General features: G+C 38.7%; 2 protein-coding genes across 4 annotated transcripts; both read left to right on the top strand.

The window, feature by feature from the left end:
* Window positions 1–40,853: 40,853 nt before the first annotated feature.
* On the top strand, window positions 40,854–88,630 carry ccdc9.S (coiled-coil domain containing 9 S homeolog). 3 transcript variants are annotated; one of them, XM_018233280.2, is made up of 16 exons: window positions 40,854–41,081; window positions 50,566–50,612; window positions 53,337–53,441; window positions 56,619–56,762; window positions 57,610–57,996; window positions 58,077–58,160; window positions 60,642–60,812; window positions 61,895–62,076; window positions 63,069–63,121; window positions 64,002–64,122; window positions 66,943–67,033; window positions 67,711–68,167; window positions 78,338–78,556; window positions 79,883–80,101; window positions 80,841–80,941; window positions 88,345–88,630. In XM_018233280.2, exons 2-16 carry the CDS (start codon window positions 50,610–50,612, stop codon window positions 88,372–88,374), a joined length of 2,367 nt encoding a protein of 788 aa, XP_018088769.1. In that variant the 5' UTR covers window positions 40,854–41,081; window positions 50,566–50,609; the 3' UTR covers window positions 88,375–88,630. The 3 variants fall into 3 exon arrangements, with proteins under 3 accessions (XP_018088769.1, XP_018088767.1, XP_041431218.1); XM_018233278.2 differs by having other exon boundaries at window positions 88,342–88,630; XM_041575284.1 differs by lacking the exon at window positions 78,338–78,556 and having other exon boundaries at window positions 88,342–88,630.
* Window positions 88,631–117,438: 28,808 nt separating this feature from the next.
* Window positions 117,439–121,303, top strand: c5ar1.S (complement C5a receptor 1 S homeolog). The gene is made up of 2 exons (XM_018233847.2): window positions 117,439–118,185; window positions 119,770–121,303. Exon 2 carries the CDS (start codon window positions 119,798–119,800, stop codon window positions 120,842–120,844), a length of 1,047 nt encoding a protein of 348 aa, XP_018089336.1. The 5' UTR covers window positions 117,439–118,185; window positions 119,770–119,797; the 3' UTR covers window positions 120,845–121,303.
* The last annotated feature ends 22,876 nt before the right edge of the window (window positions 121,304–144,179 follow it).

The raw sequence follows: 144,179 nt of genomic DNA, 5'->3' as shown, positions 1-144,179 counted from the left end.
ATGAAATAGGCCAAATGATTAGAAGCAAGAGGCCCACTGACATCTGGGCCCACGGGGAGTTTTCCTGGGATCCTGGTGGGCCATTCCATCAATAGAGGTTATACAGCTTGGCATGTATACCATGGCATAATCCATGTTGCCTACAAACTACGTACTTCTTTGCAAAGGGTGATTATACAGAGACATTGCTATTAAATTCTGAATAACGAAGTAGAGGTCTCTGTGACCTTAATTCCTTTTAGTTCTTCTGTACCCAGTCAGAAGTGTGGGGGTGGGGTTTGTGAGGTGCGGATCATAAGCCATGTATAGAGTGTCTGTTATTTGTCTAGAAACAGCTTTCAGTGCTGCCAATTGTGCCAAAGCAGGGTTCTTCATGCCCACGGTGTGTTGTAGGAGCTGGACGGCTGCCCCACATAAGACATAAAACTTCTTCCCACATTAGGTGACCTTTCTGAAACTTCTCTGTAGTAATGTCAGTGAGACCTGCAGCTCAACACAGGCTTGTGAAAAGAAGCATATCTGTTTTGAGAACATTACAGGAAATGCCATGTTTCATCATTTGATTTCTGAATAAAAACCTTCCCTTACAAGAGATTCCAGTTCCCAGAGCTTTCCATGCTTCAGAGCTTTACCCCTCCATTCTTAGCTAGCTGCTTACTGAAGATAAGTTGGCTACCTAATATTAATAAATAACTGGGAATTAAAATTTCGCAAGAGTTTATATCCACAGGATGGCCATTCTGGCACTCAACGGCTTATTATGCAATAGGTGCCCTAAAGGGTAAACATATTTGTTTCTTTCCAACCTTTTTTTTTATTTATAATCAGCAGATGCATTATGGGCAAATAAAATAATAGTTTTTCTAAAAAAAAAAAAAAAGAAAAGAAAAACAATGATGGATCTTAAGGCCTGCAATGACACCGATACAGCTTCCCGATGACATAGGTGGGATAAAATGATATTTTGCCTAAATGCATAAATACATTCGTTTTGGAATAATATTTTGTAGAATATGACACTGTGCCAACATTTGTGAATAGAACTTAAACTATTGTTCCAATAATAGTTGGAAAAATAAGTCAGTTATTTGGGCTTGTTTAATGTAATTTTTAGTTCTATTTTCATTATAGCATTAGCAATTGTGTCAAATTTGTTATGCACACAAAATATTTTTATCTTCCTTAAAGGTACCAAAATGAAGATAAATAAATGTTTTTGCCGATCCATCATCTCATCTAGGCGTATGCATCAGAATGTTTAGCTGTATGAATAAGGTCAGCAACACCAACCAGCAGGGCCAACATCAGGGGGGTACAAATTTACGGGGCTTCTGCCTCAAGGGGGGCCTGGCTGTGCTGTATTTTTTTAATTAGCTGGGCCCCCTTACCAGCTAGGAAGTGATGCTCCGCCAAACGTCCAGAATTGCCGAAATCTCGAAGACCCAAAGTCCCGAAGATCCAAAGCCGCAAACGGAGCCAAAGCAGCAAATAGCCCCGAAGCCACGAATGTAGCCGAAGCTGAAGACCCAAAGCCGCGAAAATACCCGAAGCCACGAATGGAGCCGAAGAAGCTGAAGAAGAACCTAAGGTAAGTTCCACAGAACAGCAATGTGTTTTTTTATTAAACCCCTGGCCACCAATTCTTTTTATTCTATGACCACCAATGATTTTTTTTTACTTGTAGGGGGGCCCTGACCATCAATGTTTTTTTAAAAAACTTTTATGGGGGGCCCTGGCACAAATGTTTTTTTTTTTAATTCATGGGGGGGGCCCTGACCATCAATGATTTTTTTTTTGCTTGTAGGGGGGGACCTGACCACCAATGTTTTTTTTAAAAAAACATTTATATTTGACCCTGGCTGCCAATTTTTTTTTAACTTATAAGGGGCCCTAATCACCAATGGTTTTTTATAACTTGTAAGTGGGGGGTTTACCATTTTTAACGCTGATGTCTGTGGTGTACGAGCGGGATCTGGAGTGGGGCTTTGAGGCCAGGCTGGGCTGGGCAGGGACCAGGGGGCCCAGAAAATGTTGCTGTACGGGGCCCCGTGATTTCTGATGGCGGCCCTGCCAACCAGTATGTGCATCATTATACACACCTGTGTGTGTCTTCCAAATATGGTTGTTTCTGCACACTCGGTGCAAGATCTCACTCAGGGGCGTAACTATAGAGGAAGGAGACCCTGCGGCTGCAGAGGGGCCCAGAATGTATAGGGGCCCCATAATGCCCTAATTAACAAGCAAGTTCTACATGTATTGGTAAAACAGGATTTCCTCTGGATATTTTGGGGGCCCAGTAACATCTAGTTATGCCACTGATCTCAACGTTTTAGTATGACATTTTTGAGGATGGAAGTGATTAGTGCTTGTTTGTAGAGATAGTAAAGTACCAGTAAGAAAGGAAAGGTTAACTAGGTGGGAAGTGCAGAGTATATCAGAAACTGGACAAAGTAGGTGGGAAGAGGTGGGTCATGGAAGCAGGTTGTGGGTTTGGAACACACCAAGTTAAAAGACAATAGCAATAACAATAGTTTGCGTGTCTAGGTGCAAGCAATGTGGTGATCTGGTTCTACCTTTATGTGATCATTTATGAAAGTGTTACAAGACCAAAATAGCTATCACTTGTTATTACTCTGTACTTTGGTGCAAATTTGGAATTTAGTGTTTGGACTGAGGATACCAGGAAGGATAACAAAATGAAAGTCTAGGAAATACTAAAAAGTGATAACTGTATGTGTAATCAAAGTGACAACTGCTCTCGTTTGTTGTTCAAAGGCATTGTTATAGAAATTGAGCTGAAATCAGGTGAAAGAGACTTAAATGCTACTTGAGATCACACCAACATACTGTCTCATGATGTGCACTTAATTGGGCACTTAATTGTGAACCTGCTTGGGCACAGTATCTTGTTGAGTTGGAGCTTGGTAGAGAGGTGTTGACAGGCTCGAGCTTTTAATCAGATTGTAAGTACAGGGCTCCTTAGTGCTGAATGATGTACTAACAGAAATGCTGTTGTTGCCACACTCAATATGTTGTCATATTCACTACAAAGTGTACTAGCTTAAGCTTGCATGACTGTAGCCTGAACACATGCCAACTAAAAAACAAGTACAAAACTGCTAGGAAAAATGCGTCGGGGGGGGGGGGTAGGAGGTAGAGTCCTGTGCGGAACCAATTTGTTAAACCTCACCCACGACCAGTAACCCGCACCCGCACCCGGAACCCATTGACCATCAAGAAACAGGAAGTGCTGTCATTGTAAAGCGGAAGTGACATCATTAGAAATAGGCATGATCAGAAAAAAAGGAGTAAAACTCGCTATTGAGAAGACCCGTGACCCGCAAACCCGGAGAACAGCTGACCCACGTTTATACCAGCTCCCAAAACTTCTACCTGCAACCCGGAGGATATCCGCAGATACCCGACCCGCCGCAGGACTTTAGTAAGAGGCCCAGATGCACCCAGGCCCAGGAACTACTTGTTCAGTTACTGTTTTTTTTGGCACTTTAATATGTACACCAGACTACAGGTATGTGTTATGCAGAATGCTTGGGATCTGGGGTTTTCTGGATAAGGGATGTTTCCATAATTTGTATAAGTATACTATGTCTACTAAACAATCCATAAACATTAAATAAACCTAATTGGATTGTTTTGCCTCCAATAAGGATTAAATAATTTAATCTTAGCATGGATCCAGTACAATGTACTGTTATTATTACAGAGAAATAAGATAAACAAATAATTTTTCAAAATTTTTAATTATTTGATTACAATGGAGTCTATGTGAGAAGGCCTTCCCATAATTCAGAGCTTTCTGGATAACAGGTTTCTGGATAACGACTTATATATCTATATTTATTTATAATGCATGCTTGAAAAAACTGTCAAACATTAATATGACACTTTTCCCATAAAATGTCAGGGTTTTTGCTGCAGAGCACAACATTGAGTTCACTAAATCGGCATCCAATAATACATCAAAACAAATGCAATTGCACAGGCATTCCTTCAGTAATCAAACACACGTTGCGCTGTTGAAGATATCATGGTTTTATGGTTTTTAAGCTAGACTGTCTTAATGAAAAATAACATTATATTGGTAGAATAATGTGGACTTGTTTGTTGCACTGAATGTGTAACACTTGACTTTTTTTTTTTACATAGGATGTTAATTAAATGACAACTTAAGCTGTTATTAAATTCTGCACAAATTAAAGGAATTCTTCAAAGATATGATGTACACATCTGGTTGTTTAACAGCAGTGTTTTACATCTGCAACGGAGTGAGGACTTTAGCTACAAAGTGGGCTTTTTAGTTGTCCTTTAAAGAATACAGGTATATTTGTATATGAATAGAAACTAACTGAAGGACAGAGAAGGCTTTGATTAATGGAACATTTTCTTCTTGTACCAGAAGTGGAGCACCTTATATTTCTGTCCTTGGGAATTATTGCAAATGAATGACCTTGAAGAAGGCTTTGAAAGCAGAGATTTAGATGAAATGGGGACTAGGCAACTGCATGGCAGATACGGCTAAACACTGATACATATAAAGTTAACTAACAACTGATTTTTCCAGGAAATGATTGGCCTAATATAAACAGCTGATCTATAAATTTATTGGGATTTATATACATTTGACAAAAAAAATTCACCATCAATTTATTTTCTTAAAGGGGACCCATCACCCAAAAGAATTATTCAAAATCCTATTTTATCATATTAGTCAAGCAAAATGAACTTTAATTACACTATATAAATTATATGAATCTTGTTTCCTTCAGTCTGGGAACTCATAATTATAGCAAACAGGCAGCAGCCATTTTGTGGACACTGTTATTAAGACAAGCCTTGCATTATCTCAGAATCTTTTTGTGCACCAGAATGGGGGACCTGATGTCCATCCCCATGCCCTGGCTACACAAATAAATGGTGAAGAGAACGGGGGAATGTGGGGAGAGCAGTGACATCTAGGAAGTGCTGAATGGAAAGTGAAATTAATTGTCTGCCCCGCCTCTATGCCTAAGGTAATATTTGATTGACAGCTAAGATTTTCAAATGAGACTACGAATGCTTTAATAAAAAATATAAATTGGATTTCATGTTTAATTTGAAAAGGACTTTTATTATACAGATTTTTGTGTCTGGATGACAGGTCCACTTTAAGGGAAAATTATGAAAGAATGAATCGCTTGCCTCCTAAAGCCTGATAAGATGCAGGTTATAGAAATTCTAGAAAAAACATATCTGACCAATCCATTGGAAGACCTGTTGTTGGATATATGTTACTTCGGCCTTTGTGTAGTCAGTTTTGTGTGGTTAAAAGTAGGGCCTCCATTGTCGGTTACTTCAGTGAGGGACCCAATGGCAAATAAAACAATCATGCTTTACTGTTGATGAAAGGGTAAAGCTTATGGGAGTTTGTGCAGGGTTTGGTGGGTTGTGGGTGGAGTTTTTGGCATAATTGGAGAGTGGTTGGATGGATCATGGGTGTCGCCATCCAGGTGAAAGGCTGTTTTTTTCCATTGGGCCCCCATTATTGGGAGGGCCCACCACTCTGGAGGTTCAGCTGACCAGGGGTAATAATTGGGACATTATGGGGAAAGACCCTGCTGACTTGGTAGAAGTCATGGTAGCAAGACTCCATGACTTCTGATTCAGCTCTGATTGGAAGGCATACCAATCCAAAGAAAGACAGGTTAAATAAGCAGCTATGAACCCCAACATAGATAAGAAGTTTTGACTACATCAGAAGTTTATTGGGGGGATTTAGAGTTTGCTTCAACTCTTTGTAGCACTGTTCAGCTTTTCCCTTGTGGGGGGATATAGTACTCAATAGTTTGACTGCAATGTATGAACTTTGCTTGTGTATACCTTATATGTCTATGTGCTTATTTACTTTTGGATATCATAACCCTATATTAGGACAAAACAGTTCCTATCACTCATTATATCACTGAACTATATAAATCTGCTTAATCATGTAATCCGTCGAGACTGGTGCACTTGGTACTTGTCAAGCTAAAAATGATCAAACTATGGGTACTTTTAGGGGGTTATTTATTAAAGTCCGATTTTTTTCTGGTTGGACTTTTAAAGGGCAAAAGCACAATGTTTTCGTAAGTTTTAAAAGGTAGTAAAAGTCCGAATAAAATAGTACTCCTACTTAGACCTGCCAAGTTCACGTAGAAGTCAATGGCAGATTTCCTGTTGATAATTTGATCCGCGTTGGGTTTCGTTCAATAATTGTAAGATTCCTTGGTTTCGGGCGTCAAATCTGAAAAAGTCTCAGTTTTTTTCATGATTTTACTGAGTTTTTTCTCTCACAAGAAATTTTCTGAAACATTTATTTATCAATAGGGGGAAAAATCTATTTGGATTTGGTCAGAGTGGTTTTCAGAAAATAGTGAGAACTTTTCAGATTTTGATAAATAACCCCCTAAATGTACATTCATATTTTGAAGAGTTGTTTTTTAGTGTCAGTATCACTTTAAAGAGATACTAATCTTTTTTTGTTTCAACATACATCATAACCTTTTGCATAATCTTTTTGATCCCACCATGTTTCTCTATGAGGGGGCCACAATATTTGTGCAGCAGTCGTATGTTATTATTAGAAATTCTAACTGACAGGTTGAGACGGGACAGTCAGGTTGTTGAAATAATCTCTCAAATATGGTTTCCCAAAACCCAGAACAGAAACCAAGGTTCCAATCACGGCTCCTGCTTCGGCACCTTTCGCTATCTAAAATAGAGCTACATTGGGAAATGGGAAGTAGGACATGGTGCCTTTAAATATTTGAATTTTCCTCCAAGTGTGATGATGTCATGCATGCACTAGAGTCCTGTGCAGAACCAATTTCTAAGACCCAGACCCGACCCGACCCACAACCCGCATATTTACCCACTTTGATCCACTACCCCACCCGGACCCGCAACTGCCTTATCCGCAACCAGACCTGCAACCTGCTGACCACCATCAAACAGGAAGTGTTGTTGCTGCAAACCGGAAGTGACATCATCAAAAGTGGGCAGGGACAGAAACGATCGATTTTAGGGAAGTCCGACCAATCCTTCGAAATTATCGTGCGGTTAGTGGGATTCGAACGATCGTACATCTTATGATTTTTCGGCCGACATCTCTCAGGAAATTGATCGGCCAGGTCAAAAAATCTTTGTCGGTCCCAGTGCAATCTATCTATGTTTGCAGGGTCAAGCAGGCAGGGTCTCAACATCTATGGCCAGCTTAAGTATCACTTTTAAAGGAGAAGGAAAGGTAAAATACAAATAAAGCTCTATGGGAGTTATGTAATAAAAGGCACCAGGTTTGCCCATGGGCAGTAACCCATAGCAACCAATCAGCAGGTAGCATTTACTGGTCAGCTGTTTAAAAGCAACCATCTTATTGGTTGCTATGGGTTACTGCTCCTGGGCAAACCTAGTGCATTATATTACATTAGGGGGTATGTGTTGCCCCTTAAGTCAAGAGCTACTTACAGTAATGCTGCCTCTATAGGAGTACTCCTTCAGCTGTATGCAAAGATCGGTTTTAAAAATATTGAAAAGTACATGAAATATAGTTGACATCCCTCTGCCAATTGAAAACTGCAAAATCAGGGCTTGCACATTTCGCAGATTAAATCTTGCAAGCCCTGCACATGAGCAAACAATTGTCTAGATTCCCCCAGGTAAAGTTCTGGTCACGTGTTAATAACGAATGTATTTGCAGACCTCTGCTTCTTCTCCCCTTCATTTTTAGTTGCCGATAGCATCTATGGCGTTGGGTTGCAATAGCAACTCCATTGGTTTCCGCATTTCTTCTTTCTTAGCTGAGTATCGTCTTAGGCGCAATCCTCAATATTAAAGCCAAAGCAGAACATCTAGTGCATGCGCTCTTTTTAGGAAGTGATGCGCACTTCAGCAAGATGGCGGCCACAAACTCCGCAGCAGTAATTTTTTGCCAGGTGCCTGTACAACAAAACTATAGTGATTTGGTGAATTACAGTATGGCGTTTCAGGAGGGGGCACAAAACCTTCATTTAGGAATATAGTTTAAAAATTACCTTTTATTCTCCTTTAAGAGAAAAGTAATTTAGATGTGCTCAAGCACTTCCTGGGGAAATGTAAATGACCTCACAGTACAGGGTATAGGATCCCTAATCCGGAAACCCGATATCCAGAAAGCTCAGAATTACAGAATGGCTGCCTCCCATAGACTCCATTTTATCCAAATTTTTAAAACTGATTTCCTTTGTCTCTGTAGAAATAAGACAGTAGCTTGTACTTGATCCCAACTGAGATATAATGAATCCTTATTGGAAGCAAAAGCAGCCTATCGGGTTTATTTAATGTTTAAATGAATTTCTAGTAGATTTAAGGCATGAAGACCCAAATTACGAAAAGATCCGTTATCTGGAAAACCCCAGGTCCCATACCTGTATATGTGTACCATTGGCTTTATCCATAGCAGGTTATTCTTCCTGCTACTTCCTATGTTAAATATGTGTGGTATATATTATTGGTTGCTTGTACACACAACAATAATTCAAAAACTATAAACAATAAATAATGAAGATCAATTAAAAAGTTTCTTTGAATTGGCCATTCTATAACATATTAAAATTTAACTTAAAGGCGAACCACCCCTTTAAATGAATCAGTTTGAATTGAAACAAGCTCCTACCAACTAATACCAATCCCTCAGATCATTAAGGAAATACACTGTGATATCATATAGCAAATGAATGAAAATGCAGGCCACATTTCCATGCATGAGTAGAAGAGTATGAAAGCAAAGGTAATTGTCTGTGCACAATCACAAGGCACAAAGCCCATAAGGGTAGATTTTTCATTCATGGTTGGGTATATGAGTAGTCTTCCTATTATCTGCTGTGTAAAAATATTTCATCAGCCCACGAAACTAAGTGTCATGCTCAGCCAAGCCTGAGAGAACTGTGTAGCTGTCCAGCTCTTGTTCTTTTAAAATATATCGCACATTCAAGCAGATCCATGCCTTGATCTCTAACGTTTCTTTTAAAGGGGAACTATTGAAGGCAACATTCTGGTTATTACTAAACCAATTTTATGAAAATGTTCACATAATATTTTTATGACATTCACTGAAACTAATGGAATAAGTCCATAAATGACTAATGTTTTGTTGAGATGCTGTAGATCTATAGAGGACTGAAATTTCCCGATTAACATACAGTGCATTAGTGCCTTGCTGCATTGTTATATATATAATACAAAGATAGTACGGTATATTTAAGCTTAAAGAAATGGGACCTGTACACCTTATAGCAGTGATCCCCAACCTGTAGCTTGTGAGCAACATGTTGCTCTCCAACCCCTTGGATGTTGCTCAAAGCAGGTGCTTATTTTTGAATTCCAGGCTTGGAGGTAAGTTTTGGTTGCATAAAAAACAGATGTACTGCCAAACAGAGTCTCAATGTAGGTTGATAATCCACAAAGGGGCTACCAAATAGTCAATCACAACACTTATTTGGCAGCCCAAGAACATTTTTCATGCTAGTGTTGCTCCCCAACTCCTTTTACTTCTGAATGTTGCTCACGGGTTCAAAAGGTTGGGGATCCCTGCCTTATAGCAACATGAACATGTGTCATTGCATTCAATATGCAATTGGTTGGGTGCCATTCAAAGGAATTCATTGTAGTCTGTTTGCATTGGAAAGCCTTTTCCTTATAGTTAGATGATTGGAGCTGCTTTTTTCATGACAGGACCAGCAGCAAAGCATAGAAGTGATTCAATAATGGAAATGCAGTGGGTGGGGTTTAAAAATGATAATGCAAAGGAAAACAGTTTTCACTCCCAGTAAAAAAAAGCTAATAGTGTTTTTAGTATAGTATATTTGTATTATTATTATAAGGAATATTACTGGGACATCCTGTTACTTTACGGACACATTCGAGGATGCATGGAAGAACTTACCAATGGATGTGCAACAACACATACATATTTTAGGATTGCTTGAGAAAATCATAGCTCTACCTTAAAGCGGACCTGTCACCTACACATAAAAAGCTGAATAATGAAAGTCCTTTGCAAATTAAACATGGAACACAAATTCTTGTTTTCATTAAAACATCCATAATGGTTATAAATGTGCTTAAATATCTGAGCTGTCAATCAAATATTATCTGCCCTGCCTCCTTTCACTTTCCATTCAGCAATTCCTAAATGTCACTGCTCTCCTCATATTCCCCGATCCCTCCTCAGGCTCTATAATTGTGTAGGACACTGCACGTGGGCATTAGGTCCCCCATTCCTGTGCATAAACAAGAATTTGGGGTGATACACAATTTGTCTATATAACAGTGTCCACAAAATGGCTCTTGAATGTTTGCTGCGATTGTGAATTCCAAGACTTAAGGAAACAAAATTGAAATAATAAATATAGTGTAAGTTCATTTTGCTCAACTAACATGATAGAAAAGAATTTGGAATTATTTCTTAGGGTGACAGGTCCCCTTTAAGAAAATAGATATTAGAAAAAAATATATATTCATATTACAGGGGGTAACTGATCTCCATCTGCCATGACAAGCTGTGGTCCTGTCCCTCAATGACCACAAGTGATCTTTTGACAACATTGAAACCAAAGTGTCTGATTAAAGAAGAGATTGCTTTGAAGAGATGGAAGGTAGACTACAGTAAAGTTATTTTTAAAAATCTTAAATGGAAAGAGACTAGTAACTACACGTGCTTAACAGAATTAGCTGAAGCCTGCTGCAAGAGAAGACAGGGCCCATGGCAATGCATGAAGGTTGAGGCCCCCAGCTCTTATGGGGGATTTCCAAGTTGTAGCCCTGCAATTTTTCTATACCTGGCAACTGGGACTTTTAGTTTAACAACCGTTTGTAGACTCCCCCACTGCACTTCTCTTACGCCTAAACTAGATGTGGAACAAATCGCATGCAACAAATTGTGGAGGAATACATTGTTAAAAGCAACAGCAGGGCCTTCTATTTTTTTCCTGCATTGGTAAGTATGTAGTCTGTATGCTCGATATGTACACACTTCTATGTATGTATGTATATTTTTATTTGTTTAGCGCTCCTTGAGGGCAAAGCACTGCACAGTAAAGCAATAAATTAGAAGTAACAAACAAGGGGTCATTGAAATAAAAAGTAACAATAAGGGTCGAATTTCGAATCCTTTTCTACTTCGAAATTCGACCCTTGATAAATCCATCGAATTGGATTCCAATCCATCGAATTGGAAGACTTCGAATATTGAAGTCGAAGTTTTTTTACATCGAATTTGGCCATGTTTGGTCGAAGTAAAATTCGAACGATTCGAAGTATTTCATCCATCGATCAAACGGTTTTTCTTCGACTTCAAAAAAATTAAAAAAAAGCTCTAGAAGGTCCCCGTAGGCTAACATAGCACTTCGGCAGGTTTAAATTGGAGAAGTATTGAAGTCGAAGTTTTTTAAAGAGACAGTACTTCGATTATCGAATGGTCGAATAATCGAAGTATTTTTACTTTGAATCGAATGCCATTAAATTGTCCAGGATTCAGGGGGAAAAATACAGTCTCCAGTGCCGGATTTCTTCTTCGGCCGCCCCTAGGTTGCGCGGTCCTAGCGCCCACCTTCCCAGCGCGCCGGCAAAAAAACGCCGGCGCAGCTGGTGTAGTTGAACGGGGACGCAAACGTCCCCTATTTTTTGCCGACCTAGGCCCGGGCCTATGAGGCCTTGCCACAAATCCGGGCCTGACAGTCTCAGGTTCTTTCAGCACAAAAATAAAATGACATGGCTGAGATGACTTAAGCTGGCCATAGACGCAGAGATTGGATCGTATGAATCTTCGATTCATACGATTTTCGGGCCGTGTGTGGAGTGTCCCGACATTTTTCCTGCCATGGTGATCGGTCGTTCAGTTGATTGGACAGGTTAGAAAATTTTTTGTCAGCTGCCGAGAATATCTCTCCATGTATTGCCGTTCTGACGACAGTGTCGTACTGGCCCGGCGGGATACCGGGAAAAAACCTGGTGGGCCCCAACCCCGACCCTTCTCCCGATCAGATTGTATAAAAAAAAGTTTCCTTTGCAGGCGCGGCGAATGGCGCATTTTTAAGCAGTAGCGCCGAGCTGCGCCCTCACACAGGTGCGCCAAGTGAGCTCGGCGCATCACGGTAGGGGGACGGGCCCCCCAATCCGACCCTGTCTGACGATATCAGTGGGAGACTGTCACCAGCTTTTGTCAGACATAACTTTTGTACGATTGCTGTCAGGGGCAGAACATTGTCTGATCTGTTCTTTTACTACTTTATTTGATCTGACTGGTTAGTGGCAGGTCGGGAGATGGCACCGATCGTTCGTCCGACGTGAAGGTAAATCTGCATGTCTATGGCCAGCTTTAGTCAGCATGACACTCAAACCCATTAGTTATACTGTGGATATCTCTGAATTTCTGACTTTTAGGCAAAATGGGTAAAAACATAATAATATGAAGCATGACTGCTAAAGCATTGTATATCCAGGTGTATAATGTCATATTAATATATACATGATCTTCAGTGGATGGTTGGATAATGTATTATGGACTTATATTCTAGGATTTAATATATACAGGTTCACAGACACACCATGCAAAAAAAAAGGGTTTGAGTGGGGCTACATCACTAGCAGGCCTGCTCAGATTTGATTTCGTTTTTTTTTTTTTTGGTTACAAGCTGAATGCAGGAAGCAAATCCAGAGGCCATTACATCATGCGATTGGCAGGAAACTGACTCGATGCTGAGGTTTCGGGTGAGAAATTTAAGTGATGCCATCATACTCTTTATTTTCCATGTGACACTGTGTGTTCCTGTCACACCAAAAAACCCCTCTTATTGTGGTTCACATTTCAAACACCTGGTAACAGTAAGATATAAACCATGTATAGATGCCCCCCCCAATGAGTATCAGTGCGACCCACTGAATACAGCAGTTTAAGAATAGCACACTAAAGGCAGGAATATATTGCGTAACCTCGGAGCCAACTAAAGGCAGTGAAGCTGTTATAGGTCAACCATTTGTTGTTAAATTGTAAAATATTTAGTAACTTAGGTTTGGGGGGTTTTCATATATATTTTTTGCTTGTAAACACACAAAAAAATTTGAATTAAACAAGAATTTTGATGTATTCATATTCCTATTCATTTTCTGCTTTTCTGCTTTTATATTCTGATTTTTTAATAAGGAAACAGTCATGCTTTTTTAAATTGTTTATTTGTGTATATTCGTGGGAGAAAAAAACCCTTCAAAGTTACACAAATTCAAGTTTTGATAAATAGGCCTCCCAGTTTCTTTTAGTTTGCTTACCTGTCGGGCAATATCCGGTAGTGTAATGTCCAGTGCGACACAGGGAGAACAGTGGTTATCAAAATGCTCATGGACAATGATAGTTGCTTTTCATTCACAGCATTGCAGAATTACAAAGCTGCTTGCCAGGAGAAGAATCTGCAATAGACATTGCACTTTAATGGGAAAAAATGTTTTTTTTTTTCAAAACACATCAGTTAATAGTGCTACTCCAGCAGAATTCTGCACTGAAACCATTTCTCAAAAAAGCATACAGATTTTTTATATTTAATTTTTAAATCTGACATGGGGCTAGACATATTGTCAGTTTCCCAGCTGCCCCCAGCCATGCTCTGAGAAACTTCAGTCACTCTTTACTGCTGTACTGCAAGTTGGAGTCAGGGTCGGAACTACCAGGGGAGCAGGGGGTGCAATCGGCCAGGGCCCGCACCCCCTCAGGGCCCCCCAGCAGTCCGCGCGCCACGCATATCCCGGCCAGTTCCGGGTTTACGGAGGGGGGCGGGGGCCTGGCTGCGCGTCCTGCGCCAGGGCCTGCCCCCCTCTAGTTCCGTTTCTAGTTGGAGTGATATCACCCCCTCCCCCCCCAGGAACCTAACAACAGAACAATGGGAATGTAACCAGATAGCAGCTCCCTAACACAAGATAACAGCTGCCTGGTAGATCTAAGAACAGCATTCAATAGTAAAATCCAGGTCCCACTGAGACACATTCAGTTACATTGAGTAGGAGAAACAACAGCCTGCCAGAAAGCAGTTCCATCCAGTCTGAAAGCACACGACCAGGCAAAATGACCTGAGATGGAGCCTACACACCAATATTACAACTACAAAAATACACTTGCTGGTTCGGGAATTACATTTTTATATGGTAGAGTGAATTATTTGCAGTGTAAACAGTGTAATTTAGAAATAAAAACTGCATCATAATAATCATGACAGAATCCCCTTAAAGTCTGTGCATAAACTAGTTTGGAGTCATCAAAATACTGATCTCCAGAGACTCCAGTGGAGGCTCACCTCTGCCTGTTTAGTTACTGCTTGTAGAACCTATTCAAGTATTCACCACAGCTACTGGGATAAATTAGTACCTCTCAATAAGCATATGTAGCTGGCACACAACTAAATGTCGACTTGGGAAAATGAAGCGGTCCGAGTGCCATCCCACTGGCGATTTAGATTCTAGCCGGCGGGAAGGCAATTCGGGGAGATGTTGCCCGAAGAAGAGGTGATTTGTCGCCGGGCAACTAAATATCCCCGAATTTCCACGTGTGTCTCTGCCCTTAAAGTGTCAACCCCCCCCCCAGAGCTGCTTTAGAATGTGAAAAATGAAACTTTACACTTCAGTATTAGAAAAATGGTCAAAAATAGAAAACAGAAAGTAATTGAAAAAAGCCTTTACATCGGGTGAACAATCTGAAACCAACTTAATTGAAAAAAGTGTTTAAAGGAGAACAACCCCTTTAAGTGAATCCACACTGGGTTCGATTTATTTCCTTTGCTAAACCTATGAGCGTACACTTGTAAGTGGTATGTTTATCTAGTATCATATTAAAGATGGTAAATTCTTTCTCTTTTTCCAATGAAGTCTACATCCCAAGTGAGGTTGTAATGATGTTACATTTGCCTTTTGGTTAAGTCAAGTTATAATTATTGTGAGGCGAGTTCATTTATAAAGTTACATGTTAACAACACAATATTGTGAATTGTAATAACTATTTTACATCTGAATATTCAAGACAACAGAGGAATAATATGTTATAACAAGACCAACAGAGTTGTGTTTTTGACTGTTCTGAACCTCTAGTGACTTGAAACTTCATACCCCACCGCATTGCTTCAGCCTTTACTTCAATCTATTTCTGAGCAGCTGAAATCCCCTACAAGTAATACCTGGTTTGATTTAGTTACTATTTCAGTCTGCTGTGGGGGGTGATATTTTTGGAGTGCAGGACTTTAGCATACCACAGTGTCTGTCTTGGCTCTGAGGCTGCATGTGGTGCTTGAGTACCACATTAAAGCCTCTTAAACATTCCTACAACATGCCCTGTGCTTCAGTCAGATGATCCAGTGTCACAATAAAGGGAATAGAGCAGGTCGCATTTCCCAAGGTTACTGGTGCTACTTCATTAGATTGGGCCACAATGAAAGCACTAGGTGCCCTGTGGCTCTAGCCTTAAAGGAGAATTCATCCCCTTATTAAAAAAACCCTACCCCCTACCCTACGTAGACCCCCCCTCCCTCCCCCCCCCCAGCCTAGCTGCTAACCCGGTAAATGCCCCTAACTTTTTACTTACCCCTTGGTGCCGATTCAGGGCATAATAAGGGTTTGAATTCTCCTTTAAAGGAACAGTAACACCAAAAAATTTGAAAATATAATGTTCAGATGCACTGCACTGGTACAGCTGGTGTGTTTGCTTCAGAAACACTCCTATAGTTTATATACATAAGCTGCTGTGTAGCCACGGGGGTAGCCATTCAAAGAAAAATGGCACAGGATGCACCGCAGATAACAGATATGCTCTGTAGTATACAATGGGATTCTTCGGGAACTTATGTTATCTACTGTGTATCCTGTGCTTGAATGGCTGCCCCTATGGTTACACATCAGCTTGTTTATATAAACTATAGCAAACACAGCTGTTTTACCAGAGCAGAGCAACATTATACTGTCATTCCTTTAAAACACTTTAATTTTTTGGTGTTACTGTTCCTTTAAATATAACCCGATCACTTATTCTTTCTTCTAGCTTAAAAATTACTTCCAAATTTAGACCCACGCCCACCTCTAATGGACATTTACCTTTCACTATCTTTCTGCCTGTTTAAGGTTCTTGCCTGACTGTAACTGAAAAAAATGCTTTTCCCTTTATTATTTATTTTAATAATGAACAGTAAAGTGTGTGTGCACAGCATATTGTTAATGTACTTTCTCTGAATATTTGCATTGTTAAAAAGATTGATAGATAAACACCTGAAATGAAAAGTGTGCTGCAGTACTGAGGTTTTCTCTAAATTGTGCCTAATGTGTTGATTTAAAAGGCTAGAAAAGAATATATAGAATCAAAGGAGAACCCCCTTGCTAATAAAAAACCCTACCCTCCATAGGGTAATTACACCTCGATGCAGAGTCAGCGCAGCGGAGCTCACAGGGGCCATCTTGAACGCTTCGGGAATCTTCAGTAAGTAAGCCTAGAAGATGTATTAGAGCTCACTCTATTAAAATCACACAACATCATGTCTCTCTACATGCAGCATTTGTGCAAAAGTTATTTTGTTATTTTGTGTTTGTACTGGAATCAATTATTTGAGTAAGCCCTAATTTATCTGCTAGGAAATGAAGCCCCATGCAGATATACCTTGCAGTCCGGAGTTGTCAGGGAGAAGAAGTCTAGCCTGACACCCTATCCACTGTGGTCCCTTCACTAAAGGCAATCTAGGAGCCTTGGGAAGCTACTCCCTGCTACAGATCCTTGATGGAGCACAAAGCTGCTGTTGCTATCTGGCAGGAATTTGCAGTTATATAAACTCATATTGTTTGTATCAGTGGTAGCTAAGCTTTCTCCACCCCTGCTCGGTATGATAAATAGAATGCAATAGTGTGTGCTAGTGATGTGCCGGAGCGCAGACGAGCACCTATAAAGGTTCAACCGGCATTTGTAAGGTCGCGGGTGGGGCAGTCAGAAGAGCTCAACCCACACCCACCCGCGACCCAGAAAGGGGGGGTGCAAGGTTGGCCTGAAACCACCTCTTTTGCCCCTTCTGATTTCTTAGTAATCAGAATATTTGCATAGTGGGCTAGAGCTATGGTCCAAGTGCAAAATTCTAGGTGAAAATGGGTCCTTGTAAATGTGGGGTAGGTTGTTTTTTAACACTGCAATGGTTATAAATAATTTAAACTTTATATAAACAAAATAATATTGCTTTGCATCCAATAAGGACAATGTGTATACTTGTTGGGATCAAGTGCAAGGTGCTGTTTTATTACTACAGAGAAAAAGGAAATAATTAAAAAAAATGTAGTTAATTGTTTATAAAAGAGTCTATTGGAGGTGACCATCCCATAATTTGGAGCTTTCTGAAGAACAGGTTTCTGGAGAAAGGATCCCATGCCAGCTTGAAGACGCTCTAATGCAGTACTGTCTAATTATCTCGTAGACCACCAGATTATATTTAAACTAGGTTTTCATACATAGTTGAGCGCCTGTGCAAACTGAAAGTCCTATTAATGCATTGGAGGGTTACATACATCAGTTTCTGCTGTTTTGGCACCTTTCCCTGGAAGGTTTAATAACACATCAAAGCTCCAATTACCTCATTTAATGACATCATTGTGGATTATGATAAACAGATTATGCCGATTGGAGCAACATTCCAGAGTATATAAAGCGAAGCAAGATCCTATGTACACATTATTCTGAATTGGGAAAGCCAGTTGTATGACTGGTGAAACGTCTTCAAGAAAAACACAAGTCCAATTGATTTGACTTATTTCTATTGATATACCATGACCTGGATGAATGAGAATTTTCATAAACATACTCTCTGTGCGTGACATTGCAACATGACATTTCCTGGATTGGCGGAAGTTCAAGCAGGGCCGCATCCATATCCATCCTGGGCTGCAGGTTGGACACCCCTGCTTTAGGCCAAAATCCAAGTTCACAGTAACAGACAAGGGTTCAGGAGGCAGGAGGTCAAAAGGCAGGCAGATAATTAGCAAAGTCAAGGTACAGGCAGGGTCAAAAGTCCAGGAATGCAATAAAAACGAATTTAGAAACACCCAGGAATGCTTAAAACAAATCCTATAGTCGGGCATTGAACTGGCGTCCTGGGCATCCTTTTATTTTGAATTTGGTGCCAAAACGCGGCATTATGACATCACGCGTATGTGTGCTGACGTCAATGCGCTGGCGCCCGAAACCACATGGCGACCAAGGGTGCCGCCACCTTGGATTCTCCCTGGACAGGAGCTGGATCGCTCTGCATTGCTCCTGACCCCTAGGTGAAGAAACCACCAATTATTTGTCCTTCTATACTTAGTCAATAGCCTTTATATAGACTTGTTTCATAATCCAGCATTGGACTTCTGTTAAAATTTTGCTTGTTTATGTAAAACACAATAAAAATGTTGAAACACAAATGTTTGCATTAATCTGCATGTCATATTCAATGTTGCCCTATAAAAATAATATCATTGTTCCGTACTTTAAAAAGGTGAGTTATGGGGAGGACTAGAGAGAGAGAGGGAGAGAGAGAGAGAGAGAGAGAGAGATATCGAGTAAAAGACTGACTCTAATTGCAGTTGCATGCCTAATAAGTTAAAAGGTTTGCTCTAATCAGCAAAGTTGTACTAATGCCAATAAAAGGTTTAATTGCTTTTCTACAGTGAATGACGTTCTAATGCTGTAATCCAGCTTTTTAGTCTTCTAATAAGATTTCACACACCTCCCTTGCGGCTGATATATAGACAAGTTATTTGAACAATGCACTTACAAGGTAGGCACAAATTAATTTGTCATAGCACTGGAGAAAGAGCTATTAGCGGCACTTGAGAGGCTGTAATGTCAAATTCACAAACCACACTTTATAATCTGTCAGATAATATATTGGTAGGATAATGAGCAGCCTCTGTATAATGAGCAGTACCTGTGGGATCCAAAGCATAGTTAGTAAAATCTGACCAGACCGAAGTTACATAGAAAATCTTTCATTATATCTTAGTTGCGATCGTGTAATGTACAAGCTACTATTTTATTATTACAGAGAAAAAGGAAATCATTTTTAAAAATTTGGATTATTTGATTATAGTGGAGTCTATAGGAGACAGTCTTTCTGTAGTTTGGAGCTTTCTGGATAACAGGTTTCTAGGTAGCACGCATTCTTTGTCATTTCTTCAATTTTAAGAAATGTTAAATTGCACTTTAAAATGAGTCAATATATATCACCCTTTAGTAAATCAGGGCATTTATGTGCCTATATATATTTATATATCTAACAGGGAAAATATACAAGGGTTAATCAGCACTACTTTGATATGTCTGGAGTAGGGCTATTTAGACACAGGTCTGATATAAGAATTTGCAGGATAATGTGCTGGCTCTGTGCCCTGCCTCAAACAGCACTGCTCCCACCTCTCCTGGCTAACAAAGAGTTTCACTGTCTACTGATTATGTTCAGTGCATATTAGGCCATTTTCAGCAAGTTTGTTAGATTGGCTTCCCTATAATTCAGGTCCAGCTGGGAATAGCACTGCAAGGTTATGTTTTTTCCAAATATGAATGGCCAGAATTCACTCTATGACAATCTGGAGCAGAACTCACTCTGTGACAATCTGGAGGAGAACTCACTCTGTGACAATCTGGAACAGAACTCACTCTGTGACAATCTGGAGGAGAACTCACTCTGTGACAATCTGGAGGAGAACTCACTCTGTGACAATCTGGAACAAAACTCACTCTGTGACAATCTGGAACAGAACTCACTCTGTGACAATCTGGAGCAGAACTCAATCTGTGACAATCTGGAGGATAACTCACTCTGTGACAATCTGGAACAGAACTCACTCTGTGACAATCTGGAACAAAACTCACTCTGTGACAATCTGGAACAGAACTCACTCTGTGACAATCTGGAGCAGAACTCACTCTGTGACAATCTGGAGGATAACTCACTCTGTGACAATCTGGAACAGAACTCACTCTGTGACAATCTGGAACAGAACTCACTCTGTGACAATCTGGAGCAGAACTCACTCTGTGACAATCTGGAGGATAACTCACTCTGTGACAATCTGGAACAGAACTCACTCTGTGACAATCTGGAACAGAACTCACTCTGTGACAATCTGGAACAGAACTCACTCTGTGACAATCTGGAACAGAACTCACTCTGTGACAATCTGGAACAGAACTCACTCTGTGACAATCTGGAACAGAACTCACTCTGTGACAATCTGGAAACCTGTGAATCGAGGAACTCACTCTGTGACAATCTGGAGGAGAACTCACTCTGTGACAATCTGGAGGAGAACTCACTCTGTGACAATCTGGAGCAGAACTCACTCTGTGACAATCTGGAGGAGAACTCACTCTGTGACAATCTGGAACAGAACGTTGGTCCTAGGTCTGGCAATACCACATATATCAATGTGTATAACAACCCAAATGAACAGAACATACTGTAAGTGAGTGGAACTCTTGCAGAAATGCACATATACTTTGGTACCAGTTTTATACAAACTCCCAGTTAATGACTTCACCTGATGAATATATATATATATTATAGGTATTGTGGATACATTCTTGGTGTAATCGAAACACCCAGCCCTGCCAGTAACTCATCCACTGCCCACACATTAGTTTATCTCTTGTATCCCTAACCCAGAGGTCCATGCAGCCACTCCTTTAGTTTGGATTGGTGGTATGTCTGGAGCGCACAGCTGCTCTGCCCCCTCCTGCCCATATCCTCACGCATCCCTGAATGCAACCAGCCTCTACTCTTCCCTCTCTCATTCCATAGCACTTGTTATAGTGTCTGTCACTCAGCTGCACAGAGCCGCTGATATGGCTTCTCTATGCCTCATGCTCCAAATTCTTCACTGAAGGGGCGATGGAATCATGGAGTAAGAATACAAACAAAGTTTGTTCCGGCTAAAACATTAAGGTTAATATTACTTGCTAAAGCATATTGGAAATATAGAAAGAGCTTCAGTTTATGAATTAAAACTGAACAGTGCTCCATCTGTGTCTATGAGTTGTGTGTGCCTCCATAATTATAAAGTCTAGTTTGTCTTTTCCATTCAGATGCAGCATTATGTAATAAGGTATCATTTTTTCTTCCATTGCAGTTGCAGTTTGCCTGAATCTGTGTGTGTTCAGCTATCCTGTAGTATATGATTGCATTTATGCTGCTCCTTCTTTGCCAAAATAAATCTCATAAATAACGAAAGCTGCTTTACTGCACCATAACATTTTGCTTCTTTCCCATACAGATTTATTGGGGCTGTTTCTGGAGATCAATAGTAAAATCTCTTTTATAAAACAAGACCAACATCCATAAAAATAAGTCAGTTGATTTACTCTACAGAAAGAATGTGGGAAAGCAAAGAGAGGAAAGTAAGAGAGGATATAGGATGCTGTTGGGCAATGTCCAGCCTTCTACATATTGCACTACAACTCCTAATAACCCCTAAAGCACAAATCCAGCAGATATCTAGATCAGCAAAGATCACATTACTAAGCATATCCATAACAATACAGATAACTGACCAAAAAGCTGTCAGTGGCAAAAGAAGTCTAAAGGGTCAGAAGAATTTCAATGTGTGTGTGAGGCTGCTCATGATTAATATGAGGCTAAAGCTGGCCATAGACACAAAGATCCAATCGTTCCAATCCTCGAACTATCGGACTTCCCCATCTCCAGACCTGCCACTAACCTTTCAGATCCAATAAAGTCATAAAAGAACAGATCACCCGGTGTTCTGCCCCTACACCAATCGTACGAAAATTCATGTCCGACAAAGCTGGTCACAGTCTCCCACTGAAAATCATCAGATCAGATATAGACGCAGAGATATTATCGGCAGCGGACAGAAATCTTTTAACCTGGCGATCGAACCGAACGACCGATCTCCGCCGGATGAAAAAATTTCGGGACTCTCCACGTGAGGATCTTTGTGTCTATGGCCAGCTTAAAGGGATCCTGTCATCGAAAAAACATGTTTTTTTCAAAACGCACCAGTTAATAGTGCTACTCCAGCAGACTCCTGCACTGAAATCCATTTCTCAAAAGAGCAAACAGATTTTTTTATATTCAATTTTGAAATCTGACATGGGGCTAGACATTTTGTCAATTTCCCAGCTGCCCCTGGTCATGTGACTTGTGCCTGCACTTTAGGAGAGAAATGCTTTCTGGCAGGCTGCTGTTTTTCCTTCTCAATGTAACTGAATGTGTTTCAGTGGGACATGGGTTTTTACTATTGAGTGTTGTTCTTAGATCTACCAGGCAGCTGTTATCTTGTGTTAGGGAGCTGTTATCTGGTTACCTTCCCATTGTTCTTTTGTTTGGCTGCTGGGGGGGGGAGGGAGGGGGTGATATCACTCCAACTTGTACAGCAGTAATGAGTGATTGAAGTTTATAATAGCACAAGTCACATGACTTGGGCCAGCTGTGAAATTGACAATATGTTTAGCCCCATGTCAGATTTCAAAATTGAATATAAAAAAATCTGTTTGCTCTTTTGAGAAATGGATTTCAGTGCAGAATTCTGCTGGAGCAGCACTATTAACTGATTCATTTTTTTTCCCATGGCAGTATCCCTTTAAGGTGTAGGGAGAAAAAGATTTTGCTGCAGTGTTTAGTTGACACAACAGGCAGAGTGTGCAGCTTTACATCTGTAAGACATGGCTATCATTATTTATTACTGCATTATAGGGGATTCATAAGGAACAGTTTAAACTGGGGGTTGCCATGTAGTGTCAGGAAACCATAAATAAGAGAGTACCCTCCTTCACAAAATTTAACTAAGAATATGAATGGAAATGATAGCAGGGTGCTAAGTTTACCTGAATGCAGCACCTCTCAGATTAAAGAAAAATATTTATTATTTTTTGATTCCAGATACTGTACTGAAGCCACATCCTATTCCTTAATCAAGCAGTTTTGTTACTTATGGTGGGGCAGATATATGCCACTCTTTGCTCTCATACAATAGTGCTAGGACCCCCACCTTGCATATCATTTAGACCCACAAGCTAAGGAGAACTATGCAAGGTGCTGGGGAGCCCTGTAGTTACTGTATTGACTGTATTCAACTTTAGGTCATTTTTCCCTGACAGCACTGTGCTCTGGTTAAAGGAACAGTAACACCAAAAAATAAAAGTGTTTTCAAGTAATAAAAATATAATGCAGTGTTGCCCTGCACTGTAACAACTGCTGTGTTTGCTTCAGAAACACTACTATTGTTTATATAAATAAGCTGCTGTGTAGTAATGGGGGCAGCCATTCAAAGGAGAAAAGGCTCAGCTTACACAGTAGATAGCAGATAAGCTCTGTAGAACATAATGTTATCTGTTATCCACTATTTAACCTGTGCCATATAGTTTTATTTAAATTTCCACCATTGCTACACAGCAGGGCAATACTACATCATGATATTTTCATTACTTTAAAGCACTTTTATTTTTTGGTGTTACTGTTCCTTTAAACCCAAGCTGTAGATTGCTGCCTGCATCTTTAATTGCCGTGAGTACAACTGCTCTGTGCATGGGCCCTAAACAGTGTGATATTGTTGCTCTTGGGGGATGTAATAAAATACCTTGTTTTTCTAGGTGCAGTAACATATAGCAACCATTCAGCAGGTACATTTTAGTGGTCACCTGTTTATTACAGAGATGGGAAATATTTAATGCCCCCTCATCCCTGTCATTGACCCTGTGATTAGGGTTGCCACCTTTTAAAAAAAATGACCGGCCAGTGGTGGGGGCGTTAACTAAATGGGCGGGTCATGATGCAAAAAGGGCGGGCTACATTGTGAGAGGAGCAGAAGACAAAGAAAAGGTAAGTTTCCACCGGAGGGCCAAGGGCTTTTATTAAGGGTATTACAAATTACCGGCAGCTATATTGCCTGTAAATTTGTAATACAGGCCCTGGCAGGTGTTTTATCGGCTAGGCCGGTAAAATACCAACCAGGTGGCAACCCTACCTGTGATTGAATTTTGGCAATGTACAGCATCCTTCTCAGTTGCCATATGGAATCTCACCCTAGACAACCTGGCCGGCCACCTCCCCGATGTGTGATTCGCGCATGCACGTTATGTGATTTGGGGGGGAGGAGCTCACACAGAGGTGCACCGGAGACTGCTGGTGGGGGAACATGGGTCCGTACCACGGGTAGGTGAAAGAAGAGGAACGTGCTTGGCGCTCCCACTTTGTTGCTCTTCCCCAGTACTCTGATTTGTGGTACGGTGTACAAGCATAACAGATCCTAATAAACAGTTTAGGTTTGCCCGCTATTTGTAATGTTATACTGTGCTATTTCAAATGTTTATGTAGCCAAACTTGGTTTATTCTTTTTCTGGTACATTAAACAAGCTGCCCGCCACATCCCTAAGAACAAGAGGACACCACTGAGCTGATTTAGCACAATTTGTCTGGCCTGTGTACGTTATTGCATAGATCAGACTCGTGATCTGACTGCAGGTAAGTAGGAGCCCTGCTGCTGGCAGGCAGAATTTGGAGCAGAAAGCAGAATTCTTGCTATGAGCATCACAATGTGAACTCAACACAGTTCAACGGTCTCTTCTATTTAACAAAATGTTTAAAAGGTAAATCGGTCTGTTCTATGTCGGAACATTGTAACCTTAAAGGGATACTGTCATGGGAAAAAAATGTTTTTTTTCAAAACAATTCAGTTATCAATGCTGCTCCAGCAGAATTCTGCACTGAAATCCATTTCTCAAAAGAGCAACAGATTTTTTTTATATTTAATTTTGAAATATGACATGGGGCTAGACTTTTGTCAGCTGCCCCCAGTCACGTGACTTGTGCTCTGATAAACTTCAGTCATTCTTTACTACTGTACTGTGTGATATCACCCCCTCCCTTCCCCCCCCCCAGCAGCCTGAACAACTGAACAATGGGAAGGTAACCAGATAGCAGCTCCCTAACACAAGGTAACAGCTGCCTCCAGGTCCCACTGCGACACATTCAGTTACATTGAGTAGGAGAAACAACAGCCTGCCTGAAAGCAGTTCCATCCTAAAGTGCTGGCTCTCTCTGAAATCACATGACCAGGCAAAATGACCTGAGATGACTGCCTACACACCAATATTACAACTAAAATAATACACTTGCTGGTTCAGGAATGTAATTTTATATTGTAGAGTGAATTATTTGCAGTGTAAACAGTGTAATTTAGAAATAAAAACTACATCATAGAAATCATGACAGAATGACAGAGTGTGACAGAAATTAAGGGCCCTTACTCACGGGCGTTTGAAGCTGCGATCGCCTGCGTTCTGGTTTCATGCGTTCAGCCGATCACAGGTAAAATGCAACATGCTGCGTCCCAACCTGCGTTTGGTGCTTACATGCGTCTGTGTGAGTATAGCCACATTGAAAAGAATTCAGCTCGTCCACTCCTGTGCTCCCCTGCAGCTGAACGCATAAAACCGGAACTGGGGAGCGCAGCTTCAAACGCCCGTGAGTAAGGGCCCTTAGTGTTCCATCTCATATAGGAGCAAAGTAACTTAATAGCAGTGACACATTATAAAATGATAGGATCACAGAAGAAAGGTGACCTCATGGCAGTGACATGTTTTATGTGCTAAGTGTTTGTTTCCATGCAGCATTTATAGTGGGTTAAATGCCGAATAAAGTGTAGGGACAAAGCAACATCTTTAAAGGGTTTCATATTTGATTTTATGTAGAACTAAACTTATTAGAGGACAGTGACACGTGGAATGGGTTAATGAATCAGTCATGAGGGCACGGTAACTTTATGACAGTGATGTGTTGAAAGGGTTAGAAGATCAATAACATAGAGAGAAACAAAGTGAATGAAAAATATTAAAAAGTATTTAGTGGGTTAAATAATTTCAGTTCCATGCAGGAGAAATGCAGCTGAGATAGTGGCACATGGGCTAATGCCGTAAGAGAAAATAGTTGATGTTTTTAATTATCATAGGGACAAATATTAGCTATTTGTTAATAAAAATTATTCATTGTATTTGAGTTTGTTGTCTATGTCTACACACACACACACACACACACTGAGATAGATGCATGTGTGTTTGTTGCCATTTCTCCCACTGAAGAGTTATCTCTATCACTACAAGAATTCTGCATCCAATCAAATCTCTTCTTTCTCTGTAGAACTCTTGTAATTGGCCTGCTAACAGACCTCCAGGTGTGTACATGCAAATGCTAACCTGTCATCGATTGGCTTGGGTACTCAACCCACTAGCCAATCAATTCCTCTCCCTGCCTCGCAACCAGAGTCCGTGTCTCCACAGCAGATTAGCCTGCTCAGGAATCAGAGCTAATTAGGATGATCCCATTATTGCTACTCAGCATTGCCACAGACCACAATATCCATTCACCTTCCTAGAGGATTGTGCAAAATGCTTAGCCCTGCCAGCAGTTAGGTATTAGGGCTCTAGCTCAGAGTGTTACAGTCTAGGTCTCTCACTATTTATTTTTTTATGTAATATATCTTTAAATATTCTGCTACATTTCTAGCAATGTGTCAGATTGCAACTGTCATATGTCTCAGTAAAAAGACTAATTATAATGCTGACTTGTCCTTCTAATGATTTTGATTTTTGAGCGTCCCCAAATTGTCAGTGATTTTATGCAGTTTCTGTACTCAGTTACTGTGCCACGTGTTGTTTTGTGATGATAGGTTCCCTTAGGCATGATGTATATAACCCTTGCTTTACCGTGATATCAGAAACAATTCTAATTTATCATTGTGATTGCAGATTATATTTATATGTTATTAGGGTTTGTCTTTATTTTCTATAATTGTGTGGTCTGTTTGCTCTATTAATGCATTGTACAATACTGCTTACACAAGAAGCGCTTTATAAATAAAAATATTCATACATATTTCATGTATACAGTTTTCTATTTAACCCATTAGACCCATTGCTGCTATGTTATAATGAATGCCTTTTAACTCATTCAGCAACATATCAGTTTTTATCTTATGAGACTGACAATTTAACCCCGTGGAACACATCCTTGCTGTTAGACCCTGGGACTGACAATTTAACCCACACAAAAGAAGCAATAGTTTGGAGCACTGATGTATAGAGCATCTCCAGCCTATCAGGTCTTTGCACTGTCTCCAAGTCTAATGTTTCTAGCACAGCAGTCATTGCTGTAGAGTCCAAAGCAGTGAAAGGGATTCTGTCATGATTTTTATGGTGTAGTTTTTATTTCTAAATTACACTGTTTGCACTGCAAATAATTCACTCTACAACATAAAATTTCATTCCTCAACCAGAAAGTGTATTTTTTTTAGGGATGCACCCAATCCACTATTTTGGACAGGGATGCACCGAATCCACTTTTTTGGATTCGGCCGAACCCCCGAATCCTTTATGAAAGATTCGGCTGAATACCGAACCGAATCCAAATCCTAATTTGCATATGCAAATTAGGGGCGGGAAGCGGAAAACATTTTTTACTTCCTTGTTTTGTGACAAAAAGTCACACGATTTCCCTCCTGCCCCTAATTTGCATATGTAAATTAGGATTTGGTTAGGCCTGGCAGAAGGAGTCGGCCGAATCCTTCTGAAAAAGGCCGAATCCCAAACCGAATCCTGGATTCGGTGCATCCCTAATTTTGGATTCGTCCAAACCCCTGAATCCTTTGTGAAAGATTCGGCCGAATACCGAACCGAATTTGCATAAGCAAATAAACATTGTTTACTTCCTTGTTTTTTGACAAAAAGTCACAAGATTTCCCTCCCCGCCCCTAATTTGCATATAATCCGATTCCTGCTGAAAAAGGCCGAATCTTGACAGAATCCCGAACCGAATCCTGGATTCGGTGCATCCCTAATTTGTTTTAGTTGTAATATTGGTGTGTAGGCAGTCATCTCAGGTCATTTGCCTGGTCATGTGCTTTCAGAAAGAGCCTGCACTTTAGGAGAGAAATGCTTTCTGGCAGGCTGTTGTTTCTCCTACTCAATGTAACTGAATGTGTCTCAGTGGGACCTGGATTTTACTATTGAGTGTTTTTATCTTGTGTTAGGGAGCTGCTATCTGATTACTTTCCCATTGTTCTGTTGTTCAGGCTCCAGGGGGGGAGTGAGGGGGTGATATCACTCCAACTTGCAGTACAGCCGTAAAGAGTGACTGAAGTTTATCAGCGCACAAGTCACATGACTGGGACAGCTGGGAAACTGACAATGCAGTATGTCTAGCCCCATGTCAGATTTCAAAATTAAATATAAAAAGATCTGTTTGCTCTTTCTGTGCAGAAGTCTGCTGGAGCAGTACTATTAACTGATGCGTTTTGAAAAAAAATTTTTTTCCCCCATGACAGTATCAAGCAACTGATAGACTAGAGAGGCAGCAGTTAGTCAATGTGAGATTATTGTCATGAAGATTTTTAAAGTGATACTGACACAATGTAATGTGTAAATATTATTGTGTCACTTTGTACCTACATTGCATGGAACATTCAACCCATTTTTTACTGTTTTTAGATCACTTTTCGCCTACATGGAATTAATGCTTTAACCTATGAAATACAAGTTTCCATGTAATCTATTATACATGCGACTGTTACCTATTTAGATGTTACTGTCATTGGGTCATAGTGCTGCCAGCCTGTTTCTGCATGAGAACTATATTTGTAAGTATGATCTCAGGTTGCTGGGAGGTTCCCTTAGGTGCAGTACCTCCTGCTAGCGAGAAACAATACATATTAATCAACTTGATTATAAGGCAACATTCCACAGCATTGTTTCTTATGCCAATTAAACACACAACTGGTTTATGTCCATGTTGAGTCTCTGTAAAACTGACCTTTTAACCCATCAATCTCATAATGGCACTTTGTTCCTTCATGGGACTGACCTTTTAGCCCATGTAACTTTACTATTCTTTAAGTAGGTCAATTATCAGTACATTCTATATTAATTTAATTCTCAGTGTTGACTGCTGGTCTCTGTGCAAGCACTTACTCCAACTGTATAGTTTGTTTAGGCCATAAAATATGTCACTCTCAATAGGTCACTCAGTTCCTACACAGAACTTACCCTTTAAATCAATGAACATATTGATGCCATTAGGTCACAGTGGTCCTTCATGGGACTGACCTTTTAAACTGTTACATGTCATCTGGACATTTTTCTCCTACATGGTTTTCACCTTTGTAAACATATCACTGTCATTAGGTCATTTTGCCTCTTACTAAATATTTGGGAGGAAACTATATGGAAACCACACAGACATGAGGAGAACATACAAAGTCCTAGCAGATAAACCCTGCACTCCAAAGCAGAATTGCTAACCACTTCAACACCATCCATGGTTGTAAATCTACTACGTGTATTATATTTCCATCTGCAATAATAATAAAAAAATAAATAATGTTTTGGTTTGGTTTCCTTTATCGGTAATTCAATCTTACGGCTGAGTTACCCCCAGGGAGTGTTGATCTTCATGATGGTTCTTTCTACACAGATTGCACTGCAGCCTTTTAGCTTATCATAAAACTATGTGTATGTTCTTTTGACACCAAGCAAAGCATAAGTCTTATAGCTGAACGTTTCCCCTTCATGGACCATCACACAGTACTGTGCTCCTGAGACAAGACGAGTGTGCAGCAGCAGCAACTGTACAGCATTGCAGGCCAACCCATGCGATAAGCTGCATTTAGTAGGGAACAGGGGAGGGAGAAAGGGTGGAGAAGACACAGGCTAAGAAAAAACAGGCCAAGGAAACTGACAAAGTAGGACAGACAGCCAAGAAAGAAGTCAAATGAAAGGGAAAAGATATGTATGAAGGATAGAAATGCAATATACAATAGATTAAAAGTGTTATAAATGTAGAACAAAATATATAAGGGAATAAGTAGAAGAATTGGATGTGGCAGGATGTGAGAACCAAAAAAGGGGAAAGAAAAAAGATATGGGGATTGGAAGAAAGGTGAGAACTATAAATGGGACGTAGGAAAATAAGTAAAAGAGGTTGAGGTAAATTAGTAGAAGAACAGTAAATAATAGTGATGGGAATATGAATGGAGAAAAGTAGGTTACAGAACAGGAGACATAATAGTTGGGAAAGTGGGGGGCAAGCAAAGGAAGGTTGGGAGGAAGGAGAAGGAAAAGAAGAAAAAGTATATGAATATGATATTGTCACAAATGGCTCCTTAAATTCAGAAGAAGTGTTAGGCTCCCTGTCTCGGCTCAGACTTCTGCCTTTAGAAGCTGCCTTTGGCTTCAGGAGGAACCCTCAGCTACTCAGATGCCGCCAGGTCTTAAACTTGAGAGGAGCAAAGCAAGCGTTCTGAATAAGCAAAGGGGCACGTTCATTACCAAGGATTGGATGGAAGGCAACACCAGCTTCTTAAGGGTTAAACGATAAAGTGTGGTCAGGCAGGCCGGGGTCAGTACAAGTGGAGTTCAAGAATAGTCAGGCAGACTGGGGTCGGTGCAGGCATAGTTCAAGAATAGTCAGGCAGGCAAAGGTTGGAATTGGCAGAGTTCAGAAGAGTCAGACAGGCAGGGATCAAAACCAAAATATACACAGACAAAATCACACCCAGGAACTAAGCAAATTAGACCTAACAACGGGCAATGAGTTTAGGCTCGAGGCCCCTTTAAATATTCAAATGACGTCTCATGCAATGCGCGTAAATCTCGGAAATGCGCGCTGCACGTGCCATAGGAGAACCGGCAACCAAGAGAAGAGGATCGCTGCAGTGAGGGTCCCCGCCGGCCTACTTGACCACCAGGGTGAGTCGTTACAAATATAGGACAAATATTTACCTTTTGCTGTTAGAAATACATATAAAACAAATGGTAAAAATTTAATATAGGGCAATTTGAGTTCATGATTTGTAATGTACTGAGATCTAAAGTTAGGTATATACAGTAGTTATAGCAAAAATCATAATGCATTAAATGACAGATTTTATTCCTCATCTCTAATGGATGAGGATTTGGATGTCAATGGGTGGCACCAATTTAAAAAAGTGATACATTATGTTGCCAGTGATACATTACATTGTTCCCATGTTCCAATCTATCATTGGCCTTTGGCACTATAGATTACTTTTACAAATTTACAAGCAGGCAAGGAAGTTCCCATCTTGTGGATCAGGTTTAATCATAGATTAAAAAATGAATCATTAACATGAAGACAGCTATATTGAAAAGATTTTGTAGGTAACATTGTTCAGCAGACTGGCCACGCATGTAAAGATACCCAATGGGAAACAGTCAGGATTCTTTGCCATCCTTGTCATATAAACTTCACTCAAGCAGCTATTAAAGGGATACTGTCATGGGAAAAAAAAAATTTCAAAACGAATCAGTTAATAGTGCTGCTCCAGCAGAATTCTGCACTGAAATCCATTTCTCAAAAGAGCAAACAGATTTTTTTATATTCAATTTTGAAATCTGACATGGGGCTAGACATTTTGTCAATTTCCCAGCTGTCCCCAGTCATGTGATTTGTGCCCGCACTTTAGGAGAGAAATGCTTTCTGGCAGGCTGCTGTTTTTCCTTCTCAATGTAACTGAATGTGTCTCAGTGGGACATGGGTTTTTACTATTGAGTGTTGTTCTTAGATCTACCAGGCAGCTGTTATCTTGTGTTAGGGAGCTGCTATCTGGTTACCTTCCCATTGTTCTGTTGTTAGGCTGCTGGGGGTAAAGAGGGAGGGGGTGAGATCACACCAACTTGCAGTACAGCAGTAAAGAGTGACTGAAGTTTATCAGAGCACAAGTCACATGCTGGGAAATTGACAATATGTCTAGCCCCATGTCAGATTTCAAAATTGAATATAAGAAAATCTGTTTGCTCTTTTGAGAAATGGATTTCAGTGTAGAATTCTGCTGGAGCAGCACTATTAACTGATTCATTTTGAAAAAAAAATATTTTTTCCCATGACAGTATCCCTTTAATGTCTGCTTGACCTTAATAAGCAAAAATGTTCAGATTCACCAGAAAACAACCTATGTCCACAACAATATCTGCTCCAGTCGTTCCTTGGATTAAACGAAAACTCAAAAATCATATAAAACCTTTTATTCAATGACAATATCTGTAAGTGCCCAGCTCACTACTCTCCCTCTTTGCATCATTAGTGTGTATATAATTCATATTATTTTGATTTACATATCACCCATATACATGACACATTTACTATTCAAACTAGCCGTGTTCCTTCAGTCCAATCAAGAACAAAAGAAATCATGGTAATGTTATAAGTTGCCAAATTTGCACCTGGTGTAGAAACCCATTCAATCAGTAGCAAGCACTTACTGGTGACCAGTTTTCAAGCAATTTCTTATTAGTTGATGTGGATTGCTTTCTAAATGATATTATTCAAAATAGGGAAACAATGATTCCATGAAAATATCTAAAAACTGGGTTAAGAAAAAGTTTCCCCGGTGGAATCAGTAGAATGGCCTATTCTATACAACTTTTCAACTGGTATTCATTATTTTATTTGTTAACGTTTTGAAACTATGTTCCTTCTTCTGCCACTTTCCAGCTTTCAAATTGGTGGCACTAACTCCCAGCAGCCCAAAAATATTATTCAGTGATGCTGCAAGTTTGTTGTTATTATTTTTCATTATTTATCTTTTTACTCAGAGTCTGTCCCATTCACCTCTCAGTCTATTGTTCGCACCACTAACTGGTTGCTAAAGTGAAATGCACTGTAGCAACCAGATAGCTGCTGAAATTCCAAATTCGACAGATGCTAGATATTTAAAAAACAAAACAAAAGATAATTAAAACAAATTGTCTCAGAATGTCACTCTCTACATCATAATAACTGATTTGATGGTGAACTACCCCTTAAAGTACCATGTAATAGAGTGAAACATTAATAATAGGATCCAAATAGAAAAATAGGTGCAAAACTGTATTAATCAATATGAACATATAGCCCCCCATGATTAATCTGCTTTCTAGTTGCTGACCCCTTGGCAACCACTGACCATTTCAGATTTAAGCTTGAAAAAGCAAGAACAAAAAATAAAGGGACACTGTAAAAAGTATCATGAGATTACAGTTTCCATCACACAAAGATGTAATTTATCAAAAAAATTCATAAGTTATGTTTCATTGTGTGCACCCATATTAAGTGAATGTCAATATGGGGCCCATTACTTAGCTCGAGTGAAGGAATAGAACGAAAAAATACTTAGAATTTCGAATGGTCGAATATGGCTACTTCGACCATCGAATTAGCTACTTCGACCTTCGACTACTACTACGACTTCGTATCGAACGATTCGAACTAAAAATCGACCATTCGATAGTCGAAGTACTGTCTCTTTAAAAAATGCTTCGACCCCCTAGTTCGCCACCTAAAACCTACCGAGGCCAATGTTAGCCTATGGGGAAGGTCCCCATAGGCTTCCTAACAATTTTCTGATCGAAGGAATATCCTTCGATCGATGGATTAAAATCCTTCGAATCGTTCGATTCGAAGGATTTAATCGTTATCGAAGGATTATTCCTTCGATCGTAGGAATAGCGCTAAATCCTTCGACTTCGATATTCGAAGGATTTCGCCCCATTAAAAAGCATTCCAAAAAGATGGTATGTTTGAGTAAAGTTAGGCGAAAATTGCAGACAGAGTGGAGCTCATGGGCACCATCTTCCGGCTCTTCGGTAATCTTCAGGTTTTCTTCCGTCGCTTCAGCAATTTCCACATGTGCAGTTGTCAAAAACCAGAAGACTGATCCAACTGCACATGTGCCGATGCGGCGCTTACTTCATGAAGATTACCGAAGAGAAGAAGATGAAGCCCGTGAGCTCCGCTGAATCTGCAAAGAGAGTTAAAGGGGTGGTTCACCTTCAAGTCAACTTTTAGTATGTTATAAAATTGGTTATTCTAAGCAATTTTTTAATTGGTCAACTTTTAGTATGCTATAAATTTGGTTATTCTAAGCAATTTTTTAATTGGTCTTCCTTATTTATTTTTTTATAGGTTTTGGAATTATTTGCTTTCTTCTTCTGACTCTTTCCAGCTTTTCAATGGGGGTCATTGACCCCCTCTAAAAACAAATGCTCTCAAAAACTACAATTGTATTGTTTTAGCTACTTTTTATTACTCATCTTTCTCTCCAGGCCATCTCTTATTCATATTCCAATCTCTTATTAAAATCAATGCATGGTTGCTAGGGTAATTTGGACCCTAGCAACCAGATTGCTGAAATTGCAAACTGGAGAGCTGCTGAATAAAAAGCTAAATAACTCAAAAACCACACATAATTAAAAATGAAAACCAATTGCAAATTGTCTCAGAATATCCCTCTCTACATCATACTAAAACTTAATTCAAATGTGAACAACCCCTTTAAGTAAAGACTTAGGGGAAATTACCGGAGTTTACACCTAGGCTGGGGGGGGAGCAGGGGATGTCTATGTAGGGTAGGGGTTTTTATGAATAAGGGTTTGGTTCTCCTTTAAGTTCAATCTTTTTGTCCTAGCTATACATACCTACCTACCTGCTACTTATTCTTTTTTGTGGGGCATACAAGGGGTGCAGGTACATGGTATTATGTGCTTGTGCTCATGGGAGGACTAAGTCATAAATTGTACAAGGCCCTGGGATTTCTGATAGTGGTCCTGCTTCTATTGCTGTATACCATGTTCTGGTTTTAATCACACTGCCCTGTATTGTATAATTCCAAGGAAGATTGAACTTTGCATTTTACATTGTGAGCAGGACTGGCTACTATATTGTAGGAGAGTTTATCCCCTACATTGTATAGTGTAGATAACATTAGACACTACAGTATATTATAGTCTATACAGGTATAGTATCCCTTATCCAGAAACCCGATATCCAGCAAGCTCCGAATTATGGAATGGCTGTCTCCCATAGACTCCATTTTATCCAAATTTTTAAAAATAATTTCCCTTTTCTCTGTAATAATAAAACAGTACCTTCTACTTGATCCCAACTAAGATATAATTAATCCTTATTGGAAGCAAAACCAGCCTATTGGGTTTATTTATGAATTTCTAGTAGACTTGAGGCATGAAGACCCAAATTACAGAAAGATCCGTTATCCAGAAAACCCCAGGTCCCAAGCATTCTGGATAATAGGTCCCATACCTGTATTGTGTAGTGTGGGACATATTAGATCCAGTGTTGTACAGTGTGTCAATACCTGTACTGTCTGTGTTGGGGAAAATCAACCCAGGTACAAGAGGCAGGGAAGATTAGACACTGTGCTGTACACTATGGAAGAGATCATACCCCATGCTACACAAAGTGGGTCAGGGTCACACCTACAGTGTGTAATATGTATACGTTTTTGTGGTGCTGATGTGACTGGTGCATGTAACAAGTTGTCTCTTTAATTTACAAATATCACATGGAACTGGCACTATTAAAGGTCATATTTTGAGTCAGTGAAGTCCTGTGGTTTGATCTTCTTTACTGTCTTCATCTGGTGTTCCACCCAGCACATGACCAGTCACAACAAAGGTTCCCATCAGTGGAAATGAGGAAGTCCAGAATCATCCTGCAAAATATTTTTCTTTTGTTTTTTTTTTTTGCATCAGAACATCATTTAGTTGGTAAAAAAAAGGCGTCATGGTGTCTCAGATTGACCACAACATTGTTTACAGCTAAGGTTGAGGCTGCGGTCCTGTGAGAATAGCCAATAACCATCAGAGTTGTGGATTCATATTGTAAGAGGAACAAGTTTACTGGCATTGTCATGTTTATTGGAAGGAAACATGACAGGTCTTCATAGTTAAAAGTCACATTCCCTTGGCCCCAATACATCTCCTACACCAAGACCATGGTATAGCTTTTACCAGGCACATGCAACACGTCACTCCCTGACTGTTGCTGAACTACAGTCAATGGCTTTGAAAAGGCTGTCTACCAGAGCTGGGCCAACCCGACCAGGCGCCCTAGGCAACCGGCACGGAACTACGCGCCGGCACGCATGCGCATTTGAAACAAAAATTACCAGCGCCAGTCAGGGAGACACAGGACCGGACATGGGGTAGGCGACAGAGCAGGTACGTGCCTGGCACCCCCTCAGCTTTGCGCCCTAGGCACATGCCTACTCTGCCTACCCCTAGTTCCGGCCCTGCTGTCTACACACACAGTAGGTTGGTTTCCATAAAAACCACATTGTTATTGGCATCTCCATTTCTTTTACTTTACCTTCTTTAATTATCTGTATTTCTCAACCATTCATTCAGTACAAAACACTTTATAAAATAGTGCTATGGATGTGTGTTCATTATTAGATTGTGAGTGAGATTTATTAGGGCTCTTACTGACGAGCGGTTGAAGCTGTGCTCCCCTGCGTTCCGTTTTTCAGCATTCAGCCGCAGGGGAACGCAGGAATAGACGCATTTAGCTTTTTTCAATGGGGCTGTACTCACACAGGCACGTGTAGGCGTCTCAACCTGCGTTCGGCGCCTGCGTGAGTACAGCCCCATTGAAAAAAGCTAAATGCGTCTATTCCTGCGCTCCCCTGCGGCTGAACGTTGAAAAACGGAATGAAGGGGAGAGCAGCTTCAACCGCTCCTCAGTAAGAGCCCTTACATTGTCATGATGACAGTGACCTCAAGTGGTACGTATGTGAAATACACTGAAGAAAACATCGCAAGCAATTAAAGGGTTATAAAACTAATACGGTGAAACTAATATAATACAAAAATAAGCCCTGTACTTTGATCTTTTTTTGGTAACTTGTGCAAAAGGTTGACATAAACTCCACACGTGTTTCAAAGCTGAATGTACAGCAATGTACTTTACAAATATGTTTTGCTATGCTTAGGGCTAGGGATGGGCGAATTTTTTCACCTTGTTTCGCCATGGAAATGACGCCCATAGACTTCTATGGCGGTGTGCGTCCAAAAAAAAGACGCGCGTCAAAACAATTTCGCTGCGCGACAAAAAATTTTTGACGCACATAAACTTTAATGGGCGTCGGCGACAATTTTTGGCGAAACGAAACGGCTCAAATTCGCCCATCCCTACTCAGGGGCAAACCATGGGGTATATTTATCAAAAAGTGAAGTTAGAGATGGCCACAGTCCTCTAGAGTGAAATTCCACCACTCTCCATTCATTTCTATGGGATTTGTAATCTGCATATTTTTTAATTGATGTTTAATACAAAGTTGCTTGAAATTATGTTTACTTTTCAAAAAGCTTAAGTTATGTTTGTGTGGAGTTCCCCTTTAAGTAATGTTTTCCCGGATTTTATATCAAAATTTTGTCCTGATGTTTGCAAAAACTGCTTTGTTCTATGAATGTTATTATTTGTGAAATAAAGAGGCTTAAAATACTAACCAGATGTATATTTTGCCATGGTTGTGCCTGTAAATGGTCAATTGCAATTAGTCTGCCCCTTATACAGTCCTGCACCAATCACCTATTGCTTTAGGTTGTGTATGTGACCAGGGACGCCATCAGTGGGGACAGGGGGGACAAGTGTTGTGCTGCATTTTTGAAAGAGCCGGGCCCCCCTTACGAGTGCCCGAGCCGTGCGGCCATTTCTTAGGATGCCGAATGCGGAAGTGCCGAAAAGCCAAACAGCCGAAGTGGCGAAAAGACCCGATGTCACGAAAACAGCCGAAGTCACGAAGCGGCGAAAAGACCCGGAGTCACGAAAGGAGCTGAAATTAAAGTCCTGAAGCAGGGAAAAGACCCGAAGTCATGAAAGGAGCTGAAATTAAAGTCCTGAAGCAGGGAAAAGACCCGAAGTCATGAAAGGAGGCGAAGTTGAAGTCCTGAAGCGGCGAAAAGACCCGAAGTCACAAAAGGAGCCGAAATTAAAGTCCTGATGCAGGGAAAAGACCCGAAGTCACGAAAGGAGGCGAAGTTGAAGTCCTGAAGCCTTGAGTTCAATTCTACTGAACACCAGTTTTTTTGTTTTTTTTTAATCCCCTGGCCACCAATGTATAATTTTAATATTCTATAGTCCCCTGCCACCAATGTTTTTTTAAAGAAAATGTTTTTTGAGGCCCCAATTTTTTTTTCTTGTAAGGCCCCAATTTTTTTTGTAACTTGTAAAGTCCTGAAGCAGGCCACCAATGTTTTTTTTTTTTTTTTAAAAAAATGTAAAATTTAAAAAAAAAATTTTTTGAGGCCCCAATTTTTTTTTAACTTGTAAGGGGGCCCCTGCCACCAATGTTTTTTTAAAAAAATAAATAACATTTTTTAAAAAAATATATTTTTGGGGCCCCAATTTTTTTTTAACTTGTAAGGGGGCCCCCGCCACCAATGTTTTTTGTTTTTTTTAAAAAAAATTTTACATTTTTTTTGGGACCTCATTTCTTTTTAACTTATAAGGGGGCCCTGACCATCAATAGCTTTTTATAACTTGTGTGTGGGGGGGGTGGTTACTTTTTTAGGCGCTGATGTGTGGTCTTTTAACTGTGATGTGGAGTGGGCGGGATATGGGGTGGGGCTTGGGCGTGAGGGGGGGCGGGGCCCAGGGGGCCCCGAAAATGTTGTTGTACGGGGCCCCGTGATTTCTAATGGCGGCCCTGTATGTGACTGACAGAGTGACCTTGCACATGCCCACCATAGTGTAACATTAACACTGCAATGTTTAACCCTTGTTATTAACACAATAAATATTGTATCTCAAAATAAAACTGGCTGCTGTGCTTATATCCTTTCAGTACTTGAAGAAAAAGTTACTTTAACACATTTCCTGATTTAACATTTTCCTGATGTAAAAATGGGGGTTCTACTGTATTGTTGTCCCTTTAAAACACTTTCATTGTTTTGGTGTTACTGTTCCTTTAAGTTGGCTATTTTTTTTCTAAGCTCTGCTTGGCATTTTTGACAAAGAAAAAACTAGTGTGAGACAGTCAGTCAGTTTTTTTGTTTGTACAATAACATTTGCTGCAGCTGGTCATGGGCACAGTGAGGACAGGGTTGCCAGGTCTAATTTTAAAAAACAGCCAAAGTCAGTTACAATACCAGCCCAAAACTAGCCAAAGGCACTTCAAAAGTAGCCCAAAAATAGTATAATATGTGCAGTGAAAAAAGTCTAAAAAATAAATTAATATATATGAAAATATGCATTTTGCAAATTTTTCCTTTAAGCAAAATAGGCCAGATTCGCCCTTCACCAGGAGGCTTAAAGGGATCCTGTCATCGGAAAACATGTTTTTTTCCAAAATGCACCAGTTAATAGTGCTACTCCAGCAGACTTCTGCACTGAAATCCATTTCTCAAAAGAGCAAACAGATGTTTTTATATTCAATTATGAAATCTGACATGGGGCTAGATATTTTGTCAATATCCCAGCTGCCCCCAGTCATGTGACTTGTGCCTGCACTTTAGGAGAGAAATGCTTTCTGGCAGGCTGCTGTTTTTCCTTCTCAATGTAACTGAATGTGTCTCAGTGGGACATGGGTTTTTACTATTGAGTGTTGTTCTTAGATCTACCAGGCAGCTGTTATCTTGTGTTAGGGAGCTGTTATCTGGTTACCTTCCCATTGTTCTTTTGTTTGGCTGCTGGGGGGGGGGGAAAGGGAGGGGGTGATATCATTCCAATTTACAGTACAGCAGTAAAGAGTTATTGAAGTTTATCAGAGCACAAGTCACATGACTTGGGGCAGCTGGGAAATTGACAATATGTCTAGCCCCATGTCAGATTTCAAAATTGAATATAAAAAAATCTGTTTGCTCTTTTGAGAAATGGATTTCAGTGCAGAATTCTGCTGGATTAGCACTAATAACTGATTCATTTTGAATTTTTTTTTTCCCATGACAGTATCCCTTTAAGTACAGAGGGGGGCCTTGTAGGTATAGGGGCCCCATAAGGCCCAAAATCTGGTAACTTCTACACAAGTCAGTCCCACTGCATGCTGGGTATTGTAGTCTTACACTAAACTTTGGCAAATCATTACAGGGATACTGTCATGGGAAAAAAGGTTTTTTTCAAAATGAATCAGTTAATAGTGCTGCTCCAGCAGAATTCTGCACTGAAATTTCTCAATAGAGCAAACAGATGTTTTTATATTCAATTTTGAAATCTGACATGGGGCTAGACATATTGTCAATTTCCCAGCTGCCCCAAGTCATGTGACTTGTGCTCTGATATTACTCTGTACTGCAAGTTAGAGTGATATCACCCCCCCCTCCCTTTTCCCCCCAGCAGCCAAACAAAAGAACAATGGGAAGGTAACCAGATAGCAGCTCCCTAACACAAGATAACAGTTGCCTGGTAGATCTAAGAACAGCACTCAATAGTAAAAACCCATGTCCCACTGAGACACATTCAGTTACATTGAAAAGGAAAAACAGCAGCCTGCCAGAAAGCATTTCTCTCCTAAAGTGCGGGCACAAGTCACATGACCAGGGGCAGCTGGGAAATTGACAATATGTCTAGTCCCATGTCACATTTCAAAATTGAATATAAAAAAAATCTGTTTGCTCTTTTGAGAAATGGATTTCAGTGCAGAATTCTGCTGGAGTAGCACTATTAACTGATGTGTTTTGAAAAAAAAACATGTTTTCCGATGACAGGATCCCTTTAAACAAAAACTACATTACCCAACATGCATTGGGAGACACGGGCTTGGCACATTAGGGCAAGACAAAACTATAAACCAGGCAAAAGCCCAAAGCTGTACCATGGCTAGTTTGTACTTTAAAAACCAGTCTGGGCTTTATATTAGTAGCCCAATTTGGCTGGAAAACCGCCAACCCTGAGTGAGGAAGCTGAGTAAAGTTTTCTGCAGCATAAGAGCAAAAAGCGAGTTGTGCGTCTAATACCTGTAATACAGCAGCTGTCTACACCACTAATATAGATCGCACATCCTCCACGTAGGGAGCGTGTTGCGTCACTTGGCTGTTCACTCTTTCCCCGCCCACTCAAGCCATACGACGTCAGACGCACGCTGTTACGCAGATGGTTGTGGGGGATAGGAAGCAGCTGCCAGCAAGACTTTGAGGCTAAAGAAGTAAATGGTAGGTCACAGAAGCACATAGGCAGCGGGATTTATTAGCCGCTTGACCCCGAGCTCTGCGGACTGTACTAAGCTGGCAGGTGAGTCTAATTGATTTTGGGGACCCCGCGCCTCTATTGTTGTGCTGTTCCTGTTCGGGCCACTGGCAACGTGAGTGTATGAGTTGTACAATACCCGAGTGTCAGGCAGAGAGGCGGAATCCCTCTGGGGCAGGAGCTGAAACAGTAGGAATGTTACATAGTGATTTATAGTGGCATATACTAGTCTGACACTTTCTCTCGGATTATTCCATATATTGTGTTCAAATAGAGCGACTTGATAGTCGGCTGTATTTTGCTTGATAAATTGGTTTTTAAAAAAGTCCCATTTCCTCCAATGTGACAGTAGCAGCTCCGAAAACCTGCTCTGAACTCTTAAAAGGGTGGTTCACCTTTAAGTTAACTCTTAGTATGTTATAGACTGACCCCATCTGAAAACAAACGCTCTGCAATACTACTACACATTTATTGTTACTACTTTTTATTGCTCATCTTTCTATTTAGGCCCTCTCCTATTAAAGGGGAACTCCACACAAACATAACTTAAGCTTTTTGAAAAGTATACATAATTTCAAGCAACTTTGCATTATACATCAATTAAAATATATGCAGACTTTTCATGATTTTTAATGTTTTCTGACAATTCCCTAAGCCTAGCCCCCTGTTCTCCTGCTGATCTGTCTGACTACTTTGCTGAGCTGGCTGACTACTATTACTTTGTATCAACTGCCATCTGTCCTCAGCCTGAATCCTCCAAACCCCACAATTCCCTGCAGTCATGATTTCAATAAGGAAAGGAACATCACAGTGCAATGCATTAGGGATGCACCGAATTCACTATTTTGGATTCGGCCGAATCCTTTGTGAAAGATTCGGCCGAATCCTTTGTGAAAGATTCGGCCAAATACCGAACTGAATCCGAAACCTAATTTGCATATGCAAATTATAGGTGGGAAGGGGAACATTTCTTAACTTCCTTGTTTTGTGACAAAAAGTCACGCAATTTCCCTCCCCACCCCTGATTTGGTTCGGCTGGGCAGAAGGATTCGGCCGAATCCGAATCCTGCTGAAAAAGGCAGAATCCTGGCCGATTCTGTGCATCCCTACAATGCATTGTGGGTTATGTAGTTCCTGCATGCTGTCTGTAAGCCGTGGAGAAGTTTTTACAATTTGTAACCTCAGTGTTTAGTCCCTCCTTCCCTGCCAGGATTTCAAATGATGCAGAAAGGGAAGAACTGTTAAACAGCTGGATTTCAGCATAGAGAATGGCTTTTACTCATACTTTTTGAAGAAACCGGTAACTGTGATGGGTATATTAGGGGTTTCTGTGTTATGTGGGCCTCTTTATCAAATTTTGGTTTGGAAGCTGTAGTTCCCCTTTAATATTCCAGTCTCTTATTGAAAGCAATGCATGGTTGTTAAGGTAAAGTGGACCCTTGCAACCAGATTGCCAAAACCGCTGAATAAAAAGCTATAGAACTAACACACTGCAAAAATTGTCTCAGAATATCACTCTCTACATCACTAAATGTTAACTCAAAGGTGAACAACCCCTTTAAAGGGGTTGTTCACTTTCAAACACTTTTGTTTCAGTTCAGTTGGTTTCAGACTATTCACCAGAAATAAAGACTTTTCCCAATCACTTTCTACTTTTGACCGTTTTTCTAATATTGAAGTGTAAAGTTTAGTTTTTCACCTTCTAAAGAAGCTCTGGGAGGGGTCGCTGACTCTCTTACTACTATTAATGGATACGTTTAGTTGATACTTTTCTTATCTTTGTCCCTGCTGAGCAGAATACCCGAGTGTCATTACAGACAGCTGTTAGAATTGATACAATAGTTGCTAATATTCTAAAGATACTGCTGAGAAATGTATCAACTAATGTTTCAACTGAATGCAGCAAATTATAACAGTTCAAAATGCTCCTGGATCACTGAGCTGCCAGACTGAGACACCAGAGGCACTAACATTAAAGGGAATCGGTCATAATTTTCCACTTTTTTGGCTTTTTATAAAGAGCACACCTCAAAAAACACTGTCTGGCAAATAAAATGTTAATTCACAATTCAATACATGTTATTATTTTTATTTTGCCATGGGGGCTTCGATATCTGCTCATTATTTATTTCTCACGTGCTGCACTAAAAGCAGGCACTGCATTACCTGTGTGCTTGGAGGCAGCTGCTCTCTGATAAAAAGCAAAGTGGTACTGCGACATGAGGAGCTTGCTGTACACTGCCCCTCCCCTATCTGCTGTGCACTGCCCCTCCCCTATCTGTGACATCAGGAGGAGGGTGGTCACATGGTCTGCAGAGAAGCTGCTTTCACTTCCGACTTACTGCCTGCTCTCCAGACTTACTGCCTGCTCTCCAGTGTCCACGAGCAGCCCTCCTTGCACAGACAGCTATCAAAACTCTTGCTCTTCAGTAAATTCACTCTGCATTCCTTTGAACTAACGTTTACAGAGTTGGAAGGGGGGAAATTGTACTCTTTGCTGCCAGCGTTTATTTGAGTCTCTGCACTCCTGATATATAAGGTATAAATAAACCATAAGCCAGTACTATTTGTAGGACCTGCACTAACTCAATGATTCCCAATGATTCCTCTGCACTGCCACAGCTCTGCTAACATGTCCAAGCCCACCACTGCCTTTCTCCTCCCTGCCCACTATCCTGCGCCCCCTTAGCTCATAAGAAGGTTACAGATATATAGAAACATTGGGGTAACAGTCACCCAGCTATAATTCCAGGGGTACCCAGGGTACAAATAAGCGCTCATCCCAAATCTCACACTAACTGCTTTCAGACTGCGCCCCCTTAGCTCATAAGAAGGTAACATATATTTAGAAACATTGGGGTAACAGTCACCCTGCGTTAATTCCAGAGTTACACAGGGCACAAATAAGCACTCACCCCAAATCCCCCCCCCCAACTGGCCTTCAGGCTGGGGGCCCTTACTGTTAGACAGAGAAAGTTATGTTATTATTACACACTGAAAATAGTGTTTTAGTGCCACATAGCAAGTACAGTAAGGTACTGTATAAGTCAATTCAGTCCAAGGCTGTGGAGCAAAGCACTGGTAACAGCAGGCAGACACAGAGCTCCTCCCAGTCCAGTCAGCAGAATCCTTCTGAAGAGCTAGTTACATAGTTAAATTGGGTTGAAAAAAGACAAAGTCCATCAAGTCCAACCCGTCAAAATGAAAACCCAGCATCCATACACCCACCCCTCCCTACTTTTACATAAATTATATTTACCCATACCTATACTAACTATAGAGCTTAGTATCACAATAGCCTTTGATATTATGTCTGTCCAGAAAATCATCCAAGTCATTCTTAAAGGCATTAACTGAATCAGCATCACAACATCACCCGGCAGTGCATTCCACAACCTCACTGTCCTGACTGTGAAGAACCCCCTACGTTGCTTCAAATGAAAGTTCTTTTCTTCTAGTCTAAAGGGGTGGCCTCTGGTACGGTGATCTGGGAGCTGTTGTCTTGATACCTGCCTATTGTTCAGCTGACAGGTTGACCAGACAAGGCTCTGTTTACATTACAGCAGCTGGTAGGAGGGAGGGTTGATATCACTCCAAATTGCAGTGCAGCAGTAAAGTGTGCCTGAAGTTCATCAGAGCACAAGTCAATTGACCTGAGGGCACCTGGGAAATGTCAAAATGTCTAACCCCACAGCAAATTTCTAAATTAAATATAAAAAAAAACATTTACTCTTTTGAAAAACAGATTTCAATGCAGAGCATTAATATTAACTGATGCATTTTGTAAAAAACATGCTTTCCCACAACAGTATCCCTTTAAAGAGATACTGTCATGGCAAAATGCATCAGTTAAAAGTGCTGCTCCAGCACTGAAACATGTTTCTCAAATGAGCTTTTTTATAATTTATTTTGAAATCTGAAATGGGGCTGGACATATTGTCAGTTTCCCAGCTGTCCCAGTCATGTCACTTGTGCTCTGATAAACATCAGTCACTCTTTACTGCTGTACTGCAAGTTGGAGTGATATCACTCCCTCCAGATAGCAGCTCGCAAACACAAAATAACAGCTGCCTGGTAGATCTAAGAACAGAACTCAATAGTAAAATTCAGGTCCCACTGAGACACATTCAGTTACATTGAGTAGGAGAAACAACAGACTGCCAGAAAGCAGTTCCATCCTAAAGTTGTGGCTCTTTCTGAAATCACATGACCAACCAAAATGACCGGAGATGGCTGCCTCACACCAATATTATAAAAAATACACTTGCTGGTTCAGAAATGAAATGGTAGAGTGAATTATTTACAGTGTAATTTAGCAAAAAAAAAAAGACACCATAAAAATCATGTCAGAATCACTTTAAACTTAAGTTCTGGGAAAATGTAAAAATAAAAGATAGAAAGAAATTGTAAATAGTCTTTATTTATGCTGAACATTCTGAAAAAAACTGAACTGACAAGTGTTTGGAAGGTGAACAACCCCTTTAAACATTGATACAGTAACAGATCTATTCGCATCTTCAGTCCGTTCTGCACATGTTCCCTGACGTTTAGCAGAGTAACTGTAGAGTAACTTACAGATTCCTACATTACTTGCTGACAGATCTTTCCTGATTCTTGGGTATGAATCCTTAAGTAAGCAAATTGGTTTGTAAAATTTAGAAAGTGACCCGTGGCTTAGAGAGCTGTTACTGGCAAATGAATTCACTTGAACACATCTTTGTCATGCACTATTTATGATCCTTTATATATTCAATGCTGTCCTGTTCAGCAGCACTTTACTGAGAGATTACACATGGGTCACTGCACCTGTAGAGTTAAAAACAATAACGGTCTAATGTAATAGATGGTCATAGGCTTGCTAATTGCTTAGTAACCCAAAGCACCCTATTGGCAGATAGAATTTACTGGTTTGAAAATCTGATTGATATGGGTTACTAGATGTGCGCAAACTTAAAACTTACTACAGGCATGGAACATGTTATTTCGTTCAACAAAACAAAGCATAGACGAGGAGTCTCCACAGATCACGAGTTAAAAATTAAACAAACTTTATTACCAAGCTTGTATTAAAGGAAAACTATACCCCCCAAACAACGTAGGTCTCTATTAAAAGATACTGAGTAAAACAGCTCATGTGTAAAACCCTGCTTCATGTAAATGAACCATTATTATCATAATAATATACTTTTTTAGTAGTATGTGCCATTGGGTAATCATAAATAGAAAATTGCCATTTTAAAAAATAAGGGCAGCCCCCTGGGATCGTAAGATTCACTGTGTACACATACAAACCACATGTAAGGTCACATGAGCCAATTAACAGACAGAGTTCTGCCTTTTGCTTCCTCACTTCTTCCTGTTACAGTTAGTGTTGTAGTATTTCTGGTCAGGTGATCTCTGAGGCAGCACAGATAGAGTCACGAAATGGTGGTTCAAGGCAAGAAATGTAAAAGGGCAATATTTATGTAAATATATATTCCAGTTTGGTAAGATTCTTTAATATGTCATTTGATTTGATATAAACTATCTGTTGCTTAAGTATTCATTTTGGGGGTATAGTTTTCCTTTAAAAACAGTTGACAGGTATCATTTGTCAGACTTATCTCCTAAACTTATATGTGCTATCACCTGACGCGTTTCATGCCTCGTTCTGAACACGTCAATTGCTCAGTGCCTTATATACTGACATTCATTAAAACCATCAAAATCATTAATCATAACAGGACTCCAATATCTACAAGACACAAGTCAGGTTCGTCACGGATGAGTATTTACTATTCAGAATGCTAGGGACCTGGGGTTTTCTGGATAAGAGATCTTTCTGTAATCTGAAATAAACCCAGTAGGATTGTTTTGCACCTGATGAATTATATCTTAGTTAGGGTCAAATAGGATCAATGTATTGTTATAATATTAAAGTGAAAAAGGAAATATTTAAAATGTGAATTTTGTTTAAAATTTAGGCTAAAGGAGATGGCTTCTCCAGAATTTGGAGCTTTCTGGATAATCGGTTTCTGGATAACAGATCCCATACCTCTACATTTTGTATATATGAACGGTGACAATTGACCATGGGGCATTTTGTAATTGCATGTTGTCCCCAAGCCAGAACAGTGGCACACGTGACAAATCCTACGAATTGGTTATCAGGCAGCTCTAACTATTAAATGTCCCATCCCGTGTGGCTGATAGAAGTGAGACCTAATGGGTGCTGTCTGTTTCTGGGGCTTCCTCTGCATGTGTCTAATTGGTATCCACCCAAAGAATGGACAGAGGAGGACAGCACACAGTAGTAGTGGCAACATATATAAAGTAGCATCCTGTGGTGAAGGTTACCAGCTTTTCCTGGGATAAATGTTAAAATAGAAATGAGTGCTTGAAGGAACAGTTCAGTGTAAAAATAAAAACTGGGTAAACCGAAAGCCTTTTACAAAATAAAAAAATGTTTAAAATATAGCTAGTTAGCTAAAGATGTACTGTATAAAGGCTGGAGTGACTGGATGTGTAACATAATAGCCAGAACACTACTTCCTGCTTTTCAGCTCTCTAACTCTGAGTTAGTCAGCGACTTGAAGGGGGGCCACATGGGACATAACTGTTCAGTGAGTTTGCAATTGATCCTCCGCATTCAGCTCAGATTCAAAAGCAAACTGTAATGGACCATTTGCCCCTCTCAAGTCACTGATTGGTTATTGCCTGGTAACCAGTAGAAACCAAGAGAGCTGCAAAGCAGGAAGCAGGGTCCTGGCTATTATGTTACACATCCAGTCACTCCAGTCTTTATACATTACATTTTTAACTAACTATATTAGAAACTTATATTTTGCACAGCCTATCTATTTACCCAGTTTTTATTTTCATACTGAGCAATTCCTTTAAAGAGAAATTACAATAATATGTATAGGATTAGCCAGCAAGGCTTTTCTTGCTCACGCGAATAAGTTCTCTGCCTTTCTTCTTTTCTGCTGGACCAAAATTCCATAATGGTGCCTTTGAACAGCGGAACCTTCTGCCAGGATTGAGAGAGTGCTGACTTACTGGCGTGATGAATTTACATGTTAGGGACATTGCCAAACCTGACATTTATGTCAAAATGGATATTTTATTATTAAAGGGGACATAGACGCACAGATCCTATCGTACGAATCGAGGATTTGTACGATTTTCGGATCGTGTGTGGAGAGTGCCGACAGCTTTCGCCCGGCGGAGATCGGTCGTTTGGTCGATCGGTCAGGTTTGATTTTGACCCGACCGATCCCGCCGGAGCCCATGGCACATCGTAATCGGATCGTTCGGCCTTAAGGCCGAACAATCAGATTACCCACGATATAGCCATGCTCGTTAATGGCATATCTGGGTAAGATCCGCTCGATTGGCGATGTCGCCAAATGAGCAGATCTTTGCGTCTATGGCCACCTTTAAGGCATAAGTATTCTGGATGCCATCAGACATACACCTTACTGTTCTGAAATGTAAAAGCAATTTACTATACGCAGTCAACTGATTTCCATGCATACATATTTTATAAGCATTGCATTATGAATGAGAGAACTGTAAAGCAACACATATAACATAGATAGATTAGTTTGGTGCTCCCCTTCAATGTAACATTCACAAAACACTTGTCCCTATTTTTTTTCTCTGCTCTAGCTTTGTTTAATAATACTTACTTTCACTAGGAGCACTTTTCAAGGCTTATATTTGATTGTTTGTCATTATAACTCCACTATCTTCCTAGAACTGATACCAGAAGGTATGCTGTTACCAGAGCTGACCTTCTACTTATCAGCTGGCTAGTGTCCCAGATCCTGCAAACTAATTAAAGGAACAGTAACAGCAAAGTGTAGTAATTATATTAAACTATAACTTACTGTTGCCCTGTACTGGTAAAACTGATTTGTTTGGTTCAGAAACATTACTATAATGTATATAAACAAACTACTGTGTAGCAATGGAGGCAATTGAAATAAGATTTAATGGCACAGGTTAAATAGTGGATAACGCGTGAGCTCTGTAGAATACCATTCTATTCTACAGAACGTATCTGTTCTGTAACTGAGCCTTTTCTCCATTGAATGGCTGTCATCTTGGGTACAGATCAGCTTATTTATATAAACTATAGTAGTGTTTCTGCAGCAAACACACCAGTTTTACCAGTGCAGAGCAACAGTACATTATATTTGTTGCTCAAAAACACTTTTTCTTTTTTTGCGGTTACTGTTCCCTTAACTAACAAACCATCTGTTCCATAGTTCAGTTGTCTACTTTATTATAGATCCAGTAGAATAGAGTGGCTTTGCCATAGATTATCTATTTTCATTGTGATTACCTGTTACACGACTTTATACACCAGTATCCAAAGCAGTGTTGTGGTAAGAGGATACACTGATATGTATTCTGGACATTAAAGGGATACTGTCATGGGGAAAATTTTTTTTTCGAAATGAATCAGTTAATAGTGCTGCTCCAGCAGAATTCTGCACTGAAATCCTTTTCTCCAAGAGAAAACAGATTTTTTTATAGTCAATTTTGAAATCTGACATGGGGCTAGACATTTTGTCAATTTCCCAGCTGCCCCTGGTCATGTGTTTTGCGCCTGCACTTTAGGAGAAAAATGCTTTCTGGCAGGCTGCTGTTTTTCCTTCTCAATGTAACTGAATGTGTCTCCGTGAGACATGGGTTTTTACTATTGAGTGTTGTTCTTAGATCTACAGCTGGCCGTAGACGCAAAGATCTGATCGTACGAATCGAGGATTCGTACGATATTCGGACAGGTGTGGAGAGTCCCGACATTTTTCGTCCGGCGGAGATCGGTCGTTTGGTCGATCGGACAGGTTAGAAAATTTCTGTCGGCTGCCGATAATATCTCTGCGTGTATTGCCGATCGTATGATTTTCAGTGGGAGACTGTCACCAGCTTTGGTTGGACATAGATATCGTACGATTGCTGTCAGGGGCAGAACATTGCTGATCTGTTCTTTAACTAATCTGACTGGTAAGACTTTGATCTGAATGGTTAGTGGCGGGTCGGGAGATGGGAAAGTCCGATCGTACGATGATTCGTACGATCGGATCTTTGCTTCTATGGCCAGCTTACCAGGCAGCTGTTATCTTGTGTTAGGGAACTGTTATCTGGTTACCTTCCCATTGTTCTTTTGTTTGGCTGCTTGGGGAGGAAAAGGGAGGGGGTGATATCACTCCAGCTTGCAGTACAGCAGTAAAGAGTGATTGAAGTTTATCAGAGCACGAGTCACATGACTTGGGGCAGCTGGGAAATTGACAAAATGTCTAGCCCCATGTCAGATTTCAAAATTGAATATAAAAAAAATCTGTTTGCTCTTTTGAGAAATGGATTTCAGTGCAGAATTCTGCTGGAGCAGCACTATTAACTGATTTATTTTCCAAAATTTTTTTTTTCCAATAACAGTATCCCTTTAAGGATACATTCTAGAACTGTAATTATATGTATTGTCCAGTCCAATCTTATCTGAAATTAAATTAACAAACTTTGTTTTATTTTTATATTGCAGAAAGAAAAGACCTGTACACTGGGGTGAAGTAGTTTGCAGAAAGTATGGTAAAGTATTTATTACATTTCTAGCCTGTTTTAGTATCTGCTTAGTTTACCTTCCAGGGTATAAAGGGTAGAGGTGTTTTTGCACAATCAATACTAGGCATATATTAAAATTCTCTTACGTCCTGTAGGACGCAGGAACCATGGGGTTAAATCTCCTCCCATCAGGAGGCAGGACACTTAAGAATTGCAATCCTCCCACCCTCTATACCCTTCTTCACACTCCTAGGCACCTCAGTTTTTCGAGTGTCCTTAGAAACAGGCACAGTTGGACAACAGTTTCTAGGCGACCACAGTCTCCTACACTGTTGGGCAATAGTCTCTAAGAGACTTCTCTCAAGGATTCTTCGGTTAGGGGCTATTCCTAACACCCGGGGTCCTTGACCGCTCATTTAGGCGTTGGAACCTTGAGAATTTCTGGCTTCCTTGGACATGAAGGATGCTTACCTCCATGTCCCAATCTACCCTCATCACCAGAAGTTCCTTTGATTCGCCTACTACAACTTTCTCAGGCCTTTCTCAGTCCATGGAGTATGTTTGAACTTTGTTCTTCAGCTCAAATCGACCCAAATCTGTCTGTCCGATTTCTGGGAGTCATGGTGTATTCCATACCACCTCAGGCTGCCCCAAAGACGCATCCTCTCCACTAGGAGGAGACGTCAATCTCTGAATCAAAAAACTTTTCTACCTGCCCAGACTGTTGAGTCCCTGAACTGGTGGCTGTATTCTTTGTCCAGACCTCTCTGTCCAGATTCTGTCCAGATTTATTTGTGTACACAAGGCTGCCAATTCTGCCATTCTGGAGATCAGGGCCATTTACAGGGCACTGATCCATTGGGAGCCCTAGCTGACAGGGCTATCCACCAGGAACCAGTCAGACAATCCCACTGCTGGTGCGTATTTTAACTGTCAAGGAGGAATCCAGAGTGTTGCAGTACCAAGTGAAATCAGCAGGATTTTGCGATTAACAATGATGCATTTCCCCATCACGATGCTTCCGCTCCTCATCAAGAGGATCAAAAGAGAAAGAGGCAGGTTCATTGTAGTTGCTCCACACTGGCCTCGAAAGTCCTAGTTCACCGAACTAGTGAAGCTTTCTATTCCATCTATGCCATTTCCCCTCCGTGCAGACTTGCTTCATCAAGGACCAATCCTCCATCACAATCCCAAAATGTTCACTTTGATGGCTTGGCACTTGAAACCGCTATCTTGACCCATAAGGAGTTTCTGGCAGCAGTGGCTAAAACCATGATTAAGGCCGGGAAATCGGTATCCTCCAAGGCATACTATAATATGAAAGCTTTTCATATGATGGTGTTCAGAAAGGAACATACCTTATGAAATACTTAAGATTCCTCCGGTTCTGCAGTTTCTTTAAAATGGCTTGGGCAAGGGTCTAGCCTGTGACTCTTCCTATCTGATTTTCCACGTGGAAAAGCAGTCCTGCATACAGTGTCCTCCTTCCATCCAAAGGGGGTATCCCCCTTTCATCTGAATCAGAACTCCCTTTGTAGTTCCATCTGGTAGCTGTAAGGGTCAACCACTATTGCACATTGGATCAGGGAAACTGTTCACCAGTTTTACATCTCCCTCAAGAGAACACCTCAGTTTCTGGCCATCCACTCACACTGTAACCGAGTTCTATTGTTTTGACACATTTGCCCCAGCTGAGACAGCATTTGGCAGTAAGGTTTTGCAGTTTGTAGTTCGAAGTTTGATTGCTTATGTGACTGATTCCTGTTTCCTCCCTCCCCCAGTTTGGGGCAGCTTTGTTATGTCCCCCAGGACATAAGAAAAATGGGATTCAGATCCTTTTCTCTTTAGTCCTATGGGGGGGGGGGACACAGGACATCCCTCCCGGAAGCTGGGAATCAGTCTTCACTCTCACTCAGCCTTGTTGTAGTTGACATGGTTCTGACTTTTAAGAGCAGGGTTTGCTCGGTCTTTGCTAAGTGAACTGAGTTGCCTGGGAGTGGGAAGATTGGTATAGAACAGGGATCCCCAACCTTTTATTTTTTTACCCGTGAGCCGCATTCAAATGTAAAAGAGCAATACAAGTACAACAACCGTTCCTGGGGTTGATAATTATGGGCTGAGATTGACTACTGGTAGACCCTATGTGGACTATCTGACTACATTAGACTGTCTTTGGCAGTACGCCTGTTTTTTTGCAACCAAAACTTGCCTGGAATGAAAAAATAAGCACATAAGCACCTGCATTGAGCAAAATCCAAGGGGTTGGTGAACAACATGTGGCTCATGAGCCACTGGTTGGGGACCACTGGAATAGAGGGTGGGAGGATTGCAATTCTTAAGTGTCCTGCTTCCTGGTGGGAGGGGATTTAACCCCATGGTTCCTGTGTCCCCCATAGGACTGAAGAGAAAAGGCTCTAACAGTGAATAAATCCCCTTATTGCGTTGTTTTTCTTTGCTTTGAAGTTGCACCAAAACCAACCAAAGGACTAATGCTGGTTACATACTTTAAAAAGCACTGCCATATTTTTAAGCTGTTTTGGTAATACTAATGGCATGAGTACTGTGTGCTTCTGAGCTATTGCTTTGTATAACCAAAGTACCAATAGCAGTAACATGTTTATTCATTTTTTTAATAAATATAGCACCTTTACTAGGAAACTATTCATGTTCACTCCTAGCTATATTCAAAGTGGTCTCACAACAGTAATGTGTTATAGTCACCCCATTCTAGTATTGAATTTATTCTTGCAGGCTTCTGTGGTAGATTTGAAGTCAAAGGAGGAAAAAGATGCAGAGTTGGACCGAAGGATTGAAGCTTTACGTAAAAAGAATGAGGCTCTAGTCAAGAGGCACCAGGTATGTTCACTAATATAAAGAACACTACATTAATAATCACTTAATTGTGAGAAAGGGATGTAGCCTGGCAAAGCAAACTAGTAAAGTTTGTATAAAAATATGCCCAAAAATAGAATTTTTGTCATTGTGCTTTTGGATGTGTCTAAAGCATTTTCAGCAACTAACTATGCACTATACAACTTAATTTTACAAAATCAATTCCCAGATGAAGCAGGATTTGATCTAAAAGTAGATATAACAGATGCCTTTTTTATTGGAAAAGTTGTGCAGTGCAATCACCCTTAAAAAAAATGAAAAAAAATAAATAAATGTGGGGACATCTTAAGACTCAAGCTTTTATTAGAAGTCTCTCCCAAGTGTCGAAATTTGTGTATTTTTAGGCATCCTGATAATAGGTGTTATCTAAAATTCCTCTTAACTTCATAATTGTCCATGATTCTTAGAGATATGGATTCCACGGAACTTGAAGCTGGTGACACATTCATCAGCCATACCATTAATATGGATGGGTTTGTGTGTGTCACCCTTCTCCTTCCTAAAGTCCACAATAAGCTCCTTGGTTTTACTAGTATTGAGGAGCAGGTTATTATCAGTGCACCAAACAGCTAAGTGCTGAACCTCTGCCCTGTACTCTGATTCATCGTTGTTTCTGATGAGTCCGATCACCGCGGTGTCATCCGCAAACAATGGAATTGGATCCATACATAGGCTTGCAGTCATAAGTGAAGAGGGAGTAGAGAAACGGGCTCAGCACACAGCCTTGTGGCGCACCTGTATTGAGTGTGATGGTGGTGGAGAGGTTGTAACCAGACTTAACATGCTGGGGTCTATTAGTCAAAAAATCCATAATCCAATTGCAGAGGGGGACCAAGATCCCTAAATTAATTGATTAACTTGGAAGGGACAACAGTGTTAAATGCTGAGCTAAAATCAACAAACAGCATTCTAGCAAATGTGTTTGTATTTTCCAAATGTGAAAGCACACAGTGTAGCGCTGTAGGTACTGCATCCTCTGTACTCCTGTTGCTTCGATAGGCAAATTGGTATGGGTTCAATGTAGAGGGTAGACACTTCTTAAGGTGTGCCAGGACCAACCGTTTAAAGCACTTCATAATAACAGGTGTAAGTGCTACAGGGCGGTAATCATTCAGGCACATCGGAGATGAATGTTTCGGCACTGGCACTATGGAGGTAGTCTTAAAGCAAGCTGGTATTGCTGCTTGGGCGAAGGACAGATTGAAAATGTCAGTAAAAACTCCAGCGAGCTGCCCAGCGCATGCACTGAGCGCACGTCCAGGGATGCCGTTAGGGCCGGCTGCCTTACGTGGATTAATTCAGCTCAGTGTGTTATAAACATCTATAGGTGTAAATGTAAGGATCTGATGATCAGGAGAGTATTCCATTTTGACAACTTTTTCCAAGTTGTCCTTATCAAAACGGGCATAAAAGACATTTAGCACATCCAAGAAGGACAGATCCATAAATATTGATCTTGAATTACCAGACTTATACTCGATAATGGCCTGCGTATCTTGACAGCGCTATATAAATAAATGATGATGATGAATACCCTGCCACATGTGTCGGGAGTCGGAATAAACAACGTGTTCCTCCACCTTCAGCTTGTGCTCATGCTTAGCCTTCTTAATACCCTTCTTCAGATTAGCTCTGTATGTACTATAGGCCTGTGCGTTTCCCAATCTAAAGGCCCAATCACACTTCACTGTTCATCCATGGCTTCTGATTAGGGCAGGGGTCATCAACCTTTATCAAAAGAGCTATTTTGCTCCCTCTTCCACTAAAGAAAAATAGTCTGGAGCCGCAAAACATAACCCAGCTTATAAACTTTTAAAAGTTTTAACCTTTTTTTAATTTTAACTGTTACAACAACAGAATACAACAAACAGAGGAGTGTGTGACCGCAGTAAGGACCTTGGTCTTGCCTGTTAATCCTGAGACATCTATACGGCCCTCTATAACTGCTGGCGCGATTTGGGAGGGCTGTATGGACGACAGTACAGGCAAAGAGGCAAGACCGAGCCACAGCAAGCAGGATGAAGAGCCGCATGAGGCTCCGGAGCCGCGGGTTGCCTTCCCCTGGATTAGGGTATATAGTAATCTGTCTCTCTGTGGTGACGCTATTAATTATAATGTTGATGTATTCTAATACCGAATGGGTATAAGAATCAATATTTATAAGAGAGCCACAAGTAGCATTAGAGGCGAACCTACTCCAGTCCATATATTTAAACCTGTTCTGGAGTTCTGAATCCACTGCCACTGGCCACACTTTGATAGTTTTCACAGATGGTTTCACATGGTTAATAAGTATATATTTAGGTGTAAGAAACAAGGAGAGGTGATCAGACTGCCCCAGGTGGGGGTTGCTGTGTAAGCTTAAGCGATGTTTGTATACACATGGTCCAACATTTTTTCACCTCTAGTACTGCAGGAAACATGTTGGTGAAATTCGGGAAACACTGTTTTGAGGTGTAAATGGTTCAAATTCATTATTATAATTGCATTATAATTTCATTTAAAGACTTTGAGAAAAGCCAAAGAATAGAAGGTAGTTGGACTAGGGTGCATATTTTAGCTGCTTATGTTGTTGCCAGACTTAGTGCCAAGAGTTCATTTGCACCTTTTTAATATTAAAATATCAGATAATTCTGTTGGGCTTATGTAGGAAAGTTGCATAAACACATCTGAACTTCCAACAGTGATTATAAATAATTTTTCAAAATGTACAAACAGATCCAATGCCACTGTTTATCAGTCTTGCAGGGATGAGTTCCCCAACCCCTTAAACGATATGTAAACTTTAAAAAAAAAAAAAAAAAATGGATGTGAAAAAATTGCTTAGGGTGCTCTTTTGAAAAGCACTTTTGCAATTTCCATTTTTTTTTTATTTCAGAGCTATTAAGCTGGTTAAAAAAAATGTCTGTTTTTAAGTAATGAAAACATTGGTTACTGTTGTCCTTCACGGGTAAAACTGGTGTGTGTGCTACAGAAAGACTACTGTAGTTTATATAAAAAAGTAGCCATGGAGGCAGCCACTGATGGCTGACCATTTGCTGACAACATCTTCTAATGAGAAGAAAGTGTCTGGTAAATCATTTGGAAATAGTCCCACGAGCCTTTTCCCTTATCTAACTTGTATGAGCTTTTCTATTCCAGCTGATAGAGGAAGATCGCAGGAGAGCTGAACAAGAGGGGATAGCAGTCACAACACCTAGGAAAGGGAAACATCCAGAGGCAGAGCTGGACAAAAGCAGTAAAGAAAAAGAAAATTTCTCTATTACTGTAGATATCTCTGCTGGGGTAAGATGCTTTTTGTTTCAAGCTTATTCTCTTATTATGAATTATTGTGTTAATATTGTGGTGCAGTTTTAGAAAATGCAAGGATTGTTGAGCAGGTGAGATGTGCTGGTAAAATACAATAATCTGCTACATATCTGGGCGCATAAATAAATAGGGTTTTCCCCTAACTTAATATGTAAGGGCCAAAAGATTTTTCTTGCTCAGCTGTGCAAAGTACTGTAAAATACCTATGCTTATACAGTTGTCACTCTATACAGGCAGTAAGCATATATGAGGTGGTGGTCCTGCTACAACTATGTATATATCATTTTATTGGTGTTTTTTTTGTCTGACCTCAGCCTTTATGTCAGTAGTTTAAGAAAAATAGACTGACCCTTAATGAGGGCCAATCAAAGGTCAATGAATTGGTGTTTTATTACATGGCCACTGTGTCCTCAAAATTTCCTGCAGAATTGAACTAAGTGCAGGTGCTCGCGTTTATTTATGGTATCTCTCTTTAATATCTTTCGAAATCTAGTACTGTTATTGCAATTGCTTTGTTACCCCTGTTTCCTTGCAACTGAGCTCTAACCACAACCAGAGTCCTTTTGACATTCAAAACCATAAGCCGATGTTTAAAAAAAAAAAAAAAAAAAAAAAAAATGCCAGGCCGTGGCTGTGTTTTTTTTCCCCATTGCAGTGCCCCTGAGCAAACCTCTGTCATGGGTTCCCCTTTGACATTAATGGAAAATGTTTTGCCTATGGCAAATGCTGGCACTGATGGAGTTATGATTTGTTTAGTCTTACAGTTTGGGCTTTTGAATAATAATAATTTGTATTGCTTATAATTTGTATTTTATTTCTATAGGAAAAGCGTGTTATTAATAATGAAAAACCTGCCAAAACTTCTCCGCCCTCTTCAAATAAGGATAACACTTCAAGAAGTCCGACTCGGCAAAATAGTGGTAGGACAAGTCGGTCCTCTGGTGGACAGGTGCCACATACAGAACATTTAGCTGAGCCATTTTTGAACGATGGCGATGCTTTACACTCTGCAAAAGGAAGAAGAATTTCTGGAGCAGATGGTCCAAGGAGAAACCAACGCTTATTTGGAGATATTTCATCTCCAAGAGGAGGTTTATCACATGGTGAGAGGAGTGGGAGAGGATCTGGAAGAATTGGTGGAACCCCAGGGAGAGGTGGAAGTCCTAGAGAAAGTGTTGACCAGTCTTTACCATCAGATAGGAAATCACAGGTATATTATCTGTATGTTCTTCCAAGTATTTTTGCTGCTTCTTGAATTTGTGCAGTGACCGTTTTTTTTTGGTCTCAAAGGAGTGGCAGGAGAAACGAAGACAAAATATAGAAAAGATGAATGAGGAAATGGAGCAAATTGCAGAATATGAACGGAGCCAACGGGTAAGTTTACATAAACGTGTTACCCCATAGTGGTTTCACACTGGTTTGTGCCTGTGTTAGCTGCTCCTTCTGAGTTGATGTATTAATTAGGAGATCAAACATTCCTAAATCAACTACATTAGATTTCCTAAAATATCAAATACTTTAACTGAAGTCATAATACAGGTAGACTTTTGTACGTGTTGTGGAATTCAAGAACTGGTGATCACTTGAGGTGAAAAGATAAAGTTTATTTGACATGAGCTCCATGGATTCTGAACACACAAAGAGTCAGAACCCCAAACAAGTCAGAATTTTTATAAACTTGGGAACCTATAATATAAAAATTTACAGTCCTAAAGGTGCATTACAATTGTGAGAGCATAGAGATATCGCTTCACAGCACATACAAACGAAGAACTACTCAAATAACCAAATGTTTCTTCCTCATGGTCAAGGTAGTAGTGCCACGGCTAGCTCGAGAACTGAATCTATCAAAGTCAGAATTTTATTTATTCTCGCATATCATAACTGTCACCTTAGTTATGAACTGATTATTTTATCAGGAAACTTTACATTAACTTATGTTGAGTGCTTAAAATTAAAGTATGGGCCACTTAAAGGAGAACTAAATCCTAACTAAAAAATTAGGTAGAAATGTTGTACATTATGTGTTGGGCTTCTGTACCAACCTAAGGCAACCACAGCCCTTTAGAAGTAAAGATCTGTGTCTCCAAAGATGCCCCAGTAGCTCCCCATCTTCTTTTCTGCTGATTCACTGCACATGCTCTGTGCTGCTGCCACTTACTGAGCTTAGGGATCCACTCACAATATACAGTACACATAGAATAGAAATGTCACAATATAAGGCCGATTAGTAATTAATACAGATAATTACTACATGACAGCACAGAAACCAGTGCCATTAGCATCACATTTTAATAATCAGCCCTGTAGCATCAGCTTATATTACAGACCAACCTCATTTTCTGCTGGATAATTAGTGACGACCCCTAATCTTAGCTTCTCAACAGCTGCTCAGAGCCCACTGAGCATGTGAGTGTCAGACATTTTCTAAGATGGTGACCCCCTTTGACAAGTTTGAAGTCCTGGATCTTTGCTGCTATTGAGAAGCTGAAACTTTAGGCTGGTGCAATAAGTGCAGTAAATAAAATATGGCATTTTTAGCCATATTTATTTTTAGAGTTTAGTTCTCCTTTAACATGCATACTGTTGCCTCAGACTTCATTTACATTATATGATCCTTCAGGTATGAAGTCTGTCTGTCTTTGCTTTCATGCTGATAGTGGCCTCCGATTTTTCAGGCATATAGATTTTTGTTTGGGTGTGAGATTATCTGTTTGGACAGATATTCTGCATAAATTGCTTTGAAGAAGACCCATGGGTTTTATGTGCGCTAGCTTGCTTGCTAGGAGCCAAAGTGGTTATTGAAGTAAATGGTGTTTGTAAGATAAATCAGTCATTTATTACAGTTCTTTCTTTACTAGATGTTTCTGTACTACACTGTTCCTACAACCTACTGATATTCTTTGCCTCTGACCTGTCATCCATGCTAAGCAGGCTCAAGTAGATTCATGCTCCAAGCACTGCTTGTTGCACTTGTGTTTAAAAGTAGGGCTGCACTGGTCCACTATTTTGGGATTCTGGAACTTAATCCAAACCCTAATTTGCAGAAGCAAATCAGGTTAAGGAAGGGCTAAAAAGAACTGCACACACAGCATGTGAATAAAGAAATCCCTAGGTTTTTTTTGTGTGTGTGAAGAAAAGTCATGGGATGCTAAGGATTTAGAATGTTTGGACAGGCACTTGGATTCGGGAGAATCCTGAACCGAATCCTGGATTTAGTGCACCCCTTTTCAAAGGTTAGGAGTGTTGGCAGTTGGGCAAAATATAGTAAAAAGTAAATAGGAGCCAAAATGTTTCATCATGCATAGGCAATATTCTTCAGCCTAACCCATATACCTAAGCACGAATTCTCTACGTAAGCAGAAATACCCTAAATGCATTTTTGATTTTGTTGTGGGATTGATAATTCAATCACAGGTGTGGTTTTCTTCTATAGACTGAACATGTTAAATAAATCTGACGTTAAGAGCAGTAATTTTTTCAGGATCAAAGTTTTTTTTAAGACAAAGCTATTTGAAATTTAGGTCTTCATAAATATATACAGTATGTATATAACATACGTATAGTAATTATGGTTAAATTTAACTGAACATGAAACTGGGTAGCATAATAACTTGCACCTTGCTTTAATTAGACTTGGGAAAGGCGTGGAGAACATAAAACCATGACACTCAAGGAACCCCATCTTCATCTTATTCCTTAGTGAAGTGATGGATTCTGCGACTGGAAGTCCCTCTGTTTTCCAGAGAACCTGATCACCACCTAGGGCATTTCCAACCATTATAATAAGTTCAAATAATTTGCATGCACACTTTTTTTTATCTAGTATATGTAATGTAAACACTGGTTGTCTAGGATGGCATGCGAGACAAAAATCCTATCCGCAACTTTCTGGATGATCCCAGGCGCAGAGGGCCATTTGCAGAGGGAGATCGCAAGGAGGGTAGTCGCAGGCACAATCGGAATTGGGGTGGACCTGATTTTGATAGAGTAAAAACTGGTATGGACAAGGAGAAGGAAAGCCATGTAAGTATTTCACACCAGTAGGGCTCCATTGGCCACCAACTTTACAAACTTAAGTTTATAAAGTTGCCAAAGGGCAACTGGTGTTAACTGACTCTTCAGGAAACCGATAACATTGAAACATTTGTAAAGCATCACATAAGTGTGTCATTCACATCAGTTCCTGCACCAATGGAGTTCCCTATAACATTCACACAACGTGCACGCATTAAGGCAGCGCTTGTCAGCCTTTTTCTGTTCAAGGCACCCTTGAAGTTCCAACCTTTGGTCAGGGCCCTCCATCTTAGCTCCAGGACCTCCCATAGTTGCACCACAGTACAGGAAGCATTGTGCTACACAGTCAGTGGTATCAGGGTATATGAAAGTCATCCAGCATATTGGCCTTAATCATCTTTATCTTTTTTGAATTGTGTAATGTAACCAGAGTACCTGGAATAAACACACGCACACATTGAGAGAAAATACACATATTCCCCAGGACAGAACTACAATCTAGGACCAGCAAGGCACCAATGCCAATCACTAAGCTGCTGTGAAAAAGTGCTCTTTTTACCTTTATTTTTAATATATGTGCTGACTTTCAGGAGCATTTCAATAACAAATAAAAAAAAAAAAAACCCAAAGGGAACTCTTGTAAATGGCAAAGGGCACAAATCGTTTTAAGAACTGAATATTGGCACACGTTATAATACATTTAAAGCATGCATCCATTTGAACTGTTTTAATATTAGCCAATGTTAACCAAGATTGCCTGAGAGCTAATGATGTGTAAAGATTCCTTGGGTTTGACTTTAAGATAGTTGTTGGACATTTAAATTACATTTATAATTCTGTGATGCTACACTTCTATTGTTACTTTTTATTACTTCTCTTTCTGTTCAGGCCCTCTCATTCACTGCCTGGTGGCTACAGTTAATAGAACCATTTTTCCTGTCTGGTCCATGCTAGATGGATAATCAAATCCCCAGCATACAGAAAATCCTACTATATACTGGACTCATGCTTACCTGTTACTAGGTTGCTACTTTAATTTAGTATTTAATTTAGTATTGACTTGACTTTGATATAATTATATGTGTGCTCAGGGAAGAAGACCTGCAATGAAGAACCAGATGGATATGACTATGTCAATGACTGGTAGGGAAAGATCAGAGTACATGCGCTGGAAGAAGGAGCGGGAACAGATAGACGAGGAGAGATTGGCTCGTCATCGCAAACCCACCGGGCAGTGGAGACGGGAGTGGGACGCAGAAAAAACAGATTCTATGTAAATATATTATTCCTTTAATTAAAGTAGAATAACAAGTGTGCATGCACCTTTGTACATAAATATAGAGCACTCTATTTAAGATCCCAGCTGATGCTGAGCCAAAGCAATGCAATTGTAACAATGATTTAATGATTAACTCAAGTATATACAAACTCTGTTTCTATTCATAGAAATATAAATACATGCCAACGTCACACATGAATTATTCATAGTTTGGTGAATTAGTTTAGACAGTGTCCTTTCACTGTAAAAAAAAAATTTGTGCAAAAGGAAAATCATAATTTTTGCTTATTGTAGGGTAGTTCACATTTTAGTTCACTTTTAGTATGTTATGGAATGATCAATCCATGGCAACTTTCTAATTGGTTTTCATTTTTATTTTTTATAGTTTTTTATTTTTTTAACTGTTTGCATTTTTCTTCTGGCTCTTTCCAGCTTTCAAATGGGCGTCACTGACCCCAGAAGCTGAACTTCTATTGTTCTGTGACAGTTTTAATGTAATAGTTACTTTTTCTTCTCATTCTCGCTCTACATCATACTAAAAGTTAATTTTAAAAATGAGCAATCCTTTAAGGTACCTTTTTCTGCATCCCATTTCTCCATTCATCCTCTAAATTAGCCAGTTAGAGAAAAGGATCTAACTGTAAACCCACTAAAAAGCTGCTCAGTAATTATAAATAGCACCGACTTTTGTTTCATGCTTTCACTTTACCAGCTGTCCTTTCTCCATGTTTCCATAACATCTAAATTTCCTCCTTAAAGGAGAACTAAACCCCCCATTGTGATAATTCCCACAATGGGGGATTTAGTTCCCCTTTAAAATTCTACCTTCAAAGTAACACTTCTTGTTGTTCCATATTTTCTCTTAGTATCTTTGCTAGGTTACAGCTACATTTATTAACTAGTGCTAATTTTACTTTCCAGGATATATTGCACTCTGCCCTATATATCTAAAGTGTGCTTCTTTTTTTTCTCTTTTTTTATCACAGGTTTAAGGATGGTTCCTCTCCACATGTGGAAGATGAACTGGTCAGCAGGAGAGGTAACTCTGAGTTATTTTGCCTCTGCAGTGTCTTCTTGGTGTACTTCTAGGCAACAATACGGCAGATTATTTCCATGTATTGTCTACAAGAATAATATTTTGTTTGAAAGTGGATAGAGGAACTTATGAACAGCAAAATTCTTCTTACAGTTGTTTGTGACATTTCTTTGTATTTTGTCCTCCTAGTTTGTGCCCAGCCTAAGAGAGGGCAATTCAACTAGCTAATGACTTTCTGCTGTTCCTTTATATATTATGTAAGTTTTAGAAAAACAACTTTGTAAAGTAATTAGCTAAGTGAACTGCCCCTCTTTTAGGCTGGGCACAAACTAGGATGACAAAATACAAAGAACTTAAGAACACTTATGTAAGTTTTAGAAAAACAAACCTTTTTTTAAGTGTTCGAGAAGTAAAAATAAAAAAATACATTGATAAAGTATTCATTTTGTATTTTATGCCAGCGACACAAATGCACATTCTCTGTTGTTATTATTTCAAAACAGACCAGCAGTATAATACAAGAGGTGGGCTTTTGCCTATTTCCATATGTGAATCAGTTGTGTATTTCCATACACTTGGCCAGTAAGAACTATAGACTATACTAATATTTTATTCCAACTGTGCTCTGCTTACTGCTGCCACAAACACCAGGCTTGGGTTGTTCTATTTTGCCCTCTGTGTGACCTGCCTTGGTGGTAGTAAGGGTGGCACTGCATGAATTTTGCTTTCAATTTAAGCAATACCAAATTTAGTGCTTTGTCTAAGACATCATTATAGAAATTCTGCTTGTACTTGTGTGTGCGGATTATCCCTACACCAAGTAAATCATTTATTTGGTATCCAATTAAAATGATTACATCATAAGCTTATTTTTGTTCCACAGAAAAGGAAAAAAGAGGTGCTCCAAAGCCTCCAACCATGGGTGAATTCTTCCCTGGGAACGTTATGGAATCCAGACGAAAGAGAGATCAGCAACGAGACCGGGGACGAAACAAACCTTACAAGTAAGACTGGGGAATAAGCAAACATATCTACATACTGCACTTACATTTTTAAAATGAATGGTAGTTTATCAAAGACTAGTGTGTTTATGCATAATTGCACAATAAAATATATTTCTGAAGCTACATACACACATAAATTCAAATTAATTCAGTGGGTTGAACAAAAAGATTGCATAAAAATGTGAGGAACTAAAGCCTTTTTTTATCACAATCACTTCATTTCAGCGGGTCAAAAGTAATTGGACAAATTAAAAAACTGAAAATAAAATGTTAATTTCTAATACCTGGTTGAAACCCCTTTGCTGGCAATGACAGCCTGAAGTCTTGAACTCATGGACATCACCAGATTTTGGGTTTCCTCCTTTTTAATGCTCTGCCAGGCCTTTACAGCAGTTGCTGTTTGTTTGTGGACCTTTCTGTCTGAAGTTTAGTCTGCAACAAGTGAAATGCATGCTCAATTAGGTTCAGATCAGGTGACGGATTTGGCCATTTTAATATATATATATGAGACATTTTGTGCATACAGGTACTAAAAAAAACCTTACCCTTTAAACAAAACAGGGATTGTTTGTCCATATATTGCAATATATTTAAGCTGGCCAACTACGTCAAAGTCATCCCATATCTGGCCAGTCCTACTCTCAAATTGCATTGGATTCATTAAGAATTCTATTGCTTCATTATACATTTTACACAGGGACTAAATATATATATATATATATATTTATATTTATATTTATATTTATATTTATATTTATATTTATATATATATATATATATATATATATATATATATATATATATATATATATATATATTTATTATACTGGCCAAACTGGTGACTTAGGGCTAAACTAAAAGGTTTTAATTAGATTTTGTGCATCTGATTTTATCTGACCCACAAAATCTTCTCATGCAACAGCGCAAGATTTTGTAGGATCCTACAAGAGTTAATCTTCACTGCTGTAATGTAATCAGATTTTATCAAGTGCAGACTTGCCATTTTGTACCATTAAAAAACAAATCCTTAAAGGAGAATTAAAGCTTAACTAAAGAAGTAGCTAGAGATATTGTACATTATATTTTGTGCTTCTGTACCAGCCCAAGGCAACCACAGCCCTTTAGCAGTAAAGATCTGTGTCTCCAAAGATTCCCCAGTAGCTCCCCATCTTCTTTTCTGTGCTGCTGTCACTTACTGAGCTTAGGGACCCACTTGCGATATACAGTAGAATAGAAATCTCACAATATAAGGCTGATTAGTAATTAATATAGATAATTATGTAACCCAAAAAAAGGTGCCTTTATTCAAACGCAGAAAAGATCTTTCACAACTATTGGTTGAGGTCTGACTGATGTCAGAACAGCAAATAAAATTTTAAAAGACAGAAAAAGAAACCCCACCAATATTTATGATTCTAAAGTTATCAGAAAAAGGTGATGCACCCTACTTGTTCGTTGACAATTCCTAAAAAATTATAGTGATATTTAAAGTGCCAGTGCCACTATAAATTCATCCGTAAATAGAAAAATTCATTATTTAAGTAAAGTGCAGTGCAATAATTTAGAATATTAGACCCTAAAGGATAAATTGAATTGATTTAAAAAAGTTTGTTAAAAATGACCAAACATGATAGTGGGTTAAAAAATGTAGTCACAATCCAAAGAATTAGATAATAGAAATTGGAAAGAATAGATGGTGGAGTTGTCCCGTAATCTAGCTACCTGATTTTTTTTTCTAGAGCCTGGGACACCACAAAGATAAGGCAGGACAGGGTAACCGGGGCTGTGGCCTTGGTATTTAACTTGCCCTAGATGTTTACAAGAGGATAGGTAACCCTAAAAAGCCACAAACCGTCGGCCCCTTAGAATGGAAAAAAGATTGTAAGAGGTTGTATAGGATAGAAGCGGATTTGACCCAAAGATTTATCTTGCCCCCACTACCGTTGAAAGAACCCAGCCCGACTATTAATTATAGATCGATTTTACAAAAGGATTAAATTTGAGCACAAGAGGATTCCTAAAAACGCCGACGTACGTTTCGCTGAATAGCTTTGTCAAGGCGAAAAAACTTGACAAAGCTATTTAGCGAAACGTACATCGGCGTTTTTAGGAATCCTCTTGTGCTCAAATTTAACCCTTTTGTAAAATCGATCTATAATTAATTGTCAAAGAGATAAGATCACACTTTGTCAGTTTAGTCTGCATTGATGAGTTGTGTGCAGTTGCTCTCAAAAAAAAAAAAAACAACGAATACCTCCAAAATGAATACTTGAGCAACAGATAGTTTATATCAAATTAAGTGGCATATTAAAGAATATATAAGTAAATATTGCCCTTTTACATCTCTTGCCTTGAACCACCATTTTGTAATGGTCTGTGTGCTGCCTCAGAGATCACCTGACCAGAAATACTGCAGCTCTAACTGTAACAGGAAGAAGTGTGGAAGCAAAAGACACAACTCTGTCTGTTAATTGGCTCATGTGACCGAACATGTTTGGTATGTTTGTGTGCACCGTGAATCATATGATCCCAGGGGGCTGCCCTTATTTTTTTTAAAATGGCAGTTTTCTATTTATGATTACCCAATGGCACAAACTACTAAAAAAGTATATTATTATGAAAATGGTTTATTTACATGAAATAGGGTTTTACATATGAGTTGTTTTATGCAATATCTTTTTATAGAGACCTACATTGTTCGGGGGTATAGTTTTCCTTTTATGAGTTCTGTTGTGTCATAGCATGATCTTTGTCTGGGGATAGGACTGTTAAATGAGATAATGGTGTGTTTCTAGCAGTTGATTATTCCTTTATGTCTAGCATGCATGACAGCCGCTGGGAGGAGCCAGAAGATGATAATGAAAAGGAGGTAATCGAGGAAGCAGAGAAAGAGACCTGTGTGGAGAAAGCAGTAAGTATAAGGAGTTACTATAATAAGATTTTCAAAAAAGTGTTGAGGCAAGTCATTTTATTACATTAACACTTCTCCTCAGCTTTGTGAATTTGGTTTGGATAAACCTTAGTCTTTCTTAACTGCTGCCCTGGAAAGTTGAATTGCCGTTAAACTCCCCTGCCCTCAGTAGTCTTGCAAATCAAATCAAGGCATGTCTAGTCAGACACTTCTAATGATGTTAGTGATTTCAAAACCAATATCCCCCACCCCAAATTCTAAATACATTATACAGGGAGAGGCAAAGGGGTAAAAATATTAACTACAACCTGGTTTGCTGAGGTAGTAGCGTGATGCTGTTCATGCATAATAAACCGAGATGGCTGTCCACAGACACACGCACACAGACGCATGCAGGCACGTACGCACACACACATGCACATAGACACGCACACACGCACATAGACACATAGACACACACAAGCACTGGTCACTAAATGCTCTGACAGCAATATAGGAAGGCAACTGAAACACAAGCAGACATGGGATAAATAATGGGAGGGTCCTTCGTATGGAAGCATGGGAAGGTGCTATGCAGGGGAGTATTGACATGGAGTTTGCCATTGGAAATCCATCAATTCAGACTCTTTGGTTTATGATGTCATAGAAATGAGCTGAAAAATATTTTTCTTCTATAGGAGAATGTAAATGTTGAGCTTAAGAAACAACCGGAAACAAAAGTCTCAGAGGACATAGAAGTAGAAGATGCTGATGATGAAGGATGGGAAGATGTTGATGTTGATGAAGAGGAGGACCCAGACTGTTCAGATGCCTCATTAATTGAGAAAGGCCTACGAGATGAAGAGTCCCCAAGAGCCCCTTTGGAATTTGCTGCTAAAGAGCAGAGACCACCTTATCAAAATGAAACTCCTAAGCTGAACTTGACTCCGCCAACTCAAAATCAAGATAAATCTGCAGAAGTGCAACCCACGAGCCCATTTCTACCTGAAACAAACAGAATAACATCTGACTGGGGGGAAGAGATGGAGATGGTGTCCCCATTTGTAAGCAGCAGTGAAGACAGCCCTCCCAGACTGGCTACCTCCAAGGATGTCATCACAGACAGAGGCTCTCGAGACCACATGACGCATACAGGTCAGTAAAAAACGATACCTTTCACAGCTTTTGGTGTTCCTGTTCTAGAGATATGGGAGACGCTGCAAAAGATTTGCTCCAGTCCTAGGAAATCTGCTGTGCAGAACAGCTTGTAAAGTTTAATGAACTTTTCGTACTTGAATCAGGTAAATTAACTTTATTTTGGCTTGTAAGTGCAATGTTTTTTTTCATAGCATGCTATCCGTATATGTGTCCTCAAAATACAATCCTAGCAAATAAACAATGCCTTTGATTAGCTTTGAGTCAAAATTACCAACCTTTGTTGGTATCCTATTTGTTTCACACACCCTAGCTGGCCACAGACGCAAAGATCCGATTGTACGAATCATTCCATTCCATTTCCCGACCTGCCACTAACCACAAAGATCAAAGTCTTACCATTCAGAAGTAGTAAGAACAGATCAGCCGATGTTCTGGCCCTGACAGCAATCGTACGATAGTTATGTCTGACAAAGCTGGTGACAGTCTCCCACTGAAAATCGTACGATCGGCAATACCCGCAGAGATATTACCCGCAGCCGACAGAAATTTTTTAATTTGTCCTATCCACCAAACGACCAATCTCCGCCAGACGAAAAATGTCGGGACTCTCCACACACGGTCCGAATATCGTACGAATCCTTGATTCGTACGATCGGATCTTTGCGTCTATGGCCAGCTTTAAGGGCAGGGGCACACGGGGAGATTTAGTTGCCTAGCGACTAATTGCCTCTTCTGCAGGGCGACAATCACCACAAACTGCCTTCCGCCTGCTATAATGAGAAAACACCAGCGCCACTTTGATTTCCGATGTTGCCTCACGAGGAAACTTCGGGAGACATCGAAATAGAACCGCCGCAATTGCATTGGCACTGGTGTTTTCTAATTATAGCAGGGGTAAGGCAGTTCGGGGAGATTGTCGCCCCGCAGAAGAGGCGGTTAGTTGCCAGGAGACTAAATCTGCCCGTGTGCCCTTGCCCTAATTTGTGCTCTTAGCAGGTGCAGTGTTTGTTTTTTTTCAGCTGCAGAAATTTTAGCTGGCAGTCGTGTCTAAGATTTATAATATTTATGTGTGAATGAGGCTCCAAGTCTTTTTGTTTTTTTAGCTTTCTTCACCCCTAAGGACTCAAGTTGTTAATTTTCCCAAAACCTCACAGGGTATAAAAGGAATCGAAGGCATCACAAAGTCAGCTACTAACCCTGCACGCATCACGCTAAAGAGAAATTGCCTGTGGAGGATTGGGGGGTGCCTTTAAGTCAGCTGTTTTGCAACGCACCTTTTGTACGGCACGTTTGATCTGCATGAGTAACTGATCGAGGAATTGTCATTAAACTGTGATTCATATATCACATGATATCAAAATCATGTGGTAGTTGGCAGCTGCCTTAGAGCAAGGAACAAAATGTTATATAGTGTTTGCCATTGCAACAATGTACTGTGAATTATGTAGTCTTACAGTGCTATCTGCTGCCTTCTTACTTCCCACGCTTTATTATAGGACAAATTTTACTTACATGAAATATTAAGACCATTACTGGTCGATGCCCTGTAATCTGCAATTAATACACTTCCGTTCTGGCTGTGTAGAAATTATGATCGTTGGGCATATTTGTGCCTCTGTTCACACATAGTACAGATATAATGGGAAGCATGTCGCTCTTCTGACTCTTCCCTGAGATGATCATGGCACGCAATTTATAAATAAATGTAGAATATAACATTATAAAGTGCTGGCACAAACTATGAATCATGACAAAGTCCATATATTTTTTAGAATGCAAATGACTTTCATCAGACCATTCAGTTGGTGGCCACATTACTTTTTATGTTGTTGTTTTCCATTATCCGTTGCACAAAATGATTCCCAGTCCATCATCAAATCGAATATAGGTGGAGGACAAGACATACAGTGGTGTGAAAAACTATTTGCCCCCTTCCTGATTTCTTATTCTTTTGCATGTTTGTCACACAAAATGTTTCTGATCATCAAACACATTTAACTATTAGTCAAAGATAACACAAAACAAACACAAAGTAAACACAAAATGCAGTTTTTAAATGAGGGTTTTTATTATTTAGGGAGAAAAGAAATCCAAACCTGTGTGAAAAAGTAATTGCCCCCTGAACCTAATAACTGGTTGGGCCACCCTTAGAAGCAATAACTGCAATCAAGCGTTTGCGATAACTTGCAACGAGTCTTTTACAGCGCTCTGGAGGAATTTTGGCCCACTCATCTTTGCAGAATTGTTGTAATTCAGCTTTATTTGAGGGTTTTCTAGCATGAACCGCCTTTTTAAGGTCATGCCACAACATCTCAATAGGATTCAGGTCAGGACTTTGACTAGGCCACTCCAAAGTCTTCATTTTGTTTTTCTTCAGCCATTCAGAGGTGGATTTGCTGGTGTGTTTTGGGTCATTGTCCTGCTGCAGCACCCAAGATCGCTTCAGCTTGAGTTGACGAACAGATGGCCGGACATTCTCCTTCAGGATTTTTTGGTAGACAGTAGAATTCATGGTTCCATCTATCACAGCAAGTCTTCCAGGTCCTGAAGCAGCAAAACAACCCCAGACCATCACACTACCACCACCATATTTTACTGTTGGTATGATGTTCTTTTTCTGAAATGCTGTGTTACTTTTACGCCAGATGTAACGGGACGCGCACCTTCCAAAAGGTTCAACTTTTGTCTCGTCGGTCCACAAGGTATTTTCCCAAAAGTCTTGGCAATCATTGAGATGTTTTTTAGCAAAATTGAGCCGAGCCTTAATGTTCTTTTTGCTTAAAAGTGGTTTGCGCCTTGGAAATCTGCCATGCAGGCCGTTTTTGCCCAGTCTCTTTCTTATGGTGGAGTCGTGAACACTGACCTTAATTGAGGCAAGTGAGGCCTGCAGTTCTTTAGATGTTGTCCTGGGGTCTTTTGTGGCCTCTCGGATGAGTTGTCTCTGCGCTCTTGGGGTAATTTTGGTCGGCCGGCCACTCCTGGGAAGGTTCACCACTGTTCCATGTTTTTGCCATTTGTGGATAATGGCTCTCACTGTGGTTCGCTGGAGTCCCAAAGCTTTAGAAATGGCTTTATAACCTTTGAAATTGAACTCAGGTGTGATAAACCACAGTTAAGTTATTTTTTAACAAGGGGGGCAATCACTTTTTCACACAGGCCCATGTAGATTTGGAGTTTTTTTTCTCCCTTAATAACGTAAACCTTCATTTAAAAACTGCATTTTGTGTTCAATTATGTTATCTTTGACTAATAGTTAACGGTTTTTGATGAGCAGAAACATTTAAGTGTGACAAACATGCAAAAGAATAAGAAATCAGGAAGGGGGCAAATAGTTTTTCACACCACTGTATATCTCAGGAAAGTGTTGCAAAGCTTTTATTGCATGCACTTGCATAATCAATAGCTTTTTATAGACGACTATTCAGTTGCTCATTTTGTATGGATTTCTTTTAACCAAAAACGAAACAAAATTGAATGTGACATTATTTCATTTTTTAATGTTTTTAGATTTGTTTGACTTTTACATTTTAAGTTTGTATCTTAACTATTTTTATTTTTTTAATTTGGATGAATTAAAAAATTTTTTCTCAATTTTTCATCAGTTTTGATGTTATTGGTCTTGCCCTCTAAATGCTCTACTTAATCACCCCCAGGATGTATGAATTTTGGATAACTTGCTTCACACATTTACAAGTAATGTACAGCGACATGATAAGGTGTATTTGAATGCATTGGTATAGAGAACCGCATGCTCTGAGATATTCTGAGAATGTCATTTTACGCATGTAGAAATGAGCCTTTCTGTATTCATTTCCAAAACTCCTGTGTAATTACTTAAATGTGTGCTGTTACACTACAGGCAAGGACACCCTAGGTGTATGCCCTGCCTGTGTTCAGCTACACAGAGTGGAGGCTGGCCCAAAATGCGAAAGCCTTTTCCACCTCAGTTCGCTCTGCTCCTCGTAACTGCACTCAAGTCGATGTCTGTTAGTGAAGCTAAACATGGAAGCATATTGTAGTTAGGGATGCACTGAATCCACTATTTTGGATTTGGCCGAATACTGAACCAAATCCAAATTTACATATGCAAATTAGGGATGGGAAGAGGAAAACATTTTTTACTTCCTTGTTTTGTGACAAAAAGTCACACATTTTCCCTCCCCACCCTTAATTTGCATATGCTAAATAGGATTTGGTTCGGCCGTGCAGAAGGATTCAGCCGAATCCAATACCTGCTAAAAAGGCCCGAATCCCGAACCGAATCCTGGATTCGGTGCATCCCTAATTGGAGTGCATCTGCTTCTCTCTGTCTGCCTCCAAAATGCAGCGTAGAGATGTGGGGTATACGCTTATTGTGCCCTTAACCTTACACATATTGGCGAATATCAAGAATGAGTAGTCTTAACAGTGAATCTAAAGCTTATGACATATGGGGCATGTTCTCTGCTTTTGTTTCAGTTGGCAATGGAGCCCCCAACACAGCCATGTAGCCTGTCCTTTAATTGAATGGAATTTGTCACTAGTAGGATAAAGCTCTTATTTACAAGAGCAGTTTGGTATCCGAAATGCAGTTTCTTAAAGGGGACCTGTCGCCCAAAAAAAATCATTCCAAATCTATTTTATCACATTGGTCAAGCAAAATGAACTTTAATTACACTATATAAATTATTTGAATCTTGTTTCCTTCAGTCTGGGAATTCATAATTATAGCAAGCAGGCAGCAGCCATTTTGTGGACACTGTTATTAAACAAGTCTTGTATCATCTCAGAATCTTGTTTGTGCACCAGAATGGGGGACCTGATGTCCATCCCCATGTACTGGCTACACAATTAAATGGTAGAGATGGAGGGGAAATTTGGGGACTGCAGTGACATCTAGTAAGTGCTGAATGGAAAGTGAAAGTTATTGCCTAGGGGCAGGCGATATTCGATTGACGGCTGAGATTTTTAATTGAGTTTACAACAGCTATGAATGCTTTTGATTAAAAAAAATATATAAAGAATTTGGATTTCACATTTTAATTTGAAAAGTTCCACACCTTTTTTTGGGTCGGTGTGCTATACAGTGGAAGGACCACCTGCCTGTGGTCCAATAATATGTAGAATACCAGGTACACCGTAGCACACCACAAACTTGAAGATTAGAGCATCACAATTGTTTTATTGGCTCAAGAAGTAGATGTATACAAAGCAAAGTTTCGGGCCCCACTGGGCCCTTTCTCAAGTCTACATGGACGTTTTCGGCCCGATCTGACGCTCTGCGAAAAAAACGCATGCGACAGAAATAAGGTAAGAGAAATTTCGGATAAAGTCGCATCATTGATCCGACACGACTATTTGATGCCGGTGCAGCGTCTGCATCCGACAGTCATGTAGTGTTGGATCAACTTCAACTTCATCCGACGTTTCTATCTCTTACCTTCTTTCTGTCGCACGCGCCGAAAACGTCCATGTAGTCCTACCATAAATGTGACCTGTACAACACCTTGTGATATAGTGTGGGAGGGGGGTGGTTTTGTGGGTGGAACCCAATTAGATCAATTAAGTCCACATAAAAAAATCAGTGTTTGTAGTTAGTCCTTCAAATTCTTTACACTTGTTCACACTTATTCGAAGTCCAAACATAATGAGTCCATTTGATTCCCCAATGAAAGTGTCCAGGTTAAAAAAGATTAAAAACATAATTAATTTGGTATTCACCATTTTCTACTATTAAAAACTGGTACCTCTGAGACGCTGCATATTGAGTTATTCATCACACTGCGCCTTTACCTTCTGTGAGATGTGCCTGCCGGTGTTGGTGTTAGCACTCAGATACTCCTGTTTTTCTATTTAGTAACCTTAAAGGAGAACTAAACCCTAAAAATGAATAGACCTAAAAAAAAAATTTTTATAAACTGAACTTATTGCACCAGCCTAAAGTTTGAGCTTGTCAATAGCAGCAATGATCCAGGACTTCAAACTTGTCACAGGGGGTCACCATCTTGGAAAGTGTCTGTGACACTCACATGCTCAGTGGGCTCTGAGCAGCTGTTGAGAAGCGAAGCTTAGGGGTCGTCACTAATTATCCAGCAGAAAATGAGGTTTCCCTGTCATATAAGCTGATGCTACAGGGCTGATTATTATACTTTGATGCTAATTGCACTGGTTTCTGTGCTGCCATGTAGTAATTATCTGTATTAATTACTAATCAGCCTTATATTGTGACATTTCTATTCTATGTGTACTGTATATTGTGAGTGGGTCCTTAAGCTCAGTAAGTGACGGCAGCACAGAGCATGTGCAGTGAATCAGCAGAAAAGAATATGGGGAGCTACTGGGGCATCTTTGAAGACCCAGATTTTTACTGCTAAAGGGCTGTGGTTGCCTTGGGCTGGTACAGAAGCCCAAAACAAAATGTTCAACATTTCTACCTACTTCTTTAGTTTAACTTTCCTTGTCCTTTAAGGAAGGAGTGGTGGGTTTAATTTGAAAAGATACAGCTTTTTATCTCTGAGTGACAGGTCCGCTTTAATGGTTTTTCCTTGGAACAACTGGTGCCTTGTCTTTTCTTATCGTGTCGTTTAAGGCATTAGCATGTGCACTATCCTATAATGCTTAGAAAGCGACATGCAGTAAACACCATCTCCTGAAAGGTACCAGTCTGAAACTGCATTTTTTAGATTCAGTTGAAGCAGTTCATGCATCTGAGTGAAACCGACCTTTGTTTGCAAATGGTTTGGACACGTGGGACATTTAATATTTCATACAGGATTTCAGAATGATCTAAATGTCACCCTAAATCTGCTAGGGCCCATGTATATTTCCCAGCTGTCCTTGGCTTGGTCGGAAGGCAGTCATACCCAGGATTTCTGCCAATAGATATCAGATTCCAGTAATGTTTTTGAGATCGCCGTGAAGTCTTGCAGGATTTTAATTATTTATTTATTTATTTTTAAAAAAAAAATACAATTCCTTTGATTTCTGTTCTTATGCCTAAACGCAGCTTGTAATATTGGATAAAGTACTTCTGCTCACCTACTTTTTCTAAAGCAGTCCTCTCTTGCTTTATAGCAGGAATACTAGAAATTCTTTCAATATACAATTGTCTATTTGCATTTACTACTTCTGTCTGGAGATGCAGGTGGCTGATTTATCCGTTGGATGAAAGAGATAAGAAAGCATAGCTGAAGCAGAGTAAACAGAACTGCAGTGTCTTATCAGCTTTTCACCTAACCATAGCTCAAAGCCTTTGCCAATTACTACTTTCTGGATTATAATATTACAGAAGGGATATGGGAAAAGATAAACACTGTTCAGTAGTAGTAGCAGCAGTCGGCACGTGTCTAGTAAGTTATAGTCCCCCACCTTATAGTTCCAGTAATAGTTTTAAAGGAGAAGAAAAGGTTAAAACTAAGTAAGCTTTATCAGAAAGGTCTATATAAATACACCAGTAAATCCTCAAAGTAATGCTGATCGGAGTCCTCTGTCAAAAGAAACACCACATTTCTTTCCTTTTATTGTGTACAGATGAGCTTCTGTATCCTAATTGCATATGCAAATTAGGATTCGGTTCGGCCGGGCAGCAGGATTTGGCCCGAATCCGAATCCTGCTGAAAAAGGCTGAATCCTGGCCGAATCCCGAACCGAATCCTGGATTCGGTGCATCCCTAATCCATGTACATTGCAAATAATACATCTTACTTAACAGGATTGGTTAAAAAGAATGCATTTTGGCCATATCCCATAAGGCTAATATAACTTATCTTGCTAGCAATTCAAGAACAAAATATTTATATCCTATAATGGACCAGTGATAGATGAATTGTCTCTGGTTGTCTAATCAGAATCTGTGGGTCTATTTGAAAATGGAGGTGTGCAGTTAGAATCTATTTGGAATAATAATCTGATAAAAACAGCAAAAGGTGGCTCAACAAAATACAGGTATGGGATATGTTATCCGGAATGCTTGGGACCTGGGTTGTTTTCAGATAACGGATATTTCTGTAATTTGGATCTTCACACCTAAAGCTAGTAGAAAATCACATAAACATTAAATAAACCCAATAGGCTGTTTGGTTTATCCATTATCCAGAAAGTTTTGAATTACAGGAGGGATCCCCCAAAGACTCCATTTTAAGCAAAAAATTCTAACTTTTCTTAAAAAATAAATAAATAAAAAAAGCAGTACAGGAATGGGACCCGTTATCCAGAATGCTCAGGACCTGGGGGTTTTTCAGATAACTGATCTTTATGTAATTTAGATCTTCAAACCTAAAGCTAGTAGAAAATCACATAAACATTAAATAAACCCAATAGGCTGGTTGTACTTTCAAGAAGGATTAATTATATCTTAGTTTGGAGAAAAAAGGAAATCATTTTTTAAAATTTTGATTTGTATGAAATGGAGTCTATGGGAGATGGCATTTCCGTAATCTGGAGGTTTCTGGATAACAGGTTTCTGGATAATGGATCCCATTCCTGTATTAATGTGTGGGACACTAATGTATTTCAGAGTTTTTATTTTTCAAACGTTATAGGATAATATCATATCACAAACACATTTTAAATTGCAACACTTAAAACATCCAAGGAGAGAACAACATCAGTGTAGGATTTATTATTCATTAAGGGGCAGATTTAGCAAAGGTCGAGGTGAATTTTCAATTGAAAAAAATTTGAATTTCGAGCTATTTTTTGTGAACTTCGACTAGGGAATAGTCCAAATTCGATTTTGAATTTGAAAAAATTAGAATATCGAAATTTATCATGTATTGTCTCTTTAAAAATTCGACTGGCAATTCACCATCTAAAACCTGCCGAATTGCGGTTTTAGCCTATGGGGACCTCCTAGAACTTATTTGGAGTCAATTGGTGGACTTTGAAAAATCAAAGATTTTTGGGGAAAAACTTTGAATCAAATTTGATCGATTGCGCTATTAATTCGATTTGAACTATTTGAATTTGGCTGAATACGGACCTTCTCGCTCAAAAAACTGACCTATTCGACCCAAAAAAACTTTCGACTTAATTTCGGTTGGTCTTTTTGAATTTGAATTTCGAAGTTTCTTAAATTCGAAATTCGGCCATTGATAAATATGCCCCCAAATGAGGGAATTGGTCAAGGGTCCAAGTAGTTTTGCAAGGCACTGTTGGTATGGAAAGGGGTGCAGATTTAAATTCGGCAGTCCTCAGAATGCATTATCTGTGAACAAAATTTGTCATACTCGTACATCACAAGTTACACAATAAGATTTACATTATTTTTAACTGAACATTGAGCTGGAATTTAGCTGAATCTGGAATTCAACGCATCTGATCTTGTTGTGGTATATAATTGAATGCAGGGGCAAAATCAGAGCTTGAACTGAAAGGTTCATTACACTTGTCTTAAGTTGACAATTTAAGGAAAGAGGAAGCCAAAATTGCTGAATTATATATAAAGATATTCCGCATTCTGTTTGTTGCAAATTCCTTGGAATTGTTGTACAGTACCACAATGTGTATGCAGAAGCAGACCTGGATTTGTAGGAAGGTACACGCCTGGGGTGACATGCTGACCTGCCACATCCTAATTCTTTCCAAAGCAATGGGGACGCACAGGAGATATAACAGCAATTTAAAGTCGACCTGTCACCTACACGTATAAAGCTGTATAACAAAAGTTGTTTGCAAATTAAACATGGAACCCATATTTCCTTTTTCATTAAAGCATACATACCTGTTATAAAGGTGTTTAAATATCTGAGCTGTCAATCAAACTTTACCTGCCCTGCCTATATGCCTGAGGCATAGAGGTGGGGCAGTAAAATACTTTAACTTCCATTCAGCACTACCTAAATGTCACTGCTCTCCTCACATCCCCCCCCCTCACACGCTATAATCGTGTAGGGCAATGTGTATGGGCATTAGGTTCCCCCATTCGGGTGCATACACAAGATTTTGGGGTGATACACAACTTGTATGGCTCCTGCCTGCTTGCTTTGCCAAAGGCATAGAGGAGGGGCAGACAATATTTGATTGACAGCTGAGATTTTTAAATGAGCTTACAACAGCTATTAATGCTTTAATAAAAAATAGAAATTGAATTTCATGTTTAATTTGAAAAGGACTTTTATTATACAGATTTTTGTGTCTGGGTGACAGGTCCACTTTAAGTTAATTCAGTCTGTGCCCTTACTTTTGCAGATCTTGGGCCAGAATCTGGAGTTCTTCCGAAAACAGCTGAAGGACTAACCGAAATTGTGCCAGAGGATGTGGAATGTACTTCATCTGGATCCCACCAAGCCAACACAGATCAGGATAATGGGGAAAAGCTGGCCCTTGAGAATGATATGCACAGTGTTGCAACAAAGAATGTCTCAGCTCCTCCTCCTGTGGAAGATGGGGAAAAATCATTTGCTGATGGTAAAAACCAGTCAATGTCATGATAATCATAGCAAGCTTTCAGAACATTTTAGTTTCTTTTTCAAGCCGATTATTCCATGTAATACACAAGTTTCAGTGAGTCATGTGACAGAAGTGGCATCTATAAGTTACATTTACAACAATGCATATTATACTGTATATGTTTTTAGATTGAATTAAAGAAAGGGGACTAATAGTGATGCACTTCCAGGTTGCTTTTATAGACCCGTCCTGCCAATGAGGTCACAAAAGGGGCCTTATGCCAAAGAGAAAATGCCCTTGAAATGGGAGTTTCAACAAGACAACGACCCCAAACACACCAGTAAATGAGCAACATCTTGGTTCCAGACCATCAAGATTGATGTTATGAAGTGGTCAGTCCGGTCCCCTGATCTTAATCCAATAGAAAACTTGTGGAGTGACATCAAAAATGCTGTTTCTGAGGCAAAACCAAGAAATACAGAAGAATAGTGGAATGTAACAGGTGCCAGAAGTTGGTCGACTTCATGTAACACAGATGTGCAGCAGTTCTCAGAAACATTGATTATACAACTAAATATTAGTTTCAGTGTCGGATTGGCCCACCGGGATGGCCTATTTCATGGTTATTCTTTATTTCTATGAGAACAAAGAGGCTAAATAGATGGAATAATAGATTATAGTATGTAAAGAAAAGAGACTAGGAGAATAGAGGTTTAGTGAGAAGAGGAAGAAGAATAATAGTACTGAAGCTGATTTAACCTTATTAATCCCTTATATCTGAAATCTGATATTAAAGGGGACCTATCACCCTAAAAAAATATTCAAAATCCTATTTCATCACATTAGTCAAGCAAAATGAACTTTAATTACACAATATGAATTAGTTGAATCTTGTTTCCTTCAGTCTGGGAATTCATAATTATAGCAAGCAGGCAGGAGCCATTTTGTGGACACTGTTATTAAGACAAGCCTTGCATCATCTCAGAATCTTGTTTGTGCACCAGAATGGGGTACCCGATGTCCATCCCCATGTCCTGGTTACACAATTAAATGGTAAAGAGAGTGGGGGAATGTGAGTAGAGCAGTGACATCTAGGAGGTGCTGAATAGAAAGTGAAAGTAATGGTCTGCCCCGCCTCTATGCCTAAGGAATAGAGGAGGGGCAGACGATATTTGATTGACCGCTGAGATTTTTAAATGAGCTTACAACAGCTATGAATGCTTTAATAAAAAATAGAAATTGAATTTCATGTTTAATTTGAAAAGGACTTTTATTATACAGATTTTTGTGTCTAGTTGACAGGTCTGTTTTAAGTTAATTCAGTCTGTGCCCTTACTTTTGCAGATCTTGGGCCAGAATCTGGAGTTCTTCCGAAAACAGCTGAAGGACTAACCCAAATTGTGCCAGAGGATGTGGAATGTACTTCACCTGGATCCCACCAAGCCAACACAGATCAGGATAATGGGGAACAGCCGGCCCTTGAGAATGATATGCACAGTGTTGCAACACAGAATGTCTCAGCTCCTCCTCCTGTGGAAGATGGGGAAAAATCATTTGCTGATGGTAAAAACCAGTCAATGTCATTGTTGCTATTTAAGTGGATTGAAAGTCCTTTTAATGTACATCTGTTACTTAAAATGTTACAACTTCTCAAAACAATTACAATTAAGAAGTTAACATTGCATGTGACCAGTAAATGAACTAGGCAGCATCTCTCTAAAACAATATTGTCTTGTATTGCTCTTCTGTGCTATACATTCTGGGTTCGCTCTGCAGATTAAAAAAGGATCCTCCTGCCATGTCTTGGGGATGTTTTGTTCAAAAATCAGTTTATATGTAACTCTATAGTAGAGTACGGTGCCATTGATGTCTATAGTAGCAGATACGAGGTACTCTAGTGCAGCAGTGATTTTTAATATCCCTTAAAAATGGCAGATTCCTCATTTTAACCTTTTTTTTTTCCAAACTTTACAATAGAAGCACTTTTCCTGGATGGAGAGATCAAAAAACGTTCAATAACCATATAAGGGCCATGGAACTCTGATTATTCCATGTTACAGGGCAACCATTTTGAAATAAAAATTGGTAATACAACAAAGTAGTATACGAGTGATACCTTTATTGGCTATCTAACGTAAAGAAGCGTGCGAGGTCGGCATGAACCCGCGGGTTACCCGGGTATTGGGTCGGCCCGCACATCACTTGTGTGACACTTCTTTCATTCTATTTTGTATGTGTGTTTTATTTTGTTGTTAATTAGTGCCCTAGTGGTGATTAGTTGGCTTTGTTTCTCTTTCCAAAGGTGGAGGAGTAGACGTGTCATCAGACACAGTCACAGACATGCCCAGGCCTTCTCCTAAGGAACGAAACCAAGCTGTCGAGGAAATCAAACCAGAGATGGAGGTACCCAAGCCACATGTGAAATCTGTGTACATCACTGACTTTGAGACAGTTTGTTTCAGAAAGGAATCTTTCTAAAACTTCTTGCTTCTAAACCTGTTTTGCATTAGCATCTGTCCCCTCAGCTACTCTGGCATGGTCACCATTCACCCTCTTGCTGTCAATCTCTCAAGTTTTCTGTGGTGTTCAGTTGCTACTGCCCTGGCATGGTAACCATTCACCTTCATTGCTTGCTGTCAGCCTCCCTGGATTTCTGCTGTGTGCCGTGCTGAATTGTTTTCTCTAACAGCCCAGGCATGGTTGCCCTTTACCCACAGTGCTTGCTTCCAACCTTCTGACAATCTGCTCTTCTTGGTGCTGAACTGGTGATTGTATCCTCCTTTGCATTAATATAACTGTTGTAATGGCTGCATGAGTTTGCTTTCACAGACTTTTCTCTGCCTGTATAATTACTGCAAATGGGACTTTGACTCTCACGCTTATTGGGGTCAGGGATTGGAACACATAAAAATGCATTGAACCCACCACTGCCAATCCAATCCAGTCTTGGTAATTACACAAATGGGTCTGAAGCAATTTACAGCATGCCTGGCAGTCAACGTTGGATCTTATTGCTTCAAGCTGCTGTTGAGATAATACAGTATTCATAACCATGCTTTCTATTATATTATATTTTCCCTTTATTTTAGCTCTCCCTTCAGGGTTCCTATAAGCATAGGGCATTGATACTTAAAGGGTTTTTTCAATAGAGAATGCTATTCTGAGACCATTTGCAATTGGTTATCATTTTTGATAAAATATAAAAGTATAAAATGTACTTTCTCATTTTGTTTTCCTTTTAAAACTCATATGCCTCTCCCAGTTTTGAAAGAGGTCTGTCTCTTCCAATGAATCGTTATCCTCTCATATGGGTGCATTTACCGTTTTCAAAGCCTGCTTCTTAAAAGCTTTGTGAAGCATTTGTGGGTAATTGAAACAGTTTACATAATATATGAGTATTCTGAAAAAAACACTCTTGATTGTCTTTTGTAGTCAATTAAGGCAATCTTCTTGTCATTCACAGGCTCGTGTGTTCCATTGTGGCTAGCCACTGACAGTTTCAATGTTGGCATTGCTGAATGTTGCTTAGGCTGATTTGTACATTTATGTGCTTCTTTCTGCACCGTAAAAGTCTAGATCCACAGTGTATTTTATATAGATAGATATGTATGTATATATATATATATATATATAGATATGTATGTAGATAGATAGATAGATAGATAGATAGATAGATAGATAGATAGATAGATAGATATGTATGTATGTATATATAGATATGTATGTATATATAGATATGTATGTATGTATATATAGATATGTATGTATATATAGATATGTATGTATGTATATATAGATATGTATGTATGTATATATAGATATGTATGTATGTATATATAGATATGTATGTATGTATATATAGATATGTATGTATGTATATATAGATATGTATGTATGTATATATAGATATGTATGTATGTATATATAGATATGTATGTATGTATATATAGATATGTATGTATGTATATATAGATATGTATGTATATATAGATATGTATGTATGTATGTATATATAGATATGTATGTATGTATGTATATATAGATATGTATGTATATATAGATAGATATGTATGTATATATAGATAGATATGTATGTATATATAGATAGATATGTATGTATATATAGATAGATATGTATGTATATATAGATAGATATGTATGTATATATAGATAGATATGTATGTATATATAGATAGATATGTATGTATATATAGATAGATATGTATGTATATATAGATAGATATGTATGTATATATAGATAGATATGTATGTATATATATAGATAGATATGTATGTATATATAGATAGATATGTATGTATATATATATATAGATATGTATGTATATATATATATAGATATGTATGTATATATATATAGATATGTATGTATATATATATATAGATATGTATGTATGTATATAATATAGATATGTATGTATGTATATATATATAGATATGTATGTATGTATATATATATAGATATGTATGTATGTATATATATATAGATATGTATGTATATATATATAGATATGTATGTATATATATATATAGATATGTATGTATTATATAGATATGTATGTATATATATAGATATGTATGTATATATAGATATGTATGTATATTATATATAGATATGTATGTATATATATATAGATATGTATGTATATATATATAGATATGTATGTATATATATATAGATATAGATATGTATGTATATATATATATAGATATGTATGTATATATATATATAGATATGTATGTATATATATATATAGATATGTATGTATATATATATATAGATATGTATGTATATATATATATAGATATGTATGTATATATATAGATATGTATGTATATATATAGATATGTATGTATATATATATATAGATATGTATGTATATATATATATAGATATGTATGTATATATATATATAGATATGTATGTATATATATATATAGATATGTATGTATATATATATATAGATATGTATGTATATATATATATATAGATATGTATGTATATATATATATATAGATATGTATGTATATATATATATATAGATATGTATGTATATATATATATATAGATATGTATGTATATATATATATATAGATATGTATGTATATATATATATATAGATATGTATGTATATATATATATATAGATATGTATGTATATATATATATAGATATGTATGTATATATATATATATAGATATGTATGTATATATATATATAGATATGTATGTATATATATATATAGATATGTATGTATATATATATATAGATATGTATGTATATATATATATAGATATGTATGTATATATATATATAGATATGTATGTATATATATATATAGATATGTATGTATATATATATATAGATATGTATGTATATATATATATAGATATGTATGTATATATATATATAGATATGTATGTATATATATATATAGATATGTATGTATATATATATATAGATATGTATGTATATATATATAGATATGTATGTATATATATATAGATATGTATGTATATATATATAGATATGTATGTATGTATGTATGTATATATATATAGATATGTATGTATGTATATATATATAGATATGTATGTATATATATATATATAGATATGTATGTATAGATATGTATGTATATATATATATATATAGATATGTATGTATGTATATATAGATAGATATGTATGTATGTATAGATAGATAGATATGTATGTATGTATAGATAGATAGATATGTATGTATGTATAGATAGATAGATATGTATGTATGTATAGATAGATAGATATGTATGTATGTATAGATAGATAGATATGTATGTATGTATAGATAGATAGATATGTATGTATGTATAGATAGATAGATATGTATGTATGTATAGATAGATAGATATGTATGTATGTATATATAGATAGATATGTATGTATGTATAGATAGATAGATATGTATGTATGTATATATAGATAGATATGTATGTATGTATATATAGATAGATATGTATGTATGTATATATAGATAGATATGTATGTATGTATATATAGATAGATATGTATGTATGTATATATAGATAGATATGTATGTATGTATATATAGATAGATATGTATGTATGTATATATAGATAGATATGTATGTATATATAGATAGATATGTATGTATATATAGATAGATATGTATGTATATATAGATAGATATGTATGTATATATAGATATAGATATGTATGTATATATATAGATATGTATGTATATATATATATATAGATATGTATGTATATATATATAGATATGTATGTATATGTGTATATCTATATATATATCTCTATGTATATCTATATATATATCTCTATGTATATCTATCTCTATGTATATCTATATCTATATCTATATCTATATCTATGTCTCTATATCTCTATCTCTATCTATCTCTATCTATCTATCTATCTATCTATCTATCTATCTATCTATCTATCTATCTATCTATCTATCTATCTATCTATCTATCTATCTAATCTATCTATCTAATCTATCTAATCTATCTAATCTAATCTATCTATCTAATCTATCTATCTAATCTATCTATCTAATCTATCTATCTAATCTATCTATCTAATCTATCTATCTAATCTATCTATCTAATCTATCTATCTATCTATCTATCTAATCTATCTATCTAATCTATCTATCTAATCTATCTATCTAATCTATCTATCTAATCTATCTATCTAATCTATCTATCTAATCTATCTATCTAATCTATCTATCTAATCTATCTATCTAATCTATCTATCTAATCTATCTATCTAATCTATCTATCTAATCTATCTATCTAATCTATCTATCTAATCTATCTATCTAATCTATCTATCTAATCTATCTATCTAATCTATCTATCTAATCTATCTATCTAATCTATCTATCTAATCTATCTATCTATCTAATCTATCTATCTAATCTATCTATCTATCTAATCTATCTATCTAATCTATCTATCTAATCTATCTATCTAATCTATCTATCTAATCTATCTATCTAATCTATCTATCTAATCTATCTATCTAATCTATCTATCTATCTATCTATCTATCTATCTATCTATCTATCTAATCTATCTATCTAATCTATCTATCTAATCTATCTATCTAATCTATCTATCTAATCTATATCTAATCTATCTATCTAATCTATCTATCTAATCTATCTATCTAATCTATCTAATCTATCTATCTAATCTATCTATCTAATCTATCTATCTAATCTATCTATCTATCTAATCTATCTATCTAATCTATCTATCTAATCTATCTATCTAATCTATCTATCTAATCTATCTATCTAATCTATCTATCTAATCTATCTAATCTATCTATCTAATCTATCTATCTAATCTATCTATCTAATCTATCTATCTAATCTATCTATCTAATCTATCTATCTAATCTATCTATCTAATCTATCTATCTAATCTATCTATCTATCTATCGGGGTCCCCCTATTGAATTTATAACATCTCTCCTTCAGTTTATCTTATACAAAAATTACTTCAAATTTCAGAATCAATTTTATATACAGTTGTTTGGAACGGCAAAGGGATCCAACATATCACTCACTTATGCTATTAATGCTTATAATAAATATATATATATATATATATATATATATATATATATATATATATATATATATATATCTATATCCACCGATGACGGCATTTCAAGGATACTGTAATTTCACATGTTTAAATTAAGAAAAGGTTTATTTAAAGACCAACGTTTCGATTCCATAGTGTAATCTTCGTCTTTCTCCCTGACGAAGATTCCTGTACAGAATCGAAAAATGTATCAAATTAGTGTTATTCCTTAACAGAATCTGGAGAAAAGGGAAAATTAGGCTGTTCCAAAAAACAATGTCTGCATTCTTCTTTACAAACTCAAACATTCACTGTATAAACTAAAGAAAATGTTTAACGTTTTGGTTTTCTTTGAATCCCTGAACTAATATTTAGTTGTATAATCAGTGTTTCTGAGAACTGCTGCACATCTGTGTTACACGGAGTCGACCAACTTCTGGCACCTGTTACATTCCACTATTCTTCTGCACTTCTTGGTTTTGCCTCAGAAACAGCAATTTTGATGTCACCCCACAAGTTTTCTATTGGATTAAGGTCCGGGGATTGGGCTGGCCACGACATAAAGTCAATCTTGTTGGTCTGGAACCAAAATGTTGCTCATTTACTGGTGTGTTTGGGGTCGTTGTCTTGTTGAAACTCCCATTTCAAGGACATTTCCTCTTTGGCATAAGGCAACATGAACTCCAAGTATTTGATGTATTGAAACTGATCCATGATCCCTGGTATAAGATAAATAGGCCCAACACCATAGTATGAGAAACATCCTCATATCATGATGCTTGTGCCACCATGTTTCACTGTCTTCACACTGTACTGTGGTTTGAATTCAGTGTTTGGGGGGGGGGGGGGTCGTCTGACAAACTGTCTGCAGCCCCAAGACCCCAAATAACAATCTTGCTTTTCATCAGTGCACAAAATTGTAATAGTATTACAGGTAACTTTAGACCTTCATTGATCTTCCTGGAGCTGATCATTGGCTGAGTCTTTGCCATTTTGCCTATTCTTCCTATTCCTATTCTATTCATTCGAATGTTAGTTTTCCATTTTCTTTCATGTCTTTCAGGTTTTGGTTGCCATTTTAGAGCATTTGAGATAATTTTGCTGAGCAATCTATATCATTTTCTGCACTTCTTTATGTGTTTTCCCCTCTCCAATCAACTTTTTAATCAAAGTACGCTGTTCTTCTGAACAATGTCTGGAATGACCTTACTAATTGAACTCCACACTGCTATTATTAGGAACAAGCCTGAATGAATGATTCAGTTACAGCATGCATGTCATCACTGTTGGGTCTATTGGTTTTCTATTACTCTACTACACCTACTAGTAAATTATTTGCCATGTAGAAATATAATTTCAACCTAAACCAATGATTGATCAGGATTGTGATGTCGGACTGCTATCATTCTAAACAGGGCTGGTCCTATCACATGTGGGGCCCAATTGGGACCATGTTGGCGGGGCCCCTAGACAAAGTGTTGCTGGCTACTGACACACCAAGTATTTAGGAAAATAAGGGCATACAGGCACAAAATAGAAAGGAAAGGGGCAGACAAGGTAACATAATAGGGGCACACAGGGTAAGAGAGAGAGGGAGGAAATAGGAGAGTGGACTGGGCCAATTAGTTTGGGGCTGGGCCGATTCAGCTTGGGAGCAGGCTTGGTTGGATTGGGGGCAGGCAAGACCTATCAAGGTTGGAGGAAAGCTGGGCCTATGAGAGTTGGGGGCAGGCTAGACCTATGGATTTGGGGATGGGCTGGACTCTCAAAGTTGGGGGCAGGCCAGGCAGCATCATGTGCTGAGGGAAATATTATCTGTGCTGCCCTGTGGTGCGGGGCCCCCCAGAGTTGCGGGGCCCAATTGGGCCCAATTGGTCCAAATTGGTCCAATTGGCCTAAGGCCGGCCCTGATTCTAAACACAACTGTGTGCGCTTACATTTATTCTTTCACAATTTGCTTGTGGGTTATGAGAGGATAAGAGGAAGATGGCTAACTGCTATAGTGTAGCTCTCCTTCAGTCTATGGATTTGTTCTCCCAGCTGTCATGTAAATGTCTTGAGTGGCATTAATCTAAAATGGAATTTAATTGAAAAGTATAAATATATATATTTTCCCATTGTTCTGTGTTTGACTTAATTCCTCTTTCCTTCCATTTTCAGCAGGACATTGCAGCTCCAGCTTTACCAACATAATCATCATGTGTTCTACAAGTTAACCTGCACATCATTGAATTCAACTCAAGTTTTCTTGTTCCCAGTCAACACTGGAATTGCAGTGACTATCCAGCTAATGCACTTGGCTTTCTGCTTTGCATCACTTCCTGACGTCGGCTCTATTACTTGTATTGCACTTAAATACAGTGGAGCTTAGTATCATTATAGATGTTGAAATAGAGGAGGAGGTATGCAGGAATAACCCAAAACAAAGCGATCTCCTCAAGTGTTTATTTGGAAAAGGGAAGCTTAACTAAAACAAATATGGCAGAAATGTTGTACATTATGATTTGGGTTAAGGACATCCCAAGGTAACCACAGCCCTTTAGCAGGGAAGATCTGTGTCTCCAAAGATGCCACAGTAGCTCCCCATCTTCTTTTCTGCTTTTCACTGCACATATTCTGTGCTGCTGCCACTTACTAAGCTTAGGGACTGATGTACAAATATACTGAACGTATATCATATAATTGTAACAATATAAGGCTGAGGCTGATTAGTAAATACTTATTGGTAAATGGCAGCTCAGAAACTAGCACAATTAGCATCAAAATGTAATAATTGGCCCTGTAGCATAATCTTATATGACAGGTAAAACATATTTTCTGCTTGATGATTTGTGATAACCCCTAAGCTTAGCTTAAAGTAAACTGAGCATGTGCATGTCACAGACACTACAGGTATGGGACCTTTTATCCAGAATGCTCGGGACCTGGGGTTTTCCGGATAACGGATCTTTCCGTAATTTGGGTTTTCATGTCTTAAGTATACTAGAAATTCATTTAAACATTAAATAAACCCAATAGGCTGGTTTTGCTTCCAATAAGGATTAATTGTATCTTAGTTGGGATCAAGTACAAGCTACTGTTTTATTATTACAGAGAAAAGGGAAATCATTTTTAAAAATTTGGATTATTTGGATAAAATGGAGTCTATGGGAGACAACCATTCTGTAATTCGGAGCTTTCTGGATATCGGGTTTCCGGATAAGGGATCCTATACCTGTACTAACATATTCCAAGATGGGAAACTCCTGTGACAACTTTGAAGGTCTGAATCATAACTACTATAGAGACGCTGAACCTTTAAGCTGGTTCAATAAGTTTAATATATAAAATATGGCATTTCAAGCCATATTCATTTGTAGGGGTTAGTTCTCATTTAATAAATCTCGTTGCTTTCAGTGCTGAGCACATTTAATATGCCATTAGCCAGATCATCTATAATTTATAGCTCATATTCAGGTTAAGTTATGCAAAAATTTGAAATGCTGTGGGATCACTGGCTTTATTAGGAAACTCATATGATCATAGCACTAAGGATGTACTTGCCTATGATCCATAGGTTTTGTGTCCACAAAAAACACATTTGCATATGCATTGACAAACAGGCAAACCGCCATTTTATGGGGTTTTTTTCAGTCTTAAACTGACAGTTTTGCACTACATTATAACACCTGAACTACACACAGACTTAGCAAGGCCTTTCCTAGAAATATCATTTGGATAAATACAGTATTGTAAAGGCAAATGCATTTATCTGTTTGCTTTAAAAAAGATATTGAAATCAATACGAACTGGGTCCTTTCTGAGTTTTTAGGGACTGATGATAACTGTCAGAGAGAAAGCAGACCCTAGTCATACCATACTGAGTAAAGATATGATTCTGGTTTTATTTTTTTAAATACATAGGCCTAGAATTTGTTGACGCAGACATTTTCCTAAGTAAGGAAAAAAACAGAATACCTGTGCTGATACAAGGTGGTCTTTTAAAGGGATGCTGTCATCCAACCAAATATTTTATTTATTATGGACAGTTCCGTGTACTATGTTTATTAATGTTGAACATATGTGCTTAAATATAGACACTTTTTTATTAATTTAATTCTAGTTCCTTCCAGGCAAAGGATTCTAACTATTTGTTTAGCAGAAAGATAGGTATTATCAGTCTTGATTTTAATTAATAATAATTTTTTATTCATCTCATTTAAATAGAAATTCAGTATTGAATAATTTTATGTAGATTCTCGTTTTTTTGGTAAACCAGATTTCATGGAAACTGTGTATTTCCAATGGTTTAAGGACTTTTTATTTTTTCAGCTTCTATTTTCTTATCGCAGCCTCATTTTCGGGGGAAACAAATGACGCCACTAGTGATGGGCGAATGAATTCAGAAGGCGTGGATTTGCAGGCGCAAATGATTTTCTGGCAGCGCAAAATTGTCGCACATCAAAATTGTTGCGCGTATAAACATTGTCACACGTCAAAATTATTCGGATGCGCGTTGACTTTAATGCATTTGGACAAAATGGTCACGCGTATAAATATTAGGGATGCACGGAATCCAGGATTCAGTTCTGGATTCGGCCAAGAATTCGGTCCTTTTCAGCAGGATTCGCCCGAATCCTTCTGCCTGGCCGAAGCGAATTTGAATCCTAATTTGAATCCAAATGCAAATTAGGGTCGGGGAGAGAAATTGCTGACTTTTTGTCACAAAACAAGGAAGTAAAAACTGTCTTCCCCCTTCGCACCCCTAATTTTCATATGCAAATTAGGGTTAGGATTCGATTCGTTATTCATCCGAATCCAAAATAGTGGCTTTGGTGCATCACTAATAAAAATTGTTGCTCGCGTCAAAAATTGTCGTGCTTCAAAATTATTTTGGTGCCCATTGACTTCAATGTGTTTTGCGAATTTTCACTTTTGTGAATTTTTTCACTGTTTCGCGAATTATTAGCCAAAACAAAACAGATTCACCCATGATTTCGGCAAGCATGGATTTGCAACAGCGAATGTTTTTGCAAAACTTCGACGAAAATTTGCCGTCGCATGTCAAAATTGTGCGCGCGCAAAAATTGTCAATTATTCAGATGCCCATTGACATTTGGACAAAATAATCACGCGTATAAAAATTGATGGTTGCATCAAAAATGATCTCTCTTCAAAATTATTTTGGCGCCCATTGACTTCAATGTGTTTTGTGAATTTCCACTGATTTTTGTCCTGTTTTGTGAATTATTCAGCAAAGCAAAACGGGACAGATTCGCTCATCACTAGAAGCCACTGTGTTGAGACATGGCGAAAGGATTTCACAACTCTCGCTCTTGTACTATTTTTTTGTTGAGACTGAACTAGAAATAAATTATGAAAAAATTCAGGCAGGCCCATGTATACCAGCATATATTTAATGGAACCAAAGTGGCAATATTAATATAAATGAAGGCTAGGCTGGCTCAGATGGAGATCTGTAAGTCAGATTGAGTCTGCCCAGGGGATCCATGATATCCTCATTTTATTATAGTTTAGCCAACAAGTGTCTGGTTTATGGAATCATTTGTCCATAGCATGTCCACTATTTGGAAACAGTTGTGCAGCACTGCTCTGATTTATTTTGGTAAAAGTGTCCCTTTAAATGTAAAATAACTATACCATTGAATGACCTGGTAGAGTGAAAGACATCTGCTGACATCTGATTAACTGTAATAGGCCAGTGTTTGTCACTGAAGCAAGACAAATGTGTATAATAATGTTCTCAGGAGGACAGTGTATATTGTGATATTGCACTTTTTAATTGTAGTATTTTGCATTCAAATGCTGGATTACAGGACTTTCTCACTATATAAATCCCCAGCTGTCCACAAAATACTTTGCTTCTGGAAATGTTGGCAATTAAATTCATTGCTGCTATATTTTATTCTGGGTGTTATACTCTTATTGTAATTTTTTTTATCATGTTGTTTAGTGGGAAGTATAGGGAATGGAGCTGCACACTTATTTCTGCTCTGCTGTACACCCACTTCTCGCATCTCTAGCCTTTCTCTGAATGTTATAGCAAGTGAACTAACTTGTCTTAGGGCAAATCACTGCCAAGAACATTTTCAATCTCCATTTTTTTTGTAGTTCAACAGTGGGAATGATTATTCCCATTTAAAACAAATCCAACAGCCCTGTGATTTTAATAACAGAGGTAGAGCACATAAAGCAAAAAGCAAATTATAACTTATCACTCTGAGCAATAATATAGATAAAGCGCTACAGGATCTTAAAAATGAGTTACAGGAGTTAAGAGAGTGCACATCTCACATTGAATCTGAAATGGCAGAGCTTGTAGAAGCCCATAATGGTATGGCAGAGAGTTAACTCCTAAGAACGTTTAATCTGCACATCACAGCACATAATAGCAGATCTTGATGACAAAATAACATTAAATTACAGTGGATCCATAAGGAGAGCTAGCCAGCTTAAAGGGATACTGTCATGGGAAAAAAAATGTTTCCAAAATGAATCAGTTAATAGTGCTGCTCCAGCAGAATTCTGCACTGAAATCCATTTCTCAAAAGAGCAAACAAGATTTTTTTATATTTAATTTTGAAATCTGACATGGGGCTAGACATATTGTCAATTTCCCAGCTGCCCCAAGTCATGTGACTTGTGCTCTGATAAACTTCAATCACTCTTTACTGCTGTACTGCAAATTGGAATATCACCCCCCTCCCTTCCCCCCCAGAAGCCAAACAAAAGAACAATGGGAAGGTAACCAGATAGCAGCTCCCTAATACAAGATAACAGCTGCCTGGTAGATCTAAGGACAGCACTCAATAGTAACAACCCATGTCCCACTGAGACACATTCAGTTACGTTGAGAAGGAAAAACAGCAGCCTGCCAGAAAGCATTTCTCTCCTAAAGTGCAAGCACAAGTCACATGGCCAGGGGCAGCTGGGAAATTGACAATATGTCTAGCCCCATGTCAGATTTCAAAATTGAATTAAAAAAAAAATCTGTTTGCTCTTTTGAGAAATGGATTTCAGTGCAGAATTCTGCTGGAGTAGCACTATTAACTGATGCGTTTTGAAAAAAACATGTTTTTTAATGACAGGATCCCTTTAACAAATACAGGTATAGGACCTGTTTTTTGGAAACCCATCATCCAGAAATTTCAAAATTACAGGAAGGCCGTCTCCCATAGACTAATTTTTATGACATTTTTTAAAATTAATTATTTTCTCTCTGTAATAGTAAAACAATACCTTGTACTTGATCCCAACTAAGAAATAATGAGTCATTATCGGAATCAAAACAATCCTATTGGATTTCACTGATGTTTAAATTATTTTAATGACAGAGAGATCCCTTAAACGGAAATCCCCAGGTCCCAAGCATTCCGGATAGCAGGTCCCATGCCTGTATGAGAAGTGTGCAGATTTCCGTCTTCGCTTCAAGGTCTGAGACTTAGAATACTGACCACAAACATATCACCAATACAAAATTCCACATTCATTTTTTAATGTTAAAGAGAATCTGCTTGAGGTTAGTGGCACGCAGGGCTGTGCATCTACACTCTACAGTATTGGAGCTATAGATCATGTAAAATACCCAGATCCTGCTCCTAAAAGAGAGGAGACCAAAAATATAGATATATAAATGATAGCATTTATCAGGGGCCTACACATGCATGCATAAGCAGGAGAGTACAGTATACTTCTATTGTATATTAAAAGTCGATTTTTCTATTTTTTGACAATTTGAGAAAAAACACAAATATACTTTAGAATATTCTTCAAATGCTCGAATGGTGGGAAATTGGAATAAAGCCGAGAAAAGTAGACAGAAAAAACCCAGCAAGTAAAAGCTGGTGCAGATTTATCCAATGGTCGAAATTCGAGTTCATGAGAGTTTGTAAAAACTCCCATAAACGCCTATGGACTCAAAATTTGGGGGGGAAATTTTTCAAAAAACAAACGAGAATCTTTCAAAATCGGGTGAATGTGATCGACCAGCAAACTCGAATCAATTCAAGTTTTTTCACCAAAAAAAATTTCAGGATTTCTCCAAACATCTCCAAATTGATTCCAGGACATCGCCCATGGGCTAATACAGCAATTTGGCAGGTTTAAGGTGGCGAATAGTTGAATTCGAATTCTTAAAAGTCCAGTACATGATACATTTCGGAAAAAAAAATTTAAAAACTCGAATCGAATTTTAACTATTCCCTAGTCGAATTACACTAAAATAAACTCGAAAATTAGAATTTTGAAATTTGAATCTTTACTTAGACCCTTGACTTTTTTGACCCTTGATTTATTTTTCCAGCCCTTTAATATATTTGCGTTTTTTTAGCCTCATTGAAAATGAATGGAACAATGTGATTTTATAAGCAAGCATTTGAGAAAAACAGTTACATGAGTTCTTGCTCTTGCATTTTTTTCTTGACCTCGAGAATAAGGAAATAGGCCTCCACATCTGAAGATGGACACTGGAATAGGTAAGCAAGTTGGTAGTGCTGCATTTGTTTCTTCCCTGGGCTGCTACATTTTTTCATAAAGGAACACATGGGTAAAAATGTATCCATTACTTTCACAGGGGGTGTTTAACATATTGCACCCTCCCAGCCAGTAAATGAGTCGTTCCTTCTCTTTTGAAATCTGCATTTGACTATGCAGGTATGGGATCCGTTATCTAGAAACTCCAGAAAATTCCAAATACTCCCAAAGACTCTGGATAACAGGTCACATACTTGAATAAAATAAAATAAACTTGAAACAGACAATCATTAAAAGGTCATAAACCCAAAAGAGAGAGCCAATACATTTGCAAATGTCTACATATGTCTACAAATTTTCTATAACCTGAAAGATGACCCAATTTATTTCACTTGAATGAATCAGCCATGCAAGCAATTCAGTAAAGACAACTTCTTTAACATGTTTAAAGCTGTTTGGGAGGCAGTAGGATCAAATCTGCACTTCATGAACCCCCCCAACTTTCTATGCACCAACCAAATCCTTAGAACTCTTAAAGGAGAAGGAAAGCTACCGAGTTACTGCCAACAGATAAGCCACAATAGTGCAAGCTAGAACACTATATTTATTCTGTAGAATGCTTTAGCATACCTGAGTAAACAGCTGTAGAAGCTTTCTCTATTTGTTAAGATAGCAGCTGCCATATTAACTTGGTGTGACATCTATTCCTTCCTGAGTCTCTCCCTGCTCGCTCATAGCTCCGATTACAGTAGGGAGGGGAGGAGGGAGGGAGAGGACAATCTGAGCATGCTCAAGCCCTAGCCCTGGAGGCTTAAGCTGAAAACAGGAAGTCTGATTCAGAAGCCCATGTGTACACAATAGAAGGAATGAAATGTGGTGTTTCTTTTAACAGAGAACTCCGAGCAGCATTACTTTGAGGGTTTAATGATGTATTGATATAGGCATTTCTGATAAAGCTTACTTAGTTTTAACCTTTCCTTCTCCTTTAAGTAAAAGACAATCTTAAAAGGATACTGTCATGGGAAAAAACATTTTTTCAAAATGAATCCGTTAGTAGTGCTACTCCAGCAGAATTCTGCACTGAAATCCATTGCTCAAAAGAGCAAACAGATTTTTTAATATTCAATTTTGAAATTTTTGCCTGCACTTTAGGAGAGAAATGCTTTCTGGCAGGCTGGTGGTTTTCCTTCACAATGTAACTGAATGTGTCTCAGTGGGACATGGGTTTTTACTATTGAGTGCTGTTCTTAGATCTACCAGGCAGCTGTTATCTTGTGTTAGGGAGCTGTTATCTGGTTACCTTCCCATTGTTCTTTTGTTTGGCTGCTGGGGGGTGGGAAGGGAGGGGAGTGATATCACTCTAACTTGCAGTACAGCAGTAAAGAGTCATTAAAGTTTATCAGAGCACAAAAATTGAATATAAAAAAAATCAGTTTTGCTCTTTTGAGAAACGGATTTCAGTGCAGAATTCTGCTGGAACAGCACTATTAACTGATGTGTTTTGGAAAAAACATGTTTTTCCATGACAGTATCCCTTTAAGGTGTAATAACTTGCATCAAGCTTTGCACATGGGCCCACTGACCTCTAGCTAAAGCCCTAGTAAAGTGGCAACAGATTCACAGAGTAGATATCCATGTAAGCATAAAAACTGCACATTTCAAATATATCAGTCCAATCTCTTTTACCAGAGATATTTGCTGGCCAAACATTCCAATGTCTCATGATGCAGTCAGCAGATTATTGTAGTAGCACCTACACCGTATCTTCAAAAAAATCTCTGAAATGCAGGGGATTTTTCAGATTCACATTCTAGGTGTTCCATCTCAAAAGAAAATATATTGCATATCTCAACATAATTCTTTGGCTTCGTGGTAAGCTAAGAGCCCTAAGATTTTTTATTTAAAACATTTACTTTGAGAATTAATTTTTATATATTACAGGCACTGTATAATTATTGCCTGTGCCATCTGAAAAATGCACGAAATTCGAATATTTAAAGGGGCTTTGAGCTCAAACTAATTGCTCGTTGTTAGGTCTAACTTGTTAGTATCCTGGTGCGATTTTGTCCTGTTTGATTCCAGTTTTGACCCTTGCCTGCCTGACTATTCTGAACTCTACCGGTATTGACCCTTGCCTGCCTGACTATCCTTTGAACTCCGCCTGAACCGACCACTACCTGTAATTAAAGAGCCCATTATTGGTATTTTGTATTGGTGAACATTATAGAAATATATATCAACTTTCCTATTCTTGAGTGAAAGGTATCCTGTCTAGCTTGTACTATACTTATAGCAACCAGCTGCAACACATTTTTGACATGTTAGTATTACTAAACCTTCTATAGAGGTAAAATAATTAACAAGTCATCAGGTTGCTCACAGGCAATGGCAAAGCACATCCCTGCAAAATGATTCTCTCCAAACAACTGAGGAGTTGGAACTGGAACTTTTCTTTCCCCACAACAGGAATTAAACAACTTGGCCTTGAATCAATTCAGATATTTCCATAAAGCACTTTTGGGTTGACATCATAACTCCATTAATGCTGATAAGCTACAGCAGTCTCACATATTCATTTGAAATACATTTTAGTCATTTTTTCAGGCAGAAATGTGAGATCATCAAGCACAATAGATGCCAATAAATAATTTGACAGAGTAAATTGTGGTACATTCTCACCAGTGATGGGAAATCTAGAAGTTGTTAGCCTTAATTAATATTTAGCTATGTAGGTTCTGTAGTGGTATGTCAATGGGACACTAACATACCAACTATGGTTTTTATGTGATTAATATTATAATATAAAGTAACACAAAATCCCAATAAAGACGCAATCAGTAAATAACAGTATTGACACGAACTACACAACAAATGCTATACTATCCAATAGTTATTTACACTCAGTTATTAGCATATTTATTATACCAGCTCCTTTTTACTGGGTATCAAGTCTTTTTATTTCCTGGCACTGACGTCTTTGCTTTCAGTTTCTTCAGCTTGGGTCTGTACTGGATCTCAGCAGTGTCTCTTGTGTTGGCTCCATATTCCCTTGATCTGGCGGGCTCTCCTGTAGCTTTGTCATTCAGTCTGTCACTGCCTTCCTTGTGCTTTGCTCCCTCTGGTTCTTCCTTTACACTGTTTATCCCTGTGAAACCTCAGCTTACAAGTCATTAGCCAATTGGTTACTTTTCATACCTTCCAGTATATTGGATTCAAATTCAGATTTATTGTTCAATTGCAGATCAAAGGCCAACATTAGTTGGTTTGCTATGTATTAAACTATGTATGAAACTCAGGGAGGATTTTAATTCATCATGTATGATTTTATTAACATGTCACTGAAATCTCACAAATCAAATGATCCAGTCTGCTGAATGTATGGTGCCATTGTCTGACTGGGAAGAACATGGGAGATCGCATCTGTGCATTGCTTTATTTAGTATCTTTACATCTGACTTTGTGACTTCGCTAAAAATGAAACCTTGCATATTTTCTATAGAAAGATTTTTTATATGTAACATTTAGACCTGGAAAATCTAACTTGATCTCTTACTGTTGTTAATTTACAACCTCTAGCAACAGTTGGCCACAGTTTGACAACAGGCAGAAAGTCCCTGTTTGAAGAACCCAAATTTATTGTATATTTCGTCATGTTTGGACCCTATCTTTCAGGCTTTGCTTCTGGGTCCCATATTTCCAGTACATTAAAAGATACAACTGTTTTGCATTTTACAGATTTTCTTTAAAACAACATCACTTAAGTATCACCTTATTTGTTGCCCTAAGTAGCGGATGCACTAAAATGAGTGCTACACACTGAAACCTGTGTATATTTTAGGGATGGACTGAATTCAGGATTCGGTTCGGGATTCGGCCAGGATTTGGCCTTTTTCAGCAGGATTCGGATTTGGCTGAATCCTTCTGCCTGATCGAACCGAATCCAAATCCTAATTTGCATATGCAAATTAGGGGCGGTGACCGAAATCCCGTGACTTTTTGTCACAAAACAAGGAAGTCATTTTTTCCCCCTTCCCACCCCTAATTTGCATATGCTAATTTGCATATGCAAATTAGGGTTCCGATTCTAAAATGAGTGCTACACGCTGAAACCTGTGTATATTTTAGGGATGGACTGAATTCAGGATTCGGTTCGGGATTTGGCCAGAATTTGGCCTTTTTCAGCAGGATTCGGATTTGGCCGAATCCCTCTGTCTGGTCGAACCGAATCCTAATTTGCATATGCAAATTAGGGGCGGGGAGGGAAATCGCGTGACTTTTTGTCACAAAACAAGGAAGTACGTTTTTTCCTCTTCCCACCCCTAATTTTCATATGCTAATTTGCATATGCAAATTAGGGTTCGGATTCTAAAGTGAGTGCTACACGCTGAAACCTGTGTATATTTTAGGGATGGACTGAATTCAGGATTCGGTTCGGGATTCGGCCAGGATTTGGCCTTTTTCAGCAGGATTCGGATTTGGCTGAATCCTTCTGCCTGGTCGAACTGAATCCGAATCCTAATTTGCATATGTAAATTAGAGGCGGGGAGGGAAATTGCGTGACTTTTTGTCACAAAACAAGGAAGAAAAAAATGTCTTCCCCTTCCCACCCCTAATTTGCATATGCAAATTAGGGTTCGGATTCGGTTCGGTATTCGCCCAAATCTTTCGCAAAGGATTCAGGGGTTCCGGCGAATCCAAAATAGTGGATTTGGTGCATCCCTAGTATATTTGCTGTAAATAACATCCCCAGAAAAATGAGTGTATGTTAATTAAATAGGGTTGGCCCTTCTATGAATCATGTGAGCTACAGGAATATGTGTTATGGTTTAAAATATCAATCCTAAAGGATCAATATTTCCTTATCACAGTGATATTTTAGTTGGAGAATAGGGCTAACATCAGAACATATTTCCTTAATGATTCCTTCCTCTGTAGGAGCAGTATTATTACGCCTTGGACTTGTTTCATGGAATAAAGATTTGAAAGTCACGTAGACCAAGTAACAATGATGTTTATAATGGGTTGAAGTGCATCCTATGAAGAGCAATGTGATTTAGTAGAACTGTCAAATTATTGATTATGTCTATAAAGTCAATCACTGAATAGACGGCAAATCCAATTTCGCATCAGGGCCAAATATATTGTTATTTCTCACACACAGACACACACACAGACATAATGTGCACTGTACTTAGTGAAATGCTCAAATAAAATCTTGTGTTCTGCACTTGCTCCCAGATGAATTCTGGTCTTTCAATCAGTACATCAGCTGCTAACAGCAATATGATATGGAAAAACAGCTCATCTCTCCTGACGTATATAAAATCCATCCTTATTCCTGCTCTAGGGGGCATCCAGACTACACCAAGTTCAGCAGTAGCTGGGGGTGTCTTTTACCACTAATGTGTTGTGTCTGTGAGGATCGTGCTGCAGAAAAAACGAGCTTCTCCCTTGGAATACTGAGTCAAGTGGGATGAGCCTCATCATTCTTTAACAATCTGCTGTATTGTGGGCTCAGTGATAGTCTACCATTTACCGTTATAAGACAAGGCAGTGCTTCAGTAACAGCTAAAGAAAGGATAATGATTCCCATTTGTGAAGCAGACCGTGATCTGCATCTAGATAATTTGTAGCATTAAAAAGAAGCATATTCTCACGCTTGCTAACCATGACACAAAGGAATATGGATGGCAATGGGATGCAGACCCAGGACCAAAATTGTTCCGAGGACAGGAAAGGAAAGACTTCATGGGTTAACAACAAGCAATGGGTGAGACTGGCGACGGTTGTGGCATATTTTCTGTGCGTATCTCTGGCTGCTGTCATTTTGGCTGTGTATTATGGTCTGATATGGGTCCCTTCTTCCAAGAACAGAACTGGAGATTATAATGCTGTTGTGCCCAGTCTGTCCCCAGTTGGAACCAACAAAAACTCTACAGAAGTACAACTCAAGATACCTGCCTCTGCTCAAGAAACGAAAGGCAAAGATCTCAGTGGCAGATCCAAACGCGGATTCAAGACCTTATTTGTTCATCAACAGGGAAACAATCTTCAAGACATTCACAGAACACATCTTGGACAGAAAGTCCTGCCTGCCCCCCATATGGACTTAAAGGCAAGAGTAATAGACAGGAAGAAAGACAAAGGTCCAACCCAAAAGTGTTCCTTTCTGAAAGGCACAGAGGATACAGATAGTCCTGTAGAGATATCAGAAGAGGGAAGTGGCTTCAAACCTGAATGTGATTATTAATGAAGCTTTAATAACTAAGCAGTTATGACTATATCTAAAGACAGCAGACGTGGTCTAGTGCATGTAGCAGAGCTTACATAGACTTGATCGATACCCTGGGTTACTTGTAATGAACTAATAGAAACTTTTTGTTTTCTATACATATTAGTGCACCTTAATTCTTTTGAGGTTCCAGATATGTCCATAGTATTCAGATCAGAAAAGCATGGGCAATCTAAAAGCTTAGGCTTTATTTTGGAGCCAAAGATGGTATGGTGAAGGTTTATCTGTATTCAAGCCATACTGCTTTTGTCAAATGTAAGAAGAGGATAACACTAATGACTGGTGGCTCTGGCTTGTTTTTAGGGATGCACCGAATCCAGGATTCGATTCGGGATTCAGCCTTTTTCAGCAGGATTCGGATTCGGCCGAAACCCAGCCGAACTGAATCCGAATCCTGATTTGCATATGCAAATTAGGTGCAGGGAGGGAAATTGCGTGACTTTTTGTCAGAAAACATGGAAGTAAAAAATGTTTTCCCCTTCCTGGCCCTAATTTGCATATGCAAATTAGGGTTCGGATTCGGTTCGGTATTCGGCCGAATCTTTCATGAAGGATTCAGGAGTTCGGCCGAATCTAAAAAAGTGGATTCGGTGCATCCCTACTTGTTTTGGAGGTGGCAAATGAAGCAGAGATCAAAAGGCATTTATTCAAACTGTGCACCATATTTTATACTCATTTATACACCTCCAACATCACTGCATTATGCTCTTTGCTTATCAGGGTACTAGAATATAATATATTTCATTCCCAGATATGCAGGTTAATAGAGGAGTGATGTGTGAGTTTATATGAGAATATTTACCTTACATGCGCCTGTCTGTACACATGCCAACCCTCACTTGTATCAATCATATATTTATTCATACATAGAATAATAGTGCACTTCTTCCAGTGTACCACCTTAATTATTTGTGTGTTATTTACCTTATTTTATTTGTTGCTGTTTTTTTTTTTTCCATTCGCTGTACCAAAACAATTATTGCAACCATCTCATCTCTATAAGCCAATATTCTCTTTAAGTCAAAGCCAGCACACACTACTAATTGTTGTGCACGCAGAACATTTGTTATGAAAACTCAGTGCTAAGTCAATTCATCCATCTCTCTGCACAAAGGTTTTTTAAAAGTATGAGCACAAGATTATTTTTGCCCAATTGGAGGGAATGTTCCCCCACACATATTGAGCAATAATCCTTCAAGGAAAATTCGCAAATAAATCAGATGCATATTGAATGGTCACATACAATTATATTCAGTCTATAGCATGCATATAAATCAACTGCTTATTATTCATGCAGTGTGTGTCCAGTTTTAAAGGGCGGAGGTGCATACAGAACCGTTTCTGCCAAAAACAAAGGGTTTATTATTATTTAACCAACTTGGCAATTAAAAGGATACTGGCTGGTTTAGGTTGTATTTCATCTTCGTGCAAGCAAATAATGGCAAGTGCAAATCTGTATTGTTAACTGGAAATGTTACTGGTATATGTTTCAATATGTAAAATCATTCATTGGTATTGTCTTTACTTTAGGTATAATATTAAAGATGAAGCACAATGGAGTAGTATTTACTGTATTATTACAATAACAATCCTTTACTTACAGAACAAGGGGACAAGTTAACCAAATGATCCACATAATGGGGCTTGGAGCAAATAAAGCTGCCTATAACTTTCACTGGGGTCGCCAAATGAAAGTGTTTTGCACCATTTATCCACCCATGTGGTGGGCCCAGTTATCTGTTCTGAGCTTTTAACTTTAGGCTAGTGATCACAGGGGGAAGGAGAGAAGAGCAGATGTTCCTCCTAAACTGAACAACATCTGAACAATTCTGATTATGGCAGATGGGCTGCCAAGTCAGTTAATAAATACCACAATTGAATTGAAGAAATGGAAATTCTCAAAAAAACCAACTGAGAATTGCTTTTTGGCACCCATAAACATGAACCGACTTTACATGCAGTGCCGGCCTGGGACATCAGAGGCCCACCCAAAAACCTTAGACCAGGGACCCCACTCTTAGTACTATTATTCTTCATCTCCTCACTCAACCTCTATTCTCCTAGTCTCTTTTCTTTACATACTATAATCTATTATTCCATCTATTTAGCTTCTTTGTTCTCATAGAAATAGGGAATGACCATGAAACAGGCCAAATGTAGCATGAGGACTCGCTGACACCTGGGTCCACCGGGAGTTAAACTGGAATCCCAGTGGGCCAGTCCGACACTATTTACATGTTTTTGCACATACCATTTTTAAACAGCAGGATAACTTCATGTATAAAAACTTTTGTTTTGCGTTAAGGGGCTTCCTGCCCCACCTAATATATAAGTTGATGTAAAGTTAAATAAAAAACACTAGACTTGGTTGGATCTTTTTAAAGGGATACTGTCATGGGAAAACATGTTCCCAGCTGCCCCCAGTCATGTGTCTTGTGCTCTGATAAACTTCAGTCACTCTTTACTGCTGTACTGCAAGTTGGAGTGATATCACCCTCCCTTTCCACCCCCCAGCAGCCTAAAAAATGGGAACAATGGGAAGGTAACCAGATAGAAACTCCAAGAGATACAAGATAACACAAGATAACAGCTCCCTGTTAGATCTAAGAACAGCACTCAATAGTAAAATCCAGGTCCCACTGAAACACATTAAGTTACTTTGAGTAGGAGAAACAACAACCTGCCAGAAAGCAGTTCCATCCTAAAGTGCTGGCTCTTTCTGAAAGCACATGACCAGACAAAATGACCTGAGATGGCTGCCTACACGTCAGTATTATGAATTAAAAAAAATACACTTAGGGGCAGATTTATCAAGGGTCGAATTTAAAAGTACAAAAAACTTCCAAATTCGACCATTGAATTTATAAACTTTGAATTCGATGTTTTTTCAGCAAATTTGGCAATCCTGCGATCGAATAAAAATCGTTTCAAACGATTCGAACGATTTTAGCGTACGATCGAATTATTTTTATTCGATGTGTAAAGACTTAGAAAAATGTTGTATAAGGTCCCCATAGGCTAACATAGCACTTCGGCAGGTTTAATTTGGCGAAGTATTGAAGTCAAAGTTTTTTTTAAAGAGACAGTACTTTGATTATCGAATGGTTGAATATTCGAACGATTTTTACTTCGATTTGAAGTAGAAGTAAATTCGAAGTCATGGTATTCTATTCGATGGTCAAAGTATCCAAAAAATTACTTCGAATTTCAAATTTTTTTACTTCGAAAATTCCCTCAAATCCACTTCGACCCTTAGTAAATCTGCCCCTTACTGGTTCAGGAAAGAAATGTTATTTTGTAGAGTGAATTATTTGCAGTTTAAACAGTGTAATTTAGAATTAAAAACGACACCATAAAAAAATTGTGACAGAATCCCTTTAAGCAAAGAATAAAAAGCAATGCTAAATGCTAAAAAGCATTTGATATTAAAATACCTAAACTTTAGCTTTCATTAAAACATGTTTTACATTTTGTAACGCTGAGCATCCAAATTTAAATCAATATATGTTTATGTTTAAATATGCTTATTCAATGAGATCTCTACTAAAGTTGGTCAGTAATGGAAATGACTGGCAAGCCATAAACAGTTACTTAAACAATTGTATGATGACAGATTCTTCTTTATTATATAGTTCTTCCTTTATATTATACTAACACATTCCATTGGGGCACAACACTGGGCAAATCTGTACCTGGACAGTAACACGTTGCAACCAATCAGTGATCAGCTTTTTTTTCTTCCATCTGCAAGTACAACAATGATGGAAGCAAAAATGCAATTGGTTATTATTTGCCATGCGCTAATATGCACAGTGTTGATAAAAAAACCTCATCAATTAAAAAAAAGAATGCAGAATTAAAATTGATTTGTCATTATCATTATCCCTAACGCAGTGCTGTGTCTACGGATTCATCCTTGGCTAGGTCAGCAGTCTGATGGCCTCATTTATGTGCTCAAAACAACACCCTCCCTGATCAATATATCATTAGGGCTCTCTCAGATAACAATAGCAGCAGGGTGACATATCTTGTCTGCATGAATTCATGGATTTCATAGACCTCACATGTGATCTTTCCATGAGTGCCCAAATCAAGCAAAGGTTTGCTATATTTGCCACCTCACCCCTTTAGGCTAAGGCCACACTAGGCGATAGCGCCGCGATTTGACTCGCGGTGACTTTTCGCCGCGACTTTTAAGCCGCAATCGCTGGGGAAACTTTTGCGCTGGCGTCTATGGGGAATCGCGAAAAATCGCCAGCGTAAAAACACACGCGGCGATCTTTTTTCTATTGTCGCTCGAAATCGCCTAGCGAGGCAATTTCGAGCGACAGTAGAGAAAAGATCGCCGCGTGTGTTTTTACGCTGGCGATTTTTCGCGATTCCCCATAGACGCCAGCGCAAAAGTTTCCCCAGCGATTGCGGCTTAAAAGTCGCGGCGAAAAGTCGCCGCGAGTCAAATCGCGGCGCTATCGCCTAGTGTGGCCTTAGCCTTAATACCTGCCACTTATTGAATTCACATCCTATATTGCTGCTTAGCAAATTTAAAAACATACTGCAGACTCGGTTTATATACAGCCATGAGACGTGCATCTAAACTGATTACTAATTAGCCATGCAGGATGTAAAATATGCAGCCAGTACTAAATTGGTTAGGTGGCAATCCTATGGGGCCCATTTACTTGTAAGAGGGTGAACCAAATGTTGTAATTGAATTGTGGTTGAAAGTTGATTGAATAATGTGTGTGAGTATGTGTTAAAAATTGTTGAGAGTGTTATTTGGGTGAGTGGCCAGCAGGTGGAGCTCAAGGGTAAGAAAAGTGTAATTTATTCGCAATTAGCAGATGGGAGGCACATGAACAGACTGAGGACCAGCACGTGCAGAGGAAGTGATACAGCAGTGACTGGGAAGCTGGGCAGGTATAAAAGAAGGCCACACCCTAGAGTTAGAGTCTGAATGGGAGGATGCTGTCAGAGGAGGAGCAGTCCTGAAGAAGAGCCACAGCAGAAAGGAAAGTAAGATAGAATTTAGCATAGTAGTTCATAGTTAGCAGGCACTAGGTGTCTGAGATAGGGAAGTTAGCATGGGTAGTCCTTGCCCCACCTAGGAGTGTAGTGGAAACTAGTTTTCCGTGGATACCCCACAAGTTAGGGACCCAGAATATAGGGAAGACACACGAGAGGGTTAAGAGGCCTGAGGCACGAAGAAGGACTGTGAGTGGTCCCGGTCAGAATAGTAAAGGGGTGCTGGTGTGGCACCGGATTACTGTGACGGGAAGGCTTGGCGGAGTGGTAAAGGGGTGCTGAGGTGCACCGGATTACCGAACCAAGCGGTGGACGAGTCCGGAATGGTAAGAGTTAACCGTGCCTGAGATCTGGGACAGGCCCTAGGAAACTGTGGTGGAAAACAGTTGTGACACAGGAGTTGATATTGCATGAATGCGTCTAACCAACAAGTGTGACTGTACAAAATTCTTGTTACTCCAAATAAATCAGAAATATTTTTATTTTAAAAATTGCTACGTCTCACGATTGCTTCCTGTAAGGGGTTAACAGCTGGAGGGCCCCCTACATACTTAGCTCGAGTAAAGGAATAGAATAAAAAAAGCTTCAAATTTCGAATGTTTTTTTTGGCTACTTCGACCATCGAATTGGCTACTTCGACCTTCGACTACGAATCGAACAATTCGAACTAAAAATCGTTCGACTATTTGACCATTCAATAATTGAAGTACTGTCTTTTTAAAAAAAATTCGACCCCCTACTTCGCCACCTAAAACCTACCGAACCTCAATGTCAGCCTATGGGGAAGGTCCCCATAGGCTTTCTAAGGTTTTTTTGGTCGTAGAAAAATAGTTCGATCGATTGATTAAAATCCTTCAAATCGTTCGATTTTTCATTCGATCGTTCGATTGAACTCATTGCGGTAAATCCTTCGACTTCGATATTCGAAGTCATAGGATTTACCTTCGGCAGTTGAATATCGAGGGTTAATTAACCCTCGATATTTGACCCAATGTAAATCTGCCCCTATGTGTTGGCAGCCAGATGAGACAGATCATTCTGTGTATCTCCATCTTAAACAGTTTACCTTTAAGTTAACTATAAGTATGTTAAAAAAGAGATCTTAATAATGCCATATTCAGAGAGAGAAATCTTTTTTTTATTATTCAAATTATATTCAATATTGCCAGACAGGGTTCAATATAGAGCTATTTGAAGGGATTCTGTCATGATTTTTATGGTGTCGTTTTTATTTCTAAATTACCCTGTTTATACTCCAAATAATTCACTCTACAATATAAAAAGTTCATTCTGGAACCAACACGTTTATTTTTGTTGTTGTAATATTGGTGTGTAGGCGCCATCTCAAGTCATTTTGCCTGGACATGTGCTTTCAGAAAGAGACAGCACTTTAGGATGGAACTGAATGTGTCTCAGTGAGACCTGGATTTTACTATTGAGTGTTGTTCTTAGATCTACCAGGCAGCTGTTATCTTGTGTTAGGGAGTTGCTATCATTGTTCCTTCTCATTGTTCTATTGTTAGGTTGCTGGGGGGAGGCGGGCGAGAGGCATGAAATCACTTCAATTTGCAGTACAGCAGTAAAGAGTGAGTTTATCAGAGCACAAGTCACATGACTGGGGGCAGGGGCAATCCTGCCCATTTTGCTGCCCGAGGCGGCCTTTGTTTTGTTGCCCCCCGTCCCTAAGGCACTCATATTTTCATCGCCGGATGGGTGTCCGGTAGGGTTGCCACCTTTTTAAAATTTCTTTACCGGCTGGTGGGGGCGAGGGCACAAAGGGGCGGGGCGTGATGACAAAAAGGCGCAGGGCATGCCGCCAAAAGGGGCGGGGCAGCACCACGGACACTAAAAGAACCACAAAGAAAAGCTAAGTTCAAGGGGATTGGGGCCAGGCCGAGGGCTCTTTTTAATCGTATTACAAATATACCGGCAGCTACATTGCCGGTAAATTTGTAATACCGGCCCTGGCCTTGGCAGGTATTTTACCGGCTAGGCCAGTAAAATACCGGCCGGGTGGCAACCCTAGTGTCGGGGGGGGGGGGGGGGCAGGTCGCTAGTGCAGATCGCTCTCTGCTAGGGATGCACCGAATCCAGGATTCGGTTCAGGATTCAGCCAGGATTCGGCCTTTTTCAGCAGGATTCGGATTCGGCCAAATCCTTCTGCCAGGCCGAACCGAATCCGAATCCTAATTTGCATATGCAAATTAGGGGTGGGGAGGGAAATCGCGTGACTTTTCGTCACAAAACAAGGAAGTAAAAATGGTTTCTGTCTTCCCACCCCTATTTTGCATATGCAAATTAGGGTTCGGATTCGGTTCGGTATTCGGCCGTATCCGTGCATCCCTACTCTCTGCACTAGATAAGCCGAATTTCCGGGTTGAAAACCGGAAATTCGTCTCTTAAAGTTCACAGAAGTGGCATTTTGCCGCCCCTGGCAACCAGGGGGGTGCTGTGGCCTGAGGCTAGTGTCTCAACACTCCTCATTGGCAGAGCGCCCCTGACTGGGGACAGCAGGGAAACTAACAAAATGTCTAGCCCCATGTCAGAGTTCAAAATCAAATATAAAAAAATCTGTTTGCTCTTTTGAGAAATGGATTTCAGTGCAGAATTCTGCTGGAGCAGCACTATTAACTGATGCGTTTTGAAAACAACATGTTTTCCCATGACAGTATCCCTTTAAATAATACCTTAAATTTGCCTAGAACATCATTTGCCTCATGCAAACCTGGACATTTCCTACCTCCTCTCACTTCCTATTGGCAGACCATCACCCATGAATTTCAATCAGAGGAGTTTATCCTGAGAGCATCTGCCTTAACCCCTTGTGTGCCAGAGCCCCTAAAAATAGAAGTGACATTCAGTTTGCTGTAACGCTTGTAACATCGGTTGTGGGTTGCGTTTTACCCCTGTAGTGCCATAGGATGTGAGGTTCTTAGTAAAACTTATCTCTGAAACATGCTCTGCTGATAGTAGATATTTTGTGGGGGAGCATCATAGGCCCTATGTAAAATGGTCTACATCTGTTTTATGCAGAGTGGGGTTGTCATCATTTATAGTTAAAAGCTGGTACTTTGCAGATCAGTCCTAAACTGTGACTTTAAATACAATTCTATCTACTATAACACAGTGAAAGGGATGCACGAGAAAGATTGCCTCATGATTTACACAATCTGTAAAGAAGGATGTGGTTTGTGACTCAAGTAAAACGGAATATAAAGTACATGAAATTAGATAAGTGGAGAAAATATCATTCTAAGCAACTTTCCAATATGTTTTGTAAATACTGTTTGCGCTGCAGAAAGCAATTTATGTCTGGCTGTTTCTATGGGCTGCCTAAAAGTATAAACAAATAGAGATTTCTGCTTCTCTCTGAGACAAGTAATTTTAGGGGGATTATTTATCAAATTCAAAAATATTCTCACTATTTTCTGAAAACCTCTCTGAACAAATTCACACTGACTTTTCCCCCCCTCAATACATTTTTTCGAAGACTGCTTGTGCGGGAAAAAATGCGATAAAATCATGAAAAAATCGAAATCGTACGTCTTTTTCGGATTTGACGCCCGAAACCTGCTACTTTTTCGGATTTGAAGCCCAAAACCTCTGACTTTTTCATTTTGAAGCCCGAAACCTCTGACTTTTTCAGATTTGATGCCTGAAACCACAAAATCTTTGGAGTATTGAATGAAGCCCAGCACAGATCAGGATATCAACGGGACATTTGCCATTGACTTCTATATGAACTCGGCAGGTCTGAGTTGGAGTACTTTTTTATTCGGACTTAACACCATCAATATTAAGGGGCCCATTTACTTAGCTCGAGTGAAGGAATAGAGGAAAAAAACTTTGAATTTCGAATGCTTTTTTTGGCTACTTCGACAATTGAATGGGTTACTTTGACTTCGAATCGAAGGATTCAAACTAAAAATCGTTCGACTATTCGACCATTCGATAGTTGAAGTACTGTCTCTTTAAGAAAAAACTTCAACCCCCTAGTTCGCCACCTAAAAGCTACCGAAGTCAATGTAAGCCTATGGGGAAGGTCCTCCTTTGCTAGCTTTTTTTGGTCGAACAAAAATCGTTCGATCGATGGATTAAAATCCATCAAATGATTCGAAGGATTTAATCGTTTGATCGAACAAATAGAGCAAAATCCTTCGACTTCGACATTCGAAGTCGAAGGATTTAACTTCGACAGTAGAATATCAACCTTAAGTAAATTTGCCCCTTAATGAATCTTGAAAAATCAATAAAAATCAAGAAAAGTCAGACCAGAAAAAAATCGCACATTAATGAATAACCCCCTAGATGTAAAGAAATGAATTATTCAAGTTTGGAGGAGTACGTTTATTCTATATGTGATTTCCATAGCACACTGAACAGATTTGAAAATATTTGCCAGATACATTTTTACATTAATATCTGGCTCATTAATATTGATGATTATTTTGTGGTGTTCAGTAAGAATATGCTTCTGGCAGGAGCATTAGATCCATTATTTCTCTAGCATCTTTCTTTCTTAACAATATAAAGCAGGATGACAAAAAAACGAAACCATTTTCCCAATCAATGCCTTTGTCTTAAATGGTCTCTAATGCCCACTCTTACAACATTGCTTGAGATTAGAGTATATTACTGAATGTAGATTGATTGTTCTGTTTTTAACACTTGCCCTACCATGTAAGCCATAATTGGCATCACCACACGTTGCATATTTTGGAGCTGAGATATGGGAACTCTCATATAGGGGCAAAGAACTATAATCAGAGATGTTCAGATGTGGACCCCTTATTCTTGTTCTGGACATCAGAAATTTTGTGCTTTGCTCTCCACTGCTCTACTCACAAAACAAATTGCACAAAACAAATTGGGGGTCGCTTAGTGGAACCCCTAAGAAGTCCCTTAGGGTTCCCTTAGTGAAAGAGACACAAGAACGAACATTTTCTAATTCATGCAGAACTTCTGCCTGGGGAATGACTGCAGTTTTAATCATGCAAGAGGTGCACAGTGCAATGTCTAAGGGCACAGGCTAAGCCAGGACTGCTCCTCTAAGGACTAGGCCAGTGTTGGACTGGACCACAGGGATACCAGGAAAACTCGCGGTGGGCCCAGGTGTCAGTGGGCCCTCATGCTGCTGAACATTTGGCTTATTTCATGGCCATTTCCTATTTCTATGAGAATATAGAGACTAAATAGATGGAATAATAGATTATAGTATGTAAAGGAAAGATACTAGGAGAATAGAGGTTGAGTGAGGAGAGGAAGAAAATAATACCTAGAGTGGGCCCCTGGTCTAAGGATTTTTGGGTGGGCCCTGCTCTAAGAGTTTTTGGTGGGCCCCTGGTGTCCCAGTCCGACACTGGACTAGGCCTCTCCTGCTCCCTAACTTTTAAGGTGTGGAAGGAGAGAAGCCTTTGTGCCTCCTCTGTCTGCCACTGTTGAATAGAGGGCTGCCGAATGCAGCAGATGCCTGTCACAATACAGCAACAAAGGCAGACATACTTCCTTCCTTGCTGTAAATGATCCCTATTGGTTTTCAATGTACACCTCATATAATAATATGCAAATGACGTACTATTTCTTTTTTTTATTTTTATTGTTTTATAGTTTAAAGAAAAATAAATAAATAAATAAAATACACATTTTAAACTTAATTTAATTATCCACTCTTCTAAATATGAAATGTTGAAATCTGAAGCATGCATTCATACGCTTATCAGCTGCATCAGAAGACTAATTCCGTTCCAGGTTGATTTTTTGAGAATTACTGAGATCTGTAAAACAATAAAAAAAACTTTAAAGTTCAGAATACTAATGACAGACTTGATATACTCCTTTTTAACACACTTAAAGGGATACTGTCATGGGAAAAAATTTTTTTCCCAAAATGAATCAGTTAATAGTGCTGCTCCAGCAGAATTCTGCACTGAAATCCATTTCTCAAAAGAGCAAACAGATTTTTTTTTATTCAATTTTGAAATCTGACATGGGGCTAGACATTTTGTCAATTTCCCAGCTGCCCCTGGTCATGTGACTTGTGACTTGAGAGAAATGCTTTCTGGCAGGCTGCTGATTTTCCTTCTCAATGTAACTGAATGTGTCTCAGTGGGACATGGGTTTTTACTATTGAGTGTTGTTCTTAGATCTACCAGGCAGCTGTTATCTTGTGTTAGGGAGCTGCTATCTGGTTACCTTCCCATTGTTCTTTTGTTTGGCTCCTGGGGGGGGAAAAGGGAGGGGGTGATATCACTCCAACTTGCAGTACAGCAGTAAATAGTGATTGAAGTTTATCAGAGCGCAAGTCACATTACTTGGGGCAGCTGGGGATATTGACAATATGTCTAGCCCCATGTCAGATTTCAAAATTGAATATTAAAAAATCTGTTTGCTCTTTTGAGAGATGGATTTCAGTGCAGAATTCTGCTGGAGCAGCACTATTAACTGATTCATTTTGAAAAAAATGTTTTCCCCATGACAGTATCCCTTTAATTTAACTATCCACTCTTCTAAATATGAAATGTTGAAATCTGGAGCATGAATTCATACGCTTATCAGCTGCATCAGAAGACTAATTCCGTTCCAGGTTGATTTTTTGAAAATTACTGAGATCTGTAAAACAATAAAAAAAACTTTCAAGTTCAGAATACTAATGGCAAACCTGATATACTGCTGTTTAACACACTTAAGTACAATTCAAGAAGCTAAAACTGCTGAAAAATATATCTTACTTGTGTTAGAAACAGCAGCAAAAAATAAAGAATAGAAAGCAAATGAGGAAGTCAGTAGAGCTGATGTAGACAAAGGATTATGGGCAAAAGTGCAAACTTTAGGCATATGGACAAAGAGTTGTAGCTGTCTGTCTGTCTGTCTGTGTATGCAGTGCTGGTACATGAGCTTGTCTTGTATTAATAAAAAACAATACAAGATTTTTGTGAAGGTAGACTGCCCCTTTAAGTTATCTTGCCCATTCCATACCCAAAACTTGATTTCATGGGGGACATTTATTTTGTTTGAAAGCAAAGACGTTTTAGCAGTTTAGATTTAGTTGTATTATCGTGATCATAAATGATGCGCTGTGAGACAACATCTGCAGTGACCAAGGCATATTTTAGTTATATCTGAAAACCGTTTATGACGGGGACCATCTGACTCAAGATCCTCCTTTAGAAAAAAAAGCTGTTATAGATAATAGAGATAAAAAAATCAAATACAGGAAGGTTAAAATCATAACATTTTGCTTATTACTATGTAACTCAAGTTGGAGATGACAAGGTATGTCTATTTTTCTTGTTTGATGGAGCGGAGTTCTGCGTCTTTTTGAGATCCCACTCCCATGCCAATATCTGATTATCTCTAATAATCTATGTCCTCCGCTCACATGCAATGGGAGAAATGCAGGGGGATTCCACTGTATATAGAAAACTAATGTGACTCACTCATCACTTACCGAGAGTATTTGAAGCCCTTTACAGTTACCGTGTCTGATACTAAGGGGCCGATTCACTAAATTCGAGTGAAGGATTCAAAGTAAAAAAACTTCGAATTTCGAAGTATTTTTTGGGCTACTTCGACCATCGAATGGGCTACTTCGACCTTCGACTACGACTTCGAATCGAAGGATTCGAACCAAAAATCGTTCGACTATTCGACCATTCGATAGTCGAAGTACTGTCTCTTTAAAAAAAACTTCGACCCCCTAGTTCGGCAGCTAAAAGCTACCGAAGTCAATGTTAGCCTATGGGGAAGGTCCCCATAGGCTTTCCTAAGTTTTTTTGATCGAAGGATATTCCTTCGATCGTTGGATTAAAATCCTTCGAATTGTTCGATTCGAAGTATTTAATCGTTCGATCGAAGGAATAATCCTTCGATCGTACGATCGCAGTATTTGCGCTAAATCCTTCGACTTCGATATTTGAAGTCGAAGGATTTCAATTCCTAGTCGAATATCGAGGGTTAATTAACCCTCGATATTCGACGCTTAATGAATCAGCCCCCTAAGCCTATTTCTACCTACTTTTTGATCACAGGTTTTGAGTTATTCCATGGAACTACTGTTCAATACCACACATTTGCATTATACTACTCTGACATGCAAATAGGGTAATTAAATAACAAACTTGGCACCAGGTCTAGTAATCCATAACAAATACGATGTTTGTTTTATAACAGTTGATTAATAAATGCTGCTTGTTGGTTGGGTTACTAGGTCTGGGGCAAATGGTGTGACTTTTATTACCCCTTAATGCCTCAACCCACAGGGACTTTTTAAAAACCCTGATCACAGCAACCTAACAACAATAAGTTGTTAAACTGTTAAATTCCCAATTTAACTAGAGGCAAAGCTAGTGAGTTAATAAGAATAATATGTCATTAATATTATTATATTGAAACCTCTAATCCACAAGTTTCTACAACTATTGTTTGAACAATTATATTAAGTCCAGTGTTTGTGATAATATTATTGTAAAGCTCTGTTTAAACCATTTTAACTGCAATTCATGTACAGATTTTTTTTAGAAATATTTTTTTCACTTTTTCTCTTGGAAAACTAATCAAAAAACTGGATATGACAAAATACAGTTGTGCATTTGTTTGGATACAATCTGGAAAATTTTAATTGATGAAAGTATTTCATTTTCATATCTATCATTATAAGTTGTAAATTCAAACACGAGGATTAACAACATGAAGGAATTGATCAGATGCCAGCAAAACCATATTTTCTGTTTTGTTGGAGTGCAGTGGCAGTTTCTAGAGATGAAGGGGCCCATTTACTTAGCTCGAGTGAAGGAATAGAGGAAAAAAGCTTCGAATTTTGAATGTTTTTTTTGGCTACTTCGACCATCGAATGGGCTACTTCGACCTTCGACTTCGATCTTCGACTTCGACCTTTGACTTCGAATCAAACGATTCGAACTAAAAATCGTTCAACTATTCGACCATTCGATAATCTAAGTACTGTCTCTTTAAGAAAAACTTCGACCCCCTAGTTCGCCACCTAAAAGCTACCGAAGTCAATGTTAGCCTATGGGGAAGATCCCCATAGGCTTTGGTAGCTTTTTTTGGTCGAACAAAAATCGTTCGATCAATCGATTCGAACGATTCGAAGGATTTAATCGTTCGATCGAACGTTTTTTCAAATAGCGCTAAATCCTTTGACTTCGATATTCGAAGTCGAAGGATTTAACTTCGACAGTCGAATATCGACGGTTAATTAACCCTCGATATTCGACCCTAAGTAAATCTGCCCCATAGACTCTGAATCCAGCTGCTAATGTAAACTGAAGCCCACACCTATGCATAAACATAGAATGGATGGGAACACTCTCATAGGGAAGAGTATTTTTTAAAATAAATAAATAAATAAATTAGTGGCGTTTTATACAAAACAAAAGAAAAGCTTTTTTTGTAACCCTGGCAATAGCCCTGGCAATAGTGGCACTGTGATGGAAAACTGCAATGATAAGCAATACAATAAGAGACAGCAAACTGCAGGCTGAGGTTCTAAAGTCAGCTATGAATTTTGCACCATTCACAATGGGTTGCATAAAAGCTGTCATTAGCGATGGGAGATTTCAGCCGGTTTCAGGAAAATTGATGAAATGGCAAAAAACTGCCTTGAAGTCAGTGGGCTTTTTTGGTGCAGTATTTTTCAAACCATGCAATATTTCATTTTTTACTATAAATTAGAGTCTATGGCTGTTTATTTGCAGCAAAATATTTTGCTCATCCCTAGTGTCATACTTGGCCTGTAATTATTGTTTGACATTGTGTGTAACTGTCCCAGGACTGATCTGTCAACATCCACTGGCAAAAACACATGAACTCTAGTTTCAATGAGTGCAAGCAAACATGTGCTGGTGTCAAAACATAACAGCTTCGGAAGTGAGAATATTGGCATTTTGGCTCTAATCTAACTATTTAAACCCTTATTCTGCTTAAAAGCTTTGTCAAAATTTGACTATGTTCTCAGTGTCAGGCTCTGCTGGGGTTTGACCCTGGGACTTCCTGATTACTGGCTGCTCACCCTAACCCCCAGGCCCAAAGAGCAGCCAGCAAGTTCTTATTTATACCCCACCTGTGTCTCAGGATTAGCCATCTCACCCCATCATCCTATTTGTTGGGATCAGCCAATCAGGGCTGACCCTGCCTTATATAAGGCCAGTCCTCCTCACAACCAGTACCTGAGCATTGTCCCAACCTGAGCACTGTGGCATTGTCCCTGGCTTGGGTTCTCTAGCTCTGGTTTCTTGCCTTGCCTTGTCCTGACCTTGCCTTGCCTGACCTTACCTTGCGCCTGTTCCAGTCCTACTTGGTCCTGTTCCTATTCCTGTCTGACTCTCTTAGCCTGCACCATCCTAATCTGATTCTGTTCCTAATCCTGTTCCTGTTCCTGTCCTGTTCCTGATCTTCGTCCGGTCCATCATTATTTATCCAGACTCTGACGATTCATCCTTGTCACCCTGTTCCTGCCCTTTATTCTCTGTATCCCGTGTGCACATACAGCTCTTGTCTGAGCTCGGCAGCACCCACTACCTATCCCTGACACTCAGGTTGCAAAGTGAGAGCTGCATTGGAACGGCAGGTCAGCATCTTGACACTGAGGAGGCAACACTATTGCCATTTTAGCTCCACTCTGCCTACTTAAAGGAGAACAAAATTTCAACTAAAGAAGTAGGTTAGAAATGTTGTACATTGTATTTTGGGCTTCTGTGAACAACCCAAGGCAACCATAGCCCTTTAGCAGTAAATATCTGTGCCCCAAAGATTCCCAGTAGCTCCCCATCTTCTTTTCTGCTGATTCACTGCTCATTTGTATAGCTGTCACTTACTGAGCTAAGGGACCAACTCAAAATATACAGTCCACATAGAATATAGAATATATAAGGCTGATAATTACTACATTGCAGCACAGAAACCAGTGAAACTAGCATCATAATGTAATAATCAGCCCTGTAGCATCAGCTTATATTACAGACCAACCTCATTTTCTGCTTCATAATTTCTGATGACCCCTAAACTTAGCTTCTCAAGTGCTTCAGAGCCCACTGTATGAGTGTAGCAGACACTTTTCAAGATGGTGACCTCCTGTGACAAGTTTGAAGTCCTGGATCATTGCTGCTATTGAGAAGATGGAAATTTAGGTTGGTGCAATAAGTTCAGTATATAAAATATAGCATTTTTAGCCATATTGATTTTTAGGGTTTAGTTCGCCTTTAAAAAAAACTCTTCTTCTGCTTTAGCTCCTTAGCAAAATTTGGCTCTTTTTACTTTGCCTGTGTGACAACCATTTAAGCATATATATATATATATATATATATATATATATATATATATATATATATATATATATATATAAAATATCCAGGACCTCACCTCATCTATGATACCAACGAGTCCTGTTAAATTTGTCAGATAGCCAGTCTAAGAGGCACATTTCCTAAAGAGTGACTTTTCTCTTCACCTAACCACCACCACCACCCCCTAACCAGTTCACCTCACTTGCTCCATATTTTCTAAAAATCGCAAGTTTACTTTTTTAAAGAGAAATGTGGTAAATGTTCTCTTTGCGTAATTAATCTTGAAAATTCATTCAATAGTATATTTCTCTATACAATGGTAGTAGAGAAAATTCTCAAGTTCTCTACAACATAGACTTTGGGGAAAAGGGTAACCAATAGAAAGGCAAACAGTGCAACATTTCAGTAGCACTGAGGTTTATCACCAGAGAAGTGTATTATTCTCCTTTTAGTAGTCGCTCAAATTGTCATTTTGGCAAATTTTCATTAAAAAAGCACAATTTACTCTTTAGTAAATCTGCCCCTCTTACTCTTTTGTGATAGGTAACCTCTCAGTCATAAATAATAGGAGGACTGCTATTTTTTGATGGAAGAAAAAATAAATTCAAACACAGATGAACCTGGATTAACTCCATATTATTACCAGAAAAAAAAATTCTAATCTTGTCTAATATTACAGTTTCTCTTTTATCACAATATCCTGTACCACTTTCTTCGGCATCACAAATTGTTGTTCCATAAAAATCAGAAAAGTTTTATTTTGAAGGTAGTGCCTTTAAAAAGGATGCAAGGGTTTGTTGGATAATGTTAAAGGACAGATAAGAGGAAAAGCTTCACTTCCTTTATTGCATAGTTCTCTTTTTAACTGTGTTCCTAAACAGAACTGCCAGCACTTCCAGACAAGCACCAGCTCTACAAGTAAGTTAAATATACACATTACATTAAACTATTGCATTTTTGTGACTATTTTTATAACTTTCTTGAATTGACATTTAACTGTTTGTGCCTCTGGAATCTGACAATTTACTGATATACGTATTTAGTACTGGGGGTCAGCAATTTCAACCTGTAAATTTACTTTGAGGGTTTTAGTAAAATATCAAATTCTTATGGACTTATTAGAATGTTTTGCTTAATTATTAAAAATTCTATTGATAAAAAAACTCAACTGAATACAATGTTTGGAAAAAACCTCGAATTTGTGAGCTAAAAAAAACCTTGAAAAACTCAAACATTTCAAATGAAAAAAAAAATGGCTATAATTTTGCCTAGGACAGCTCCCATTGACTTCTACATGAACTAGCAAGCTTTTAGATGCTGAAGTTTTACATTTGAGTTTTTCGTGCTTAACAAATACCGAACATTTGAGTTTTTGAAAATATAATATGAATTTGGGAGTTTTTGTGCAAAAATTTGAATTTGAAAATTGATAAATCAACCAGATTTATTAAGGGTCAAATTGAAAATTCTAATTTTTAAATTCTAATTTTGAGTTTATTTTAGGGTCAGATCTATCAAGGATCGAAGTGAAAATTCGAAGTAAAAAAAAAAATCGAATTTCAAGCTATTTTTGTGTACTTTGGGTGTACTAGGGAATAGTCCCTAGTACGAATACAGCCTATTCACCCGCAAAAAAACCTTAGATTTTTAAAATAAATTTCGGTTGGTCTTTTTTTATTCGAATTTCGAAGTTATGGGAGTTCAAAAAAACTCCCATTACTTTGAAATTCGACCTTTGATAAATCTGCCCCGGGTGTAATTTGACTAGGGAATAGATTACAAAAATTTAGAAATTTAAAATTTATCATGTACTGTCCCTTTAAGAATTCAAATTCGACTATTCACAATCTAAAACCTGCCGAATTGGTGTTTTAGCCTATGGGGGACCTCCTACAATGGATTTGGAGTAATTTGGTGGACTTTTGAAAATCAATTTTTTTTGGTGAAAAAACTCGATTCGAGTTTGCAGGTCGATCTCATTCAGAATTTTTCAATAAATTTGTATTGCTCATTTTTCCCCCCAAATTTCGAGTTTATCGGAGTTTTTATAAACTCTAAATTTGACCCTTGGAGATAAGTCTCCCGAAGAAGAGGTTGGCGACTAAATCTCCCCGAATCTTAGAGTGTGCCCTAAATGTATTACTTATTCATAGTTTACAATACAATTTAGTCTCCAAACAGACAAACTCAGCAGCTTTTGTCTTAAATACTTTCTTAGGACAAAGAAGGTGCTGCAATAGTATGTTTATAGGTAAGAGAATACTGATTCTGACACCTGTCGAGAACAGTTGTGTAGAACTTCCCAAACTGAAGGGCTGCCACCTAAGCAGAGGATAAGGGGCAGCAACTTACAGGACAGTTACACAGAAGAAGCAACAGGATTATTGATGGTATAAATTCAAAGAAAACCACCTGAGTTTGTAGTTATCTTTTTTTTTAAAACACATGGCTAACAAGCAGTTGACTCATATCCATACTGTAACATACCATCATGTATTTTAGGGTCAGAAGACGTTCAACAAAATTCATAATGGATTCTGAATCTTTTTCAAATGGCTCATCATATGAATATCCAGGAGAATATGATCAACGGGACACTGATTACAGGCCCAAAGGAAAACCTATTTCTTTATCATCATTTCATAGTGCGGCTTTGTTTATCCTAAGCGTAGTACTGGTTCTCGGAGTGCTGGGCAATGCCTTGGTGGTATGGATAACAACGTGTGAGATGAAAAGGTCCGTCAACACAGTGTGGTTTCTGAATCTGGCCATTGCTGATTTACTGTGCTGTCTCTCTGTACCCTTTACAATAATGGAGATTATCCTGGGTCAGTGGCCATTAGGACTGGCCACCTGCAAACTGATCCCTTCTCTTCTATTGATAAATATGTACGCCAGTGTCCTTTTACTGACTGTCATAAGTATAGACCGATGGGCACTGGTTGCAAAACCAGTTTGGTGTAAGAACAAAAGAACTGTGACCAAGGCGTATTTGGCATGTGCAACGGTGTGGCTCTTGGCTCTAATTTTGACCAGCCCATCCTTTTTATTTAGGAATATACTTACAGACTTTAAAGGCGTATCTTGTGTAATGCATTACAACTTTTCTGAAGAGCACATAGAAAAGGTCAAGCAGTTTATTGCCATTTTCCGATTCTTAATGGGCTTCATGATTCCTTTTGTGGCTCTCACTGTATGTTACGGCGTATTAGTGAGAAAAGTGAGTGAGCGCTATAGCAAATCTGGCAAGACAATGAAAGTAGTTGCCGTAGTCATTGTAGGCTTCTTTGTCTGCTGGTTCCCTTATCATATAGCCGGTCTTATACTGGCTACTCATTCACCTAAGACAGACATTTACAAAAACACATTGCAAGTAGACCGCATTTTGATTAGCTTTGCAATTATTAACAGTTGCATCAATCCTATCATTTATGTTTTAGCAGGGCAAGACTTGAAATCCATATTTAGAACATCCATCAAATCAGTAATAAAGAGTGTACTGGAAGAGGAAGAAAGTCAGCTATTTGATCCCAATAAGACAAAATCACATGCAGAAAACACTGTTACATCTGTGTAGTGTAATTAAGCAACTTCATCAATCACACCTTGAAATCAGATCCTTTTTGTGAAGTGTGGGGGAAATCAGACCACTGGATTATTCTGTGTAGGTCACAGTGTGAGGAAGAACCCTTTATTATGGGCATAGCCCAAGGGATAAGTCTCAGCATTGTAGAGTATGGGGAAGGTCAGACACAATATCGAACAGTTTCAAAAAAGATCAGGAACCCAATTGTACAGTGTGTGGGGAGTCAGGGAGTTTGTTAAGCGTTACGCGGAAATCAAACAGTGTAGGAACATAAGTACCCATTAGTACCCATATTGCACAGCAGGGGTTGAGTGAAGCCCACAAGATCATATTCTGCATTGCTCAGTGCAGACTAGATAAGGCTAGATAAGACTTGGATGCCAGGGGCCCACCAGAAAACCTTAGACCTACCTTGGACCTACTTTCCAAACTATTTTTCCTCCTCTTCTCACTCAATCTCTTTATTCTCCTAGGGGCAAATTTACTAACCTCCGAAAATTCGCCAGCGACGGGTTCGCTCACATCGCAACACTTCGCCAGGCGTAGATTCGCCAGGACAACGCTAATTCACTAAAATCCGAAGTTGCGTCTAGGGCGCCGAATGCTAGCGAAGTAGCGCTAGCTTTACTGCGGCAAGGGAAGCGAAGTTGCGATAGTGTTGCCTAATTTACATACGGCGGGAAGTTAAAGTTGAATGGACGTATATGTTGCAGCAAATACATTACACTACACAAGCCCAGGGAAACCTTAATAAAATAAAATAAATTTGTTATAATACCCTACACATGAACCCGGTGTATAGTTTATGTGCCATATGTTAGGAAATGTAGGGGGGAAGCCGGGAACCCCAGAAAAAAATTATGATCTTTTGCAGCCTATCACCCGGAAAAATGAAAAGTCGCCAGCGTTTCTTGGGACTTAGAAAGATTTTCAACTATTTTTTGAGTCCTATCTACTCTATTTTACTTCGCTTGGTCCGAGGTGGCGAAGGCAAGTCTGGCGCAATAGGTAACGTTCAGTAAAATCTGCATCTTAGTGATTTTGCGTAGTTACGTCCATTCGCCAGAGTGCAAATTCGCCTGGCATTAGGGAGCGAAGTACCGCTAGAGTCTATCTCCTTTGCTAACGAAGTTATGCCAGTGACCGTTAGTAAATCGGCAAAGTAACGAAATGACATCACGGCGAATTTTCGCTAGCGTTTGTCACTGCGCCCTTTAGTAAATCTGCCCCCTAGTCTTTTATTTCTACTTGCTATAGTCTTCCATTATTACATATTTTCTCCCATAAGGAAATAGAGAGTGACCATGAAATTGGCCAAATGGTTAAAGCAAGAGGACCCACTGAGACCTGAGCCAGCTGGGAGTTTTCCTGGTATCCCAGTGGGCCAGTCTGAAACTGTATAAGCATGAGGAAGATCAGTTCTGGTTTTGTACAATTAAAAAACAAAACAAAAAAGCTACTTCAGCTTGGATCTCTTAGAAATGGGTGCAAAAGTGACCCAAACTTGATATAATATGATCCACAGCAATAGTGAGCTGCGCTCCAGTGTCATAATAACTGCAGTATTGTTTATGTTCAATTTGAGGATAAAACATAGGCCTAAGCCCCACTTAGGTGATATCAACAAGATCTTCCATAGTTGAATAAGTATTCACCCCAAATGTTATCCTAAATAACCTTTCAGGAGACAAGTTGCGTACGAATGTGGTATTAATCATTATATCGTGAATAAAGTACCCCCTGTTGTAAAATATAAGGATATTATAAGTCACAGAGGGGTTCCATGACATATTCCTTTTATACAGGTCATGGAACTCCGAGGTTACTTCTAATGTCCTCATATTTTCCAACAAGGAATACTTTATTTATTATAATACACAAGTTTTAGTGAGTCATGTGACAAAAACGACATCACTACTCACTGTTTATAACTGATGACATCACTACTCACTGTTTATAACTGATGACATAACTACTCACCGTTTATAAGGATATAATTTACAAGATATTCATGGATTTTGTGTATTATACAGTATTTATAAACATGAATGTAACAAAGGTAAAAATCTGTCAATGTATTTTTGTCTCTATTATTTTTTTGATTTTTTACAACTGAATGTCATGGGGTCCACAAAAAAGCAAAGGTGTTGGATGGTGAACAACCCCTTTATATACATTTCATGCAAAATAAAATAAATGGTTATATTGATTTTTAATTATAAGATTACATTTCATCGCCACCCCTCCAAAAGGAAAACTCTATTAAACAGATGTGTTTTACAATAAGGAGGTATTGAAATCCTCAGTGTACCCATAGGGTTTACTACGTCACAGGTATACACCAAGGTAGATTTAGGGGGTTATTTGTAAAGGTCCGAATTTATCTCAGTATTTCTAATATCCAACTCCGAGCAACTCCAAATTCCCGAATGTACCTTATTTATGAAGAAAAAAGCCTGAAAAAATAGGGTAGGGCAAAACTTCTGAGCTTTTCCCGAAAACTTCTACTACGTTTTCTGCACCAAAACCCCGAAATCATCGGATATTGGTATGGACATCAGCGCAGAGACACTGGAACCTTCCCCATTTACTTATAAAGGACCTCAAGAGCTTTTAGATGCTGCGGTTTCGGAGTTTTTAGACCATCGGAATTAAGACCACCGGAATTCGTAGTTTTTTTTTTTGCTTCGAAAACTACGAATTATTCGCGGTTCGGATATTCGGAGCTTGATAAACAACCCCCCAAGTGTTAGGTATAGCTCAAGTTTGGACAAAATAATAAAATAGATATTAGTCTCACTCATGTTTCCTTGCATTGATTGCTTTTTTGTTTCTGCAATAAATCTTTTTAAATCCACTATTGTTTTTTTTACAAGTTAAAAAGATTTTTTTTTTAAGAAACGAAATTGCAAATTTAAAAATTGTGTGGAACAAAAGCAAATGTTGGCAGAAGGTGCGAACATAATTAAGGTTGTCATTTCTTACACTTATATGTCAGAACCCAAACACTTAACTAATAATAAAGCTGCCCATTTACTTCGAGTGAAGGACTAGAATAAAAAAAACTTAGAACTTTGAATGTTTTTTTTTGGCTACTTCGACCATCGAATTGGCTACGTCAACCTTCGACTACGACTTCGACTTTGAATTGAACGATTCAAACTAAAAATCGTTTGACTATTCGACCATTCGATAGTTGAAGTACTGTCTCTTTAAAAAAACTTCGACCCCCTAGTTCGCCACCTAAAACCTACCGAAGGCTTTGCAATCTTTTTTTGTCGAAGAAAAATCGTTCGATCGATGGATCAAAATCCTTCGAACCGAACGATTCGAAGGATTTAATTGTTCGATCGTTCGATTGAACGAATTGCGGTAAATCCTTCGACTTTGATATTCGAAGTTGAAGGATTTAACTTCGACAGTCGAATATCGAGGGTTAATTAACCCTCGATATTCAACCATAAGTAAATTTGCCACTCAATGTCTGACTTTATGGGCCAGATTTATTTAATATCAGAAATAGTTTCATTCCTTGATTTGAGCAAATTGCTGATAAAAAACTCTCCAATAATAAAAAAAACACCTGAATTTGATTTTTAGTATATTCAAATAAAAACAGGTAAAAGCTGCTGGGTTTCTAGAGATGGATGGAAAGTATACATTTCCAAAGGGAAAGAAAGCAACACCCAGGGTAGCGCATGAATCGGATCCGAACCCCTAAGTTAATATATGTATGTGTTTTGTGCCTATCATAAATTGCAAGCCGCAACAAAAAACTTGCTCTAGTGTAGCGCACTGTACACATTTCCGCTTTTCTTAGGGTTATGATTTGGTTCAGCCAAATTAAAATTCTGGTGAAAAAGGTTCTGATGTGGTTGATATGTAGCTCTTCTCCTGTTCTCCCCGCCCGCCACCTTCAAACGCCGGCTTCCGACTTCCGGCTTTATAGCCGCACACCTGCTCGCCACACACTGCTGTTTTTGTCCCTCTTAACATTTTTCAAATATTGGGAGGTATTTAAGAGGTACCCTGACCAACGGCTACACATTCAAGCAGCAGGGACAACTAATATGTTTAGAAGAAAGATACCATAAAAAAGAGAGAGCTGTAATGGTTTTGAAATTATTTCTGTTTGAAGAGGAGGAAAATACTTGTGTTTTTGCATTCAGATGTTAAAAAAAACCAAAAACAAATCAAGAGTAACATAAATTTTATACGTTACCTTCCCCAGTGGGCCCCGGACTCCCAGTCCGACCCTGGTCATATGAGTCAATATGTGTGGATTCAGTGTAACCAAATCTTGATTGGCTTCTTCTGTTGAACATACCTTGCTGTTTTATAACAGTTTGTTTAAATATGCTGTAAATGCTAGGAGAAGGCCATCTGCCATAGAAATTAATTATATAGAAATTAAATGACTTAAGGTATGGTGATCCAAATTATGAAAAGATTCCTTATCTGGAAAACATCGCCCAAGCATTCCAGATAATAGATCCTATACCTGTACTGTTTTAACTATTCCTTAGTTAGATGTGTGGGTGCTCAGGACAGCAATGTAATCAGGAATATTCCAATTATTGTATCTCCTGACTTCCTTAACAAATATTAAAATTACCATCCATATGTTACTAAGAAATATAATAATTCATTATCTGAAATTCATTTATCGAAGACTTTTGTGCTTCACTGTGTGGGTAGCGGCCCAAGAACCTTCCCTGTTCTATAACTTAGAAGTAGCAGAAGTACCTTTATTTTCTGCACTTTAAAAAAACAGAATTGAAGTAAGATCGAATTCGACCGAAGTCACTTTTCAAGAAAAACCTTTGATTTTTCAAAGTCTACCAATTGACTCGAAAAAAACCCAGCAATTCGCCAGGTTTTAGATGGCGAATGGTCGAAGTTGAAGTTTTAAACAGACAGTACATGATAAATTTCGGTATTCGATTTTTTTGATTTTTTTTCAAATTCAAATCGAATTTGGACTATTCCCTAGTCGAAGTACACAAAAATTGGTCGAAATTTGAATTTTTTCACTTCGAATTTTCAATTTGACCCTTGATAAATCTGCCCGTTAGAAATTCAACATTTTCGTCTGCCACTGATCCATTCTCAGGAACTTTTGTAGGACCATGGGCTGCTGGAAGGGAATGAGATTGGCACAGTCGGCAGAGACAGCATATAGAGCTGCACCAACTCAAAAGACACGGGTTGAAAAAACGAAACCGTAAACTGTTAAAGCTACTCCTCTAGTGATGGAGAAGAACAGACCAGCACTGATAAAAAAATACAGCATAGATATTCAGGTAATCATGACTTTGTCATTGAACTTTTTTGCCTAGAAAAATCTATACGTTTTTTTATATAAGGGATGTGAATGGTTAAAATGCAATTAAACAAGAAAAGATTCAAGTCTGATAAGCAGAAAAATACCAATTTAGTTCCATGCGGTGGCAGTAGAATGCCAGGCTTAACATAAAAATGATGTGAAAAGTGTAAATGAATGTTCCTCATATATAGGTGTGATTGGCTTTACTTGCCAACTATACTATATAACAATTTCATATCAAATGATAATAAAAGAGCAGAAACTGTTACTTGCCCTATTGCAGTAATATTGCCCCAATAATACAATTAAGATATATACTAATACATATGAGGCACGGAACAAAGATAAAGGAAAATGATGATGGTTAATTAACCCTCGATATTCAACCACCTAAGTAAAATCCTTCGACTTCGAATATCAAAGTCGAAGGATTTACCGCATTTCCTACGATCAAATGAAAAATCGTTCGATCAAACGATTAAATCCTTTGAATCGAACGGTTCGAAGGATTTTAATCCATCGATCGAACGATTTTCCTTCGATCAGAAAATTGTTAGGAAGCCTATGGGGACCTTCCCCATAGGCTAACATTGCACCTCGGTAGGTTTTAGGTGGCAAAGTAGGGGGTCGAAGTTTTTTTTAAAAGAGACAGTACTTCGATTATCGAATGGTCAAATAGTCGAACGATTTTTAGTTCGAATCGTTTGATTCGAAGTCGTAGTAGCCAAAAAAAATTTCCGAAATTCGAAGTTTTTTTTTATTCTATTCCTTCACTCGAGTTAAGTAAATGGGCCCCTTAGTGTAATTTGACTAGGGAATAGTCCATATTCAATTGGAGTTTAAAAAAAATTCAGAATTCGAATTTTGAAATATATTTTGTATTGTCCCTTTAAGAATTCGAATTTGACTATTCCCCATTTAAAATCTGCCGAATTGGTGTTTTAGCCTATGGAGGGACCTCCTACTATCAATTTGGAGTTGTTTGGTGGACTTGTGAATTTGTTTTTTAAAAAAAATGTAAAAAAAAAAAATTTAATTCAAGTTTGCAGATCGACCATATTCACCCAAATTTAAAAAAATTAAAGTTTTTTAATAAATTTCGATTGGTCATTTTTTTGTTGAATTTAGAGTTTAGGGGAGTTTATTCGAGTTTTTAGAATCTCACATAAACTCAAGATTTGACCCTTGATAAATCTGCCCCTTGAAGTGCTTTGAATAGGATTACAGATTTGTACTAGTGTATTAGGATTCATTATACATTTATGTGTGTGATGCATGCAATGCTTAGGAGCACTAATATTTTAACATATTTTTTTGTCCGTTTTTCCCTGCAATAGATCAGCACACTTGCATTTTTACCAGACAATATTTAAATCATTTTATCTTAAAAAAAAACTGTACTGTATGTGAAGGGGCTGGCAGAATCATACTATGCCTTGCAGAGTCATGTCTGGCTCATCGCCCTTTTCCATTTATTCTATGTGTTTATTATAATTTAATTTGCATTTAATTTCATCTGTTAAAAGAAATGCACCTCTCACTTAGGTTGATAGCACCTACTGGAATGCAGAAATATTGCCATGTATGCTGACAAAGTCACATGATGTGAAGATCATGTCAGGTGTCCAAAGAAATTATACCTTAGCAGGCAGTGTTGTTTATACATTCTTGCACAAAGGGTTAACTATTTGATATCGTTTTTGAGTTAAGCCCTCTCATGGGTTAAACTTTATCATGATTTATAGTGCCAGCATCTTGCATAGCACTTTATATCTACAGGTATGGGACCTGTGAACCAGAATGTTTGGGACCTGGGGTTTTCCGGATAACGGATCTTTCCATAATTTGGATCTTCATGCCTTAAGTCTACTAGAAATTAATTTAAACATTAAACCCAAAAGGCTGTTTTTGCTTCCAATAAGGATTAATTACATCTTAGTTGGGATCAAGTACAAGCTACTGATTTATTATTAGACAAAAAGGAAATCATTTTTAAATATTTGGATTTTTTTTTATTATAAGGAGTCTATGGGAGATGGCCTTTCCATAATTTGGAGCTTTCTGGATAACGGGTTTCTGGATCCCATACCTGTACAATTCACAGCCTGTAGTAAAGTTCGAAATCAGCTGAAATTGAGGTAGACAGGCACTGCGTCTAGATCACGAGAAAAATGCAGAAAAAAATTGTCTTTTTTTTTTTAAGAGAGCCATTCGCTTATTATTCCTAAGAGGTACTTAATCATAGGCAATTCCTGTGATTAAGTGCTCGTTAAGGCTTGTTAACAAAGAAATGCGTAAGGCTGTCTTAGTGAGATGCAATTTTTTCATATAAAGAATATTTTTCTTTCATTAACAGGCGCAGACGACAATTTGCTAGTGAAAGAGACCTTCGCTAGTGTTCGTTCGCACTCTATCGCCAGGCGACTATTTTAGTAGCAAGGGTTGGTTTCTCCTTTAAAGGAGAAGGAAAGTCATCTTGCACTTTCGGGTGCCAAATGTTAGGCACCCCAAGTGATTGTACTTACCTGAAACCCCGGGCCGGTGCTCCTATCAGCAGAAAACTGCACTTGTCCGGGGTTATTCCAGCGAGCACCATGAAGCGCTTCTCTTCCGGTGTCTTCTTTCCTTCTCACGGCTGCGTATGCGCATTAGAATGAAAAGCCGAAATTTAACTAATAAGTCAGCTATTTCATTCTACTGTGAATGTGTCTGCCCCAGGAAATTTGAAGAAAGAAGAAGCTGGATAAGAAGTGCTCCATGGTGCTCACTGGTATAACCCCGGGCCAGTGCAGTTTTTTGCTGATTGAAGCACTGGCCCGGGGTTTCAGGTAAGTAAATACAATGACTTGGGGGTATTCCACAAATATCCCAACACCAGTTCTGAGGTTCAGACAGATATATATCTTTTTACTCGCTCAATCCCCTATAATATAAAGCTTTGTAGCAGTTAATAGCCGAGAGTCTCTGATGAAGTACATAGTTACGAAACGCGTCAGACCATGAGCTAGCATTTCGTTTTAAAACTATGTAATCAATAAAGGTTGATCTTTTAACTGAAAACGAACCTGAGCAATCTCTTTGACTTTGGAGTGTGCTGCAACGTCTTGGAAATGCAATCACTTGGGGGTGTCTAACATTTGGCACCCGAAAGTGCTAAACGACTTTCCTTCTCCTTTAAGGTGACTTTTGGGAAAGCCACATGCTTGTTATGCAACAGAGCTGCTCTATCAGAAGTGCTGAACAGAAATAGAAAGTGATAACCTTGTAGGTATAAATGGAATTACACAGCCTGGCACTGCTCTCCTGATAAGTGATGCATAGATGAGTGAGACAGTCTTCAGTCTTCATTGCTTGTACATCATTGTACATTATAGTGTTAGATGATTCAGATATAAAGGCGACATTCTTTTTAGGTGTTCTACCTAATGTTTATTATCCATCCTGTAGAACTCATCACACCTTTGGCGTTGGATTATCTGCTTCTAACCCAAAATTGATTTTTTTTTTATAGTAGAGCCTTTACAAATATTTTATATTGCCTGAATATTCCATTAATATCCATGGACTTTGAGTCTTATTGAACATCTCAGATTCTGTCGAAGCTTCGTCTCATCTGGGGATTTTAGTTACCAGGGATACAAGCTCCTTGTGTTGCAAACATAACACAGTGTCCAGAAGTTCAGCTGGAATCCATTCTGATTTTAAAATGCATCAAAATTTAGATCATTGTTGCTCTGCATATTTGTCTGCTGTAAGTGGGATATTTCTTTAACTTCTCTTTTTAATGTAAGCAGTTCTATAGAAGCTTTGTTTTCCTTCTGCTTTTCAATTTGATTCAGACAATGTTGCACCCCTGGAATATTTTATAAGCAGCAGTACAATACAGGTATGGGATCTGCTATCTGGAAACCAATAATAATAAAGTCAATTTAAGCAAATTATTGTAATTTTTTAAAAATCGATTTCCCAAAACTTAGATCAAGATCTGCCAGTAAATCATGAACTGGTAATCAGTAGATCACAACAGCCCAATATTGCATATACACCATTAGTTCACCCTTATGGGTGTTTCACATTATTCAGATTGCACACAACATGCCTTAGAAATAGTGATGGGCGAATTTATTCGCCAGGTGCGAATTCGCGGCGAATTTGCGTGATTCGCCCCCAGCGAATAAATCCGCGAAACTCCCGAGAAAATTTGCGGCAAAAAATTCGCTGGCGTCAACATTTTTTTCCGAAAAACGTCAAAAAAACGGGCGCCGGCGTCAAAAACGAGACGCAAATTCGCCCATCACTACTTAGAAATGATGGTTGTTTATGTTTTGCCTAATGCAATGAAATTACAGTTTCCTTGGTAGTGTAACACTTGAGGTGGTCAACCCTGATGTGATAACTTTACTAAACGTAGACCTCAGATTAGAAAAGCCCAGTTACCTCTGTATTAGAACTAAACCCTAAAAATGAATGTGGCTAAAAATGCCATATTTTATATACTGAGCTTCTTGCACCAGCCTAAAGTTTCAGCTTGTCAATAGCAGCAATGATCCAGGACTTCAAACTTGTCACAGGGGGTCACCATCTTGGAAAGTGTCTGTGACACTCACATGCTCAGTGGGCTCTGAGCAGCTGTTGAGAAGCTAAGCTTAGGGGTCGTCACTAATTATCCAGCAGAAAATGAGGTTGGTCTGTAATATAAGCTAAATCTGATGCTATTTGCATTGGTTTCTGTGCTGCCATGTAGTAATTATCTGTATCTGCTAAAGGGTTGTGGTTGCCTTGGGCTGGTACAGAAACCCAAAACATGATATACAACTTTATAGCCTTCTTCTTTAGTTAAGCTTTAGTTCTCCTTTAAGGTGGTCATAGAAGCAGCAATAATATCGTATGAAAGTTAATTTCGTATGGTATTTGGTGTGTCTATTACTAGAGACGAGCCAGAAGACTTGGCTTTCAGTCGGCTCGTCGATTGGGCTGGCTGTAAAATTTTGATCGGGCTCCTTTGAAGGCACCTGAATATCGGCCACTGTGCTGAATCTTCAGAGGTAGAATTCTATTATTTATACCTGTATATCTGACGATTCAGCTCTAACAGTTAGTATTGAAAACTGAACGTCTGTAGTGACAACTTTAAATAGTGTTGTAACGTCTATTGCCACATTTAAAGGAAAACGATCACAAAAATGTAAATTTAATATACGCTTCATCATACTGAAATAAGAAACTAAATACAATCAATTAAATATTTTGCATTGTTTCTGAAATAATCAAGTTTATATTCACTATTCCTCTCTCAGCATCTGTTTCTCTTCCTTATGTCTTCATGCAGCAGTTGGGTGTCAGATATTTATTGACAGTTAGATACAATAAAGGGCGAAGTGACTAACGCTAGCGAAAATTCGCCAGTGTGACGTCATTTCTGAACTTCGCTTTGATTGCCGAAGTAACGCTAGTGAAAATTTGCCATCGTTTGGCGCCCTGGACGCAACTTTAGTGAATTAGAGTTTTCCTAGCGAATTTACGCCTGGCGGAGTATTGCGTTGACTGCCGTCGCTGGCGAATATTCGCCGGTTAGGGAATCTGCCCCTTGATGTCTGGTGATTTTAATAGAGTGAGCTGTAATACATCTTCTAGGCAAACACACTAGCAGTTATATGAAAATGTGAAATCAAAAGTCATAAAAGTGAACACTTGCAGTAAACTTTCTCCCACCACTATTGCTGTAATCCCAATAAGAGGCACCAGGGGTCAGATGAGCAGGGTTATGTAATAAAAGGTGCTGAGTTTGCCTTGGAGTAGTAACCCAGAGCAATCAATTAGCATGTAGTATTTAATGGTCACCCATCTAATTAGTTGCTATGGGTTACTGCTCCTGGGCCAACTGTGTGACTTTTATTACATATGGGGGTATGACTGCAAAGTGTATAGGGAAGATGTATAGATGTCTCTGTGTATGACCCTTAAGATATAGAGTTAACAGATTTAATAGTGTAGTTTGGTATCCACCTCTCTCCATTTATTTTTGTTACCATAATGTGCCCCATATACAAACAGTGGGGCACATTTTATATTTGCTATTTGCCAGGAGTCGGAAAAGACAATTTAGGGTAAACAAGGCAGATAATACTGTGAAAAAATTTCTGTATAAGAAGCCTTCATTTACAACATGGATATTATCAAAATTTTGTATTTTGTATCATCGGTATCCAATGAGATTTAACTCTTAACTTGTTTTTAGCCAAAAATTCACAGCGGGCGAAATGTCGCCAACGCCCATTGAAGTCTATTTTGACACGCGTCTTTTTTTTGTCACACAACGCCATACAAGTCTATGGGCATTTACGCGGTGAAACAATGCAATAAAAATTTGCCCATCCCTAGACTGATTTACAGTATTCGGAGGTTAGCTGCTTTAGAGGATCAGAACCTGTATGTGAGCTGTCAGCTCTGCATTGAGTCTTACTGGGGAGTTCGGTGACGTAGACTTGAAACCAGATCCCGTAAAAGGAGGATACAGTGTGACCAGTTTCCTTACATATAACTGCCTTGCAGTATGTATGAATTGGGAACACTGCACATTCTATTCCTAATCAAAACATGAAGAAAAAATGATCAAATTTGTATTATTCCTTTACAGAAAGTGAAGAAAAGGGAATATTAGGCTGTTCCAAAAATAAATAAATAATAATAACAGCGTCTGCATTCTTCTTTACAAACTCAAACTTCTTTACAAACTCAAACATTCACTGTATAAACTAAAAAATGTTTCAAGATTTTGCCACGGTTTCTGAGAACTGCTGCACATCTGTGTTACATGAAGTCGACCGACTTCTGGCGTCTTTTACATTCCTATATTTCTCTGCATTTCTTGGTTTTGCCTCAGATACATCATTTTTGATGTCACCCCACAAGGGGATTGAGCTGACCACTCCATAATGTCAATCTTGTTGGTCTGGAACCAAGATGTTGCTCATTTACTAATGTGTTTGGGGTCGTTATCTTGTTGACCCCAATTTCAAGGGCATTTCCTCTTCTTCATAAGGAAACATGACCTCTTCAAGTATTTTCATGTATTGAAACTGATCCATGATCCCTGGTATGAGATAAATCTTGCTTTCATCAGTCTACAAAATGTCGTGCCATATTTCTTTAGGCCAGTCAATGTGTTCTTCGGCAAATTGTAACCTCTTCAGCACGTCTTTTTTTCAACAATGGGACTTTGCGGGTACTTCTTGCCGATAGCTTGGCTTCACAGAGGCGTCTTCTAATTATAACTGTATCACAGGTAACTTTAGACCTTCTTTCATTTTCCTGGAGCTGATCATTGGCTGAGTCTTCACCATTTTGGCTATTCTTCTATGCATTAGGAGTTTTTTTCCACATCTTCAGGCCGTGGTTGCAATTCTAAAGCATTTGAGATTTGAGCAGCCTATAATTTTCTGCAATTTAGTACGCTGTTCTGAGCAATGTCTGGAACACCCCATTTTACTAAAAAAGAAATGCACTAAAACCAACATGCACAACATTTGCTCCTTCCTTCCTTAAATAGGGGCTGTAATTGACACCTGTTTTTTTCACAGAATAAATGACCTCACTAATTCAACTCCACACTGCTATTATTTGGAACAAACTATTATTATTTTGAACAGGCCTCAATGGATGATTTATTGCAAAGAATCAGCAGCATACATGTCATGACTGTTGGGTCTGTTGGTTTTCTATTATTCTACTACACCTACTAGTATATTATTTGCCGTGTAGAAATATAATTAGCAATACAAAAACAGTGATTGATGTATTGTCCCAAATAACTCCACCACTAAACTCTGAAAAGGGGAAGTATCATAAAAATAAAAATATAACACAAGCTATAAAATATCAAACATTTTGTAACATTTCAAGTTACTCTGTAGTAACCCATTCACAGCACTCTGTCTTGCTACATACAGCTTTGTATTGCAGTTGGATATTTCGAAAAGCAGTTACTTGTAGGCAAACGGAGAACCTGCCAATGATGTAACTGTCCATCAAAAAAAAAAAAAACTGCCTGAGAGACAGATTGCTGAGTAGGGGATAATGAAAAGTAACTTTATCATTTCAGACCAGTACGTAATGTTTAATAGATTATGTTCAGAGAGTTTCATGTTTCTGTGAGATGAAGCTTATTTATATCAGTGCAGCGGGGTTCATCTAATAGCCGAAAATACAAGAATAGTAGATTAAACCTTTGGCAGTCAAACTGTCATATAATTTGATGTTTTAGTTGACAACTTTATCGAATTTGAAGCATACAAGAAATATGATAGGATAATTGAAATGTATCCACAGTGTAAAATAGAAGGTATTGGATATCATGGCTGCTGTACCCCCTCCCTTTTCTATTAATGTTTTTCTGTCATTCTCCCTACACACATTTTTTTTATTGTATGTATTATCTGGCTCCTGAGTGAGGGTGAGCCATGATGGATTAAAGAAAAAATGCCTAGCAGGACCCTCTCACTCCATACAGTATAGTTTCGGATGAAAGACTTTCTTGTGAATGCTGTAGACATTGTTTTCCTAGCAGTGGTGTAACTACAGGGGGGTCTGCACCTGGACCCAGGCTACATTAGTTGCACCACTGTTTCCTAATAACACAATAATCACATAACAATGTGGTTGTTGCCATGTTGCTGTGCTGCCACTTTCAATTACTGGTTATTTGGTAGCTCTGACCACAAGTATAAAAATATAAATTGTTGCTTAGGAACGCTGTGCTATACACAAAAGTTGTACACACTTGAGTGTCATATGTTAATTTTACACTATAAGGGTTACACTATAAGGGTTACAGATCAACATTCCTGGCATCACTGGTGCAATCGGGTACAGCAGTGAACTCTCCTGTGTGAGTGCTACTAACAGAAAACCCTTTGAGAACATCTCTCCATGACTAGAGAACTAGACAATATTTCCATTCATCTATTTCTGCTCAAGCCGTTAAATTCTTTGAAATGAGATCTGTTCTGTAACCAGAAACGGTTCGCTGTGGCTTAATTAGGATTTTTTCAACTGTACTTTTAAATAAAAACAGACATGCAAGGTCAGCGCAAATAGCAGAGGAATGGTTTAATCACAAAGACAAGGACAGCCCCAGAGATTGACAGAAGAAAAGGATCCACACAAATAATAGGAAAGTGTCCTTTCCGCAAAGTGCAATATGAGTATTGAATTCACTGCTGGCACAATATACAGGGCTGGCTAGGATTTTAGCAGATAAGGTTCTTCTGTGCTCACTCCATTTTAATAAACTACTAAGATATTGATCATCAGAAGGGGGTTTCTTTCCTATTATGAAAACAAACCTGGACATGTGAAACTGGGTTTGATCCTGCTAACTAATTACCCAAGCTTGACCCTACCAGGCAGAATATGTTGGTACATGGAGACAGGGGCGCTCTGCCAATGAGGCGAGCTGAGCCTCAGGCGGCAGCACCAGAGAGGATTCCAGGGGCGGCAAAAAGCACCTTTAAGAGCTGAATTTCCATTTTTTTAAACTGGAGATTCAGCTGTACTATTGCGAGAGAGCGCAATTGCGCTCTCCGCAATTGTGTTCCTGTCTCCCCTCCCGACAGGTAAGCAGATGAGGGGGGCGGCATTGCAGGAGCCGCCTCAGGTGGCTCCTTAGTCAGAATCAGCGCTGCATGGAGACTCATTTGGTTCTCTGCTATGCAGAAAAAGCAACAATGTCCATTATTACACTGCTGTGTAAGACTGCAAACGAGGGATTGCTGTGATTTGTTGGTTGATTTAATATAACACTTGAGTCAACAGGGGCATAACTATAGAGGAAGCAGACCATGCGATACAGGCTCCCCTGTTCCCTGGGCCCCTCAACTTAAACAAAAATTAAACAAAATCAACCGACAAATCACAGCAATCCTTTGTGTGCAGTCTTATACAACTTCCTCTATAGTATTAAAATCCAACCAGCAGAACGGCCCCTTCAAATTGTTTTTCGGTGGGGGGGAGTGGCGGCTCGGTTTTGTTTTGCCAATGTAAGTCAATATTATACTAACTTTGCAGGTCATCTGTTTAGCGGTAAATTCATAAGGAGCAGTCTCCTATATTTTGTTGTCTCTTACCTTTCTTGGATCAGAGACATCCGGGCAAATCCCTCACGGGATATCCTGATATTCAGATTATTTAGACTTATTTAATCAATACCAACATTGCTAGTTAGAATTTAAGAGAACGGTGGCCTCATTTGTATGTTTACAATAAGATCACAGAAGCTCTGAAGTCAGTCTAGTAAATGCGTGCTTTCATCTGAATGGTGACATAAGTATTTTCTTATTATTCCAGTCTGGGAGAGTAATTTTATTTTGCTTTCATGCAACTGCAAAGGAGTAGAAGTTATCAAAGTTGCATTCTGTGACATACACTTCCACTCAGAATGGCATAGCCCCAGGCTAAAACAATGCCAAAAAAATGGCAAAATATTTTCATTCTTTAATTATCTTGTGACTTTGGTGTTTCAGTATGGATATTGTAAGCTGGGAGTGATAATGCTTGTTTGCAGATACAAGCTATTGAGAGAGTTTTGCCATGAGATAGACAGGGTGGAAACTTGTTGTGGTCACATCCAGATGGTTTTTTTTTAAATTTGATTTGCTATATATCAAATGTTTGCCTATGGTTAAGTGTAAGATACGAATGCACGAATGCACAAATTCACAAGATGCTTGACAAAGGGGATCACCCCAAAACATTGCATCACGCAAATAGAACACAGCAAGGGTTGTCCCTGCTTGCAACTAAGACCTGTGTGCCACTGGAATTCATTTACTCACGAAATCTGGAGGATTCCGAAGCCTTCTCGGTCGGGCACCGGGCAACATATAACTTGGAGAGCCAGGGTGTGCAAGCTGGTAACTATACTTGATTTCATGCAGGGGCGTAACTATAGAGGAAGCAGACCCTGCGGCTGCAGGGGGGCCCAGGAGGTATAGGGGCCCCATGAGGCCCTAATTCATATACAATTTCAATAAATATTGGAGAAACAAGTCAACCTCTAAACATTTTGGGGGCCTGAAAAATAATTTGCTGTGGGGCCCAGTAATATCTAGTTACGCCACTGATTTCATGCACGAAATGTGTCAGGCATTTATCTGATGAAGACTATCTTTTAAGCGATATCTTGCCCTAAGTGTCCTGGAGTGCAAGAACCTGGGGGAATCTTCTTTGCCCATTTGATGGCACTCACAATCTAAGGATTTGGGCTCATAAACCCGGACCATTGATTCTAACTGGTCACTGTTTCTTCAGTATTTTATATTTATATAGGTGGCTAAATGCTATACTTAACAAAATGGAGGGTTGAGCATCTAGTGACTCTGGGTATTATATACCTGGATCACTGCTGGTGAATCTGGGCGATTATCTGTTGTGCTTACCTTTTTAATAAGATATTTGTTTTACTTGTAGGCTGGGAGGACAACATTTCCTGTAAAAGCCTTCCATAGCATGATCTGTAAATATAAGCAGACCATCTCATTTCTGGGTTTAGCTAAATTAATGTTTTATGACTGTATATGTGCATTCCATCTATATTTTATACATTTGTAACGGTTGATTTATAGCTTTTATTAGGAGTGAGCCCAACATGAACCAAATATGTTCAAATAGTGCCATGTGTGATTCACTTTGTCCACTGAGGTGGGTGTGGGGATTAGTCAGTATGTGAGCTAAAGATATGTGGATGAGTCAGTCCCTGCAGTCCGGTAAGTACACTGAGATTATACACTAATAGAAATTGACATATAGGGTAACAGTACTGACAAACTGCCTTTACTAGAAGTTCCTTTAGAGCGTGTGTTTTACAGATCTAAACCTGAATATGATATTTAGTCTATCATGCTTTTCTTTTGGTCTTTCCGTCAGTTCAGCTTTAGTCTTTCCTTTAATTTTCAAATTCTCTGACAGTTCACACATCATCTAAGAAGCAGGAAGGGTCACAGTTATCTGAACCTCCGTGCATGGAAAATATCTTAATTTGCAGCAGACCGTACGCTTCACCATAGTAACAAAAACAGGGAACATTTTGATGCTAGACAATGTGAACTAGAATCAGTGTGATTGAACTCATTGCAGTGTCCTTGAACAGTTTGAGCGTTTCAATGGATTTTAGCATTTATTGAGGTGAACTTATATGTATAACACACAGGGTTTAACACTCAGGATTTAACTCCCTCAAATGGGGCCAAATCATATTGAAAGGAGAGAACAGGCCCAGGGTTATACCAAGTCAGAACACCGTCAAGAATCTATTCTGCCCTGTCGTCTCCAAAGAGCTGAAACTTTAAAAGAAAACGTAAACTCTGGAAATGAATGAAATTGATCAGGGGATGTTTTTCTGATCACTCTTTATATAAATACAGTGTAAAACTGGAAAAACTGAGTGTAAATTGTGAAAGTGTTCAGAAGAGCAATTTTACATTAAGTTGTTTAGAGGATTTACATTTCCTTTAAGGGTTAGTGTAGAGAGGGACATTGCACCATCATGATTTAAAGGGTGAAAAGGGTATAAAAATGGAAATATATCTCTTTAAGATAACAGGGCTGATTTTTTTTTTTTGCAAGACAATGCAGTTTTGGATGGTTGGAGGTTAAACTATCATCAGTCTCTACCAAGAAAAAAAACAAAAAAAAGGGGTGGTTCACCATTAAGTTAACTTTTAGTATGTTATAAAATGGCTAATTCTAAGCAACTTTTCAACTGGCCTTTTTTTTCTTTATTTCGGAATTATTTGTCTTTTCCTTCTGACTCTTTCCTGCTTTCAAATGGAGGTCGCTGACCCTATCTAAAATATAAATTATCTGTAAGGCTACAAATTTACAGTTATTGCTACTTTTATTTTTGTATTAATCATCTTTCTTTTCAGGGCTGCTCCTATTCATATTTCAGTCTCTCATTCATATCAAAGCAGGGTTGCTAGGGTAATTTGGACCCTAGATAACCAAATGCCTGAAATTGCATACCAGAGAGCTGCAGAATAAAAAGCTAAATAACTCAAAAACCACATATAATAAAAAATGATAACCAACTGCAAATTGTCCCAGAATATCACTCTCTACATCATACTACAAGTTAATTTGAAGGTGAACCACCCGTTTAGTGTTCCTCTCATTTACTTGCACACAGCCAGTACTGAATCATCTCTGTCTGAATAATACACAAATCGTATAGAAGCATGCAAGTCAGATAGATAAGTTACAGACAGAAGGATCTGCAAAAGAAAAATAATATTTTTAAGGAGTTTTTAATCTTTAAATTAACTTCTAGTATGATGTAGAGCAGGGGTCCCCAACCTTTTTTACTCGTAAGCCACATTTAAATGTAAAAAGAGTTGGAGAGCAACACAAGCATGAGAAAGTCCACAGGGATGTCATATAAGGCCTTTGATTGGCTGTTTGGTAGCCCCTATATGGACTGGCAGCCTACAGGAGAGTCTGTTTGGCAGTACACCTGGTTTTTATACAACCAAAACTTGCTTCCAAGCCTGGAATTCAAAAATAAGCTCCTGCTTTGAGGCCACTGGGAGCAACATCCAAGGGGTTGGAGAGCAACATGTTGCTCGCGAGCTACTGGTTGGGGACCACTGATGTAGAGATTGATATTCTGTAGAGAGATTAAAAATAAAAAAAATTCCAACCTTTTAATTTGTAGTTTGCACTGGAACTTGTTTAGGGGTGATCCAGAAGACATGCACCTCCCACCCAATCTGTATTCACGGTTCTGAAAAAGTTGGGCTTCAGGTGTTTTGAACTAGCATTTTACATGTTGCCCTATTACTAGTTAATAAACTGGAATATGTGTTTTCAGCCTCCCGAGAGCCCCATGCAAAGGACAATAAGTAGGGGCAAATTTATCAAGGGTTGAAGTGAGAATTCAAATTTCAAGCTATTTTTGTGTACTTCGACTAGGGAATAGTCCAAATTCATCATGTACTTTCTGTTTAAAACTTCGACTTCGACCATTTGCCGTCTAAAACTTGGCGAATTGCTGTTTTAGCCTATGGAGACCTCCTAGTGTGGAGTCAATTGGTGGACTTTGAAAAATCGATCTTACTTCTATTTGAACGATTAAATACAGCCTATTCACCCACAAAAAAAACTTGGATTTTTTTAATGAATTTCGGTTGGTCTTTTTTTTATTCGAATTTCAAAGTTATGGGAGTTCAACTCCCATTACTTAGAAATTTGACCCTTGATAAATCTGCCCCTAAATGTCATTGGGTTGGCAATTCCTTAGGCATCCTTCAGAGAATATAGTTGCTTACGTTTTAACCCAAAAAACTAGGGATGCACCGAATCCAGGGCTCGGTTCGGGATTCAGCCAGGATTCAGCGTTTTCCAGCAGGATTCGGATTTGCCCGAATCCTTATGCCCAGGCGAACCAAATCCGAATCCTAATTTGCATATGCAAATTAGGGGCAGGGAGGGAAATTGTGTGACTTTTTGTCAGAAAACAAGGATAAAAAAAATGCATATGCAAATTAGGGTTCGTTATTCGCCCATAACTTTCGCGAAGGATTCGGGGGTTCGGCCGAATCCAAAATAGTGGATTTGGTGCATCCCTAAAAAAAACAAACCAACACTTTCCACCAACCATTTCAGGAATATTTCTTTCCCAACCCACGTGGTCATTTTCCATTGATTTTCTTTTTGCTATGCCAACATATATATCTATTGTACACAGACTATACTGCCAGTGATTGAGATATATAGGACTTCTGCAGCTCTGTCATGCCCCTGGAAGGTTGTCTATTGTGTGAGCGATTCCAGAATGGCATTTCCTTCATTCCTCTTTTTAATGTCATCGCAAATAATACCACCAGGACTAACTGTGAGCTGTCCTACCATTTCTGTATGTCCCTCTTCCCTTTCATGCTTTGACAAAAGATTGAAAGCACTGCAAGCACTTGTCTATGTGACAGCTGAAGAAAATGAAGTACTGGCAGTTTAATACCTTCACAGATGGATGACTGTGGGTTTTAACCCTAAGTCCCATTACATTTCATTATAAGTATGTGCTGCATTGGGTCATTTCGCTTCTACTTCGATTGTCCTTTTCACCTGTTAGTTATTTTTGTTTTAGGGGCACTTTATTTCATGGGACTTCCACAGTAACGACTGCTCCTATATGAGACGTAACAATTCTGTCAGAATTCTTGTTATTGACTGTACCACCTAACCACACGGGCCAACAGTATACTTTAAAGAGAGTGTCTAGTGAAAAATAAGTTATACTGAAATCTGTGCCATCACCCATTAAGCATATTTAAAGGGATACTGTCTCGGGAAAACTTTTTTTTTTTTTAAAACACAGTTTTTTTCCCCCAAAAAATCAGTTAATAGGGCTGTCCCAGCAGAATTCTGCACTGAAATCCGTTTTCTAAAGGAGCAAACAGATTTTTTTTAAATTTAATTTTGAAATTTGACATGGGGGCTAGACAAATTGTTAGTTTCCCAGGATCCCTCAGGTCGTGTGACTTGTGCTCTTATAAACTTCAGTTAAGGTGGCTATACACGGGCAGATTAAAGCTGCCTGCCAATATCTGTCCTTTAGACCGGTTCGGCAGCTTATCTGCCCATGTGTGGGGGCTCCCGCCGGGTCCTCCTGATCAGGCCAAAAATCGGCCAGATATTGATCGGTAAAGTTTGATTTTTTTGTATGATCCAGGACCGCATCGGTTAGTTGATGCAGTCCTGTGACCCGTCGGAGCCCATTCGTAGTATTGTAATCCGATGATTTGGCCCCAGTGCCGAATGTTCGGATTCATTCGATATTGCCCAGACGTTAGTGGGCATACTGGGTTAAGATCAGCTCATTTGGTGACCTTGCCAAACAAGCGGATCTTATAATGTATGGCCATCTTTATGCTTTACTGCTGTACTGCAAGCCCATCAGCAGCCTATCAACAGAACAATGGGCAGCTAACCAGATAGCCGCTATCTGACATCTCTCTGAGCCCCACCTAGAGGTAGACATGAAAATAGCACCAAGCGGAAAACCCTTGCTTTTTTTTCCAGCTTGGGTGCTATTCTCATGTCTACCATTAGGTGGCGGTAGGAAGCAATCTTAGCACAACCCAAGTCGTTGTACACTTCTATGGCAAGGGAAGAAACAAAATCTGTCTCAAAGCAGTTCCATCCTGAAGTGCTGGCTCCTTCTCAAAGCTCAGAATCAGGCTGAGATGGCTGCCTTCACACCAATATTACAGCTAAAAAAAATACATTTGTTGGTTCAAGAATTTTTTTTTAAATAGTAGACTGAATTATTTACAGTGTAAACAGTGTAATTTAAAAATTAAAAGTAAGCCATAAAAATCATGGCAGAATCCCTTTAATAATGTACCCTCTCTAAAGCGGAATGCAGGGGTGTTTGTTCTATTTGTATAAAGGAGCTGAAGATGTAAAATGACCTGTGAATGTCAGTGGGTCTCACTCTCTCATTGACTGCTAATTTCCCCAGTAAAACTAGACTATAGATCGCACCATTTGTTTCCAAGAGGCGCCTCCAGCGATGAGTGACCTTCAACTTACTGCGTGAATTTTAAGAGCAAACCATTTATTTAACTTGTCATCCTGAATGGTTTTTGTCTATGCGGCCTGCTATTCATTTCTTACACATTGTCTGGGGCACGTCATGTTGAATATGGAGATTTGCAGTAGAAATTGTTGTAGTGCCAAATTATGATATGGTTCTTATCTTCTTTCCACCCTCCTTGTGTTTTAAGGTCACTCCATAATTAGCAGCGAAAATGCAAGTGGATTGGGTAGTGCAAGAACGTTATAGAGGTTTAAGAAGGGAGCTAATAAAAAGCATCAACAAATGGATATATTGTGTCTGAGTTATTAGATTCATTAGTACATAGTAAGCACCAGGAAATTTATAATATAACAACAGGCTGCGAGGGGTAAGAAATCAGTAAAACTGTAAAACTGTTACATAATTTAATTTATTTATTTTATTTTATTCACTAGTGAGCTGCAGTGATTGTAGGAACCCTGGAGCTATTTGCACCTTCACTAGCAGCAACTACAGGTATAGGATCCATTATCCAGAATGCTCTGGAACTGGGGTTTTCCAGATAACGCATCTTTCTTAACCCTTAGCATTGCAGTACTTTTGCTAGTAGTATTGGGAAATGTGTAGTGTAGTGATGGGCGAATTTGGTCCGTTTCGCTTCGACAATAAATTTGCGAAATTTGCGAAACGACGAAAAATTCACGAAACCGCACCAGCCTCTCGTTTTTGACGCTGGCGCCCGTTTTTTGACGCCGGCGCCGTTTTTGATGCTGGCGTCCGTTTTTTTAGACGTCGGCGAAATTATTTTTTTTTGACGCCGGCGAATTTTTTCAGGGCTAATTTTCGCAGGCGTTTCGCGAATTTATTCCCTGGCGGCGAATCGTGCAAATTCGCCGCGAATTTGCGCCTGGCGAATAAATTCGCCCATCACTAGTGTAGTGTGTTTGGTGACAAGTACCCTTAACGTGTAGGGTCAATACCTGCACAACTTTGCGTCCATTTTAAAGGAATAGTTCAGTGTAAAAATAAAAACTGGGTAAATAGATAGGCTGTGCAAAATAAAAAATGTTTCTAATATAGTTAGTTAGCCAAAAATGTACTGTATAAAGGCTGGAGTGACAGGATGTGTAACATAATAGCCAGAACACTACTTCCTGCTTTTCAGCTCTCTAACTCTGAGTTAGTCAGCGACTTGAATGGGGGGCACATGGGCCATAACTGTTTGCTTTTGAATCTGAGCTGAATGCTGAGGATCAATTGCAAACTCACTGAGCAGTTATGTCCCATGTGGCCCTCCTTCAAGTCGCTGACTAACTCAGAGTTAGAGAGCTGAAAAGCAGGAAGTAGTGTTCTGGCTATTATGTTACACATCCAATCACTCTAGCATTTATATATTACATTTTTTGTCTAACTAACTATATTAGAAA

Source organism: Xenopus laevis, chromosome 8S (assembly GCF_017654675.1).
Source record: "Xenopus laevis strain J_2021 chromosome 8S, Xenopus_laevis_v10.1, whole genome shotgun sequence".
Taxonomy (NCBI): Eukaryota; Metazoa; Chordata; class Amphibia; order Anura; family Pipidae; genus Xenopus; species Xenopus laevis.
The sequence above is the reverse complement of the archived record's forward strand: the minus strand, read 5'-3'. Positions and strand labels throughout refer to the sequence as shown.

Bases quoted from the DNA above. Each gene is read 5' to 3' on its own strand.
- c5ar1.S (XM_018233847.2), top strand. From the start codon at position 119,798: ATGGATTCTGAATCTTTTTCAAATGGCTCATCATATGAATATCCAGGA.
- ccdc9.S (XM_018233278.2), top strand. The intron at 57,997-58,076 runs GTATATTATCTG...TTGGTCTCAAAG, and splicing joins CATCAGATAGGAAATCACAG to GAGTGGCAGGAGAAACGAAG. The intron at 67,034-67,710 runs GTAAGTATAAGG...TTTCTTCTATAG, and splicing joins AGACCTGTGTGGAGAAAGCA to GAGAATGTAAATGTTGAGCT.